This window comes from Dendrobates tinctorius, unplaced genomic scaffold (genome assembly GCF_039654945.1).
Source record: "Dendrobates tinctorius isolate UK_male_01 unplaced genomic scaffold, ASM3965494v1 ptg000115l, whole genome shotgun sequence".
Classification (NCBI taxonomy): domain Eukaryota; kingdom Metazoa; phylum Chordata; class Amphibia; order Anura; family Dendrobatidae; genus Dendrobates; species Dendrobates tinctorius.
The window spans coordinates 16,751,587-16,895,765 of record NW_027361783.1 but is presented as its reverse complement, the minus strand read 5'-3'; the positions used below and the strand labels follow the sequence as shown (position 1 = coordinate 16,895,765).

General features: G+C 43.5%; 1 pseudogene; it reads right to left on the bottom strand.

Annotated features, from left to right (window-relative positions):
• Positions 1-31,740: 31,740 nt before the first annotated feature.
• Positions 31,741-136,336, bottom strand: LOC141101180 (lysosomal dipeptide transporter MFSD1 pseudogene; annotated as a pseudogene).
• Positions 136,337-144,179: the final 7,843 nt, after the last annotated feature.

The window sequence follows — 144,179 nt, the reverse complement described above, 5'->3', positions numbered from 1 at the left end:
GGACCACCGCAAGAAAATTTTCAACTACAGGCTTACGAGGGCTCGCAGGACTGTAGAGTGCGCCTTTGGCATTCTAGTGGCCAGATGGCGAATTCTCAGCACCGCCATCAATCTCAAAATGGAAACAGTTGATGAGGTCGTGAAGGCATGCGTGGTTCTCCACAATTTTGTTATGGCAAAGGAGCGGCCGAACTTTGACATGGATGAGCCTGCTGCCAACCCTTTGCCAGATTTTACTCAGCACCCTCTTCGGTCCTCAGTCGAAGTTGCCCAAATGAGGGACCAATTTGCGGACTACTTTTTATCCGATGTTGGTCGTGTAGCATGGCAGGATCAAATGGTTTAATAGTTTTGTTGTTTGTTAAAAATAAAATACATGGTTTTTTATACCTGTACCCAGTGTACTGTGTCTTAATAAACTCCACTACTCATCTGCCCAGGTTAAATTGAAGAAAGGGAAACCACCATAAAAAAAAATATATATATATATATATATTATAATATATATATATATATATTATAATATATATATATATATATATATATATATTATTATATATATTATTATATATATTATTATATATATATATATTATTATATATATATATATATATATATTATTATATATATATATATATATTATTATATATATATATATATATATTATTATATATATATATATATATTATTATATATATATATATATATATATATTATTATATATATATATATATATATATATATTATTATATATATATATATATATATATTATTATATATATATATATATATATATATATTATTATATATATATATATATATATATTATTATATATATATATATATATATATTATTATATATATATATATATATATATATTATTATATATATATATATATATATATATATATTATAATATATATATATATTATAATATATATATATATATATATATATATATATATATTATAATATATATATATATATTATTATATATATATATATATATATATATATATATTATAATATATATATATATATATTATAATATATATATATATATATATATATATATATTATAATATATATATATATATATATATTATAATATATATATATATATATATATATTATAATATATATATATATATATATATATATATATATATTATAATATATATATATATATATATATATATATATATATATTATAATATATATATATATATATATATATATATATATATTATAATATATATATATATATATTATAATATATATATATATATATTATAATATATATATATATATTATAATATATATATATATATATTATAATATATATATATATATATTATAATATATATATATATATATTATAATATATATATATATATATATATATATTATAATATATATATATATATATATATTATAATATATATATATATATATATTATAATATATATATATATATATATTATAATATATATATATAATTATTTTATATTATAAAATATATATATAATTATTTTATATTATAAAATATATATATATATATTTTATAATATATATATATATATATATTATAATATATATATATATATATATATATTATATATATATATATATATTATAATATATATATAAATATATATATATATATATATATATAAATATATATATATATATATTTATATATAAATATATATATATATATATATAAATATATATATATATATATATATATTTATATATAAATATATATATATATATATATATATTTATATATAAATATATATATATATATATATATATATTTATATATTTATATATATATATTTATTTATATATTTATTTTTATATATATATATATATAAATTTTTTGTTTTTTTTGGTGGTTTCCCTTTCTTTACTTTCTACCGGATGGTCAGCCATCCAACTCTGAAAGGGATACTATATTTCATTTTTGTTTTATTTATATATATATATATATATATATATATATATATATATATATATATATATAAAAAAAAAAAAGAAATATAGTATCCCTTTCAGAGTTGGATGGCTGACCATCCGGTATAAAGTAAAGAAAAACAAACCATAGTGTAGGGCGCAGTGTGTGCAGGCGGCGAAAGACACAATAACCAAACATTATTTTGAAAAAAAAATATAACATTTATTTAAATTATTTTTTAGTTGCTGGAAACTGGGGGGTGTGGAGGGATGAGGAACGGCTTTGGGTGGAGTAAGGGGTTCTAGGGGAAGGAGGAACCAAAGAAGTGGGGGAAGGGAGCTGAGGCAAGGAAAGTTGTGAAGTGGGAGGTGAGGGAGGAGGGAGGGTAAGAGTCCTCCTCTTTGTTTTTTTAGGACGGTGGCCCGTCGTCTTCCTGCTGTCCTCGCTTGAGCCTGAGGACTGGCTAGACCCCGGGGACCGCCTTGAGCCTCTGGACCGCCTTGAGCCTCTGGACTGCCTTGAGCCTCTGGAACGCCTGGAGGCTGGGGACTGGCTGGAGCTGGGGGACCGCCTGGCACTTGTTGACCGCCTGCCAGGATCTTGTTCCAGCTGTGGCATGCTGGAGGTGGTGGATGTCCTGGCAGGGGCCGTAAATATTGAATGCGGGTCCCCCAGCTGATGCTGCTCCGAGGTGGTGGTGGTGGTGGTGGCGGTCCATGCAGGCGTGGTGGCTGTGGCGGTCCATACCGGGGTGGTCCTCCCGCTGGTGGTGGTGGTTGCGGCGCTCAAGGCAGGGGTGGTGACGACGGGCCATCCAGTGGTGGTGGCGGCAGCAGTGGTGGGCCAGGCAGGAGCAGCGCTTGGCATGGTGTTGGCGGGTAAGTGTCCAGCTGCACTCGGACTTGGGGCGGTATATTGGTGTCCGGCGAGGCTTGGAAGTGTGGTGGCTGTGCAGTGATATGCAGCAGAAGTAGGTAATGCTGTAAAACGAGTCAGTGGTGGCACCGGTGGAAATGCCACCACTGACTGCTGCATAATCCTACTCTGCTGCATAGCCTGCATAAAAGCATTGTTGCAGGCCTGCATGACAGTCAACTGGAGGTCAGGGGTAAGGTGTTCCGCCGTGTCCCGAGCTATTTGGGTATAAAAATGATGCGCTGGTCTGGCGAGGTCGACTTCCAGGCGCTCAAGGCGACCCTCGATAGACTTGTAGCGTTGGTCCAAAAGGAGGAAACCACTCTCAAGTCTATCGGAGAGTGCCTTGAGGCTACTCTGAAAGACCGAGCTCAATTCAACGAACTCGGGCATGAGAGGCCTGTCCAAGGTCCTCTGCCGCTGCTGGCGGGAAGTGCCCGCAAAACCAGTGGCAGAGACCTGGGACAGGGGAACACCTGAGCGACCAGCTTCCTGGTCTCCAGATGACTGTGGTGCAGACCTGCAAGGTGCTTCCTCGCTGATGGATGGCTGGGAGGGGTCCGGGGCAGCTTGATGAAGGACCGCTTCGGGACCAGGTTGCAGGGTGCTGCTCCAGGTGCTGTGAAAAGAAAAGAAAGAAATTACTACCATAAATTAACAATCGCCAACTCCTGTGGAATAGAAAAGCACAGAATAAAACACAATACAACTAGAAAATACTTACGTTCGGGAGGCAAGGACCGGTCTTAAAAATGCCAAGGCACGATGGTATCGGTACTTCGTGCCGGTCCTTGCCGCAGCACCACTGCGAACCTTATTCTCCTGACGGATATCCCTGTTGAAGCGGTCCTTCATCGAGCGCCAACGGGTTCTGACTTTGTTCACTGTGATGGAAAAAAAAAAAAAAAGAAAAAAAGTAAGACTATGCACTGGAGGCTGTGATCATCCAACTGTGTGTGATGATAGAAACTCCATGGAGTTAATAGCATCACACACAGTTGGGTGATCCCGGCCAAGATCACTGCTGCATCACACTGCATTTAAATACTTACGAAAATCCTTGCGGACCCGGGGAGAGGCATTGTCCCAGCCATCCATCAGCGATGCGGCCACCTCGTTCCAGAGCCGCCGGATCACCACGTTGTCCGAGTGCAGTTGGTGACGGGTGTCCCACAACGGGACTCGCTCCTGGACTAGACGGATGAGCTCGTCGTTGTCCAGGGCGAGGTCCTCCTCCCGCTGTGGAGCCTAGAAAAGAAAGACAAACATTAATCTTTGAAAGATTTAAAAAAAAAAAAATATCGATAACTAGCTGAAGAGCCCGGCGCTGCCCGGGCATAGTAACTAACTGTGGTTAGTTATATAAATTTAAAATTATCCTCCATCCCATAGTCCCGTGCCCATATTCCATCATACATATCCTCCATCCCATAGTCCAGTGCCCATATACCCATCACACATCCTCCATCCCATAGTCCCATGCTCATATACCCATCATACATATTCGCCATCCCATAGTCCCGTGCCCATATACCATCATACATATCCTCCATCCCATGCCCATATACCCATCATATATATCCTCCATCCCATAGTCCCGTGCCCATATTCCATCATACATATCCTCCATCCCATAGTCCTGTGCCCATATACCCATCATACATATTCGCCATCTCATATGCCTGTGCCCATATACACATGATACATGTTCGCCATCCCATAGTCCCGTGCCCATATACCATCATACATATCCTCTATCCCATGCCCATATACCCATCATATATATCCTCCATCCCATAGTCCCGTGCCCATATACCCAAACAAACAAACATACACACACACACACACAAACACACACACACACATACACACTTTGAGCCCTAGATATTGATAAACAATCCATGAAAAAATTATTTGTTTTAAATGGAAATAAATGGAAAAAAAACAACAAACATCGAAAAAAACAACCATGAAAATTTAAAAAAAATAAAATTAAAAAATCCAAAAAAAAAAAAAAAAAAAAAAAAAACCAGACTAGAAAATAAGTAAAAAAAAAAAAACAAACAGTCCGTCTGTACTTACATCACGTCTACCCGCCCGCACTTGGCCTTGCTGCTCCTGCCGTTCCTCCGGTGGTGGTGGCGTGATGGAGGATGAGCTCTGAAAATTAAACCAAAAAAATTAATCACATGTGTTTATTTTTTCAAATCCATACGGAAGCATAGTACTCACTTCTTCTGCCTCTTGCCCTGTCCCGGGGACATATTCTTCACCAGATGAAGACATGCTGCAATAAAAAAAAAAAGAGACATAAGTACATAGAAATGTATTGAAATTTCAGCCAGACATTAGGTTTTTCATACTTACATTGGTGCAGCTTGTGCTGTGTGTCCACTAGTGAGCAATCCTTAAAGTATTGTGGAATCCCAGTGCCCACACCATTTTATCACCTTGGTTCAATTTTGTTTTTTTACTGTCTAGACCAAATTTCAGTCATGTTTATGTAAAAAACGCATGCGCATAAAAACGCAAGACCATGCGCAAGTATTGCGCTCCCATAGGCTCCAATGTGGTGTTTTTGCGCATTCCGTGCGCATTCCGTGCGCATGCGTTGTTTTAACGAGACAGGGCGGAACCAAAAATGCAACATGTTGCGTCTGACGCGCCTGGCGCAAAAGACAAAAAAACGCATGCGCACGAAAGCGCAAATATGCGCAAGACCATGCGCACATCATGTAAAATATAGGTGCGCAGTGCGCATGCGCACTGGTGCGCCCGATGCGCTGCGCACAAAAGCGCTAATGTGAAACCAGCCTTACAAAGTTAGAAAACACAAAGTACCATAAGAACACTGGAGTGATGGTTGTTGGAAATGGGCCTCTATACACCTATGAAGATATTGCATTACAAACCAGACGTTTGCAGCTAGAATAGTCATTTACCACATTAACAATGTATAGAGTGCATTTCTGAATCATTTAATGTTAGCTTCATTGGAAAAGACTGCATTTCTTTCAAAAATAAGGACATTTTTAAGTGACTCTAAACTTTTGAACGGTAGTGTATGTAGTCATTTTTATTTTCATGTTAAAAAATACAGAAAGGAAAAAAGGCTAAACCTCTTCTGTGTCCTCATCACAAAATTCACCATTGCAAGTATGAAAAAGAAAATCTAAACAACCCTGATGCATTTTGGAAACAAGTCCTGATGAGGTTAACATAGATCTCTTTGGACCCAATGATCAAAGGTATAAGTGGAGAAAAAAAGTCACAGAATTTCAGGAAAAGAGAATATCGCCAACATTTAAGCATGGTGGTGGGTCAATCATGATTTGGGGTTGTGTTGCAACCAATGGCATGGAGAAAATTTCACAGATAAAGGGAAGAAAGGATTCAATAACAATTCAATTTCAATAAATTCTTGATGCAAACATACCACCTTTTGTAAAAAAAAAAAAGCTGAAGCCGAAGAGAATCCACAATAAACTACCTTAGAAGGTGCAAGCTAAGTCTTTACAAATCCACAGTCCCCTGATCTTAACAATTGAAATTCTGTGAGCTTTGTGCAGGTCTATGATCTTGTCCCTGACATCATTATAAATCTCTTTGGTCTTGCCCATGTTGTAGAAGCCTGACTAATTAATTGAGTCTGTGGACAAGATGCTTTTATAAAGGTGACTATGTAAGACAGCTGTCTTTAACACAGGTAACGAGTTGATTAGGAACGTCTAACTGGTCTGTAGGAGCCAGAACTCTTACTGGTTGGTAGGGGATCAAAGACTTATTTCTCACTGCAAAATGCTTATAAATTTATATAATTCATACAATGTGATTTTCTGGATTTTATTTTTGATATTCTATCTCTCAATGTTAAAACTAACCTACCCTTAAAATTATAGACTTTTCATGTCTTTGTCAGTGGGCAAACTTACAAAAGCATCAAGGGATCAAATACTTATTTCCCCACTGTGCATTTATACAGTGCAAAGCATAACAAGTGTTGCACAAACCAAGTACAATAGAGAATTTATAATCTAGTATCACATTATAACAACCTCTTAAGAATTGATCTAGAGGAAGCTAGCTGTATCATAGTCCCTATTAAGGCCTTTTGGTTCCTGTGTTTGTAGGGAAAAGATACAAAAGGCTTCAAGCTTTTTTAGGATCTTGATCCTATCTTGTCCTTTTCTGGATGGATTGATGTGCTCCAAGACTTGGAATCTCAATTGCATCACACTTTGACCCATTTTGTGGAAATGGGAGGGGAGGGGTAGCTGGACCTTATTGCCTCTGATATTGGACTTATGTTGTGAAATCCTGTCCTTCATTGACTGCGTAGTTTCCAAAACATAAACGAGACCACATGGGTATTTAATAGCATAGACTACAAATGTGGACTAACAGTTGAAAAAAACCTTTAATGGGAATTCCTGTGCCCATTTGAGGATGGAATATGAGGTGGCCTTTTTGTATGTTATTGCATTGTAGGCAATTCAAGCATGGGAAAGTGCCTCTTTTTTGTGTCCATAGGAATGTTTGTCTGGGGACCATTGGTTTTGAACCTACATCTGCTCTGACCAATTTGTCCTTGAGATTGGTGGGGTGCCGGAAGCAGGGGAGGAAAGGTTCTTGAAATTATGTGTTATTTGGATAGCTGTTATGGAGAATTACCCAGTGCTTTTTATTAGCTGTGTGTATACGATAAGAATAGGGGTGATAAGTGTGGACAAATGTAATCCTCTTTGACATCTCTTTGGGTTTGGATACTGGTAGATTGTTCTCTGCTATTTAAAGCAGCTTGGTAGGGTAATTTCTGGCCAGAAATGTATTCTCCATCTCCTCAGTCTGATCTGTTTGGTTTGCTCAGTAACAGTATTTTGTCCACCCTTTAGAACTGTGATTTAGGGATGGATTTTTAGTGGCCAAGGGGTGAAATCTAGAAAAGTGTAATAAACTATTGCAATCTGTATCTTTAGTAAAAAGGTCAATGGATAGTGTTCCCATGTCATCTTTGCAAGCTAAGGTGTCTAAAAAGCTGATTTTCTTCCTGCTGTGCTGTATAGTAAATTTCAGTTCAGGCCTTTTCCCAGTAATGTAGGTACCAAAGCTAAGTAGTGTGTCTAGTGGTCCGTCCCAATGCAGAATATATCATCAATATATCTTAGCCACAGGGTCGAGCATTGTTGAAAGAGTGGGTGAGTATATACTTAATCTTCAAAGGAGGACATATATGCAATTGCACATCGAGGCGCTAGGTTCAACCCCATTGCCATGCCTTGTGTCTTGATATAGAATGTGTCTTGAAATAGGAATAAGTTTTCCTTTAAGACTAATCCCAATAGATCGGAAAAGAAATCCCTTATTTTGCTGTCTATGTTTGCCTCCTTGAGTAATCAGTCTGTAGCTTTCTGGCCCATTTTATGGGCAATGCATGTATACAGGCTAAAACCCATGTGATAAAGGTAGAGGGTGGGGGTAAGGAACCTAGGGATTTGATAAGATGTTAGAACTCATTGGTGTCCAGTAGGAATGATTTGGTCTTTTTTAACCCCTTCACCCCCAAGGGTGGTTTGCACGTTCATGACCGGGCCAATTTTTACAATTCTGACCACTGTACATTTATGAGGTCATAACTCTGGAACGCTTCAATGGATCCCGGTGATTCTGACAATGTTTTCTCGTGACATATTGTACTTCATGTTAGTGGTAAAATTTCATTCAAATAACTTGCATTTATTTGTGAGAAAAACGGAAATTTGGCAAAAATTTTGAAAATTTCGCAATTTTCCAACTTTGAATTTTTATGCCCTTAAATCACAGAGATACGGCACACAAAAAACTTGATAACTAACATTTCCCACATGTTTACTTTACATCAGCACAATTTTGGAACCAAAATTTTTTTTTGTTAGGAAGTTATAAGGGTTAAAAGTTGACCAGCGATTTCTCATTTTTACAACACCATTTTATTTTTACGGACCACATCACATTTGAAGCCACTTTGAGGGGTCTATATGATAAAAAATACCCAAAAGTGACACCATTCTAAAAACTGCACCCCTTAAGGTGCTCAAAACCACATTCAAGAAGTTTATTAACCCTTTAGGTGCGTCACAGGAATTTTTTTGAATATTTAAAAAAAAATGAACATCTAACTTTTTTTCATAAAAAAATACTTCAGGTTCAATTTTTTTATTTTACCAAGGGTAACAGGAGAAATTGAACTGCAAAAGTTATTGTGCAATTTGTCCTGAGTATGCAGATACCTGATATGTGGGGGGAACGACTGTTTCGGCGCATGGCAGAGCTCAGAATGGAAGGAGCGCCGTTTGACTTTTTCAATGCAAAATTGGCTGGAATTCAGATTGGACGCCATGTCACGTTTGGAGAGTCCCTGATGTACCTAAACAGTGGAAACCCCCTACAAGTGACCCCATTTTGGAAACTAGACCCCCCAAGGAACTTATCTAGATATGTGGTGAGAACTTTGAACCCACAAGGGCTTTACAGAAGTTTATAACGTACAGCGGTACAATTAAAAAATCATATTTTTTCCACAAAAATGATCTTTTCACCCCAATTTTTATTTTCCCAAGGGTAACAGGACCCTAAAAGTTATTGTGCAATTTGTCCTGAGTACGCTGATACCCCACATGTGGGGGTAAACCACTATTTGGGCGCATGGCAGAGCTCGGAAGGGAAGCAGCGCCATTTGACGATTTTGGCTGAAATTGAGATCGGACACGATGTCGCGTTTGGAAAACCCCTGATGTACCAAAACAGTGGAAACCCCCCACAAATGACTCCATTTTGGAAACTAGACCCCCTAAGGAACTTATCTAGATGTGTGGTGAGCACTTTGACCCCCCCAGTGCTTCACAGAAGTTTATAACACCCGGGCGTGAAAATAAAAAATTCGTATTTTTTCCACAAACATGATCTTTTAGTCACCATTTTTTTATTTTCCCAAGGGTACCAGGAGAAATTGGACCCCAAAAGTTGTTGTCCAATTTGTCCTGAGTATGCTGATACCCCATATGTGGGAGAAAACTACTGTATTTGCACACGTCGGGGCTCGGAAGGGAAGTAGTGACGTTTTGGAATGCAGACTTTGATGGAATGGTCTGCGGGTGTCATGTTGCCTTTGGAGAGCCCCTAATGTACCTAAACAGTGGAAACCCCCCACAAATGACCCCATTTTGAAAACTAGACCCACTAAGGAACGTATCTAGATGTGAGGTGAGCACTTTGAACCCCCAAGGGCTTCACAGAAGTTTATAATGCCAGGGCATGAAAATAAAAAAATCGTATTTTTTCCACAAACATGATCAATTAGTCCCCAATTTTTTTATTTTCCCAAGGGTAACAGGAGAAATTGAACCCCAAAAGTTGTTGTCCAATTTGTCCTGAGTACGCTGACACCCCATATGTGGGATAAAACTACTGTATGGACACACGTCAGGGCTCGGAAGGGAAGAAGTGACGTTTTGGAATGCAGACTTTGATGGAATGGTCTGCGGGTGTCATGTTGCCTTTGGAGAGCCCCTAATGTACCTAAACAGTGGAAACCCCCACAAGTGACCCCATTTTGGAAACGAGACCCCCTAAGGGACTTATCTAGATGTGTGGTGAGCGCTTTGAACCCCCAAGGGCTTCACAGAAGTTTATAATGCCCGGGCATGAAAATAAAAAAATCGTATTTTTTCCAGAAACATGATCAATTAGTCCCCAATTTTTTCATTTTCCCAAGGGTAACAGGAGAAATTGGACCCCAAAAGTTGTTGTCCAATTTGTCCTGAGTACGCTGACACCCCATATGTGGGAGAAAACTACTGTATGGACACACGTCGGGGCTCGGAAGGGAAGCAGTGACGTTTTGGAATGCAGACTTTGATGGAATGGTCTGCGGGTGTCATGTGCGTTTGGAGAGCCCCTGATGTACCTAAACTATTGAAACTCCCCACAAGTGACCCCATTTTGGACACTAGACCCCCCACGGAACTTATCTAGATGTGTGGTGAGCACTTTGAACCCCCAAGTGCTTCACAGAAGTTTATAACACTCGGACGTGAAAATAAAAAATCATTTTTTTCCACAAAAATGATATTTTTCCCCCAATTTTTTATTTTCCTAAGGGTAACAGGAGAAATTGGACCCCAAAAATTGTTTTGCAATTTGTCCTGAGTAGGCTGATACCCTACATGTGGGGGTAAAACACTGTTTGGGCGCATAGCAGAGCTTGGAAGGGAAGGAGCACCATTTGACTTTTTCAACTTAGAATTGGCTGGAATTGAGATCAGACGCCATGTTGCATTTGGAGAGCCCCTGATGTGCCCAAACAGTGGAAACCCCCAATTCTAACTCCAACCCGAACCCCAACACGCCCCTAACCCTAACCCTAGCCCTAACCCTAGCCCTAACCCTAGCCCTAACCCTAGCCCTAACCCTAACCCTAGCCCTAACCCTAACCCTACCCCAACACACCCCTAGCCCTAACCCTAGCCCTAACCCTAATGGAAAAATGGAAATAAATACATTTTTTTTATTTTATTATTTTTCCCTAACTAAGGGGGTGATAACGGGGGGTTTGATTTACTATTTATGGCGGTTTTTATGTTTGGCGGCTGTCGCACGCTAAAAGACGCTTTTTATTGTAAAAATAGTTTTTGCATCACCACATATTGAGAGCTATAATTTTTCCGTATTTTGACCCACCGACTCATGTGAGGTCTTATTTTTTGCGGGACGAGTTGATGTTTTTATTGGTACCATTTTCGGGCACGTGAAATTTTTTGATCGCTTTTTATTCCGATTTTTGGGATGCAGAATGAACAAAAACCAGCGTTTCATGAATTTCTTTTGGGGGGGTGCGTTTACACCGTTCCGCGTGCGGTAAAATTGATAAAGCGGTTTTATTCTTCGGGTCAGTACGGTTACAGCGATACCTCATTTAGGTCGTTTTTTATGTTTTTGTCGGTTTTATGCAATGAAAACTATTTTATATCAAAAATAAATATTTTTGCATCGCTTTATTCAGCGAGCTATAACTTTTTTATTTTTTCGCTGATGATGCTGTGTGGTGGCTCGTTTTTTGCAGGACAAGATGACGTTTTCAGCGGTACCATGGATACTTATATGCGTCTTTTTGATCGCGTGTTATTACACTTTTTGTTTGGCGGTATGATAATAAATCATTATTTTTTTCTACGTTTTTTATTTTTTTTTTTAAGGGGTTCGCTAAAGGGGTTAACTAATGGGACAGTTTTATAGGGCGGGTCGTTACGGACGCGGCGATACCTAATATGTGTACTTTTATTGTTTTTTTTTTTATTATTTCCAAAAAATGGATTTATTGGGGGAATATTTTTTTTTTTTTTCTAATTTATTTGGCGATTTTTTTAAAATTATTTTTACACTTTTTTTCATTTTTTTTTTTACTTTATTAATTAGTCCCAGGTGGGACATCACTGTCCTGTGACAGATCGCTGATTTGTCACATCACAGATCACTGTGACAGATCAGCGATCTGACACAGGCACTGCAGAAGGCTTCCTCATGCCTGCGCTTTGCAGGCACTGAGGAAGCCAGCTTCCGCAGGCCCCCGAAGGCCCCCGTCGCCATCTTGGATTCGGGGGCCTGGAGGGAGGGAGTCCCCCGCAGCAGCGCTGCACATTGCGCTGCCGTGGGGGCTCAGGGAAGCACGGAGGGAGCCCCCTCCCTGCCGATGCTTCCCTTTAACCCCCGGTACACCGCGATCGTGTTTGATCGCGGTGTGCAAGGGGTTAACGTGTCGGGGGCGGTCCGTGACCACCCCTGACACATTGTGCCGGGTGTCAGCTATGATAATTAGCTGACACTCGGCCGCGATCAGCGGCGCTCACCACGTGGGCGCCGCTGATCGCGCCGACGTACTATCCCGTCCCCGGTCATACGGGCCCGGGTACCGTGGACGGGATAGTACGTCGGATGGCAGAAAGGGGTTAAATAAATTATATTATGACATGTCAAACAATTTACCATTTGGTGCAGTAGATTCTAAGAAAATCAACAGACTCAGCATTCATGATCTGCATGTTTTTTGAGTTTGTGTATTAGAATAATTATTTGAAAAGGGGTGTGTACAAAAAAATAGCAGTAAGGAGTTTGGTTAGCAAGATCAATCATTCTGTGAAGAAACAGGTGTGAATCAGGTGGCCGTTATTTAAGGGTGAAATCAGTGCATGTTGTACATGCAATTCTCCTTGAAAGCCTGAGAAATATGAGTCATTCGAGAAACTGTTTAAAAGAACAGCGTGCTTTGATTAAAAAGTTAATTGGAGAGGGTAAAACTTATAAAGAATTGCAGACAATGATGGGCTGGAAATCCAAGCCAGAGAGACATAGAAGAAAATGGAAGACTACCATTTGAATGTATGGAAGACTATCCAGAATGGCAAAGGATCAGACAATAATCAGGTCTAGGATGATCAAAGACAGTCTCAAGTTAACTGTGAGTACTGTGACAGTTAGGGTACCGTTACACTAAGCGATGCTCCAGCGATCCCGACAACAATATGGATCGCTGGTGCATCGCTAAGTGGTCGCTAGTGAGCTGCCACACAGGCAGATCTCACCAGCAACATAGCAGCGGTCGGGGGTCGCTACTTACCTGTCAGACGCGGCGATCCTGACGTCCTCCTGCCCACGTCCACACGTCGCTCGTTGGCGCCACAGGAAGCCCAGCAGGAAGCGCCCAACAAGAAATGGGCCAGGACGTTCTAGCGCAATCAGCTATAACCAGCTGGGGAGCCACTCGCAGGTAAGTATCAGACATAGAGATATTGCTAGCGATATCGCTGCTGCGTCATAAAACCAGTGACATTTCAGCGATATTGCTAGCGATCTCGCTGTGTGTAATGGGAGCTTTAGAAGACACCTGTGTGTAGACAATCTCTGAGCAAGAAGTCCCTGCAAAGTCCCACTGTTAAATAAAAGACATATACTGAAGTAGATAAAATTTGTCGAAGAACACATAAACTGGGTTAAAGAGAAATGAAGAAACATTTTGTGGGCTGATGAAAGTAAAATTGTTCTTTTTGGGTACAAGGGCTGCAGACAGTTTGTCAGACAACCCCAAACTCTGCATTCAAGCCACACTACACTCTGAAGACAATGAAGCATGGTGGTACAGGAATCACAAAATGGGCATGTTTCTCTTACTATGGTGCAAGATCTATTTAACGCATACCAGGGATCATGGACCAGTTAGCATATATTAAAATACTTGAAGATGTCATTTTGCCTTATGCTGAAGAGGATATGCCCTTGAAATGGGTGTTTCAGCAAGACAACAATGCTAAACACACCAGCAAACGAGCAAAATCTTGGTTCCAGTCCAACAAAATTGCATGTTATGTAGTGGCCAGCCCAATTTGTGGACCTTATTCCAGTAGAACAATTGTGGGGTGACATTAAAAATTCAGTTACTGAGGCAAAGCCAACAAAAACAAAAAAAATGTGTTACATAGTGCAAGCATCATGGACTGCAATAATAGTTGACAGGTGCCAAATGTTGGTTGACTTTATGCAACATAGATATGAAGCAGTTCTAAAAAACTGTGGGTATACAACTAAATATTAGGTTATTGATTCAGAGGAATATTAAATCCTCAAAAAAGTACATATTGTGAATGTTGCCATCAGTGTGTTAAGAGTGGGAGAAGAGGGTTGCATTGACAATCCAACACAATGGGCAGCAATTTGAACACATTTTATAAGTGGTCATAAACTTGTAAATAACTAATGAAAGAATAAAGTTACGCTATCCCCTTAGTGACAGAGCCATTTTGCAGCTTAATGACCTGGCCAATTTTTACAATTATGACCACTGTCTCTTTATGAGGCTATAACTCTGGAACGCTTTAACAGATCCCGCTGATTCTGAGACTGTTTTTTCGTCACATATTGTACTTAATGTTTGTTGTAAAAAATTTTCGATATGACTTGTGTTTATTTATGAAAAAAATGAAATATGGTGAAATTTTTTAAAATTTTGCAATTTTCAAACTTTAAATTTTTATGCCCTTAAATCACAAAGATGTGTCATGCAAATTTCTTAATAACATGTCTACTTTACATCAGCACAATTTTGGAAACAAATTTTTTTTTGTTAGGAAGTTATAAGGGTTAAAATTTGGGCAGCGATTTCTCATTTTTACAACAAAATTTACAAAACCATTTTTTTTAGGGACCACATCATATTTAAAGTCATTTTAAGAGGTGTACATGGCAGAAAATACCCAAAAGTGACACCATTCTAAAAACTGGACCCCTCAAGGTGCTCAAAACTACATTCAAGAAGTTTATTAACCCTTGTCATTCTTCACAGGAACTGAAGCAATGTGGAAGGAAAAAATTAACATTTAACTTTTTTTGGCAAAAAAATTAATTTAGAACAATTTTTATTTAATTTTCACAAGTGTTAGAAAAGAAAATGAACCAAAAAATTTGTTGTGCAATTTCTCCTGAATACGCTGATACCACATATGTGGGGGCAAACCACTTTTGACTTTTTCAACGCAGAATTGGCTGGATTTGAGATCTGACGCCATGTTGCATTTAGAGAGCCTCTGATGTGCCTAAACAGTGGAAACCCCCCACAAGTGACCCCATTTTGGAAACTAGACCCCCTAAGTAACTTATCTGCATGTGTGGTGAGCACTTGCAACGCCCAAGTGCTTCACAAAAGTTTATAAGGTACAGCTGTAAAAATAAAAAATCATTTTTTTTTCACAAAAATGATCTTTTTGCTCCCAATTTTTTATTTTACCAAGGGTAGCAAGAGGAATTGGACCCCAAAAGCTGTTGTGCAATTTGTCCTGAGTATGCTGATACTCCATATGTGGGGGTAAACCACTTTTTGGGCGCACGGCAGGGATTGGAACGGAAGGAGCGCCGTTTGACTTTTTCAACGCAGAATTGGCTGGATTTGAGATCTGATGCCATGTTGCGTTTAGAGAGCCTCTGATGTGCCTAAACAGTGGATAGACCCCACAAGTAACCCCATTTTGGAAACTAGACCCCTTAAACAACTTATCTAGATGTGTGGTGAGCACTTTGAACCTCCAAGTGCTTCACAGAAGTTTATAACGTAGAGCCGTGAAAATAAAAAATAATTTTTTTCCCACAAAAATGATTTTTTTTGCCCCAAAATTTTTATTTTTACAAGGATATCAAGAGAAATTAGACCCCAAAAGTTGTTGTGCAATTTGTCCTGAGTATGCCCATACCCCATATGTAGGAGTAAACCACTCTTTGGGCACACGGAAGAGCTCAGAAGGGAAGGAGCACCGTTTGACTTTTTCAATGCAGAATTGGCTGGAATTAAGATTGGACGCCATGTCGCGTTTGGAGATGCCCTGATGTGCCTGAACATTGGAAACCCCCCACAAGTGACCCCATTTTGGAAACTAGACCCCGTTAGGAACTTATCTAGATGTGTGATGAGCACTTTGAACCCCCAAGTGCTTCACAGAAGTTTATAACGCAGAGCAGTGAAAATAAAAAAATAATTTTCTTTTCCTGAAAAATGATTTTTTAGCCTGCTATTTTTTATTTTCCCAAGGGTAACAGGAGAAATTGGACCACAAAAGTAGTTGTGCAATTTGTCCTGAGTACACTTATACCCCATATGTGGGGGGGAACCACTGTTTGGGCGCATGGGAGAGCCTGGAAGGGAAGGAGCACCATTTTGGAATGCAGACTTTGATGGAATGTTCTGGGGGTGTCATGTTGCATCTGCAGAGCCCCTGATGTGCCTAAACAGTAGAAACCCCCCACAAGTGACCCCATTTTGGAAACTAGACCCCCCATGGAGCTTATCTAGATGTGTGGTGAGCACTTTCAACCCCCAAGTGCTTCACAGAAGTTTATAAATGCAGAGCCGTGAAAATAAAAAATCATTCTAAGGCTAGTTTCACACTAGCGTACGGACGAGGTGCGGAGGGCGGCAGACTCTCTATGCAGCTCCGCCCACAGCCGCACCTCCTCCCATAAGCGCTGCCTACTTCGGCATGCATACCCTATCTTTTGCATTAGGAATGCAGGCTGTGCTGATGTATGTGGATGCTTCCGCATGCGTCATTTTGACGGTGCGGTGACCAGCGTCGAACGCAACATGTTGCATTTTGGTGTGGTCGCCGCACCGTCAAAACGACACATGCGGAGGCATCCGCATACATCGGCACGGCCTGCATACCCAATGCAAAAGATAGGGTACGCATGCCGAGGTAGGCGGAGCTGGCGGGAGGAGCTGCGGCCGTGGACGGAGCTGCACAGAGGAAGTCTGCAGCCCTCCGCACCTCGGGCATACGCTAGTGTGAAACTAGCCTTACCCTAACCCTAATTCTAAGGGTGTGTGCACACGTTGTGGATTCTGCTGCGGATCCGCAGCAGATTTGGCCCTGCGGATCCACAGCAGTTTCTGCTGCGTTGTACAGTACCTTCATTTTCGATTGAAAATGAACAATGCAATGCACATGCTGCAGATTTTTCTGTGCAGATTTGCTGTGGTTTGAAATCCACCACATGTCACTTCTTTATGCAGAATTCACAGCGGTTTGACACCTGCTCCATTACAGGTGTCAAACCGCAGGGGAAAAATGCAGGCCAATCTGCAATCCGCAGGTAAAATGCTGGTTATTTGACCTGCGGATTTACCTGCGGATTTAGCCAAATCTACGTGGAAAAATCTGCAGCAGAATCCGCAGTGTGTGCACACACCGTAACCCTAAGGGTGTGTGCACACGCTGCGTAAAGCTCTGCGGATTTTTCCCCGCGGATTTGAGAAAAACCGCAGGTAAATCTGCATGTCGAAAGACCTGCGGATTTTCTGTGGTTTTGCCTGCGGATTTCCCCTGTGGTTTGACACCCTGTCTTTGAGCAGTGTCACGTCACCGTCAGACTCAGGGCCTGCTGTCCCGGCCTCGGCCACTAGAAGGCGCCGGACTGTCACATCACCATCAGACTCGTGGCCTGCGGTTCCGGCCTCAGTCTCTGGGAGGCGCTGTGCTTCAACCCAGAGTGATGGCGGCGATAGTTATGAGGCTCCTGCGCAGGCGTCCGCTGGACACAGGCTTCGCTCCTCGGTCAGTCATGAAGGGGCTGGTGCATCACCATCCAGCCTGGTCCTGGGGGCGGTCCGGATGACATCATCAGCCAGGAGCCTGTGAGGGATGACCTGATCCCTCAAATACTTTGGGACTGCTCTTGCAGGCCGCCGGATATATTCTTGGTTCCCCTGCGTGTTACTGTGTGAATTATTGTTTGACTGACTCTGACTTTTGCCTGGACTTCTGACCCTGCTTCTGCCTAACGATTCTGTACCTCTGCGACTCTCCTGGTTTATGACTCTGACTTTGGCCTGGATTCTGTCTCTGCTCCTGCCTAACGATTCTGTACCTCTGCGACTCTCCTGGTTTATGACTCTGACTTCGGCCTGGATTCTGACTCTGCTTCTGCCTGACGATTCTGTACCTCTGCGATTCTCCTGGTTTATGACTCTGGCTTCGGCCTGGAATCTGACTCTGCTACTGTCTACTGTTTTTATACCATTTCTGCCCGACTGATTTAGTCTCGGATATCATTGCCTCTGTGTCCTGTATTGGAACACCTTTCTGGCGACCGTCCTGCTCTGGTCATTGCTCCTATTCAGACAGCGCCTCCTGGGCTCTGCTATAAATCCAGATCCCTGTATAGGGGTAAAGGGTATCAGTGTTTCTCAGGGTGTTGTCTGGCTGCAGCCCAGACCGCAGACAGACGCCACATTATATCCGGCCTAAAAAATAAAACTGCTTTTTGTGTCTATACTTAACACATATAAAAGCAGTTTTCCTTACCTTTTTTTTTTTCCTCTTCCTCCTGACTGAGCTGATTCTTGGCCCAAACACCTGTTACATTGCACAGCCTGGAAGGTCACTCTCAGGCTCAAGCATGCTGCAGCCTGGAAGCTTCAAGGAAAATGCTGGCTGTTGGAAATCCACATTCCTGGATCATCGCCCCCTGGACAGCTCTGGGGGCCAGGTATTGCCCGCAAATGCGGCCAAACTGTTGTTACCAGTTTCCCTTTCTTTTGCTAAGAAACGTCTGTGTGTGAAGGCTTATGTGGATTGTGGTGCTGCCGGCAACCTTATGGATTTTTTATTTGCTAGGAGCCTTGGTGTACCTCTGTCAAGGCTTAAAGCGCCTATTCAGACTACTACGATTAATGGTACATCTATATTCCAGAGAGACGTGGAATTTGTTACTGCCGAAATTTCTATGTCAGTGGGGACATTACATAACGAACAGATGTCATTTTTTGTTATACATAATTTATCAGATCCCGTTGTATTAGGCATGCCATGGTTGCACCAGCATAATCCGGTTATTGACTGGCGCATAGGTGATATCGTGCGCTGGAGTCCACGGTGTCAGAGTAATTGTATGTCACTGTCAGTGAACCAAATTAAAATTAAAACACCTTCTATTCCATATGCGTTTAGGGATTATGAAGATGTTTTCTCCATAGTGGAGTCTGAGAAACTACCTCCTCACAGAGAATACGATTGTCCTATTGACTTGGTCTCTGGTGCCCGTCTCCCTAAGGGGAGAATATTCAACCTCTCTGGTCCGGAGCATGTAGCCATGAATGACTACATAGCAGACAGTCTACAAAAAGGCTTCATTAGACCTTCCACCTCACCTGTAGGAGCTGGGTTTTTCTTTGTAGAGAAAAAAGATGGTGGACTCAGACCATGTATTGATTACCGTGAGCTGAACGCCATTACTGTAAAAAATCAGTACCCGCTGCCACTCATTCCTGATCTTTTTAATCAGTTACTGGGAGCCCGCTGGTTTACTAAACTTGACCTCCGGGGGGCATATAACCTGGTCCGCATAAGAGATGGGGACGAATGTAAAACGGCCTTTAATACACCCCTTGGCCATTTTGAGTACCTGGTAATGCCGTTCGGACTCAGTAACGCTCCTGCAGTATTTCAGCACTTCGTCAACGATATTTTCAGAGACTTTTGTGGGGTGTATGTCGTCGTATATCTGGACAACATTTTGATTTATTCTGCCGACCCTGTGACACATGCTCAACACGTTCGTTCAGTACTGCAAAGACTGCGCGAAAACTCTTTGTTTGCGAAATTTGAAAAATGTGTTTTTTTTGCCGAAGAGGTGCAGTTTATAGGATACATGGTCTCAGGCAAGGGGTTCCGCATGGATCCTGCCAAGATTCAACCTATTAAGGATTGGGTGCAACCCAAATCGCTGAAAGCACTGCAGCGATTTTTGGGATTTGCGAATTATTATCGCAAATTCATCAGGGGATTCTCAGAGATTGCCAAGCCACTCACGGACCTTACCCGGAAAGGGGCGGACGTGACCAATTGGAATCCTGAGGCAACTCAGGCTTTTTCTACACTAAAAGAGTGCTTCGTGGCCAACCTGGTGTTGTTTCAACCAAACTTGGACCACCCGTTTATTGTAGAAGTAGATGCCTCCGAAGTCGGAGTGGGAGCAGTGCTCTCGCAAGGCACTGCATCCCTCACTCAGCTTCGCCCATGTGCCTTTTTCTCCCGCAAATTCTCTGCCACGGAGAGAAACTATGACATCGGCAATCGGGAGTTACTGGCAATCAAGTGGGCCTTCGAGGAATGGCGCCACTTCCTCGAAGGTGCCAAACACAAGGTTACTGTTATTACTGACCACAAAAACCTAACCTACCTAGAGTCGGCTAAAAGACTAAATCCTAGGCAGGCCAGGTGGGCCTTGTTTTTCTCCAGGTTTGATTTTTTAATCACCTTTCGCCCCGGAACTAAAAATGTGAGGGCAGATGCCCTCTCCCGCAGCTTTTGCCCCACACAGATCGAGGACTATGAACCAGTTCCAATATTGGCTAATGGGATTGTCGTGTCGGCAGTATCTCTTTACCTCCTGGAGGAGATCCGTAGGTCATCAGAACGAGCTCCTGACACTACACCACCAAAAAAATTATTCGTTCCAGCTACCTTTCGCTTACAAGTGTTAAAAGAATCACATGACTCCATCCTGGCAGGCCATCCTGGTTTCAATAATACCACTAGGCTGGTAACCAGGAACTTTTGGTGGCCGACGGTGGCCAAGGACTGTAAGGACTGCGTCTCAGCGTGTGAAGTCTGTGCCCGCGCCAAGTCCCCCCATAATCGCCCTACCGGCTGGCTTCAGTCCTTGCCCACCCCTGAGAGTCCATGGACCCACATCTCCATGGACTTCATTACAGACCTGCCACCCTCCGATGGGAAAACTTGTATCTGGGTGGTGGTGGACAGGTTCAGTAAGCAGTGTCACTTTGTTCCCCTGTCTGGCTTGCCTAACTCTGAAACTTTAAGTAAGTTGTTTGTTCTTCACGTTGTACGTTTGCACGGCGTTCCGGAAAATATTGTGTCCGACAGGGGTACCCAGTTTGTCTCGAAGTTCTGGAGGGCGTTCTGTAAACATATTGGTGTTGAGTTGTCCTCCTCGGCATACCATCCCGAAAACAATGGTCAAACTGAGCGTGCCAACCAAGCGCTGGAGCAATACCTCCGCTGCTATGTCTCAGCACATCAGTCAGATTGGGTGGAACATTTGCCATTGGCGGAGTTCGCTCTCAATAATAGATACCAAGACTCCATCAAAACTACCCCTTTTTCTGTAACCTTGGACTACATCCGCGCTTTGGATCATTTTCGGCCAAGATGTCGGAACTCCCAGGGGTTGAGCAAAATATACATCGTCTGAAGACAATTTGGTCCGAAGTAAGCTCAAATTTGAAAGGGGCTCAGATTAGGCAGGCTTCGGCGGCTAATAGACGACGATCCCAGGGGCCAAACCTGGGAGTTGGTGACAAGGTTTGGCTCTCTACAAGAAACATCAAACTTAAGGTACCGTCTGCCAAACTGGGTCCCAGGTTCATCGGCCCATATGAAATATTAAAGGTAATTAACCCGGTAGCGTTTCGGTTGAAACTCCCGCAGTAGTTTAAAATTCCTAATGTTTTCCATAAGTCCCGCCTCAAGGTGTACCGCTCCCCAATTCGTCCCGTCCAGTCCCCTCCTCCTCCAGTTTTGGTCAAGGGTGCCTTGGAGTACGAAGTCCAGGGCATCTTTGATTCCCGTCTAGTGAGAAACTCTGTGCAATATTTAGTGCATTGGAAGGGCTACGGCCCAGAGGAGAGGTCCTGGGTCCCCGCTAGTGACATTCATGCAAAGGGGTTGATTAGAAGGTTTCACCTCCTCCACCCTGACAAACCGGGTTTTGAGGGTCCGGAGGCCCCTCTTAGAGGGGGGGTACTGTCACGTCACCGTCAGACTCAGGGCCTGCTGTCCCGGCCTCGGCCACTAGGAGGCACCGGACTGTCACATCACCATCAGACTCAGGGCCTGCTGTCCCGGCCTCGACCACCAGGAGGCGCCGGACTGTCCCATCACCGTCTGACTCGTGGCCTGCGGTTCCGGCCTCGGTCTCTGGGAGGTGCTGTGCTTCAACCCCGAGTGATGGCGGCGATAGTTATGAGGCTCCTGTGCAGGCGTCCGCTGGATGCAGGCTTCGCTCCTCGGTCAGTCATGAAGGGACTGGTGCATCACCATCCAGCCTGGTCCTGGGGGCGGTCCGGATGACATCATCAGTCAGGAGCCTGTGAGGGATGACCTGATCCCTCAAATACTTTGGGACTGCTCTTGCAGGCCGCCGGATATATTCTTGGTTCCCCTGCGTGTTACTGTGTGAATTATTGTTTGACTGACTCTGACTTTTGCCTGGACTTCTGACCCTGCTTCTGCCTAACGATTCTGTACCTCTGCGACTCTCCTGGTTTATGACTCTGACTTCGGCCTGGATTCTGACTCTGCTCCTGCCTAACGATTCTGTACCTCTGCGACTCTCCTGGTTTATGACTCTGACTTCGGCCTGGATTCTGACTCTGCTTCTGCCTGACGATTATGTACCTCTGCGATTCTCCTGGTTTATGACTCTGGCTTCGGCCTGGAATCTGACTCTGCTACTGTCTACTGTTTTTATACCATTTCTGCCCGACTGGTTTAGTCTCGGATATCATTGCCTCTGTGTCCTGTATTGGAACACCTTTCTGGTGACCGTCCTGCTCTGGTCATTGCTCCTATTCAGACAGCGCCTCCTGGGCTCTGCTATAAATCCAGATCCCTGTATAGGGGTAAAGGGTATCAGTGTTTCTCAGGGTGTTGTCTGGCTGCAGCCCAGACCGCAGACAGACGCCACAAGCAGGTGCCAAACCGCAACAGAATCAGCACAAAGAATTGACATGCTGCGGATTTGAAGCTGCAGGAAATCCACGCGGAAAAATCCACAGTATGTGCACTGCGGATTTCATTTTTGATAGATTAGAATAGTACTGTACACCGCAGCAGAAACTGCTGCGGATCCGCAGGTCAAAATCTGCTGCAGATCCGCAGCAGAATCCGCAGCGTGTGCACACACCCTAATTCTAACCCTAACCCTAGCCTCAACCCTAGCCCTTGTCCTAACCCTAATTTTAACCCTAACCCTAGCTCTAATGAAAAATTTGAAAAAAAAAAATGTATTATGTATTAGTGTGTGTGTGTGCGTTTTTTACTTTTTTTATTTTGATCACTGTGATACTTTATCACAGTGATCAAAATAAATGTATGGAATCTGCCGTTTGGCAGATTCCAGGCGGGCGCACTGCGCATGAACCGCCCGCCATTTTCCAAGATGGCGGCGCCCACCGGAGCCTGGGACGGAGCCCAGGACCACCGGAGGGGACCCAGGACCATCGGTGAATATAAGGGGGGGATCAGGGACCCTATTTCTCTCTCCTCTGATGTGCGATCACATCAGAGGAGATAGAAATTTAATTGAAAATCGCTGCTTTTTTTTTTTTGCGGTCGCCGTTAGGGTTAATAACGGCGATCACAAAAATGGGGTCAGTAAAATCCAACCCGATTCATGTTCTCTGGGGTCTCGGCTACCCCCGGCAGCCGAGACCCCGGAGAAAATCTGACACTGGGGGGCGCTATTCACTTAAATCACAGCGCCGTGAATTAATGGCGCTGTGGTTTATGTACCCTTAATGACTGCCGTTAAAAGGCGTATTGGCGGTCGTTAAGGGGTTAAAATCAAGCACACCATTGTTTAAATTTGTGAAATTCTCAATAAGTTTGATGTGTCACATGAACCTCTCCCCATTAAAAAAAATAAAGTTGGATCCAAAATGACCAACTTCAAAATGGCCACCATGGTCACTGCCCATCTTGAAAAGTTTCCCCCCTCCCATATACTAACCTGCCACAAACAGGAAGTTGATATCACCAACCATTCCCATTTTATTTAGGTGTATCCATATAAGTGGCCCACCTTGTATATACATTGTGTCCGTAATGTCATGGTGCACTTTTGACCAGTCACAGGAAAGTATACAGTATACAATAACAAAGTCCATAAAATTCAGGGAGGGCGAGCGGGAACTTAAAGAATTCTTCAGCTGCTCAGCAGTGAACATATCAACGACATTAATCATTTAAAACAGAGAATCACAGACGTTATTCACTCTGATACACCAGATGTCCTTACTCGTGTGTGGCAAGAATTTCACTATCATTTGGATGTGTGTAGGGCTACAAAAGGAGAACACATCGAACTGCACTGAATAGGTATGAAAATGGGAGAGATTTTCTTTTATTTGGAGCAGATTTCACATTTCTATCGTCTTTTGTTGCTTTCCAGTGACTGGTCAAAAGTGCACCATGACTTTACAGACACATTGTATATACTGTATATGTGAAATAAGTATTGCACACGTCTCCAATTTTTTAAGTAAATATAGGTTTAAAAGTGCTATTGACATACAATTCTCACAAAATGTCGATAATAACCAATCCAAACAACACAGGCAATTAAATTAACCCCTTAATGAAAGCCAATACGTCTTTTTACTGACCTGAGATGAGACTAGCATCCCCATCCAGATGACAATCCGGCAGCTGTCAGCTGTCCACTATCGCTGACAACTTACTGCATCAGCCATGATCAGAGTTGACACCGTCCATATCTGTTTAACCCCTTAGATACTGCTGTCAAAATTGACTACATCATATAAATGGTAGACAGAGTGTGGAGGGATTCCTATATAACCCCATCGGCACGCTGAGGTCATGATTGTTTGGTCCTGATGTCTTCCATGGCAGTTTATGGCCAAATAGCGGCCTTAGAGTCTGCCGATTACAATGACCAGTTCAGAAGTTAGCGACATTTAGGTGGCAAAAATACACTTATAAATTTCTGTTTTGCCATTTTGCATTAATTCCTGAAAAACATCTGAAGGGTTAATAAACTACCTGACAGCAGGTTCCAATATGTTGAGGGGTGCAGTTTTTAAAATGGGGTTTATCCAATATATAGGATCCCTAAAGTCACTTCAAACCTAGATAGGTCCCTAAAAAAAAATAAATTTTGTACATTTCCTTGAAAGAATGAAAAACTGCTGCTACATTTTTAAACCTCCTAAAATGCTAACAAAATAAAATTGCATTTTACAAATGGTGCTGATGTAAAGCAGACATGAGGGAAATGTTATTTATGAATGTTGCTCTGTGGTATAACTATTTAGATTAAAGGAATAATCATTCAAAGATTGAAAATTGAACATTTTGTTACATTTTTGTCAAATTTTTATATTTTTTATAAATAAACAAAAAACATATTGCCCTAATTTACCATTATCATAAATTATAATGTGCCACGAAAAAAACAATCTCAAAACCACTGGGAATTATAAGCGTTCCAGAGTTATTACCACATAAAGTGATACTGGTCAGATTTAAAAAATTTGGCCCTGTCACTAAGGCGTTAAACCATAGATGTCCATAAATCAAAATTAACCTGGCAGCAATATTTTGCTCAGTAAGCTCCAGAAACTGTCAGGTTGGTGCTGCTATACTGATTAAAATGATACCTTGTGGTTGTTATTTAATGTGTATTTGCAGTTTTCAGTTAAAGGGAATCTGTCACCCCTTTTTTGAGATATCATATAATTATTTCATTCAATTGTGTGTCACATAAGGATTCCCTTAGTACTTTTGCTTCCCCCTGACAATGCACCTTTCATGCATAAATACCTTGTTTATATTGGTTCAGATGTATGTAAACTGCCGCTGTCCGGTCCACTGGGCGGGGCTTATTCACCTGCTCTCCCCTCCCTGTCTTGCTCTACGCATTTCTTCTTGTGTAGAGCAAGACAGGGAGGGGTGAGCAGTTGAATAAGCCCCGCCCAGTGGACCGGACCATGACAGTTTACATACATCTGAACCGATATAAAAAAGGTATTTATGCATGAATGGTGCGGGGTCATGGGGAAGCAAAAGTACTAAGAGAATCCTTATGTGACACACAATTGAATGATATCATTATATGATATCTTAAAAAAGGGGTGACAGATTCCCTTTTAATGAGATTCTCATGCTTTGGGGCTGGCATGTGGGCAGGGCTTTATGTAGTGCTCTGCTTACATAAGCATTTTTATGAGCTTATGACAGGTTACTGATTTCTCAGTGACCTGCCCCCTATTTTACATACTGCATATCATATCGTGTAGTTGCAAACAAAAAATTAATATTCACCAAAATGGATCTGGCAGTGGTGCCAGCACTGTAGCGTGATACAGTGGCTACTATGCATATATGCATTTATGATTTGGTCATATAGTATTGTGGAGAAAAAATCTTCATCAAAATGATGCTGCATTCCAATAGATGCTGCTGTGCAAGCGCCACCGGCATCATTTTGCTGGAGGGAAAAAATTGGCTACATCAAAATGGCGCCAGTGGCATGGAGCTTTAAAAATATAGCAAAAATAAAAATAAGCCTAAAAAAATAAACCTACTGCCACCTGGATCTAGGAAAGGTAGCTCGGTAGCTCCATGGTGTGAGCTGACACAGGAAGATGATATGACAACGTTACACCAGCAGTAGGACCACTGCAGCCTGTACTTAGCTGCAGTGCAGAGGTAATTTGAGAAGCATGTCATTGGTTGTTTGTGCTGCTCAAATTACCTGACCACTGCAGTCAATCATAACTTGAAGCAGTCATGCTGCTGATTGAACAGATATGTCTCCTCTTCCTTTGTAAGCCTGTACTGGATCCATGTGGTTGCCTGTAGGTATCACTTATTTTAGATATGAGTGAATTTATTCTAGTGGAATTTAATTTTGAATGAATTAAAAAAATGTAATCTCAAAAATATGGATTTTTTTTTAATTTGGAGAGACCATGAGAGTAGCAGAGCATAGCAAAGAACATCCAATTTGCACAGAATATCTTCTCTGCAAATTGAATTTCCCCTATAAAATTCAAAAGATATGAAGTCTTTACATTTTGGCCTTTTCAATTATCTCTACTCAATTTTGTCTTTCAAATTTACTTTTACATTTGCAGATTTAGTTATCTCTATTTAAGTTTGCCTTTTTTCACAACTTCAAGTTTCTGGTCAACTATTTTTTTGCCCTTTTCTTGCCTTAAATTCCCTACTTCCTTAAGTAATATATTCAGCATAACAATATTATATCTTTCAGTGATTAGGTTCTTTAGAAGGACGTAGATCTGGGAATTTATTCTGACGGAATATAGGCTGAACTGGATGGACAAATGTCTTTTTTCGGCCTTGCTAACTATGTTACTATATTACTATGCTCCCTTAAAATACCGTAGTATGTGATAAAATTGATAGCTTACAGCCACCACTCAACTGAATGGAAGCTCAAAACAAAATTCTGTTCTCTGAGCTTCCACTGGTTTGAGCTGAAGAAAAATACTATAGTTTTGGTTTTAACTTGGTAATAAGGGGAAATTTCATCAGGAATCCTAACAGCAGTGGCATGGCTCACCCCCATGTTGAGTACAACATAAATCTTACTTCATACTGTATGAAATATATGATCTCTGCATATCTTAATAAATATATTATAATTAGAAATATAGTACCAACCAATTTTCATGTTATTACACCTTGCATCGTCATATATAATATATTCCAGTAATCACAAATGTTGATGTATGCTTCGTGGTTTTCTAAAAAAAAATTTGTTATAAAAGTATACTGTTGAAGCCAAACTTCAAAAAAGTGCTAAAAATCAACTCAGTCATGGAGCTGAAATAACATTAAAAAAAAACACCAACACATGGAATCTAGATAATCGTTTGATGTTTTGTTGACTACAGGTAGTTACAAGACGAAGAGAAAAAGAAAAATATTTGCATTGCATATATACCAACTGTAATGGAATAGGATCTTATTGTATACATTTCTTAACTGTTCTTTCCATAGTTTGCCAGGAAAATTATTTAATGTTACAAAGGTACAGTGTCTTAGTTAATTGTAGTTCTGAGGCTACTGTTTAAGTTTAGCCAAATAGCAATTTATTGCTTTACTTTGTGCAGTATGCCACAGTCTGCCACTTGTTTGCTACTTATTTGTATAAATGGCCAATTTTGCATATAAAGAGCACTTAAATGATCACTTTTTTCCAGTAAAAGTTGTTTTTGCTTAATCACCAAGGAAGATGTTTCCCTGAAATGCTCTGAGCAGGATGTTGTTGTGCACAGTAATTCTGATCAGTCACACCTTATTAAACAAAATGATCAATGTGATGCACAAGGCTGAAAGTAAAACAGCAAAGCATAATTGTATTCATATAATTAAACAACTTAGTGAGCAAGTTAACATATTTGATAAATGGGCCATTAAACACTTTCAAGTTACTCAAGAAGGGTATGCAAACAAGTGGTCCAGAAGAAAGTCTTTCTTAGGTGCCTTTACACTAAGCAACGTGACTTTTGCATGTGGATAATGGATACAAAAATGGATCCCAGTGACCTCATTCACTCTAATGGTCTGTCAAGGTTCCTTTAGATTTCCAGTATTTTTGATGGCATGAATAATGCAGCAGATTGTATGCTACTTGTCATCTAAAATACCAAGAGGTTTCTGGAAAGCTCAGTAAAGTACAAAAATGTAAAAGAAAATTTATTTTTCACTGGTGATAATATTTTTCAGCTTACAAGAATATTTATAGGAGCTGATTCATTAAGACTGGTGTAGTAAATGCCAATATTAATGAAGGAGTATGCAGAAGTGAGATTCACCCAATTCAATAGGTTTATGACATTTAATGAATGTATTGCATCTTTCAATTGTTGTGCTCTTTACCAGTGATTACATGGGTAAGCACTATTTCCAGCACTTTATTTATGCTTATGGACTTCAGACCATGCTCTATGCACTCACATAATCTATTTATCCCCTTTTTTATTTTACTTCTGGGCAAATACTGTGAGAACATTGTTTTGACACTGTCCTTACACTAGTATGCCAACTTGTGGTTATTTCACAGTATTGTCCAGGATGTACATAGCCTCTTCTTACGAATACAATTTGAAAATTACTTACATATTGTTATACATGAAATAACAATCGGCGCTGCGTTTTATACCACCTAAGCAGCAAGCTTTCAGGACAAAACCACTCTGTCCGTCCAATAAAATATACCAAAAGGGAAAAAAAACGATGAAAAACTCGCGCTAAAGTGTATACCTGAGGGGTTAAATCATATAGGACAATTTCATGTGCCTGAAAATAGAACTGAAATGGCATGTAGATTCCCTTTTATGCAAACATTAAAATACTGACACCAGGAATCAAATAGTCCTTCTCATAGAAGTTTAGAAGCTCACAACAAAATGTATGCCTAAAGGGTTAAGTCCTGTAAGGCAATTAACATGCCAAAGATAATGCCTACAAGCAGGGCTGAGATAACAGATGTATTACTTTTCATGCAAACAGTAGCATACTGGCACTGAGATCCCAGGAGCGGTGCTTGACATCCAGGAAGTCAGAAGGTCCTTCTCATAAAAATTCCACAGGGAGATAACGTCCAAAAGTTATAAGCCAGAAAGTGAGCAGGGTATTAGGAAGAGACGTAGTACCGGCCGGTGACTAACGTCCTATCTATAGATCTGTATCTGTATCGGCCGTCTGTATGAAGTACAGGAGCCGCGCTGGGAAAGCCTGCAAGGTGCAGAGATGCTGCAGGTCCTTGAGTGACGTCACAGTCACGTGTGTTATCACGTGACAGGCTAAGGAGCTCAACTAAGCGCTCAGGGGGCTTGAATGCTAATCCTGCGCGTTTCAGAATCTCGGATTCCTTCCTCAGGGATAGCCCCATGTAGCACAGATCCTTCTTATATAGCCTGCATCAATTTTAAAAAAAAAGACTCTGATACATTAAAAGCATATAGTTCGATCTCACTATTCAGACCGTTTGGAATCAAAGTATCCAGTTCAAATATCCATCGGATTTCCTCTCTGGACATCTGGTGTATAAAATTGCCTTTCCTCCAACTTTTATTGACTACTTTAAGACCTGTGAATTTAATATTCCTTTTGGAGCCTCCATGGTGTAGCAATAAATGGTTGGAAAGGGGATGTCCTGTGTGTTTCTTGCAGATATTCCGCAAATGTTCTCCAATCCTAACATGTAGCGGACGTTTAGTATGCCCTATATATAGTTTTTCACAAGGGCACATAATGCAATATATCACCCCCTTTCTGTCACACGTAATAAAATCTTTAATCGCGACTTCTTTGGATTTATTAGAAATGGAAAACTGTTTACTCACCCCTAATTTCTTACAAGGGGCGCATTTTCTGCAGGGAAAAAAAACATGTGGATGTTGTTGTGAATGGAGGCTTAAGGTCATTGTGGGATTTAAAATAGAGGGAGCTACTATATTGCCCAAGTTATTAGCTCTTCTAAAAATAAACCTAGGATGTGCCGGCAATAACTCCCCAATGACTTTATCGTTCTTCAATATCCTCCAATGTTTGGTCACAATTTTTCTGAAAATATGACTATAGGCATTATACGGAGTAATGATTGGAATTTCCTCCATAATAGTGTTTTCAATCTCTTTCGTTTTGTGTTGAAGTAGCTTGTCACGGGGTATTTTACTTACTAAATCCCTGACATTCTGCAGGGATTGAATATTATAACCCTTCTGAGAAAACATTTTTGTTAAAATGGCAGCTTCATCATTGAAGTCGGCCAACCTGGAACAATTTCTATGGGCTCGTATGAATTGGCTCTTTGGAATGTTAATGAGCCAACTTGGAAGGTGACAGCTATCTAAAGATATGTAGTTGTTAGAGTCCGTAGGTTTGTGATACAATTTTGTCTGGATAGTGTTCCCATCTATAAAAATATTTAGGTCTAAAAAATTTACTTCTTTAAAACTGGAGATAGCCATAAAATTTAAAAATAACAATTTTTATTTAATTCATTAATAAAATCCACTAAAAGACTAGACCTACCAGACCATATAAAAACCACATAGTCAATGAAGCGTTTCCATAGTACCAGATTCGCCCTAAGGTTTCCTTCAGGAAAAATAGTTTCCTGTTCCAACATCCCAACATATAGATTTGCATAACTTGGTGCGAACCTAGTACCCATAGCGGTTCCCCAATGCTGGGAGCAGTAGTCCGCTCCAAATCTGAAGTAGTTATGGGTCAGTATAAATTGAATTATTATTGAATGTATTCAATTTATACTGACCCATAACTACATGCCATTTCAATGATATTGTGATACATGTTTGTGTTGGATCCAAGCTCAGAGTCTATTGTTGCTGTGAGCTTCATCATAATTTATTGTGTCACCTGCCTTTGTCCTCACCAACAACCAATCATATATTTTCTTGTATTTATGTACAGTATCTTTTTAAATAAAGAAAAAAAGATTTTAAATGCTATTGCTAAGATGATTGTCACTCTCATTCTAATCGTGTTTGGGATTTCTTTTGCAGTCTTTTGCTTTCCCAAGATAATAAATTAAGGTCACAACCTCTAAAGTGATTCACAAAATACAGCATGACAATTGCTACAATGGCTATACAGATGCAGGCGCTGAAGAAAATTTCTAAAAACAGAAATCCTTGGGAATCCAATATAACACCAGCAAGAATTGCAATAATGGCAAGACCCAGATACTGCATAGACTACAAAAATCCATGTGCCGTACCCAGCGATGATCAGGGACTACAAAAGCAACCATGGGCCACAGTGTACAGGCCAGAATAGAATACAAGACCCCCTAGTAAACTCATTGCAATCCAATGATTCCATAAAGTAAAGGCCAACATGAGATGAGCAGCAAGTGTTGTCACCACAGCACACATCACCCAGATAATGTTCTTCCTGATTCGATCAACGATAAAACCAAATACAGGTGAGGCTAGGTTCACATTAGCATTTGAGTCTGCAGCGTATCATCTGCATGCACGAATGCATGCAAAACGCATGCAAAATGCATGTTTACGCAGCATTTTTTATGCTCATCTTACGCATGACAGGAAAAAACGCTGCGTGTGAATGTGTTTGTATGCGTTTTTGCATGTGTTTGCGTTGTTTATGCACATTCGTTCGATATGACACCAGACAAAAATGGGCATGTCTCATGGAATTTCTATATGTATTTTGAATAACGCATGCATATCAAACGCATGCATACGATTGCATTTTCATAGACAGTAATGCGTTTTTTGACGCACTCATCCGCATGTGCATGCCTGTGCATATTTGATGGATTTTTTCAAAAAAAGCAACATGTTGCGTTCGCCGCGCACCGCTGCACACCGCAAAATGACGAATGCATACACAAAAGCATACGAACACATGCAAACGCTGGTCCCTGAGTACGCCATGTTAAATATATGTATGCATGATGCATGCGGATCTATGCAGATCAAACGCTGCGCACAAAGATTCAAATGTGAAACCAGCCTGAGAGGAGCAGAGATGATATACCTCATGCTGTTTATGGCTCCTAATTGTAGAGGTGAAAACTGAAATTTCTTAATGAAGAAAACCTTTCCAAGACCAATGAAAGGGAAGACCGCTATATAGTAGCAAACACATACTAAAAATATCAGCCAAAAGCTGAGAGAAAAGTCCTTGACATCAGTCAGCTTATTGACTTCATCAGTTTTCCCCTTGCTCTTTCTTGAGTAGTTTTTCAGCTCAATTATCCAGCTAACCAAATACTAGGGTACAAGTAAGTGAGAATAAGCACGTTATTGCACCGATCATGAACATTATACCAAGTGTTGTGAGACCAGTAGTGCCCATTGCATCCTTTACCCGCTTGTTCACCTGGCCCATGATATTAATATTTACTATACTGCAAACTCAGGCCATGCTGAGCTGTAATCCATACACCAGGTTCAGCTCCTCTACAGAAAAGCCGTAGAGTTCTAGTAGTTTAACGCTATCCCTAAACTCACGCTGGCATTGTTCGCTTCTCTGGAGAGGAGGTTAGCTTACTAAAATGATGACAGTGTGATTGTTATCTGCTATGGCAGGATCTGTATATACCACTAGCAATGTCTAATAATGAGCTTCGCTATGACTGGTTAGGGTAACAAGTGCAATATCATGATAAAGACTGGGGATGTGTGCAATCATGATGTTTAGATGGTCTGTATAAGCACTATGAATAGGTGCTCATTCAATAATATGTAGTGGGCTGTTTTGAGAGAGAGTGTAGTAAAGGACAAGTGGTCAGCACTACTGACTGAGCCACTTTATACAGTGAGTGGACTAGTTCCTTATAAAAATGAACATAGCGTATGGCATGTTTTGGCATAGGTGGTTTCCTTCATTCGAGACTGCCCTTCCCATGGTTGTTCCTTCCCGGGGAAAGTCCTGGCTAGTCATTGCTTGCATTGAGAAACATGTGATGGTGTCTCCGCGGCTTGTGTTTTGCATGTTTTTCATATTTCCCATAAGGGATGGGAGCATTGCTCTAGAATCACTGCGTTGAGAAACGTGATGGTGTCTCTGCAGTGTTGGATGTTGATCTCCATGAGTTCATTCATCCTCATTTTTCACAGTCTTCTACTAGGCATTGCTCCTACTGGCCAGTTTCCTACTCCACACTGATGAGGGGCAATACCCCGAAACAGCTGTCTGTGGATGGATACCATGTTTTGGCATGGGTGGTTTCCATCATTGGAGACTGCCCTTCCCGTGGTTGTTTTTTCCCGGGGAAAGACCTGGCTAGTCATTGCTTGCATTGAGAAACATGTGATGGTGTCTCCGCGGCTTGTGTTTTGCATGTTTTTACATATTTCCCATAAGGGATGGGAGCATTGCTCTAGAATCACTGCATTGAGAAACATGTGATGGTGTCTCCGCAGTGTTGGATGTTATCTCCATGAGTTCATTCATCCTCACTTTTCTCATTACAATATGAGTCAAGATATGAGATAGTCTCCTAAGGAGTCGTCTATTTTGTGAACGATGAAACGCGTAGAGACGCTAGTTTGTTGAGTGAGTGTGGACTGCCACCTTACTCTATATTGTTGAGACTAGGATATATGTTATTATTTGTTTTGTACATTCTAGTCAGTCTCTGTTCACAACCCTAATTTTGCCTGATATTATTCAGGTACAAAATTCGATCAAATATGATTCATTTGATAGGAATTAATGGTTAAGGATAGATCTCACCCAGAACCTTGTTAAGTATCCACATGTACTTGAATGATTAACTTCTTAGAGCACTGAGGGTAGGGACTAGAATCTGATGTTCACATAATACCCTTCTCAGCAAGATAAAAAAGACTGAGGACTAAGTCCGACAAATTTCCTTTTTTAGTAGATTCATCAGTGGAGTGTTTGGTAGCCTCTCATACCATTTGACTGGGTTATAAAAGGTCTCTCCTGCATACCACAGCTGAGCAGAGCCTCCTACTTAGTTGAAATAGCTGAAATTTGTCACTGAGGTTGAGATTTCTACTATATTATGTTTCTCGTTTTCATGTACGCGTGATCATTTGAGCGATGTTTCTAAATGTAATATTAAATGCAAAGTTTTAAATTGACCACAATTTTTTGCACTATAGCTATAACTAGAGATCAGTGGCACCACTTCAGTGCTGAAATAAAAAAAATGCTGCGGTGGTGCTTTAAAAATATAATATACTGCAAGAACATTTTTTTTAGTGTATTAGAAATTATAAATAAACTACTCACTATTATATTGCAGCACAAAAGTATGACAATATGTAAAGTCTAAAAAAATGCCATTTTCAATTCTCCGCTTTTAGTACGCAATGATCTAAAAGAGCAACTTTAGAGGACCAATGGTGAGTTTAATGTGCTGTCCATATGCTGAAGCTTGGACTGTAAGTGCTGCCCATTTTAATTCTTTTCTTACATAGATATATTTGATCTATAATATGAAGAGTATTCATTATGATAAAACAGGTTATTTCCAGGGTGAAAATCATTGATCAAATACTTGTAAATGATGTGCCATCTTCCAGTATATTTTGACTTTTTATTTTTTTTTATAAAAGCTGCCATATTTAAACTAATTGCTGAATATCTGAGCAGTAGTTTCATAAATGACTGATAGTCCCATAATAAGCTGCAATTTTAATATATTAAATCCCTGTAGAATTCAATAATCAGCAATGAGGATCAAGAAAATTTGGTTGCTACAGAAACTGTAAACTGCAGTGAAAATTGTTGTTAATTTGTGGTGTTTCTAACTCAACTGATCAAGTGGAGGAGGGGTAATATCGGAGAAAGAAAGTTAATTAACAAACACCATACTATGTTCTTCTAGAACCTCCATGTAATGGTCTCTCGTAATACAGCATGTTTGGTGTGCAACAGTAGTTTTAGTTCATGTTACTCTATATACCAACAAGGTTCAAAAGTCAGAAATTCTTATGCATCAAAGTTAGAGCTTGAAATACAGACTAAATGGTGAAGAACATACTGTAGATTTTAGTGATGATCGGATCACTTGGGATTCAAATTTACCAGCTTGGTCAAATTTTCTTCAAAATTTGATTTGCAACAAATAAATTTGCCACAAATTGAATTTTTCTCATTATGCCCTGTCGACTCGGTAGACCACAGAGTATAATAAATGTAAGATATAAATAGAGAAAAGGAGCACAAACAATCCAGAACTAATAAGCACACCAATGAATACAAGAGGATAAATTGATTTGATTAATTAATTGGTATCAATTTTATTTGTTAAACAAAATCCACTCAACTCTCCAAACATTAAATGTATTGCTGTAAAAATTATGCATACAGAAAATATGCACATAGAAACAAATTAAAAATAGAAAAAAAAACATTAAGAGATGCTGTTTATTGGCCAATGAGAAAACAAAAACAATAGCAAAAATACAATGCTTGTAGTAAACTGGCTGCATATAGAGATTTTCTAATGTAAAATATATAAAAAAAAGAAAACTAATGTTCTCCTCACTTCTTTGTGGGCCCTGTTGTTCACTTTAAGCCATCTATGTCTTCTTCTTTCTGCTGTCACGCGCAGTATCTTCATCTTCTTCACTATAAACTCAATGGTAGCCGAAAAGTTAAACATTGAGGTGAGTGTTAATTTGAGTGTTTTTTTTCTTTTCGATTGCCAACCCTAAATGATTTCTCAAAATTGCAGCAGAGCATTTTTATTTTGTTGTGAAGTTAATTGCAAAGTGTTCGAATTTGCATGAAACCAAAAATTTATGGAAATCTTCTCATATCTCATAGATTTCACTCTTCACTTCTTCATACTTTCCTTTAATGAGGAGGTATAAACTAGCCGGTTGAAAGCTGGTATCTACCTCTGATTTTGTAAACTATAAGAGAATCATAATTAGTGGATTAGAGCTGAAGTAAATTGCCATATCAGAGATTGAACAAATTAGTCCCATAGTAACTTGGCAAGAAACCACTGAAACCATACCAACAGGACTGGAAAATGATAACAGATATGCAAAAACAAGCATGAAATGCATCCTAAATATTTGCCTTTAGTGAATGCAAGCTCAGATTGATTAACAGGTGAAAAGATGAATTTCAACCCTAACCCTTTAGATGCATAAGAGCCCAGAGGGTGAGGGTGACCGATGCCAACTGACTGCAGGGCAATACAGCTAAAAGATTCTGCAAATATGGAAACAAAGAAAATAACAAGTGCATTTTTACCGTACATAGGAAAATTGGATGTGTTTATTTTACTCACTTAGATAGCGCCATTAATTCCACAGCGCTTAACAAACATTATTGGCATTGTCCCCAATGGGGCTCACAATCCACATTCCCTGTCAGTATGTCTTTGCAATGTGGAAGGAAACCCATGCAAACACAGGGAGAACATACAAACTCCTTGTAGATGTTGTCCTTAGTGGGATTTGAACCCAGGACCCCAGCGCTGCAGTGCTAACTGTTACGGGCTTGCGGAATGCTTCAAATAATAAAGATGGAATAAGGTGCATTCGTAGCCAGGGGTCTACCGTGCAGAGATGGCAAACTGCTGCTCGGTTATGGCAGAGAACTAAGTGAACACCGGCGGGATATCCGCTGACCCGGTGTGCACATGAGCGAACTCTGTTACCACACAGAGCCGCTGAAACAAATGTCGGAGCCTGTTAATACTCACAGGGCTCGGCTGGGTGAGCACTAGATAACGGTCACAGAACTCAGGGCTAGAGACCCTCTAGACCAGGGATCCCCAACTCCAGTCCTCAAGGCCCACCAACAGATCATGTTTTCAGGATTTCCTTAGTATTGCCCAGGTGATAATTGCATCACCTGTACAATACAAGGGAAATCCTGAAAACATGACCTGTTGGTGGGCCTTGAGGACTGGAGTTGGGGAACCCTGCTCTAGACCACTAGCGCTTGGCGCCGCAGCTGCGGTGCCAGCAAAAGAACAGCTAAATATAAATTGCACCAAGTGCACACTGCACTGCTCCGGCGGATGCCACTAACCACCCAGAGCAGGAAGGAAAGCGCTTAACTAGCACACAACGCCACTGTAATGAACGCTCCTGCTCGTGCGGTGCAGAGGTGCCTTGTGCTGGATGGCACTATATGGTGCTAAAACTTGTGTGGAGAGTGGGATGCTCTGTGGCACATAAACTATGCCACTACTGGCGCAGACTCTGACTCTGACTCTGTGACCCCTATACCATACACAACCAAAGGGAGGGGATCATAATGAGTCAGTCACCAGTCTCATGCATCCTTCTTCATACACACAACTACCCATAAGAGTCTATACTAGTGCATGGCCGAGCGGCCATGCGACTCTTTTATAGCGGCGTCCTTCAGGACCTTCCCAGTGGACCAATTCAGAGCAGGAACCGGATCTGCGCATGTGACCTCCGACCTTCAATGAGAGGTCTTCCCATGAGCATGCTCAGTAGGCAAAATACAGGACTTAGTCCCTGGAGTGTCTGCTTGCTGCTGACTCAAGCATGGTGTTACAGCAAAGCCTGAAGGAGCAACCAGACGCCTAGCATTAGCCTGAGCAAGATGCCAGGACCGATGTCTCTGCTGAGCAGAAATCTCTGCGGCCACAGAGGAATGGGAGACTGCAGAGGGCATGGCTTGAGATTCCCCCTGTGCAGTGGGGGAAACTTGATGCCTAACACTAACCAATGTACCACTGTGCTGCCCTGTTTTAATGAGGCCCAAGTTTAACACCTTCCCTCCGCAGCCAGTTTTTGTTATTAGAATTTTAGTTTTTGCTCCACTTCTTCTAAGATCCATAACCTTTTTATTTTTACATCACATTGTGTGCAACAGATTATTTAAAATGTCATGCACAATGATGATACTGTAAAAATGAGCTAATTTTCCACAAGAGAATACACAGCAGAATGTAGGAAAATACCCTAAAGGGGTTGTTGTAGGAAGACAGTAACATCTCACATAACTATAATGGTGTATAGGCAAAATCGAATGCTGACTCCCTCTCAGAAAGTAGCAAAAGAGCCAAAATGGAGAGCCATAAGAACAGCTTTTGTTCTTTAGGACTCCAGTCATCTTTGTATACATCCAGCAGCTTTCACTGTATTGACAGATAATGCCTGGCTGGTTGCAGTATTTTTTAGTGTAGTTTATCATTTTTCTTTCATGTACCTTCGACTTTACATTGCTTATGCATGCCTTCTTTAAAAATGGAGTCATTCAACAATTTATTCTGAATACATTATTTTTTCAACTGGAATGCAATAATATACGAGGGGCATCCATTAAAGATTTCTACTGATCCACTTCTATTTATCATATGATGCTGAAACTGCAAATGTGTAATGATATGTCTCTATAGATTATGTGCCAATTTGCAACTTGCAAATTGATAACGGTCTTGATTTTACCGGTGCTGAAGCGGTGTGAGATTTGACAATGGACCCAGTGGAATACACAGCAGTCATCAAGTTCCTTTACTTGAAAGGCCGCACACCAAGGGAGATGTTTGATGAGATGAAAGAGGTTCATGGTGATGATTCCCCATCATATGATGCAGTCAAGAACTGGCATTGTCAATTCAAATGTGGTCAGACTTCGGTGCAAACAGCTCCAATTCCAGAGCGACCCCACTCTGCTATTGATGAACATGCCATCCAGCAAACTGAGGTCACCATTTTGTAAAATTGCCATGTAACCATTCACCACCTAGTACAAAATGTCAATATTAGTGTGGGGTCTGTGGAAAAAATCATCCAAGATCATCTTCACATGCTCGCTGGTTTCCCCAGCTGCTCACTCATTTCCAGAAGCAGGAATGAGTCGAATGCTCTGAGGCTCTATTGGCAATGTGCCATGAAACCTGGAGGACTTTTTGACAGACTGATCAACTGGATGAAAGCTGGGTCCATCACGATGATCTTGAAACTAAAGTCCAGTTGATGCAATGAAAGCATCAGGACTAACCGCCTCAAAAGAAGGCACGTGCCCATCCCTCAGCAGGCAAGATCATGCTCACAGTATTTTGGGACCAGCATGGAGTAATATTGATGGATTTCCTAGAAAAGGGTACCATGATCACTGGGGCATCCTATGCTTCACTGCTGTGGAAATTGCGTGATGCCATCAAAACCAAGAGACGTGGCATGCTCTCCAAAAGTTTCCGACTTCTGCAAGACAATGCATCAGTTCACAACTCACATGATGTCCAAATGGAAGCATGCTCCTCTGGTTTTGAAATTCTACTGCATCCCCTTTATTCACCCGACCTCACACAATCGGACTTCCACCTCTTTCCAACAGTTAAGTTATTTTTGAAGGCCAAGCATTTTCCAGTTGATGAGATTCTGATTTCCAAATTCACAATTTGGCGTTTGGAGCAACCTGTCGACTTCTACAAGCTAGGTGTTTACAGTTGCTTAAAGAGATGGGAGATGTGTGAGTCCCTAAGTGACACCTATGTAGAGAAGGAATAATAACTGTGCCTCATTTCATTGCTCTCAGTCCATAGGAAGTGGGTTAGGGGAAATGTTCAATGAACACCCTTTGTAAATATGCTTTTGTGTCTAAATATGGCTGTTATATATTTCATGTGATTCTACTTGGTGTTCTTTTGTTTTTGATAATGGCCACATATTACACATACTGAGTGCCTTAGTCCCACTTCCTGGATCTTTGGATGGTGGACTGATTCCTGCTATTGTGCATTAAGAATTGGATGCACACATCAGATAGTCGTTCTAAGAGGTCATGGACTTTTAGGCGTTGGGTTCCTGGCGCTGCACAGCAGGAATAACGAGCTTTGCCTTCAGCGGTCTTCCATTCCTCTCCAGCTGCAGTGGAGCCTGCTCAGCAGACTCGTCGATCCCGACGCTCTGCTCACACCAGCATTGTGGGTTTGGCTGTTGCTGCCACCTCTGGTCCAGCTATTCAACGCATGTTGGTCAGCAGCAAATGATTCCAGGGACTAAGTCCTCCTTTCAGTCCACTGAGCATGCTCGTGGGACGATCTCCCATTGAGATCGGAGGTCACATGTTCAGGTCCATCTCCAGCTCGGATTGGACCATCAGGAAGGTCCCGGAAGGACACTGCCATAAATAGTTTGCATGGCCGCCCCGCCATGAGCTATGATAGACATTGAGTCTTTTGCTTTAGTGGTGTGCCAGATGATGGATGTATGATTCTGGTGACTGACTCATTATGATCCCCCTTCCTCAGTTGTGAATGAGTTAGGGTCTTAGAGTTAGTCCCAGCAGCTAGCACTAGTACTGCTTAGCGCCGCAGTGCAGTTAGCTCAGGCTCCACTAGCGTCAGTTGGCGTCAGACAGTGCAGACACCACAACTCCGCAGTTACCGCAGCAGCTATCCGTGCGGCACTGTGCGCAGTTACTAGTGCTTTCCAGCACGGTCCTTACGCTGGTGGCGACCGCCAGGGTAGTCATAGCATTCACTCTGTGCAGTGTACTACTCCCAGTCGTGTCCTGTGATGCTTAACAGGGCACGGTTATATGCCGGCTAGTGCGGACTCCGTGTGGTAGCAGAATCCGCTCTTGCAAGCAACGGGTCAGCGGTTACCCGCCGGTGTCCGGCTTTCCACCTCTTTTATTGTATCCAACATTGTCTAGCAGCAGTTTCCATCACTGCACGGTGAACCCCGGGCTGCGAACGCTCCATATACCATCTTCTTTATCTGGTGTGTTCCGCTAGCCCTTAACATGGACGATCTTATGGCAGTAGGTGGTATATTAAGCATGTAGATGTAATATTAAAAAAAAATAATTTTTTTTAGAAATTTAATGAAAAGATTGTTAGGTTTTGTGCAATCTAACATACAGTATATGTGGCAGTACTTGTTAATGCGGTGCAATATATTTGGGTTGGTGTGACTCAGAGCTTTAGGGGCTTTGCCTGCCAGCATGTATGCGGTTGGGCACCTGGATTATTCCACAGATTTCAATGGCATAATGGCGATAGTGGTTTCTATGCAGTGTCACATTTAGTAAAGACTCACTGTGGAGATTGCCATAATGTAGCTGTGGGCTTATAGCATTTTGATCAAAATATTAACTAAGAACCTCACGTTTAATTTTGAAAATTTGGCTTAGCTGCAGTAGATCAGTAAATAATATATACCGGTAATATAATATTTGGATGTGCAGTTCAGGTACCCTTTCACATAATGTATGAAAATAGCCTGTCTTTTTTTTTCCTGGCTATTAGCACCTCATCCATTTGGCCCAGGTGTCTAGAAAGGGTCTCACTTATTTGTTTTTAGCCTGCTGCCAGGTTAATTTTTGAGATTAGTTAATTTGGTACTGGTGCTGTGTGACAAGCCTTGCTGCTGAGGTACTGTGTCTGTGGGGTTGTTTGGCACAGAGCAATGACCGCAGAGTAAGGCACCCAAACACAGCTTCCAGCAGGAAAACCACTGCTCCAGATCTGCTGCAAACACAACTGATCAAGATAGCTTGTCTCTTCAGAATGGTTGGCTTCCAAGTGACCAGTTATTACCAACAGTCAGCTGGTGTACCAGGTGACCTTATATAGGAAGGCGGGAGGAGTCTCCACCAGCAGACTAAATATGTAGTAACACCAGAGGCCACCGGGGCAAAAACTGATATTAACCCCCAATGGCCAGAAAGGAAAAAAGTTTATATCATCGAATCCAGAATCTGACAGATCCAAAAATGGCCAGGTTCACATAGCGTTAACACAGCCCGTTCAATGCATAGCGTTGACGGGCTGTGCTAACGCTATAGTATAATGCGATATGCGTTATGCTATACTGCTAGCGCTAGCGGTGGCAGAGCCTCAGATGCAGCAGCCTGCGCCCGAGGCTCCGTCAGTGCCTGACGGCACATCTCGAACGCGAGCCGCTTTGCGGCATGTGTCGCGATGCATGGTATAATGGTGCTGAATGGCATCATTAACGGACTGCCTAGATGCAGTGTGACCCCAGCCTTATCGAGTAAGTTAGATCAAATGTGCAACATGCACGTCAGTTTATACAAATAGTAAATAAAGTAGCAATAGGAATATACAGTGCGTAGCGAAAGTATTGGGCTCCCTGGAACTTTTCAACCTTTTCCCACATATCATGCTTCAAACATAAAGATACCAAATGTAAATTTTTGGTGAAGAATCAGCAAGTGGAACACAATTGTGAAGTTGAACGAAATTTATTGGTTATTTTAAATTTTTGTGGAAATTCAAAAACTGAAAAGTGGGGCGAGCAATATTATTCGGCCCCTTTACTAACAGTGCAGCAAACTCACTCCAGAAGTTCATTGTGGATCTCTGAAGGATCCAATGTTGGCCTAAATGACTAATGACGATAAATATAATCCACCTGTGTGTAATCAAGTCTCCGTATAAATGCACCTGCTCTGTGATAGTCTCAGGGTTCTGTTTGATGCACAGAGACCATCATGAAGACCAAGCAGCACAACAGGCAGGTCCGTGATATTGTTGTGGAGAAGTTTAAAGCTGGATTTGGATACAAAATGATTTCCAAAACTTTAAACATCGCAAGGAGCACTGTGCAAGCGATCAAATTGAAATGGAAGGAATATCATACCACTGCAAATCTACCAAGACCCAGCCATCCCTCTAAACTTTCATCTCAAACAAGGAGAAGACTAATCAGAGATGCAGCCAAGAGGCCCATGATCACTCTGGATGAACTGCAGAGATCTACAGCTGAGGTGGGATAGTCCGTCCATACGACAACAATCAGTCATACACTGCACAAATTTGGCCTTTATGGAAGAGTGGCAAGAAGAAAGCAATTTCTCAAAGATATCCATAAAAAGTTTTGCTTAAAGTTTGCAACTAGCCACCTGGGAAACACACCAAACATGTGGAAGAAGGTGCCCTGGCCAGATGAAACCAAAATCGAACTTTTTGGCAACAATGCCAAATGATATGTTTGGCATAAAGGCAACACAGCTCATCACCCTGAACACACCATCCCCACTGTCAAACATGGTGGTCGCATCATCATGGTTTGGGCTTGCCTTTCTTCAGCAGGGACAGGAAAGATGGTTAAAATTGATGGGAAGATGGATGGAGCTAAATACAAGACCATTCTTGAAGAAAACCTGTTGGAGTCTGCAAAAGACCTGAGACTGGGACAGAGATTTTTCTTCCAACAAGACAATTATCCAAAACATAAAGCAAAATCTACAATAGAATGGTTCACAAATAAACATATCCTGGTGTTAGAATGGCCAAGTCAAAATCCAGATCTGAATCTAATCGAGAATCTGTGGAAAGAGCTGAAAACTGCTGTTCACAAATGATCTCCATCAAACCTCACTGAGCTCAAGCTGTTTGCCATGAAGAATGGGCAAGAATTTCAGTCTCTCTATGTACAAAACTGATAAAGACATACCCCAAGCGACTTGTAGCTGTAATCACAGCAAAAGGTAGCGCAACAAAGTATTAAGTTAAAGGGGACAAATAATATTGCATTCCCCACTTTACAGTTTTTTGAATTTCCACAAAAATTTAAAATAACCAATAATTTGGTATCTTTATGTTTGAAGCATGATATGTGGGAAAAGGTTGAAAAGTTCCAGGGAGCCGAATACTTTTGCAAGGCACTGTATGTATTTAATAATATAATACCAAAGAAGAATTAAAGAAGTAGTACATTTGAAGTATCGTCAAAGTGGCTGTAAGTGGCTGGGATAAATTAATATACATGAGGAAGGAAAACCACAGAGAAAATGGTAAAAAAACAGATGTCTAGATGGTAGTGCATTGATGGAACTTATAATAGTGCTTACCCATGTGTACACTGCCTGCTGGAATGGTGCCAGCCTCAAAGAGAGTATCAAAACAAGCCTTCGTCAGGCTGGTGCCATTCCAGCAGGAGGAGAACACTCAGTTAAATCTTATCATTAGAGATGGGCAGACACCTGGATGTTCGGGTCCGTCGGATATGGCCAAACAGTTACAAAAAGTTCGGGTTCGGGTACAGACCCAATGAACTTGATTGGGGGCCAGAACATCCAGTTGTTGCCACGTTGTCATGTGCATGACAGTGCAGCAAACACCACTTCTGATCGGTGGTGAAATCATGCCCGCTGGTCAGAGAGCCGCGACACCCACGCTGTCAAAAGACAGCATGAACGCTTAGCTGTGATTGGAGGTATAAAGTTTACCTCTGGTCACTGGTATCAGCTGTTGGGACTACAGCTCCCTTCATCTGATGCCTGCTGCTTCTAATAACAGTGAGAGCATGAGCAGCTGATGGGTGTATTCACTAGCCAGCTCCTGTGCTGTAAATAAATACTGTAATAGAAAGTTAGGGTTGGGGCTAGGTTTAGGGTTATGGTTAGGGTTGGGCTAAAGTTAGGGTTGGGCTAGGGTTAGGGTTGGGACTAGGGTTAGGGTTGGGCTAGGGTTACAGTTGGGCTAAAGTTAGGGTTGGTCTAAAGTTAAGGTTGGGCTAAAGTTAGTGTTGTGCTAAAGTTAGGGTTGGGCTAAAGATAGGGTTGGGCTAGGGTTATGGTTATGGCTACGATTACAGTTAGGGTTGGGATTAGGGTTGTGGGTGTGTTGGGGTTAGGGTTGTAGTTAGGGTTGGGATTAGTGTTAGAGATGTGTTGGGGTTAGGGTTGAAGTTAGAATTGGGGGGTTCCACTGTTTAGGTACATCAGGGGGTCCCCAAATGGAACATGGCACCACCAATGATTCCAGCCAATTTTGCATTCAAAAAGTCAAACGGTACTCTCTCCCTTCTGAGCCCTGCCATGCCCCCAAATAGTGGCTTTCCCCAACATACTCAGGAGAGATTGCACACCAAATTTTGTGGTCCAATTTCTCCTGATACCCTTGTGAAAATAAAAAAATTTGGTTCCATGGTTTTTTTTGTGAAAAAGGTAAAATGTTCATTCTTTCCTTCAATATTGCTTTAGTTCTCATGAAGCACCTTAAGGGTTAATAAACTTCTTGAATGTGGTTTTGCGTACATTGAGGGGTGCAGTTTTTAGAATGGTGTCACTTTTGAGTATTTTCTGTTATGTTGACCCCCCAAACTCACTTCAAATGTGAGGTGGTCCCTAAAAAAATGGTTTTGTAAATTTTTTGGGAAAAATGAGAAATTGCTCATCAACTTTAAACCCTCATAAAATCCTAACAAAAAAATGTGTTTCCAAAATTGTGCTGATGTAAAGATGACATGTGGGAAATGTTATTTATTAACTATTTTGTGTGACACCACTCTCTGATTTAAGGGTGCAAAAATTAAAAGTTTGAAAATTTCAAGATTTTCAAAAGTTTTGTCAAATTTCCATTTTTTCATAAACAAACGCAAGTAATATTAAAGAAATTTTACCACTAACATGAAGTACAATATGTCATGAAAAAATGGTCTCAGAATCAATGGGATAGGTTGAAGCGTTTCAGAGGTACAACTTCATAAAGTGATAGTGGTCAGAATTGTAAAAATTGGCTTGGTCAATAAGTACCAAATTGGCTCTGTCACTAAGGGGCTAATGGGATCCTGGCATGCTTAGCAAGATCCTACAACAGTCTTTTTTGTTAAAAAGTGAGATCTCATGTATTATCAAAAGGTCATACAATTTTTGAGTAAAGCAAAATTTTGGCATCATTAACGCAGCAGTTACCAATCAGTAATAGTTGTATTGGTAATATAGTTTGGTAACTACTGTGCGAGGCATGCCGTAGCTCTGCTTTAATAAAAATATCAATATACCATAGTAAGAGTATGTGAGCATGGCATCTTATAGATGCCAGCATATCCTAAAATTTTTCTAAGGAAATTGCACTTCAGGAAAATTCAGTTTTTCCTTAAAAATAGTGGTCAAGCAGAAGTCGTCTGAAGACTGAAGAATGGCCAGGTCAATTCTTTTCACCACTTCATGGATTTCGATAACTGAAGCAGTTAAATGAAGCTAAAAAAGTCAGAACATATGTGTTAGGAGTGGCAGAAGACACTAAATAAAAAATAAATAAAGTGCCTTCGCCACCCGGGGTCCACCGTGCGGTGGATGGAAAAAACGCTGCTAGAGAGGCAGAGCACTAAGGTGGTAATGTGCACAAGGGTTAGACGGCACCCAGTGCACTAAAGCAAGCTCTGTTATACTCACAGAGCTGCAGGCAATAAAGCTTAAAGTAACCGCTGAGTCTGTTCAGAGTCACAGAGTCACAGCGATACAGACGCGGTATTCGCGGTCACAGGAGTAGCCTTAAACAGCAGGACTACTCCGTCTAGACCTACCGTCAAATAAGGTGCGAAGCGTCGCAACCGCGGACGCAGAGAAGAGCTGCAACTGCAGCGTGGCAAGAACTGAGCCGCTGGCAAGTCGCTGCAAAAACGCTAGCGCAATGTAGACGCTAAGCAAGATGGAGCATATGCGCGCTGGCGCTAGCGCTGCTACTGGCTGAACCCAAACACTCACACAATCGTATTATCAGAGGGAAGGGGTTTCCTAATAAGTCAGTCACCAGTCCAAGCACCCATCATCTTACATACAGCAGCAAGTATGAAATACTAGCTCATGGCGGAACAGCCATGCGCGCTTTTTATACCAAACGGGACCTTGCGGAAATCTCCAAGGCTCCAGGAGGAGCCAATAGGATTAGACACAGGACCTGAGCATGTGACTCCCGAACTCCAATGGGAGCTCGTCCCATGAGCATGCTCAGTGGAGGGAACAGAGGACTTAGACTTTTTAATATCCTGAGCTCTATGAGGCCACCAATACGCTCTGGCCAAGAGCTTCGAGATTTGCATGTAACCTCGATGTTGAGGCGCATGGGAGGCATGTGCCCATGCAAGAACTTGATGCCTAAGATGAGAAGGGACAAAAGTCTCGGTGACCGGTTCAGACTCTGACCATTGCGGGGAGCTGGCTTCTGGAGAAACCGCACATACATGGTGACAACCGCAAATAGATTCCTGATCAGAGCCTGTGTTGAGATCAGTACGAGACACCTCCATGGGCTCAGGGGGTATAACCTCTGGCTCAGACAGCTCAGGAGGTACAAAAAATTTAGGAACTGAGACAGCTCTTCGCTTGGAGTGAGCCCGCTCCATGCCGCGCTCCGAAAAACGGAGGTCGATACGTGAGGAGACGGAGATTAGCTCCTCCAAACTGGTGGGGATCTCTCTAGTGGAGAGAGCATCCTTCACGTGCTCTGCTAGACTTCGCCAAAAAACGGGGATAAGCGCTCTGTCGGACCATTCCAACTCGGACGCCAGTGTCCGAAAATGGACGGCATACTGGCTAACCGAGAGCGACCCCTGAGTAAGGGCGCGCAGCTGCAGAGACGTATCATGCATGACCCGAGGACCGAGAAATACTTCCTTGATGGCTGTTAGCAAGTTGGCCGCAGTCCGAATCTCGAGGTCACCACGTTCCCATAGAGACGTAGCCCATTCCAGGGCATTGCCCGACAGTAGGGAGATAATGAAGGCCACCTTAGCCCGCTCTGTAGGAAATTGCACAGCCAGCAGCTCCAGGTGTATAGAGCACTGGTTGATGAAACCCCTGCAGGAGGCACCTTCCCCAGAGAATTTTTCGGGCAACGGGAGGCGGGTAACTGTCGGCACAAGGGAGGACACGGAGATATGCCCTATGGCATCTGTGAGTGCCTGAACAGCAGCATCTGTGGCCTGCGCAGCTGCGAGAGACCTCTCAAGGGTGGCCAAGCGAGCCTCGAGCTGTCGCACACACTGCACCAGTTGCTGCTGATCTGCCATCTCTAGCCAGACCCTGGCGCTAGTATTATGTTAGGAGTGGTGGAAGACACTAAATAAAAAATAAATAAAGTGCCTTCGCCACCCGGGGTCCACCGTGCGGTGGATGGAAAAACCACTGCTAGTGAGGCAGAGCACTAAGGCGGTAATGTGCACAAGGGTTAGATGGCACCCAGTGCACTAAAGCAAGCTCTGCTATACTCACAGAGCTGCAGGCAATAAAGTTTAAAGTAACCGCTGAGTCTGTTCAGAGTCACAGAGTCACAGCGATACAGACGCGGTATTCGCGGTCACAGGAGTAGCCTTAAACAGCATGACTACTCCGTCTAGACCTACCGTCAAATAAGGTGTGAAGCGTTGCAACCGCGGACGCAGAGAAAAACTGCAACTGCAGCGTGGCAAGAACTGAGCCGCTGGCAAGGCGCTGCAAAAATGCCGGAGCAATGCAGACGCTAAGCTGCTGAGCAAGATGGAGCATATGCGCGCTGGCGCTAGCGCTGCTACTGGCTGAACCCAAACACTCATACAATCTTATTATCAGAGGGAATGGGTTTCTTAATAAGTCAGTCACCAGTCCAAGCATCCATCATCTTACATACAGCAGCAAGTATGAAATACTAGCGCATGGCGGAATAGCCATGCACGCTTTTTATACCAAACGGGACCTTCCGGAAATCTCCAAGGCTCCAGGAGGAGCCAATAGGATTAGACACAGGACCTGAGCATGTGACTCCTGAACTCCAATGGGAGCTCGTCCCATGAGAATGCTCAGTGGAGGGAACAGAGGACTTAGCCTCTGGAGAGAGTTGCCACAAGGCACTCTCCTCTGCAATCTCCTCTACTGCAGATGAAACGCAGGAGACTGCAGCATGTAAGGGTCTAGATTTCATCATAGGGAAGGAAGAAATCAGACTCCTAACAATATGCAGTACCTGTTAAATTCTGCTGTCAATTTCTGACAGTGGCATTTAACACACGATGCCAGGGGGGTGCATCCTTCCACCCTCCCATCCACACACCTGTGACATGATCACGAGGTGCCAATGGGTTGTCATAACAGACAGGGGCCTGTGGAAGACCACTGTGGTTGTCATTATGATCCTACTGTGAAAGTCAGGAATTAGATTGTGTTCAAAACATGTGATTTTCACTACACATACTGCAGCAGTGATGATACACTACTGCGTATAGAACGGGAGATCAGACAATTGCAGCTTAAAGTCCCTTAAATGAACTAATGAACATTGTATAAAAAAAGTTTTTGAAAAAACCCATAAAAGTTCAAATCACTTCTCCTTTTGCCCTATTAAAAAATAAAACAACGAAAAAATTCACAAATTTCATATTAATGCATTTGTAAAAGTCCAATCTCTCAAAATATAAAACAAATTGATTTGATTGGTAAGTGACATAATGATAAACAGAATCGAAAGGCCAGAATTACAGTCATGACAGCACCAATGAGAGAGGGGATTCGCCCTTCAAGGACAGGAAACATTCAAGATAAAAAGGCGGCTCCTCTCTCCACATCAGTAGTTTCCTCTCCTTGATGGGGGAACCTTCAGTCCTGCACAGCAGCAGGAGGAAGAAGAAAAAGAAGCTCAAGTTCCCAGACCTGGTCCGGTCGGTTGCGGCAGGGCTGTGGCCGCCATCAGGATTGCTGGAAGCGCCGCATGGAGGGGGCCGATGGGGTCTTGGCCGTCGGTCGTGCAGGAGTCTGTGGCACCATCATCGCATGATTAGCCAGCAGATACTCGTCCGGCGTGGTCACAGAGTGTGACCAGAAACCGGCAATTGTGCTCTGATGGTGCAGCCGGAATCTTTCATGCAGAGCACTTCAGGGGGAGGGTACCAGAAGCTGCAGGAGCACGCCGGCAGATTCCATACAGCACTATACTTAAGGGTAGATCGCTGACCAGGCAGGGGCATCAGTGCAGCGATGAATGCACATCAATCCTCTTCACAGTGGCAGCAACAGCAGCAGCAAGGGCTGCAACCACAGCAGCGGCACTTTGAGCCAGAGCAGCCGCAGTGACCCATACATTAGATGCAACCACACTAGAATAGGAGTTCCGATGCTCCAGCAAGGCACACAGATCCAAAAACTATAGGACAAGTCAACACAGCTCTACCTGGATGGAAGATTCCGCGGTCTCTAAAGGAGACTTTTAGGATGACATCCTGCTTCCTGTTCTGGATCCCCCTAGAAAATGTACAAGGAAATCGAAGCACAGAGCCTGTGCTCTGTGAGGGCAGTGTCTGGCTTGCACAATGCCTCAAAAATTATGCCAGGTGTGTATTAATGACACAGTGGCTAATGAGACCCCAAACTTCTCTTCCACTCTAAGAACCCTTTTTAGTACAGAGGTGTGGAACTTGTTAAGGTCCCAATCCCTCTCAGGGGATACACCACGTAGGGATTGGACTGAAGTGTGTCCCACGTTGTCGACTGGATACTAAGATGAGGGGTTCTGCTGGATACTTCAGGATCATCCTCATCAGAAATCAACTTGGGGGCAAGCTATTGCTTCCCCCTAGAAAAGGTGGACAATTTAGTGAAGTCTATAAGGTCCACAATGGGACTGGTTGACCAGAAACAGAGTGGTCATCCCATACCTGGATGACTTCCTGATAGTGGGTCATTCTTTCATTCACTGCCACAGTCAAGTGAGAGACGTAGCCACCATCTTAGAGAGCTTAGGGTCATGTTTAAACCTAGAAAAATCAATTTTAGACCCACAAAGGACATAAATCTTTCTAGGACTCTAACTCGACTTGTGCCAGCAGGAGTGTCACCTACTGGATCAAAAAAAGGAAAAATTGCTCAGTCTCCTCTCCAGGTCAATACAAGGTCCAGTCATGTCCCTCAGGAACGCTATGTCCCTCCTGGAGTATCTGACCTCATGTATCCCGGCAGTGAAATGGGCCCAAATCCACTCAAGAGAGTTGCAGTGGTTCATGTTGTAAAATCAATGTTTCTTACGGGGTACACTGCTACTGCTTTTGCGGGTAATACAGTCACTCCACTGGTGGTTGGAGATAGAGTCCCTTTGGAAGGGGGTACCATGGTTACCTCACATCACCAGGATAGTCACCACAGATGCCAGCCTCAGGGGGTGGGGAGCACATCTGGACAACCATCTGGTTCAAGTAACATGGTCAGAGGTAGAAAAGTAAAGTTCCTCAAACATGTGGGAGCTCTTGGCAGTAGAGAGTGCATTACACAGTTTTCTACCATTCCTACAAGGCCATCACGTAAATTTTTTTTTGGACAACTAGGTCATGTCCACATACGTGAATCATCAGGGATATACACAGACCTGTTCCCTTATGCAGATTGCCAAACAAACTTTCAGCCTTGTGGAGGAGAATATCCTTTCACTATCTGATCTTCACATCAGAGGAAAGGACTATACAACAGCAGATTTTTTGAGCTGCAAACCACTTCTGCAGGGTGAATGGTCCCTCAAGACTTCAATATTCAGGCAGTTAGTGGCCATGTTGGGGTGGCTGGAGAGTGACCTTTTTGCTACTCAGCAGAACAGCAAAGTAGAGAGATTCTGCTCTCTGGATCCAAAAGAAAGTCCTCAGGCAGTGGACGCCTTTTGGAACAGATGGGACTTCACCTGTGTCTACGCGTTCCCCCAAATTGTCTAATATCAGAAGTTCTCAGGAAGATCAGGCAAGACAGGGCAAGAGTAGAGCTTATAGTCCCCTTTTGGCCAAAGAGGTCCTGGTTCTTTTGGCTGAGGGACATGTCCATCACAGAATCATGGGTTCTTCCAGAGATTCCAAACCTTCTAGCTCAGGGGCCAGTATTTCATCCTCAGGTGACTGGGCTGCACTTAACAGCCTGGAACTTGAGAGGTCAGTGCTAGAGGGTAGAGGGTTTTCTTCCAATCTGGTTTCTACCTTCCTTGCTAGTATGAAGCTGGTCACTACAAAAATTTATGGTACGACTTGGAAAATATTCTTGCCATCTACAGGGTGTACTCTGGAAGGGAAAGTTCCCCTAAGAGAGATCCTGGAGTTCATTGCACTTAGATCCTGTGCGGTGCTGTCCCTTTTATATTCCCTATCCTCAGGGTACAATATGAAAAGTGTTTGACTGTACAGGGATGCATTATCCTCGAACAGGCATACAGGGGACATTCCTTAAGCCAGCTGCGGATTTTCACACGGAATATTTTAATAACCGAGTAGGTAAAAGACGGGAATTCCTATCTACAATCACTGCCACAGGAACCAATCGAGGTGAAATTCCCCCTCCTATTGATATTGACTTGGACATTAAGAGGAAAATAGTAAGACTGTTTAACAATTTTGAAAAAAATATGAAAATGGAGATTCGTCATCAACTAGATGCTGACTTTTTAGAAATATATATAGAGCAAGAAATTGTCCCGAAGGGGCTGCTGATCCACTTTAATAGCACGTTTATGGATGACGCAGTGCTTTCAGATGAATGGAATAGAATTTTGAAACAGTGTTCCTATAATTTAATGCAGCTACTAATTAAAAAACGCACAACGCTAGCACATAGATCGGTTTCGCACAATGCTGCCGTTGTATCAGAATTAGAAAAATTTAAAACAAATCTGTTTTATCAGAGGTTAAATAGGGATACCACAAGAAAATTGCAGTCTTTTGAGAATGATTTGATGGAAAATAAAACAAGAAATTTAGCCGAGACGCAGTTACACTAGGGGTTAAAATTAAACCTAACAATAGATTGGTTATTACTAACAGAGGTGCAGTGACAGAAAACCTTGGTTCCAAGAATTCACAAATTCACAAAACCAGTAGGAAAGACAAAGGGAGAGTTAGTTCCCTTGGAAATATTCAAAAAAATGTCCATACCTTTTATAATTCGACGTTTCATATTACTCAAAATAATGAAATATATGAAAAACTTGGGGCAAAACCCAAAAGTAAGTGTTAGGCGTTGACTTTCCCCCACTGCACAGGACTGAATCTCGAGCCATGTCCTCTGCAGCCACAGACATTCCTGCTTAGCAATGATGTCAGTCCAGGCATCTTGCCCAGGCTGATGCTAGGCATCTGGTTGCTTCTTCTGGCTCTGCTATAATTCCATCCTTGAGTCAGCAGCAAGTAGATGCTTCTGGTACAAAGTCCTGACTTTTGGGTACTGAGCATGACCGGAGGTCACATGCGCAGGTCCCGTTCCTGCTCGGATTGGTCCACTACTAGGAAGGTCCTGGAAGGACGCCGCTATAAAGAGCCGCATGGCTGCTCGGCCATGCGCTAGTATAGACTCTTATTGTATGAGTGATGATGGATGCATGTATCTGGTGACTCCCCTCCCTTGGATGCGTATGGTATAGGGTTATAGAGTTAGAGTCAGCGCCTACTAGTGGCTTGGTCTGCACCACAGTGCTTCCACATCTCAGCACCTCACTCAGCGCCCTATGGTCCGTCCAGAGCTGGGCAAATTCAGTACCACATTAAGCTGCTGCATCCGCCAGTGTGACGCAGTGCTCCAGTCTAGCGCTTTCCTCCATTGTTCTGGGTGGTTAGTGGCATCCGTCAGAGTGGTGCAGTTCGCACTTAGTGCACTTTAGTTATTTAATTTGTTTCTTTTTGGCACCACTATTGTGGTGCCGAGCACTAGTGTGACTAGAGGGACTCTAACCCAGTGTCTCAAGGGTAGAGTCCTGTGTCTATACACCAGTGCTCACATTGCCGTGCTCTGTGAGCATAAACAGGCTGCGGCATTTGTGTTTGGCAGTCGGGCGGCTCTGTGAGATAACAGATTCCGCCTCTGTACACACTAGGTGGAGTTAACCCCATGTGTTCATCTATTGTACCGCCATATAACATCCGTCATTACCGAGCATCAGTTTGTTATCTCTGCACAGTGGACTCCGGGTTGCGATCACACTTTATTATATTTTACATTCAGTGAGATCCGCAACCCTAGCAGTAAGAGACTGAGACAACATGGTAACCTTAGTACTTCTACCCCAGAAAATCCTAATAAAATAGTGAAGAATATTGATGATCTGATTGATTTAAATCCAGAATCCATCACTTCTTCCATCAATAGAGGTTCTTCGCTCATAGTAGAGGGGAAATTGGAGACAGAAAAGTGGATTCGATTGTTACCAACACCTAACCCCAGTTTACCACACCTATCTAAAACAAATTATGATGCAGATAATATTGCCAAGCGTCATCCTCACACTGACATCATATGCATCAACTGTTCAACAAATATTAGCTCGCTTACGGTATATGAGACTACTGAACTGAAACCCCTATAATATCTTTACAAACAGAACCATAAATCACGTGCCCAGAACCTACCCCAAACGCAATTCCAATGCGCCCCCCGTCGCAAAGTGCCATCACCAATTTTTTCCCACGGTTACAGGTTGGCTCTACTCGAAAACACAAAGGGGGTCCCGAGGAACAAGAGGGAGGGTTAGAAAATCGTGCAATAAAAAATTTAAAAACACATTAACTAATCACTCTGTTTCTTTACCATTTATTAAAGATGCACCTCCTCAATCAACATCTACCGTCGTCCATGGTGGATCATCTAATGGGTCCACTATAAAAAATTTTAATCTGTCTAAATATGTATTGTCCTCCACTGAAATTGAGGTCCTTTCTAAGGGCCTTAGTTTCTGTCTGACACAAAACATCAATCCATTTCAACTGTTTCTTGACCTCAACTCATTCACCAGAAAGTTAACCCTTGCACGACACTTTGTCCTACAGGAACGCACCCATGGATCAAATGTCCATTTAACCCCTTCAGCACCACCAGTTAACAATCCCTTTGTTCATAAAGATGTAGCTCCAACTTCTATGTTTAATCCCATTCATCATCGAGGGAATCATATTGATTCATTCTTTGCATTAGTTGCAGAAGAATTCAGAAACATTAATTGTAAAAATAAATGTCCAGCTGATAAGAAGATGTATTGGTCGAACATCACACATGCAGAAAAAAAGGCTTTGGAATCACTGAAGAAAAATTCAAATTTGGTAATTAGAGAAGCAGACAAGGGGGGCGGGGTTGTGATCCAGAATAGGGAAGATTATTTAAACGAAGCACTCATTATCTTGTCTGATGCAAAATATTATGAGAAACTAAACACCGATCCTTCTACTCAATTCTCATTAGAATATCACATCCTTATAGATGATGCCTATAAAAAAGGATATTAAATAAAAAAGACCATAGATTTCTTACAACAAAAATCCAAATATAGCATTTTATTACCACCTCCTGAAAGTCCATAAGGACATAAAAAATCCCCCGGGACGTCCGATAATTTCAGGGATTGGCCCCTTGACATCATATTTATCACACTTTATTGACCTATTTTTATAAGACATTGTTTTGTGTTTACCCTCTTATCTTTGGGACTCTGCACAGTTCATCCAGGAATGTAAAGATATAGTATAGCAAGAGGGTTATCTTTCTAGCACTCTTGATGTAGTAGGTCTATATTTCAATATTGAACACACACTGGGGCTGGCAGGTGTGGATTTTTATCTCCAAGAAATGGATACAATCCTTACAAAGGGAGTTTTTACTAAAAGGTTTGGAATTTATTTTAAAACATCATTTTTTATCTTTTCAGAATGTACTCTGTTTACAGAGGCTCGGGACCGCAATGGGGACGTGGGTCGCCCCAAGTTTCTCTAATCTTTTTATGGGGTGATTCGGGTCCCTATCTGCACTATCCAAGCCTTTTTTAATGAAAAAATTCTGCTTTATAAACGCTATATAGATGATCTGGTGATTCTATGGAAGGGGTCCATAGAACAAGCATGGGAATTAATTAATAAGCTAAACACGAATGAATGGGGGATTACTTTTACTGCCAATTTAGATAAAGATAAAATCTCTTTTCTAGATCTTGAAGTAAGCCACAAAGACAGTCGCATAGTGACAAAAACCTTTTTCAAAAAAGTAGACAGCAGTGCTTTTTTGGATTTCCATAGTGCACACTATTGCAAATGGAAGAAAAATATTCCACATAGCCAATTTCTGTGCATTCAAAAGAATTGCAGTAGTGAGACTGACTATGTGGAACAATCAAAGATTCTCAAGGCTAGATTTCTTGAGAAAAAATATCCCAAAAAATTAGTGCAAGGTGCATATGCAAAGAATCTGATAAAAACTCAGGCTGATTGCCTACCACAGATTAACCAGAAAAAAAGTTTTTTCCTTAGAAAATGAGATTAGGAATAATTTGAACCAATCTAATCCCTGACGTTTTAATTTCGTGACTTAGTTCAATACTGGCAATCATAAAATAAGAGACATCCTTGAAAAATTTTGATACCCTTTAATCAAAGACCCCATCTTAAAGAATTTGTTACCGAATAAACCTGGTATTACCTTTAGGAGAGGTCGCACCATAAGAAATTTAACAGCACCCAGCAACCTAAAAAAAACCCCACAGATCTCACTTGTGGGTTTTTAAAAGCTGTCTCTAGAAATTCATCTCCTGGCGTCTACAAATGTGGATTGAGGAATTGCTATACATGTAACATCTTACAACATGGGGCTTGCTCGATCACTTCATATAGCATGGGTGAGGTTTTTGAGATTAAGCAGCATCTATCCTGCGGCAGTGACTATGTTATTTACGTAATTATGTGTTGCTGCGGCCTTCAATATGTTGGCCGCACAACACAAACTGTCAGAGCAAGAATGAATGGACACTGTCATAATACTAAAATTGGTTTCTTTCAGCATAGTTTATCGCGACACATGTTGTTAAAGCACAGCAAAAAATTCCAAATAACAGTTACACCAGTAGAAATTATACCTTCCGGAGGGCTTAATCACAATCAAACATTAAACAAAAAGGAATCTTTTGGGATTTTTCTGTTATAAACCTTGTACCCGAATGGTGTGAATGATGTGATTGAGAAAGTTTAGAGATGCTATACCTATTGATATAGATTGATATAGTGATTAGGCTTATTAAGTGTTTTTTTGTATCTCTTTATTTTTATTTTTTATATTTTTCCACTAGAGTTTAACCTCTTAAGGGGGTTTTACACATAGCAATATCGCTAGCAATATCGCTAAAGCATCACTGATTTGGTGACGCAGCAGCGATATTGCTAGCGATATCGCTATGTGTGATACTTACCTCTGACCGGCTCCCCCGTTGGCTATCGCTGATCGCGCGAGATCACTCAGCTCCATTTCTCGTCGGGCGCTTCCTGCTGGCGCCAACGAGCGACACGTGGACGCGGACGGGAAGACGTCAGGATCGCCGCGTCTGAAAGGTAAGTAACAACCGCTGTATCGCTGCTGCATCGCTGTGAGATCTGCCTGTGTGGCAGCTCACTAGCGACCATTTAGCAATGCACCAGAGATCCTGACCGGGTCGTATCGTGGTCAGGATCGCTGGTGCATCGCTAAATGTAAAGGGGCCTTTAAGGAATGTGTATTATATCTTTTACTTACACCTGTTAAAGAGTTAAACCAATTAAGAGAAGTATGCAAGTTAAGTGAAGGAATGGTGCTAGTAACAAACACCCCCCCTTTCCAGTTGTAAAAAGGGTTTATAAAGACATGGTCATTGTTTTGGTATAGATGTTTATTTTAACCGATGAAGGCTTTTTTTTAAGCCGAAATGCATTGTTGTTTTTACTGCTTTAACTTCAGAATAAAAATCTTTAAAAAAAATTTTTTAAGTGAACCGATCTCTCAAATTTCACTTTTTTCGAGAGCGCCGGCATCAGACTTTTTTCTTTTATGGGACTTGAATTTGGTTTTTAATGGTTTGACAGAACCCCCTTTGAGCCTTTAACAAAAGGGTCCATAAAGTTGATTACATTAAAGACTATATTCTTAGTAGCCCTAACATCAGCATGAAGAGTAAGCAATATACAGGCCCTATCAGCAGACCCTCCCTTTACCATGATAATGAACAATAGAGTAGTTTTAAAACCAGACCCTGCCTATCTACCTAAAGTAGTATCTAAAGCCCCGTTACACATTGCGATATCGCTAGCAATATCGCTATAAAGTCACCGATTTTGTGACGTAGCAGCGATATTGCTAGCGATATCGCTACATGTGATACTTACCTCCGACTGGCTCCCCCGCTGGTTATCGCTGGTCGCGCGAGAAGGTCCTGGATCATTTCTCGTCGTCAGCTTCCTGCGGCGCTTCGTGCTGTGACGACGCGTGGACGCGGGCGGGAGGATGTCAGGATCGCCGCGTCTGACAGGTAAGCAATGACTCCCGACCCCTGCGATGTCGCTGGTGAGATCTGCCTGTGTGGCAGCTCACTGGCGAACACTTAGCGATGCAACAGCGATCCATATCGTTGTCGGGATCGCTGGTGCATCGCTATGTTAACGGTACCCTAAGTTCTATAAGCCACAGGAGATATCTCTGCCGTCCTTCTGTCTTGACCCTAAAAATAATAGGGAAAAGAAGTTTCACACCCTAGATGTCAGGAGATGCCTTCTTCACTTTTTTGGCAACAAAACCTTGGAGGAAGGATTAATCAAGCTTAAATTAGTCTTGTAGGAGGTAAAAGGGGCTTAATTCTTTGCTGTCGTCTAAAAAAAAGAATTGAGATAAATTTGATCAATTTTAATTCCCATTCTTTTAATCATAGGTGTGGTATGAGTAATTTGAGCATTTATATTGGAATTTCCATATCATAGCGAAATGGAAACAATTTTAAAGATTTTTGTAATGCTTTCTATGCTTGAATATTGGCAATCATAGATGATTTTGGAAGGGTCGTTTTTATTTATTAAGTGTGCTAGAATGAGATTTTTCAGATGATTGTTTTGGATAGATGCTTTCTCCAGGAGCACCCAACCTGAATTTACATTGGGTAAGGTCAAATGATGACGTTGTTTATTCAAAGTAGCTAAATATGAATTTTCCATGCGAAGAAAGTGGAAAGGCACCCACCGTCCCATACAAAATAATCCTTTATTGTGGAAACATGCAAACAACAGCACACGGATAAAACAGTGCTTTTTTCGCAAGGATAATTTGGACTTTTCTATTGAATCTTTTTGGAATTTGGCACCCATATTCCCTGGTGTGAATTTAGCCTCATTATCCCAGAGCTGAGCAGCTGTGCTGGTTCTCTGTTTTCTTTCTCTGGTAAAACAAGGCAACTGAAGATTGTATATAAAATGGAAAAAAAAAAAAAATATATATATATATATATATATATATATATATATATATATGAAATTCAGATGAAATTGATGTTCCTTATTCTTCTGCTACAATAATTGAATGGCAGACCATTCGGTAATCATATATAAAAAAGAGGTAAATCGACAGGGGTGAAGGTTTAAAAATGGGACGTAAATCATAATAATGATTATATATTATATATACTTTTTATTTTTTGGCATGTACTCACTTGGTATGAATTAGCACTTAGCACTTTACACTTGCATATCATTGATATGTATATTTTTTAATCTTTTTAATTTAATTTTTTGTCTTTCTGATGCTTTTTTATTTTTATTTTATTTTTTATGTTATGCTTGTGCGTTATACAGTGAATAGGAACTTATCAGGAGAAATATTTATTATTATAGTGGGTCTAATAATTATTTATTCTATATTGGTTTTTATACTTTGGTGTCATGTTGTGGATACAGTGTTATTTAACTATTTATTAACCCTAGAATGCATACCTGGGGCCTCGCAGGCCCACCCTGTTAATTGTTTTCTATTTTCTGCAAGATTACTTTAGTTAGAATTTTGAAACTCTAGGTATTCCTCAGGTATATAGTTGTTTGTCATTTCCAGTTGTTCATTTATTTTTATGTTACAGGCATTTCGGTATAACAACTCTTTTTTGTGAATACCCCATATTCACATACCTGGGGCCTTTTAGGCCCATACTAGGTTTACATGTGATCCTAAGTCTTTTTGTCTTCACAGTTGCTGGGGAAGACTTTGACTCAGTCTTTATGACTCTGCTGTTGCTATGAAGAGTGTGAATTCTGCCTGACAACATGGTCATGTGATCTTAGGAAGGAGGCTCCCTCACAACGTCATGCGTCTCTGACATCATCATAGGTCCTGAACACTGTTCTTTGTGTGCTACTTGCTGAAGAGACTTTGGAGGAAGGAGTCAGCTTTCTTGTTTCTTGAAAAAGAAACTTTCTGAGTTCCAAAAATCCAAAAGCTTCTACTGCACCTAAAAGAAAGTGGTGACCTGCTGAAGGTGAGAGGAGGGGTCTGCATTTACCCTTAGCACACACACTGACAAAGAGTGTACAACCCTGATTGTAATCTTTTTTTTTTTTTTTTCATTTTAGTTTACTGACTTCTAAGGTTACAAAGGCACAGTCTACATCCAGGGGTTTGACTGACCAAGAAATCGAAGCAATCATTTTTGATAGTGATGAAGACAGTGAACCTTCTTTGTCTGATGATGAGTACATGCCACCAGCTAATGTCTCTACTTCATCGTCCAGTGATTCTTCAGATGATGAAGAAGTAATGGATCCAGCAGAACGTACAAATAGAACATCCAAAACTAATGTTTTTTGGAACAGTACTGCTGAGGTTCTTGGACGAACCCCATCACATAATATTGTAAGAGTTGCTCAAGGAACTGTAGGAATTCCACAATTCTTGTCCAAATGAGATATGTTCTGTAAATTTTTTTCAGATGATATTGTAGATGAGGTAGTTTTGTGTACTAACTTAGAAGGAAAACGTATCGCTTCAGGAAGAAAAAAACATGGAAAAATATAACAAAAGAGGAACTGTATGCTTATATTGGCCTTACTCTTCTGGCAGGGAGTACAAAATCATACGATGTTCCTATCAGAGAACTCTTTATGAACCCTTTTTCAGATCCACATTACAAAGCTACAATGTCAGTCAATAGATTTGAGGATATTCGGAGAAGCCTTCGTTTTGATGACAAGAGAACTCGTCCTGTCAGGTTGGAAACAGATAAATTAGCCCCTATTAGCTACATCTGTAATCTTTTTATCAAGAACTGTACTAAGTATTACCATTCTAGTGACAATGTGACAGTGGATGAGCAACTTCTTGCATTTAGGGGATGTTGCAATTTCATTCAGTATATGCCCAGAAAACCTGCTAAACATGGTATTAACATTTTCTGGATGTCTGATTCTACAAGCTATTATTGAATGAATGGTCTGATTTACTGTGGCAAAGATGTTGACGCTCCAGTCCATAAAGATCTATGTTCTGATGTAATAAAAACACTTGCGAAACCAATTTTCTATTCTGGAAAAAATATAACAATGGACAACTACTTCACCAATCTTGAACTGGGCAATTTTTTGCTTCAGAAACATCTTACACTTGTTGGTACAATGAAGCAAAACCGCAGAGAAATTCCTCCAATCATGAAGCACAATCAACATCGACAACTTTATGATAGTGTATTCTGTTTCTGCAATCAAGTGACAATGTTATCTTATAAAGCTAAGAAAGAAAAATCTGTGATATTGCTGAGTACAATGCACCGTGATGGAAGTATAGACACCAATAACAGGAACCAGAAACCCAAAATCATCTTGCATTATAATAAAACCAAAGGAGGAGTGGACAAGATGGACGAAATGATTGGAGAGTATACGTGCAAGAGGCAGACAAAACGTTGGCCTGTAGTTCTTTTTTATAATATGCTAGATGTGTCAGCCCTCAATACCTATATTGTTTATAGTGAGACTCATCCAGAATTCCATGCCAACAGAAAGGACAAGAGATGTCTATACTTGACAGAACTTTGCTATGAACTTTTAATGCCTAACATGATGGAGAGAAGCAGAACAAAATGCTTACAAAGGCAAACAGAAGCTATGATCCGAAGTGGTATACGTTTTCAGGAACATCCAGAGCCAAGAGATAAAAAAAGAAAGCAATGTTATATTTGTCCAGCAAAGAAGGACAGGAAATCCGAGCGTGTCTGTACTACTTGTGGACAAAATGTCTGCAAGGAGCATTCTTTCGAACAGATAACGTGTGAAAGTTGTTGCGGTCATTAGTAAAGTAGAAAAGGAACCTTTGAAAAGAGATATTCCTGCAGCATGTTTACTGCAACTTTTATATAAAAAACTTTTAGACAAAAAAACATTATTAGAAAGAGTTATATCGAATGCGTATATTGGGCGTTTTAAGCCCGTTCAGTTACTCTTTTTTTATTTTTTGCACATAGTAATGTTTTGAATTATTCACATCTTAGGCTGTGTTCCCACTGGCACTGGGGTCTGCCTGGAGGTGATCCGTAATGGATCTGATCTCTTGGTAACTCCAGTTAAGGCTGCTGGAATGTTGGGATTCCGCCAGCCTTAGCTGGGGTCACCAGGAGGTCAGATCCATTACAGATCTCCTCCTGGCAGACACCAGCGCTAGTGGGAATGCATCCTTACTTTGCAATTTTCAAATAAACTTTGAAAATTATTTTTGTTTGAGTTATTCCATGTTATTTGCACATGGGCCTAAAAGGCCCCAGGTATGTGAAAGTGTAGATTTTTATGGTCATGCGTTCTAGGGGTCTTTTATCATTATTATGATTTATGTCCCATTTTTAAACCTTCACCCCCGTGGATTTACCTCTTTTTTATATATTTCTTTCTCTGGTGTGTGCTTTAAATATTAATTTTAAATGCTCGGGACACCCAAACTACCACATATTTTCTTCCATTGAAGGATTTAATTCTCACTATAAGTCTCTTTTTTTCCAGATAAATCTCAAATGCTGATTCTGAAATTTAAATAGTAACTCCTTACTTATAGAAAGGGGTATCCAAGAAGTATCATTTCTCCTTGCGGAGAGTGACATGCTAAGCAAGCAGAGATGAGGAGACTTAAAGCCGTAATGCTCCTCTGGGAAATATGCAAATTGTCTCTTCAGAGAGGAAGAGGACTAGAACTCCAGTGCCACCTATTGGAAGAAGCAATCCTAAAAGTCAATACTGACCCTTTATAATAATAATAATAATAAATTTTATTTCTATAGAGCGACATATTTCTCAGCACTTTACATTTCAGAGGGGATTTGTACAGACAATAGACATTACAGCATAAAAATAATCACATAGATTATAACGAATGCCAAGAGGAATGAGGGCCCTGATCGCAAGCTTACAGTCTATGAGGAAAGAGGTAGACACGAATGGTGGGTTGTAACAGTTGCCCTGATTGTATGGACCAGCCATAATGTTAAGTGTGTAACAGTACAGACACAGAGGGCTAATGGATGCATAAAGCATGTGGGAACATGATGCAGGGAACCTGGTTATGGTAAAACTTTTGGCTGTGCCACACAGGGATAGATTAGGTTAATGTGTTGAGTCAGTAGGCCAGTCTGAATAAATGCGCTTTCAGGGCACGCTTAAAATTGTGGAGATTGGGGACTTGACCTGGGAAGTGCATTCCAAAGAATTGGCACAGAACGTGTAAAGTCTTGGAGATGGGAGTGGGAGGTTCTGATTATTGAGGATGCTAACCTCAGGTCATCAGCAGAGCGAAGGGCGCGGGTAGGGTGGTATACTGAAACAAGGGAGGAGATGTAGGGTGGTGTTGAGCCATGGAGGGCTTTGTGGGTGAGGGTAATAAGTTTATACTGAATTCTGGAGTGGATGGGTAGCCAGTGTAATGACTGGCACAAGGTAGAGACATCGGTGTAACGATTGGTGAGGAATATGATCCTGGCTGCAGCATTCAAGACAGATTGGAGAGGGGAGAGTTTGGTAAGAGGGAGACCGATTAGAAGAGATTTACAATAGTCGAGACGAGAATGAATAAGAGAAACAGTAAGAGTTTTTGCAGAGTCAAAAGTAAGAAAAGGTCGAACTCTAGAGATGTTTTTGAGGTGCAGATGACAAGAGCGAGCCAGTGATCAAATGTGGGGGGCGAAGGAAAGCTCGGAGTCAACTATGACCCCAAGACAGCGGGCATGTTGCTGGGGAGTAATAGTGGAACCACACACAGAAATGGCAATGTCGGGTATAGGTACATTTGTAGAGGGAGTAAACACAAGGAGTTCAATCTTTGACAGGTTCAGTTTCAGATATAGTGAGGACATGAGGTTGGACACAGCGTTTAGACAATTGCCGGTGTTTTCTAGAAAGGCTGGCGTGATGTCAGGAGAAGAAGCGTATAATTGGGTGTCATCAGCATAGAGATGGTACTGGAAACCAAATCTACTGATTGCTTGACCAATAGGGGCAGTGTACAAGGAGAAGAGGAGGGGACCTAGAACCGATCCTTGAGGAACCCCAGCAGTAAGGGGAAGGTGAGAGGAGGAGGAGCCAGCAAAAGATACAGTAAAGGAGTGGTCAAAGAGATAGGAGGAGAACCAGGAGAGAATGGTGTCCTTGAGGCCAATGGAACAGAGCATAGTGCGGAGGAGCTGATGATCCACAGTGTTGAATGCTGCAGAGAGATCCAAGAGAATTAAGCATGGAGTAATGACCATTTGATTTAGCTGTTAGTAGATCATTAGAGACTTTAGTGAGGGCAGTTTCAGTAGAGTGTAAAGAGCGGAAACTGGATTGTAGAGGGTCAAAAAGAGAGTTATCAAAGAGATAGCGGGTAAGACGGGAGTGGACCAGGCGTTCCAGGAGTTTAGAGATGAAGGGAAGATTAGAGACAGGTCTATAGTTAGCGGCACAGTTTTGGTCGAGGGATGGTCTTTTAAGTAGTGAATGTATGATGGCATGCTTAAATGAGGAGGGAAAGATACCAGAAGAGAGAGAGAGGTTAAATATTTTAGTTAGGTGAGGGGTGACAGCAGGGGAAAGGGACTGGAGGAGATGTGACGGAAATGGGTCACTGGTGCAAGTGGTTGGGCGAGAAGATGCAAGGAGCCTGCTTACTTCTTTTTCTGTGACTGGTTCAAAATCAGATAGTGAGCTAGATGCAGTGATGGAGGGAGGACAGTGCATGGTATGAGGTGATTGGGAGATAATTTCCTGTCGAATCTGGTCAATTTTTTCTTTGAAGTAATTGGCTAGATCATCAGCTCGGAGCTCCGTGGTTGGGGCCTGTACTCTTGGGTTGAGTAGAGAATGAAAAGTGTCAAAGAGACGTTTCGGGTTATTAGACAGTGAGGTGATGAGGGTGTTGAAATAGGTTTGTTTGGAGAGGTGAAGGGCAGTGTTGTATATTCGAAGCATAAACTTATAATGGATGAAATCTTCATGTACATTGGATTTTCTCCACAGACGTTCGGCGCACCTGGAGCACCGCTGCAGGAAACGTGCTTGCAGGGTGTGCCAGGGTTGTCGCCATCTGTGTTGTGGTGTTCTATTTATAGGGGGTGCAAATTCATCCAGAGCACTTTGAAGTGTTTCATTGTAATGCTTCAATGCAGAATCAGGACATGAGAGGGAGGAGATAGGGGCCAATGAAGCAGTTCTTCATAAGTTTCTGGGTGTTAATGGCCTGTATGTTTCTATAAATATGGACAGTGGGGGTGACCTGAGCAGCCTGGCAGTTCTTGATAGAGAATGAAAGAAGATTGTGGTCAGAGAGCGGGAGAGGGGAGTTTGCAAAATCATCCACTGTACAAAGCCGAGAGAAGACCAACTCGAGGGATTTTCCGTCTTCATGCATTGGAGAATTAGTAAGCTGTGAAAGGCCAAATGAGAAGGTTAGAGATAAAAGGTGAGTAGCAGATGGGGAGACGGGAAGAGCAGTGGGGATGTTGAAATCTCCTATGATGAGGGTAGGGATGTCACAGGAGAGAAAATGTGGAAGCCAAGTGGCAAAATGATCCAGGAACTGATGGGAGGGGCCGGGAGGACGATGCACTACCGCCACTCGCATGGAGAAGGGGGCGTAGAGTCTGATGGCATGGACCTCAAAAGAAGGGAAGACTAGTGAGGGTAGTTGAGGGATAACCTGAAAGGTACATTTTGGTGATAGGAGCAGACCGACGCCTCCACCTGCTTTATTGTCTGATCTTGGGGTATGAGAGAAGTGTTGTCCCCCGTATGAAAGAGCAGCAGCAGCGGTAGTGTCTGACTGCTGGATCCAGGACCCTTTAATAAGCCTTGTCATTTGACTTAGGATAATAGTCAAACCGGAATCTCAATTTGCAGACACTGTGTTTCGGGGGAAATGCCCCTCATCAATGCAAAGTGTGAGATCTGGTTTGGCTGTGTGAAAGGCGTCTGACCGATATCCAAGAAGGGTTGACATTGACTTTTAGGATCGCTACTTCCAATAGGTGGCACTTGAGTTCTAGTCCTCTTGCTCTCTGAAAAGACAATTTGCATATTTCCCAGAGGAGCATTGCGACTTTAAGTCTCCTCATCTCGGCATGCTTAGAATGTCAATCTCTGCAAGAAGAAATTATGCTTCTTGGATATCAGAGGAGTCTCACTGGACTTAGATACTGTAGTATTTAGCCAAAAATTTATAAAAAATACAGGCCAGAAATTTTTGGTTGTGGTATCGCCCTAACAGGCCTCATTTATCTTTGCCAAATATTTGGCCATTTTAGGCCTACACATTGTATTTTATTTGCAGTCTGTTATAGTACTTATTAAATCTGATAAGGCAAAACACATTTTAACCTAAAGTACAGATAGGTAAAAGTGTGGTTTTCCGGCACATGTATCACATACAAGTTGCCTCCCAAATCACCCTTTTGTATTGAATGTGTCTAATATTGTAGTCCATTTACAATGGGCAAGGCGCATGGCAAAGGATGGGGAAGTGGACGTGATGGTGATGTTGCAGGCCGAGGACATGGGCAACCTGAAATTGGGCCCCTAAAAACACCCACATCTTCTAGCTGGACCTTAGTGTCTGAAGTCCTAGGGGACCGTGGCATGACAGCACTATTGAATCCCGAGCAGTGTGAAAAGGTTGTTAGTTGGATAGCGGATAATTCTTCCAGTTACTTATCAACCATCACTAGCAACCTGTCTTCAACACGGTCAAGTCACAGTTGCCGTGAATCGGGACCGCATATTCCTTACCCTGATCCTCCTTCCTCCCACCATGCTGAGTGCCGTGAGACAACTGATACCACACTCGGACACTCCGAATAGCTGTTCAGTTTTCCATTTGGAGATTCAAGTCCACTTGAAGCGGGGCAAGATGATATTCCATGTAGTGATGCACAAATCTTTGAGCAGCCACAGTCACAAGAGGTGGACGATGATAAGACACAATTGCCGGGAAGTCAGAAGGAGGACCAGGGTGGGGAAGTGGAAGATGAGGTTGTGGATGATGTAGTAACAGACCCAACCTGACAGGACTTGTACAGCGAGGCCAGCAGCACACAGGGGGAGGTAGGCGTCACACCACTTCAGGCAGGAAGAAGCAGTGTGGTGGTGTTAGGGCTAGTGGAACTCACCAAATAATAAAAGATGGTAATGAGGTGCGTTCGGAGCCCGGGGTGCACCGTGCAAAGATGGTAGACTGCTGCTTGGTAATGGCGGACAGAAACTGGCAGTATAGCAAACACACATGGGTTAACTTCACTCGGTGAATAGGAGGCGGACCCTGCTGCTTCACAGGGCCATGATACCGCAGAGTGAATGCTAGTGTTTTGGTCACAGGACCCTGCCCAAAGGACATGGGGTTAGAGTCCCTCTAGACTCACTAGAGTTTGGCGCCGCAACTGTAACACCAGGCAGAGACCCTTAATGAACGCTGTGCCGTGTTAACAGTCACAGGTTGCAGCTAACAGAAATACCGCAGGAAGTACGTACAACGCAGCTCTGGCGGATGCCACTAACCAGCCTAAGATTTGGACTAGAAAGCGCATTAATGGTGCATGGCGCTGCTCTGACTGGTGCTACTGAATGTACAGTACTGTAATGCCTGATGTAGCATGGTGCACACTGGCGCCAACATGTCAAAGGAGCTGGGAGCACTGTGGCGCTAGGCAGTGCCACTACTCAGCGCTGACTCGTAACTCTAAACCCTACTAACATACGTATCAGAGGGAAGGGGTTTCATAATGAGTCAGTCAGCGGTTCACAAGCATCCATCATCACACATACCACTACAAATTACAGACTATACTAGCGCATGGCCGAGTGGCCATGTAAACCTTTTATAGCAGCGTCCTTCCGGGACCTTCCTGATGGTCCAATCCGAGCTGGAGAAGGACCTGAGCGTGTGAGCCCCGACCTCCAATGAGAGTTCGTCCCATGGGCATGCTCAGAAGGCTGCAAAAAGGACTTAGCCTCTGGAGCTGCTCACTGCTGGCTAGTGCAGATTGCCAAAGCTGACCCAGAGGTGGCAGCAACCTGACAGCATTAGCCTGAGCAAGATGCTGGGAATGACGTCTTTGCTGAGCAGGCTCCTCTGCGGCTGCAGAGGAATGGGAGACCGCAGAAGGCAAGACCTGGGATTCCTGCTGTGCAGACACAGGAAACTGACGCCTAACAGGTGGCTGCAGACAGAAGGCATGCAACCGTTCCCCGTAACACCAACCTGACGGAAGTTGCCAGTCCAACTGTTAGGTCTTCTCAAGTCTGGTTATTTTTTAAAGATTCTGCCAATAACCCCAATCAGGCCATTTACAAAACCTGTCATGCCAGCATCAGCAGGGGTAGCAAAACTACCAGCCTTACAACCACCAGCATGATCAGGCACATGGCAGCAAAGCACCTGACTTTGTGAGCCCAACCCCAGGCTCCAGGAACAGTGTCTGCAGGTGACACCACTCCTTCTTCCACTGTTGTGCGTGCAAGCCAATCACCTGTCCTTGGTTCATGCGAAGATGCCTCCTGTCCTGCACCTGCCGTTACCCACAGTCAAATACCACCATCATCAAGCATGTCCACGTCCTTGTCCCAGCCCAGCCTTCAGTTGTCCATACCCCAGTCATTGGAACATAAGCGTAAATACACAGCCAATGCCCCACAGGCCACGGTACTCAATTCTCAAGTTTCTTGTCTGCTTGCAGTCGAAATGTTGCCTTTTAGGCTCGTGAGATGGAAGCTTTCTGCAACCTGATGGCGGCGGCCAGCTCAAGGTACTCGGTCCCCAGCCGCCACTATTTCTCCCGCTGTGCCATCCTGGCATTACACCAGCACGTGTCCCACAACATTACCCATGCCCTCAACGATGCAGTTTGTGGGAAAGTACACCTAATCACAGACACTTGGACAAGTGCTTGTGGTCAGGGATGTTACATCTCGCTGACGGCACACTGGGTTAACATAGTGGAAGCCAGGACCCAGTCAGACCTTTGGGATGGAACAAGTCCTCCCGTCGCCGCCAAGGATTGCGAGCCCTATGTCAATCCGGGTTGCCCCCACTGTGTAGAGCTCCTGCACCTCCTCCTCCTCTACAGCCTCAATGTCCGAAATGAGCACATCAGTCACAAACTGGAAGCACTGCAGCACTGCCAAAGCGAAGTGGCAACAGGCTGTGCTGAAGGTAATTTGCTTAGGAGACAAACCACACAATGCTGAAGAGTTGTTGACAGCTCTGTAAGAGCAGGCAGATGTGTGGCTGACACTGCTGAATCTCCAGCTAGTCATGGTTGTATGTGACAATGGCAGGAACCTGGTGGTGGCTCTGAGGAGAGGCGAACTGACACACATACCAGGTGCCTAACCTCGGCCCATGTGCTTAACCTCGTTGCTCAACGTTTTCTAAAAAGCTACCCGGAGCTGCCAGATCTGCTGGTTAAAGTACGCCACCTGTGCGCATATTTCAGAAAGTCAGCCACAGCTTCAGCCGCTCTTGCCGTGCTTCAGGAGCAATTGCAGATTCTGGCTCACTGACTGGTGTGTGATGTCCCCACACGTTGGAACTCTACACTCCATATGTTGGAAAGGATTTGTGAGCAGAAGCGGGCAGTTGCTGAATACCAGCATCAACAAGGTCATCGTGTTTCAGATTTGACACCACACATAAGACCTCAGGAGTGAACATGGATGTCACACATATGTAGCATCCTCCAAAACTTGAGGAGTCCACCAAGATAGTGATCGGCGATGACGCCATTATTAGCATCACTATTCCCCTCATCTGCATTCTTAAAAGTTCTCTGCTCACAATGAAAGAGGATGCGTTGCAGTCAGAGCATGAGGACATGGTTCAAGGAACCATACAGGGTGATTACACACAGCCCCGCCTCATGTCACCCTAACGTGGATTGGTTGACAATGAGGAAGAGGAGGAGGAAGAACAGGAGCTACTTTCATGCGCTATAAACGGGACTACAACCACAACTGCCATACTCTCTGTACAGGGTGGATGGCCTGAGGGCAGAGAAGAGGAAGAAGAGGAGGAGGAGGACACCTTGGTCAGTAGTCATTTTTGGTGAGGACACAGAAGGCTTGCCTGTTACCAGTCTGGTTTGCATGGCTGACTTTATGTTGCGTTGCCTTTCCTGTGACCCTCGTATTGTCAAAATATTGGGTAACAGTCATTACTGGCTAGTGACACTTTTAGACCCACACTGCAAGGATAACTTTCAATCTCTTGTTCCAGAGACAGACAGACAGACAGGTGTACCAAAATGGTGTAGTACCATAGGGCCATTGTTGCAGCATTATTAAAAAAATTCCCTTCTCAAAATTCATGTGGCAGAGATAAAATTTCATTGGCCAACCAAGCAGGACAGGTGACACAGACACAAGTCCACTCCAACAGAGGCAGGGGAACACTGGCAAAGATCTGGGACAGTTTTCTAAGATCCTCCCATCGACCATGCACTGAGGCACGGGGTAATCTCACAAGGAATGTAATCTTTTCTAAGATGTTGAAGGAGTACCTTGCCGACCGTACCAATATCCTCTGTGATTCCTCTGTGCATTTTAATTATTGGGTATCCAAGCTGGATACGTGGCATGAGCTGGCTCTCTACACCTTGGAGGTCCTGGCCTGCCCTGCCACTATTGTTTTGTCCGAGCGGGTTTTTAGTATTGCTGGTGGTATAACAGATAAGCGCATTCGCCTTTTTATGGAAAATGCAGACAGGCTGACTCTTATAAAAATGAACAAGGGATGGTTTGGGACTGACTGCGTGACGCCACCAAATGATGACAGTGAAGCATAAACTCCAATGTAATGCTTTTTGTGAGGTGTATTCACATGCACCTCTTCACAACCAAACATGGATATACGCTTCATGTTTTTTCCTATTTGGTGTCCTCCTTCTCCTCATTCTCACCATCCACCACTTTACCACCAGGGTGAACGTATTCAATCATGCTCCGGCCACACTATGTTTTTGCAAGGGTGTTATGATGGATGTCACCAAAATCTAAGAAATATTTACACCCCCAAAGGGAAATGTTTGCAAGTCTAGGAGACCCGCTCTGAGAAATTGGGCCTATTAGTGAATCAGGCCTTCCTCCAAGTCTCATCGTCCACCACCACTAGATCAAAAGGGTTTACGTTTTCCGTGCAGCTACAGCCGTTGTTGAATTTGTAACAAGGGTGGGTGTTGTGAGTTCATTCTCGGGTTCACCAGTTGTGAGTTCCCCTTCTGGACTCCCTCTGGTGGTGACGGGAGGTGGTTCGGCTGGTTTGATCGGTGGAGATCTGCCACCTGAGAATGAGGATGACAATTGGATCTCAGGATTCTCAGATTGGCTTTAAGACAGCCGACGCCCTATTCAATTGCTGGTGATTCCTTTTGGCTTGTCAGCTCTTGGTTTTCAGCTCTGTTCAAGTCATCTAAAGCGAAGTTTTTCTGCTAATGCTCACACTTGATTTTGTTGGTCTATTCAGTTTTTTGTGTGGTCTGCCAGCCCCGGCTGGGGGCTGAGCTGAATTTCCACTCTTATTTATCAGTATTTTGCCAATTGGCTTTTTGTCCCTTACTAGTTCAGTCTGTTTTTGCTCTGTCTCAGAATATTTCAGAGTGCTGATATAGTGGGAGAAGTCTAGTGACTTCAGGATTAATTTTGCTATCAGAAGTGTTGGACATTATTTTTGTAGGGTTTTTTGCAGGTTGCAGACAGTGTCTTCCCTTTCCTGTCTAGTTAGTTTGGGCCCCATCATTTGCTAAGCCTATTTTCCTGCCTGTGTTTGTGCCTTCATCTTGCTTCACCGTCAGTACATGTGTGGGGGCTATCTATTCCTTTGGGGTCTGCTCTGGGGCAGTTAGTTTTCCCTTTTCTTGCTTTAGGCTTATGTAGTCCTCCGGCCGTGACGAGGCATCTAGGTTCATCGTAGGCACGCTCCACGGCTACTGCTTAGCTGTGTGGTAAGATCAGGGATCTGCAATCTGCATAGTTACCAACTACTCTGGTTTTCTGTGACTTAGCTTGTTTTGCTTTTTTCTCCTCGGTGACCCATTCATAACAAGTGGGTGTTTGTGTGTCAAATACTTGTTCTGCCAAAGGTTGGGGTGCACCCCACAGGGGAAATGTTTGCTAGCCCATACACTAAGTGTATAGGCATTCCAAGTATAGTAGACCCCTCTGAGAAATTGGGCCTATTATTGAATCAGGCCTTCCTCCAAGTCTCATCATCCACCGCCACTAGATCAAAAGGGTTTACATTTTCCATGCTACAGCCAGTGTCAAATTAGTAACAAGGGTGGGTGTTTAGGCTATGCATCAAATGCTTGTTCAGCCAAAGGTTGAAGTGTACCCCACAGGGGAAATGTTTGCCAGGCCATACACTTAGTGTATGGGCATTCCAAGTCTAGGAGAGGACACTCCTTTAAATTGGACATAGTTTTAAATCAGGCCTTCCACCACGTCTCATTATCCGCTTCCACTAGATCACCAGCGTTAACGTGTTCCCTGCTACTACAGCCAGGGTCGAATTCTGAACAAGGGTGGGTGGTTTTGCTGGGTGTAAAATACTTGTTATGGAAAAGGTTGAGGTGTACCCCACAGGGGAAAATGTTTGACAGCCAACACACTTAGTGTATGGGCATACTCAGTCTAGGAGGCATGCTCCTTTTTAGTGGGACATTTTTTGTTAAGAGGCCCTCCTACATGTTTCTTCCAAAGGGGGATTGGGGTTATTGGGGTGCATATGACTTGTTAGCAGGGCAGGCCTTGCAGTCTATGCATAAGAAATCAGAATGGGAGTGCAAAATGAATAATGTGAAGTGGATTCTCCTGTGCCCATCCAGTATCTGCTTTCAAAGGCATATTGGGGTGCAGATAACTCAGCAGTAGGGCAGGCCTTGCAGACAATGTATAAGAAGTATAGTTTGGGATTAGGAAATGAATAATGTGAAGTGGATTTTCCAGTGGACATCCAATACGTGGCTTGAAAAGCTTATTGGTGCATGTAACTTTGGGGCAGGCCAGGCCCTGCATTCAATGCAACATTTTTTTAGGAAGCCCTCCTGTACCTCTAGTGAAAGGGGTATTGTGGTGCATCGTAATTCTTGGCAGCCCGTCCTCTCTCTGCATAGGCAATAACAGTTTAGGAGACCCACTGATTAATAATGGCCCTTTAAGAAGTTTAATGCCACCTGATGCCCCTGTAAAAATAGGCTCTGTGACTTTAAGAGTCCATCCTTCATAAAAGAAACAAAATGTGTCTGCTTATGTGTCACACACCACATTGCCAGCTAGCGTTGTTATATGTTACAATGACATTTCCCAGTGAATGCATTTTTATTGGTTGAAAGAAATGTTAAAGTTGAAAAACGCTTCAAAAACGCTGCATCTGAACATAGCCCAAGTGGGGGAGGAACATTTTGGTTTGGGGTTAATTATTTTGCCTTATATACAAGTCATTAATCTGGAAAGGATGTACCTTAACATATTTCCCAGCAAAATCCGTTTCGATTTCGTTTTGGTATGTTTTTTGGTGCACCAGTAAAAATGGCATGAAACTCTGAAAAAATTGTTTAAACCTGTGAACTAGGAGTCAGGAATGCTTCCAGGGGCGATCCTCATGATGTCCCCGTGTCATTTGAGCAGTGTTTCCATCATTTTCTGATGCTTTTAGACCTTTAAAGGACCCCCGGGTGGGATGGCGGTAAAAATGCTCGGGGCTCGGGGCTCGTTGTTCTGTCCGAGTACCAGAGTATTCCAATTTGTTCCACCCGAGCAACGAGCACCCGAGCATTTTAGTGCTCGCCCATCACTACTAATAAACTAATTTTATAATTTGCTATTTCAGTTGGAATACCCTTGATGATAGTATTCTTTCTGCTAAGGGTTCCATAATTCATGCAAAAAAGTAGACAATGGTCATACTTTTCTAGATTTGTTGGTAATTCGGAATTAGAGATGAGCGACTTTGCCTTTTTTTCGGGTCGAGTCGGGTTTCATGAAACCCGACTTTTGCAAAAGTCTGGTAGAACGAAATCGGCCGATTATCGTGAAAAGTCGAAGGCCGACTGAAACACGAAACCCAATGCAAGTCAATGGGGAAGAAAAGTCGACAGTGAGTGGAGGACAGGAAACACACCTACAGTGCCCATTTTAATGCCAAAAACATCAATTCTTATTACTTAAGCTTGTCAACCTTAATTTACTTTATATTAATACTTAGGAATTGAAAACTGGGGTTATTTTGGCTAAAGTTGTGGGGGGGTAGGGCTGGCTCCAGATTTTCATGGGCCCAGGGCCAAAGAGTGTCAATGGGCTCCTTTAACACATGCCACAATTCATGATCCTCTGATACGGCAGAGAAATAGCGGTATAGTGCAATGAAAAATACTTCACTTCTTACATCACATGACTGATATCCATTTTAAATTCTCCAATAGCTCCAAAAACAGACAGTATATTACTCCATACAGCATTATGGCCACCGCATAGTGCGCTATACAGAGTAATGAGGCCCATATATTTCTCCATACAGAATCATTGGTCCCATATAATGTTCCATACAGTATATGATGAGCTTCACATAATGCTACAGTATATGTTGGTCCCCATGGATGAAGCTCCTCTGTCTTATGGGCCCAAATAATGCTCCATATATAATGGGCCCCTTTTCTAATGCTCCAGTGTATAATGGGCCCTGTAAATGCTGCTCCAGTGTCTGATGTCCACCTTTGGAATGCTCCAGTGTATGGTGGTCCCCATATATCATTCTCCAGAGGATAGTGCTCCCCAAAAATTGCTTCCAACCTTTAAAACAATTAAATAAGTCTCCTCGCTAGCGAATCTCTGTACTAGTCTGGACTCCTCGCTGTCCCCATCTTCCATCTCTCTGCACTTGGACTGTTTAGGCAGAGGGCGCACAGACGAGATGTCATCGTGCTCTCTGACCAGAATGTCACTGTCAGGAAACGCGGAAGAAGTCACGGCGGTGGAGCAGGGAGAGGAAAATATTTCAACTTTGCAAGTGCTGTGATCCTGAGCAAGCATGGGGGGCCCACTCGTTGGCGACAGCACTGGCAAAGGGCCCCTCATAGTACGGCGGTGTGTCTGACCGGCAGAGACACTTTTGCATACTATGAGGGGCCCGGTGCCAGAGCCGTCACCCGTGAGTATGCCCCCCCACCTGCTCAAGGAACCTGCACTTTCATCTGCATCTTCCTCTTTGTCACTGTGTAAGGTGGTATAGTATGCGGAAAGGGGAACCTGAGTTTCATCAGGGTCAGATTCTGGCTGTGTGGAGTGCGAGGGGAATGTAGTGGTCTGGGTCAATGTACCAGCAGAATCATCTAGCAGTGGCTGGGCATCAGTGCACTTGTGGCGCCCCCAGGAGTACAGTCGCCACAGTAGCATTACCTTCCTCCTAGGGAGTGTGATGTCATGCTTGAGAGCAGCGAAGGATCTCTCTAGCAGTTAAACCAACACACAACACAGTTCCCACTCCAGGCCAGCAGGGAGAGCTCTGAACCTGACTGCTGAGGAGCTGCTCTCTGTGGTCGGGAGGAGGGAAGTTAGGGCAGTCTGAAGGGAAGGGGAAGTGTGTGGATGTGAGAAGGGGAGCTGGAGGATGAGCAGAGTTAAGGCTCACTCCTAGCTGGAGCGCATGGTCCGGATTCCGGTCTCCGAGTTTGTAGGGACACTGACGGTCCTGCAGCAGAAACCAGAGGAAGTAGCAGCTGTAAATGCTCTGTTCTCAACTAAGGCTCGGAGGCCCCAGCAGCGACTTGTGTGAGCCAGAAGGAAAAGGCTATGGCTGCCTGCCATACAAGAAAGTTTCAAAAGAGAGTCAACAGGGGTAACTTCAGTGAACTCAGTACTGCGAGTACCTCAAATAAGCACTAGAACGGAGGCCACACTACCTATCTGCAAAGACAGAATTCCTAATTTGCTTCCAGGCTGACCAACTCCTTCTCCATCTGTACTCTGGGTCCTGTACGGCACTTACCAAGTACAGGTAAAGGAACTGCACGACTGTGTCTGTCATCTTTCTCCTGCGCCTGGCGCATGGCTCTGCTACATCCTGCACTGCAAACCATCTACCAACTCTTTCATCTGCCCTGCGACTACGGCCCTACCTGTGCAGGGCTTCTACATCTTAGCTGCACCACAACATCTGTCCCAGAGAAGGGACACTGCAGCGCTGGTCAATCTGATCAGAAACCACAGGTGGCGTCACGTATCATTCACCTATAAACGTTATTCACCCCTTTGCATGGACGCCCATGCCCACGAACCGGGTCACCACCACCGTGACACATCCCTCTGAGACACCGGCCCGGTACCGATTAACCCCACTGCCCTGGCTGGCCACCCACACTCGATGTCAGATTCATCTTGGACTGAGGAATTTACAATTTGACTTGATAACCCAGGCATGGTATGTGGGAAAGATCTACATGGACTAATGAGAAGTATAAAAAGAAAACACAGAATGACAAATTTGCAAAAATACTCTGCAGTAAAAAATATGACAGTAATCAGCAAGTGCTGGTAAAAAGATGATAACAAATACAGGGTATTTAGTCGATACATATTTTGCAGAAAATGTATACCAAGCCTCTCCACCTCGTCACGGTAACCCTTAACGGAGCAGTCCCTATCTAATGTATTTAAAACCTGAACATATAAACAGTGGACTAATGAAATGTGTGGCCTGCTGCATCATTCACTTTTGGTGGGGGAGAAGGACACAAGGAAAGGGGTTCTTCCTGATCAGGAGCCAGCACTTGACGACTCAGTACTTGCATTTTTTGAAACTTCAGAAGAGGAGGGCATATTTGCTGGAGTCTGTTTCGGCAATGTAAGTCAAAACCAGTTCCTGATGCTCTGGCTTTAAAAGCGGTTAACCTACTCCCAGAAAAGGTAGCCTTCCAGGCGTTCCAGAGCCAGACCATGACGCAGGCTCAACACCTCCTGCCTTAGCTGCTATTGTGCTTTTGCCACTACCAGCAGATGCACCACCACCATCAGTACCAGCTGGCCCCCCCAGGCCCATGTCCGCGGCCTCTTCCACCATACCTCCAAATTTTGGAGAAAATGTAAACAAAATAACATCAGATATATGGCACTGTATCAGAAGCGTACAGCTCTATACAGTCAAAGGATAATTGTCAATCTCCCTATATATTTCATGAGTCACACAGAGAGGCTCACAGGCTCAGTATGGATTAGACAAGAATATAAAAAGTAGAAAAAGGGTACAGTATCATCAGATACCAGGTATATATAGTATAGTTTAAACATTCTAAATCTCCGTATATATTTCAGGAGGCAGACACCGACGCTCTCAGGCTCAGTATGGATTACAACACAATATAAAAAGCTGTAAAATGGTAATGGATCTGAAGCGTTCAGCTGTACACAGTGTAGGGGTCATTATCAATCTCAGTATTTATTTCCACAGTCAGAAACAGACTCTCACTTGGTCAGTTTGGATTAGGCCAGAATATAAAAAGCAGTAAATGGGTAATGTATCACAAGCGTAGAGCTGTATGCAGTATTGGGGTATTTTTAAATCTACATATAAATTGCAGGAGTAGCCCACAGACTCTCACATGCTCAGGATGGATCACACCACAATATAAAAAGAAGATCCGCAAGAAATAATCACACATGTGGGCCAATGTTCCAGGTGTCAATGATACTGTCATGTCGGACACTGTTCGCACCAGGGTGTCTGGCAGAGAGCGGTAATACCCCATCCTACCACATGGTTCTCAGCGGCGCTGGTTGGTCTTCTGATCCGGCTTGGATTGGGTTAACCAGGCTGTCATTCTGGCTGAGGGCTTAGCCACGCCCTCTGTCTTTAAATTGCCCTGTGTGACTATGGGCATCGCCGACTATAGCTCTTGCCTTGTGCTAAGCGATACCGGTCTGGAGTGGTGGTCTAAGGAGCATATGGTTTCTGGTGTAGTATATTCCATTGTTGCCATTTTGCCTCCCTGTGTTGTATTATTTGGTTGCCCTTGCACATTACTGTATTCCCCTGTGTGTACGCGGTGTGGTGCATTTCCGTTATCACTAAAGTATAGGAGTAACCCCGGCACACTAATAACATGAAAGTAAAGTCTTCTCAACGACAGTCTTTAATTGTTGTGATTTTATTGATTGTGAAAAAAAAGGGTGGTGTTACAATCCAAAAAAGGGTGGTGTTACAATCCAACGTTTCAGCTCTACATCTCGAGCTTTCATCAGGGATATGACTAGATCCTTGGTTTTGAGGTGTGTGTATAAGTGGTATAGGTTTGCCTTTGTAGTCCAGCTGCTGGAACAGTACCTATAGTAACCACGATGTGTAGGGTCAGCACGTGACTCCCGTCCTTGTGTCCTAAATCTAGTCAGGTGTGGAGGAGGCCGGAAGTCACACCTGACTAGATTTAGGACACAAGGACGGGAGTCACGTGCTGACCCTACACATCGTGGTTACTATAGGTACTGTTCCAGCAGCTGGACTACAAAGGCAAACCTATACCACTTATACACACACCTCAAAACCAAGGATCTAGTCATATCCCTGATGAAAGCTCGAGATGTAGAGCTGAAACGTTGGATTGTAACACCACCCTTTTTTGGATTGTAACACCACCCTTTTTTTTCACAATCAATAAAATCACAACAATTAAAGACTGTCGTTGAGAAGACTTTACTTTCATGTTATTAGTGTGCCGGGGTTACTCCTATACTTTAGTCTTGTTTTTTCCCAGAGCACCTAAGTTGGGGTTTGAGCCTGTCATATCTACTTTATATTTCCGTTATCACTGTCCATACTTATTTGTGGGGTCTGGTGCTTGGTCTCCTCATTGGGTGGAGGGTGGTGGGTTCAGCTTAGGGCTGGACAGGAGACAAGGACATGGTGGAGGCCCAGGCAGGCACACCTTCAGTGTAAACCCTGGGTTGAGGGGCAGACAGGGTTTCCCCTAGTCTGAGGGACACCGCAGGGGCCCTGGGGTTTCAGCCTAAAGTTACCTAGGCTTCCCCTGACAGATACACTTAGAGTGGTGGGTGGAGGAGGACTTCCTGGCAGAAAGGGTACAGTATCACCAGATACCAGATATATATAGCATAGTTTAAACATTAAAAATGTACATCTATATATCAGGAGTAGTGTTGAGCCACCCCGCTAGTGTTCGAGTTCGGTTCGGTTCGTCGAACAGGAGGCAAGTTTGTCGAACATTCAACGAACACCGTCGAGCCCAATTGAAAACAATGGCAGGCAAACACAAACGCATACAAACACATAGAAAACAATTCCAAAACACATTAAAAGGTGTCCCAAAGCAGACAAAATGCTCAGAAGGCAAAAATAACATATGGAAAAGGGCAACTACATATAAAAAAGAGGTGGAGGAGTAAAAGGAGGAGGAGGAGACACAGATATAGGCATGTCTTGCCCTCATAAAGTCAAGAAAGGCTGGACTAAAAATCTAAAATAAAAAAAAAATCTAAAATTCTAAAATCGAAGATGATCATATACCGTTGGACTTCCCACCATAAATTATGCCAACTGCCGATCGGGCGGCGTTATTCCAACAACCCTCCGAACAGCGTCCATGAACGCAAAGTGTTTGGTTTTCGGAGGCAGTATGGTTGCAAAGCTGAACCTTAAAGGAATGTCCAGAAGGGCACCACCAGGAGTGGAGCCTGCGGCTTAATTGGACTCCACACGTTCAACCTCAACCATGCCAGCTACAGAAAAGATGGACAGATTGCAAGCTTTGTTGATTCTGTGGGTGGTGGTGCATGGCCGTTTTTAGTTGTGCTAGCGATTTGTCAGCTTAATTCCGTTAATGAACGAGACTCCGACATGACCCCATGGTCCGCTTCCAGCTTACTAGAGGGACACGCAAGGCTCTGGCATGCGAGATCGAGGAATAACAGATCTGTCATGCCCTTACATGTCCGGGGCTGCATGCGCGCTACACTGAAAGGACCAGCGTGTGTTGCTTACAGGTGCGAATAACCCGCTGAAGCCCGATAGTGATGGTGATCTGGGATTCCAATTCTTCCCTGCGAACGAGGATTTCCCAGTAAGTGCAGGTCAACCGGAATTCTGGAATTTGGTCTAACCGGCATTCCAGAAAGAATGTGAAAAAATTAATTGTCCAAACCACAGGTGCTGTAGCTTGCTTAACAGCTGAGCTCCTCTGCTGAGTAGCATGTAGTTCTTGCATAAACAGGCGGCATAGCTTGGTTCACGGGTGGGCAACTCTGCTGAGTAGCAAACAGTGCTTACAAACACAGGCGGCATAGCTACACTCATGGGTGGGCTCCTCTGCTGAGCAGTAGACACAGGTACTAGGCCCGAAGTATTGACTGGGCTAAATGGAGTTTAAAAATGGTTCTTACATAAACAGGCAGCACAGCTTGGTTCATGGCTGGGCTCCTCTGCTGAGTAGCAGACACAGTTACTAGGCCCAAAGTATTAACTGGGCTAAATGCAGTCAAAAACTGGTTCTTTCATAAACAGGCGGCAAAGCTAGGTTCACGGGTGGGCTCCTCTGCTGAGTAGCAGACAGTGCTACGAGGCCCAAAAGGATTTTCTGGACAAGATGCGGTAAAAAATAATTAGAAACACACACGGTGTAGCTCCTTGACAGGTGCACTACACCACTGGCTAACAGACACCGCTACTATGCCATGAAACTGTCTATTAACATTCAAAACCATTATTAATGTGAAAATAAAGTTACGCTTTTGGTGAACGAACCATTCTCGAACGGAACCTCGAACAGCCGAATTTTAAGCAAAGTCTTTGAGTTCGACGAACAGCTCGAACACCGCCCAAAACAGCTCGAATTTGAACTTGGCCAACAGGTCGACCCGAACACCGCTCATCTCTAATCAGGAGGCAGACTCAGACGGTCTCAGGCCCACTATGGATTCGACAAGATTGTAGAAAGTTGAGAAAGGGTACAGTCTCACTGGAAACCAGGTATATATAGCATAGTTTAAACATTACAAATCTCCGGGTATATTTCCGTAGTCCGACAAAGACACTTACAGCCTCAGTATGAATTAGACAAGAATCTAAAAAATAGAAAAAAGGTAATGTATTCGAAGCGTACACAGTATACACTGTTGGGGTATTTTTCAATCTTCATATATATTTCAGTTTCAGTAAGACAGTCCAGACTCTCCGCATGAGGAAACGAGATGGATACAAGTGCAGACGGAAAGTTGAGTGATTGCAGAAATTTGGGAATTACTAATCACAGGAAAAACTCCCGGGAGAATTCTCAGAGGCGATGCTGACCCTCAATTACTTTGTCTGTGGAGACAGCGAAAACAGTTCTTGTGAAGAAATGTTTGCTGTATCGCAGTACCGTGGATCCCATCACCGTTACTCATCTCCATCAAATTGTGATCATATGGAGAGATGTAGACATTGTCCTCACTGCCTATCATGATCTGTCAGGTAACTATGGAGTGCAAAAGACAGAAGCCACAGGCTGTAGGCGATTCTATTGGATTGGCACGAGAGGACACATTTAAAAATGTGGGCAGGAATGTCACACGTCTGTGAGTCGGAAAACCATGAAAGCTAATAATAAACCACCACTGCATCTCATTGTGAGTCGACGTCCATAACAAATGGAAGCCATTGATCATCTGAAGATAGAGCCAAGCAGGACAGGGCATAGCTACGTCTTAACCATCATCTATCAGTTCACCAAATTTGTATTGGCAGTCCCAGTGAAGGATTTAACAGCCCAGACTACACAGCGGTGGAGCAGGGTGAGGTAAGTATTGCAAGTGCTGGGGCTCTGAGAAAGCAGAGGGGTCCACTCATGGGCTGTGGTACTGGCACATGGCCCCTCATAATACGCCGGTGTGTCTGACGGCGGGTGTGCACCCCCAACATCAGAGACACTTGATTGTGCTATGAGGGACCCTGTGCCAGTGCCGTCGCCCAAGAGTGGGCCCACCCACCTGTCCAGGGCAAAGGCACTCGCATGGGTGCGTGCACCAGGTGGTGACCCCGGCCCTGGGGTTGAGGCAGCCCAGTTAGGGAGGCTGAAAAAATTGATGTTGGACATTCAGCAGCTGAAAATGGAGGAATTGGAAAAGTCAGAGGAAGAGGAGGACAAAAGCGATCGATTTTTCGGGCAACCTATGTGTCAGCAGGGGAAGGTGGGACAAAATCCTTTGAAACTCATGCATGGTTCATTTTAATGAAGGTTAGATCATCAACATTTTGGGTCGACAGACAGGTCCTTTTTTTTGTCAGGATTGATCCAGCAGCACTGAAGACTCGTCCAGATAACACACTAGCAGCAGGGCAAGCGAGCTCTTGTAAGGCATATTGTGCCAATTCAGGCCAGGTGTCCAGTTTACAGGCCCAATAGTCAAAGGGGAATGACCTATGAGGGAGATAATCGATATGGGAGGAGAAGTAGTTTGTAACCATAGTTGACAACTGCTGTGTCATGTCACTTTCAATCAATGCAGTATCACTAGTCGTGTGAGCGATACTTGAAAAATCAGTCCACAACATGGTCATGAAACCCCTGTGGCCAACGGCACTTCGGCTGTGTGCACCACAAACACCTCTTCCATGTTGCCCCCTACGGCTCGTGGGAGAACCATCACCGCTACTGTGTGCTGGGAATGCCTCAAACAAGCGGTTTACCAGAGTTGCTTGTGTTAGCCAATATTAGCTCTAGGTTCTCCTTTGGCATGATGTTTTGGAACTTGCCTTTATAGCGTGGATCCAGGATACTGGCCAACCAGTAGTCGTCATCGTTCATCATTTTGGCAATGCGGGGGTCCCTTTTTAGGATCTGCAAGGCATAATCACACATGTGGGCCAATGTTCCAGGTGTCAATGATGCACTGCGAGTGCTGGGTGGAGAAGCACTTTCTGGCAAATCAACATCCCTCCAGTCACGCACAAACCCTGTACCTGACTTTGCCACGCCAACATTTTCTCTTGCCCCCTGAGAAGCATCCTCCTTCCGAAATAATCATCCCCATCATCCTCCTCCTCCTCTTCTTCCTCCACCTCATCCAGAAGAGTTCCCTGAGCAGACAATGGCTGACTTTCATCAAGGCTTCCCTCCTCCTCTTCCTCCTCGATTGCAGACGCCTGCTCCTTAATGTGCGTCAAAGTTTGCATGAGCAGACGCATAAGTGGGATGCTCATGCTTATGATGGCGTTGTCTGCGCTTACCAGCCATGTGCATTCCTCAAAACACTGAAGGACTTTACAGAGGTCTTTCAGCTTCGACCACTGCATACCAGACAACTCCATGTCTGCCTTCAAACTGCCTACCCATGTATCCTCCCACAAATGCATTACTGCCTGCCTCTGTTCGCACAGCCTCTGAACCATGTGCAGGGTGGAGTTCCACCTTGTTGCAACGTCGATAATTAGGCGGTGCTTGGGAAGGTGGAGCAATTGCTGCAGCTTCTGCATACGACTGGAGTGTGCGGGCGACCGGGGGATGTGCGAGCACAGTCTTCGCACCTTATGGAGCAGGGCTGTTAACTCTGGATAATTATTGAGGAAGCACTGCACCACCAGGCTGAAGGTGTGAGCCAGGCAAGGTATGTGTGTGAGTTTTGAAAGTGCTATGGCTGCCACAAAATTCCGGCCGTTATCACTAACTACCTTGCCTGCCTCAAGATGTAGACTTCCCAGCCATGACTCAGTTTGTTGCTGCAAGTAGTCGGCCAGTACCTCTGCAGTGTGTCTGTTGTCGCCCAAAGAAATCATCTTCAACACAGCCTGCTGACGCTTACCACCAGCTGTTCAATAGTGGGACACCTCGTGTGCAACACTGGCAGCTGCGGATGGAGTGCTCGTGCAACTGCGCTCTGTGGATGAGCTTTCGCTTTTAAAGGAGGAGGAGGGTTGAACGCCTACAGCCAACTGTTTCCTATACCGTGGGCTAGGCAGCACTGTTCCACCGCTGCTGTCCCCTGTGGACCCTGCATCCACCACATTAACCCAGTGCGCAGTGATGAACACGTAACGTCCCTGGCCATGCCTACTGGATCATGCATCTGTTCTGAGGTGCACCTTTCCACTCACTGATTGCTTGAGTGCATGGACAATGCAGTCTTTCACATGCAGGTGGAGGGCTGGGATGGCTTTTTGAGAAAAGAAGTGGCGACTGGGTAGGTCATAGCGTGGTACTGCATAGGCCATGAGCTCGCGGAAAGCTTTGCTTTTGACCAGCTGGTAGGGCATCATCTCTAACGAGATTAGTCTGGCAATGTGGGCATTCAAACACTGTGTACACGGATGAGAGGATGAGTGCTTTCTTGTCGCTGGTAGGGTGAGCTGGACTTGAGAGCTGCATATGGTGGAACTAGCGGTGGACATGGCGGACTGAGAGAGGGTTGGTGATGGTGATGGTGTTGGTGGTCTTGCTGATGGACTAGATTCAGTCTTTCGTAGCAATAACATTGTGATTCCCTGACTGCTTTGGCCTTGCGACGACACCTCAACATTTGATGCTGGTGGTGTGCCAACTGGTGGGCTTACAGTGGGGGAAGCGATGTAGCGTTGCTGACTACCTTCATTCGGAGCAGGTGCACATGTGGTACGTGAGGTTTGGTAGTCCGTCCACGCTTGAAAGTGAATGGTGGTTAAATGTCTAAGCATGCAACTGGTATTCAAATTTCTCAGATTTTTCCCTTGGCTAAAGGTCTTTGCGCACTTCTTACAGATAACCTTTGCCTGATTATTAGGATTTTGTTCAAAAAAGTGCCACACTACACTCTTCCTACTATGGAAGACTGTTAAGAATGAGTCACCGAGGAAGAAAAACAAAAACAAGCTATGCCACAGAAAACCAGAGAGGTTGGTAACTAAGTGGATTGCAGACCCCTGATCCTATCCACACAATGAGCAGTAGCCATGGAGCGTACCTATGATGATCCTAGATGCCTCGTCACAGCCGGAGAAGTAAATAAGTCTAAAGCAAGAAAAGGGGAAATCTAAACTGCCCCAGAGCAGACCCCAAAGCAATAGACAGCCCCCAAACATGTATTGTCGGTGAGAAAAGATGAAAACACAAACACAGGTAGAAAAATAGGCAGAGCAAACGATGGGGCCCAAACTAACTAGAATGGACAGGAAAGGAAAGAAGCTGTCTACAATCACGCACAAAACCCTGCCAAAAAATGTCCAACACTTTCTGATAACAAAAACCCTGAAGTCGCTAGACTTCAATTCCCTATATCAGCACTCTCGCATATTCTGAAGACAGAGCATGAAGAGACCAACCTGATCAGGGACAAAAAGCAAACTGGCATAAACAGAGACATAAGAATGGAAATTCAGCAAAGCCCCAGCAGGGACTGGCTGACCACAAAAGTTGAGTAAAACAAAATCTCATGTGAAAAAATAGCAGAGCACACTTAGCTTGAGAAGGTAGGAACAGAACTGGAAACCAGAACTTCAGGGCAGGAAAATCACCAGAACACAATTACGGAGTTGGCTGTCTTAAATCCAGTCGGAGACTCCTGATGTCCAATCACAGTCCTCCTCCTCAGCTGGCAGGTCTCTGCCATTTAGATCAGCTTCATTACCTACTGTCACCACCAGAGGGAGCCCGGATGGAGAACTCACGACTCCTCTGTCAACACAGCCAGCTCCACCACCCTCACTAGAAGCCAGAGGTAAACCAGAAAATGAGTTCACAACAGAAGACATTTTGAGGCCTTGCACGCTGTGCTAATTTGACCATCTGGCCAAGCTGTCCTGCAACTCTTTGGGTTTTTGTAAACCATTTTTGGACTGCTATGGTCCTGCCAGATAACAGCTGTTGCGATGTCGATGCCTGCTGCGGATCCTCCTCCTCCTCTTCTGAGCTATTCGCAGCGGCACCCTCTTCCCCCAATGGATGCCAATCTGGGTCAACAACTGGGTCATCCATCACCTCCTCTTGAATGTCATGTGCATCTTCCTCTGTGTCACCAAGTAAGGTGGTATAGTATGCGAGAAGGGGCACCTGAGTTTCATCAGGGTCAGTTTCTGGCTCAGTACACTGTGAGGACAATATAGTGCTGTGAGTGAATGTACCAGCAGAAAAATCTAGCAGTGGCTGTACATCAGTGCACTCCATGTCTGATTCATCTTGGACTGGGGAATTCACGATTTGACTTGATAACGCAGGCATGGTATGTGAAAAGAGCTCCTTGGAGTAATCTGTAGTGTGGCCTACCGCATCCTTCAATTTTGGTAGGGGTGAAGGACACAAGGAAAGGTGTGGTTCATGACCATGAGCCTCCACTGACGACTGAGTGCTTTTATTTTTTGAAATTTCAGCAGAGGAGGAGATAGAGCTGGAGGCTGTGTCAGCATAGTAAGCCAAAACTTGTTCCTGAAGCTCCAGCTTTAAAAGCGGTTTACCTACTCCCAGAAAAGGGAGCCTTCGAGGCCTTGTGGAGCCAGACGATGACGCATGCTCAACACTTCCTGCCTTAGGTGCTATTGTGCTTTTGCCACTACCCCCACCCACTTCCATGGCCTCTTCCACCATACATCCTCATTTTTGGAAAAATGTACCCAAAATACCACCAGCTATATGGTACTTTAAAAGAAGGTACAAGGTGTATATAGTATTGGGGAGAATTTGAATCTCCCTAGAGATTTTAGGAGGCTGAACTATTATCTCAGGCCCACTATAGATGACACCTCAATTTAACAGGCTGAAATTGGCTGGTGTATGACAAAGTACAAGGTGTGTATATAGTATGGGGGAGAATTGGAAGCTCCCTAGAGATTTTAGGAGGCTGAACTATTATCTCAGGCCCACTATAGATTACATCTCTATTTAACAGGCTGAAATTGGCTGGTGTATGACAAAGTACAAGGTGTGTATATAGTATTGGGTAGAATTGGAAGCTCCCTAGAGATTTTAGGAGGCTGACAATGATGCTCTCAGTCCAAGTATGGCAGCAGGCAGCCTAATAAGCAGGACTGCTGCACACAAAACTGTGGAAAAATGAACATTTGGTAACTGTGCAGAAAAGAGGAAGAAAAGTATTTATGCCTTTAAAAAAGCAGTTTGCACAGCATGCAGCTATCAGGGAGCCTTATAAGGCAGCCTAATAATCAACAGAGCTGATGCACAAAAAATATAGCCTCCCCTGTCACTGCACACACACTGTTGTGTTGTACAGTGGAAATCGCTAACAGCAGAAGCAGTTTTTTTGTTCTTCTTCCCTGCCAAACGCTCTCCCTTATTCAGAATCAGCAGCTGCAACCTCTCCCTGATGCTAATATCGGCAGAAGTAAGATGGCGGTCAGCCTGCATGCCCTTTTATAGCCCCTGTGACGCCACACAAAGCAAGCCAATCACTTGCATGCTGTTCTCAAAGTTGGGGGTGACTGATGCCCATGTCATCGCGTTGCCCACAGTGTGCGTCCTCCATCATTGGCTGAAAAAGGGCGCTGGAAGCATCATTTGAAACGCGACTTTGGCGCTCTGGTCGCCGACCCCGTGGCCGACCTCACGCTATGGTCGGGTTTCGTTTCATGAAACCTGACTTCAGCGAAAGTCGGCTACTTATGAATTTGACCGACCCATTTCGCTCATCTCTATTTGGAATGAATGTGAAGTCTGATTATAGGAAATAACTCCTAAGAAAGGATTACTATATAGGGCTAATATACCATTAAAAATGGACCGATTCAACCAAATATTCCAATATTTTTTCCAGAATTACCAAATGTATCTTGTCAAATGCTTTCACTGAATGCAGTGACAGGAGTAACAATGGAGTTTTATCTAGATCTACACTCACTGGCCACTTTATTAGGTACACCATGCTAGTAAGGGGTTGGACCCCCTTTTGCCTTCAGAACTGCCTCAATTCTTCGTGGCAGAGATTCAACAAGGTGCTGGAAGCATTCCTCAGAGATTTTGGACCATATTGACATGATGGCATCACACAGTTGGCGCAGATTTGTCGGCTGCACATCCCTGATGCGAATCTCCCGTTCCACCTCATCCCAAAGATGCTCTATTGGATTGAGATCTGGTGACTGAGGAGGCCATTTGAGTACAGTGAACTCATTGTCATGTTCAAGAAACCAATCTGAGATGATTCGAGCTTTATGACATGGCGCATTATCCTGCTGAAAGTAGCCATCAGATGTTGGGTACATTGTGGTCATAAAGGGATGGACATGGTCAGCAACAATACTCAGGTAGGCTGTGGCGTTGCAACGATGCTCAATTGGTACCAAGGGGCCCAAAGAGTGCCAAGAAAAAATTCCCCACACCATGACACCACCACCACCAGCCTGAACCGTTGATACAAGGCAGGATGGATCCATGCTTTCATGTTGTTTATGCCAAATTCTGACCCTACCATCCAAATGTCGCAGCAGAAATCGAGACTCATCAGACCAGGCAACGATTTTCCAATCTTCTACTGTCCAATTTCGATGAGCTTGTGCAAATTGTAGCCTCAGTTTCCTGTTCTTAGCTGAGAGGAGTGGTACCCAGTGTGGTCTTCTGCTGCTGTAGCCCATCTGCCTCAAAGTTCGACGCACTGTGCGTTCAGAGATGCTCTTCTGCCTACCTTGGTTGTAACGGGTGGCAATTTGAGTCACTGTTGCCTTTCTATCAGCTCGAACCAGTCTGCCCATTCTCCTCTGACCTCTGGCATCAACAAGGCATTTCTGGCCACAGAACTGCCGCTCACTGGTTTTTTTTTCTTTTTCGGACCATTCTCTGTAAACCCTAGAGATGGTTGTGCGTGAAAATCCCAGTAGATCAGCAGTTTCTGAAATTCTCAGACCAGCCCTTCTGGCACCAACAATCATGCCACGTTCAAAGGCACTCAAATCACCTTTCTTCCCCATACTGATGCTCGGTTTGAACTGCAGGAGATTGTCTTGACCATGTCTACATGCCTAAATGCACTGAGTTGCCGCCATGTGATTGGCTGATTAGAAATTAAGTCTTAACACACAGTTGGACAGGTGTACCTAATAAAGTGGCCAGTGAGTGTATATCTTCGATAAGATTGATTAGTCACTGGTAGCGTCTGAAGCGTGTCTATTATTAATACATTTTCCCAGGTCCTGATGAAACAAATTAGGAACTAACAATTTTAATCGATTTGCAATGGTTTTTGCATATATTTTATATCTGAATTGAGAAGAGATATTGGGTAGTAATTCTTTGTTGATGAAGTATTAGTTTTTGTTTCAAAATCACTGTTATAGTTGCTGCAGTAGTTTCTGTTGGTATAATACCTAATTCCAAAAATGTATTGAATAGGAAAGCAAAAGATGGTAAGGTCTTTAAGGATCGCTGAGGCAAAAAGGGTGGATAATTATAATTTGAATGCACAAACCTTTATTAAAATACTTTGCACTCCGTAACGCGTTTTGATAGCAGCACTCTATCTTCCTCAAGTTTCTAAATAAAGGCTTGTGGTTTCAAATTTTTATTATCCACCCTATTTGCCTCAGTGCTCGTTAAGGACCATGCAATCTTTTGCTTTCCTATTTCATATCCCTCTTGGAGGGCATGCAGCAGGAGTAGCTCCAGGCGCAGCAAATTTTTTTTCTCAGCCAAAGGACCTGCGGTCATGTGACTCCAGCAACCCCTCTCCTGCGGTCACATATTCAGACCCCGTGATGACAGCAGGAATAGTCGGACAGCATGGAGCTCCGTCTTCTCTGCCTCTTGGCTCTTGCCGGGGATATGCAGGGGTGCATAACCCCTTGAGGTTAGTGGTCCCTTGGCCCTCTTAACTGCTAAGCTCTATTGACCACCAGGTTCTTCTCATGTGCGCTCCCTGTCTCTCTTTTCTTGCGAAAGGTATTGGAAACCTACGATAATGTATGTGAAAGTTGGTTACAAAGTAATTCGTAATATTCATTAATAAAACCATCAGGCTCAGGATGATTTACCATCATCATTAGCAATCTGATTAATGAATTGAAAATTCATTGAATTTTTCTTTTTTTTTGGGCCAGGGTAATTAGTGGGAAATTTGAGTTACTGAATGTGGGACATTTGTTTTTTTTTTTTTTGTAAATTTTGTCTTTTGAATGCCAATATCAGCCTTTCATTTTTTAAAATTTCTTTACATGTTGAAAATCTTTTAGAGGGATTATTAAGGCCTCTTTCATTTAGTGACCTTTAGATAATATCGCTCAAGCGACTTGTTCTCGGGATACTTACAATGATTTATTTAAAGTGGTTACACAGGTAGGATGTGCTAAACTGAATCAAAAGACAAAAATAGTTACTGTATACTCTAGATTCACACCTATAAAGGTAGCAAAGTTCATTAGATTTTAAATAGAATGACAATGATACAGTCAAATCAAAATAGATAAAACATATTTCAAACAATCTGTTTCATTCACAAGTAACATAGGGAAAAAAAAGCAAAGCATCTCTCAGACACTCAGGAAAGTTCAGGAATTGATCCTAAACTAGATTTCTATTACAAGGTAAGGACATTCAACAGTTGGAAAAAACACTGGATATCAAGAATCAGGTAAGCCTTCTTTATCTAAAAAATGCTATTACTGAGGAAAGAGCAAAAGGAATCAATACAAAATGTGCAAAACAAGATCCAAATACTAAATGGGTAATCAACATTTGATGTTGGGTTTCCTCTTGTTCTTGAAAAGTATTTAGAATTGAGAGCCCTCAGTGGTTGACACCTTTTAATGGCTAACTGAAAACATGGTAACAAATTGCAAGCTTTCGAGACTACCATAAGGTCTGAGGAGCAAATTCCTTAATTGATGTAAAAAAGCATAAATCCATGTGACACATTCATTCCTGCACTGAGTGTGTCTAAGGTTGTCATAAGTTTATACTCCCAGACTCTTCTGTCGCTCTGAGATTTGAAGTTACCTTTTAATACAAGTAATTTCATGTCTGTGGTGCTGTGATCAGGCACTTCACATGCATCGGCTGTGGCTGCTGCCGGCACTATTACGTGTTGCTGCCTGGCTGCCTGCCTCATCAGATTCCTCTAGCCTGTGCCACATTTAGAAGAGCTGCAGGTGCCACAGATTTTGGTTGTGCTCCCCCCATAACCAAGGCTCCCTGAGCAATGAGGACCTCAGAGTCCTCCAAAGACTTCAGAGGGCACAAACTTTGAGGCGCCATGTCTTCTCCTCCTTGTCGCCCCCAGAATTGAGACAAAGGTACAATTAGAGTTTTTAGGGGTTTAGTAAGCTTACCCTCTAGATGAGAGGGATGGCTGCAGCTGGATGAAGGCTTCTTATGAGATTCCTTGTATTTCTTCAGGTTCCTGAAACTTATATTTTGTGTAGGATGATTTCAAAAGGTATAGTAATTTGGTATTTTCTGTGATTTAGTCGCTTTTGCAAAACCTCCAGCAGGAGCTCAGTGACTGTGTGTCGCACATGCACTGAGATTGGGACACACACCTCAAATTAAACCTTATTATCATTTTATTCAGCAGGTCTTCACTAGGACATACAGTCTTGTGCTACTTCACTGGTCCACCAAGAAAGCCAATAGTGGCTGTTAATTTTCATACATCTTTAGTGCTATAAATACTTTGGGAAATGTTTCTCTTCCTTCAATTTGTCCCTTTTAGGTTGAAAATTTATGACTGTTAAGTTATTATGTACCATGAAAAATCTCCCAGCTACCCTTGATAGCAAATATGCATGTTTCCAAACTTTAGACCAGAGAATGTTCACACGGTGGTCTACATTCTGGAAAGTAGCAACACCACTTATTAAGGGATTGCTAACTTTAACTTACAGGAACAGATTAACTATATGGCAGTGCTTAATGATGTACACTTTTACCTGCACAAAGTTTAATGTTATTATACCACTTATAACAAGTCACAGATTACTGTCACCGTGTAAACTGCAATGTAAAATTTGTACCTTTGCTGTATGCAGGAAGAGGGTTTGTTCTTTATTTTGAATTCACTCACAAAAAACACTTGTTCAATGGTCAACATTCTTAGTTAGTCCAGTATCTTTCATGATAAGAACTCACTCAGGCCAGTGGAAAGCCCCAAGACAGCCAGTCTCTCAAGATATATTAACCATTTGCTTACATTCAGAGTGCTCACAAGGGATCACATGGTCTACGTAAGCATCAATATATGTTTAAAGTGGACCAAAAGTCTCAAAGTCCTCATTCCCATTATGAAACAACCTTAATTTTAGAAATGACAAGGTCTGAAAATGGTTTGGAACATGTAGATTAGGGCTGTGAGTAAAAGTTTAAATAATTGTAAAGATAAGGATAGATTTTGTCAGAAAGGTGGTATAAAATATTTTCATTACAAAATTACTTTGTATTTGGCAATTAGCCAGGAAAGAAACTCTCCAAAAATCACCAAAAGATCAAAAATGAAAAGGTTTTTGGTTTGAAATCTGTTTGAACACACCTTAGGGGTATATTCACACTGCATTTTTTTCCTGTCATTTTTTGAGGTGGTCTGTTCAATAAAATTGGAAAAAAAGCGTTAACAAAACAATAAAAAAAGGTCCTAATTATTTGTTTGGGAATATGACTTTTTGTTTTTATATTCTGACTTTTGAACATTTCTTAAATGCTTCAGGCTTTCTAATACACCAATCATTTAAAATAAGTAATATGTAGAGTTGAGTGAAACAGGTCGGCCAGATTCATAAGTCTCCGACTTATGGCAAAGTCGGGTTTCGCCGACCGAAACCCGACCACAGCGTGAAGTTGGCCAAGCGGTCGGCAAAACGAGCGCCAAAGTTGGATTTCCCAGAATGATTTCACGTGACTTTTTTTCAGCCGCTGAGCAAGGACGGACACTGTGGGCAACGAGATGACATGTGCAGCATCCGGGGGGGGGGAGAGAGAGAGAGATTTCGTCCACTTTAAAAAAGCAGTCCGGCATGTAGGTGTGTTTACTGTCCTCCACTCCCTGCCGACTTTGCTTCCCCATTGACTTGCATTGGGTTTTGTGTTTCAGTCGGACCTTCGACTTCTCCCGATAGTTGGCCAATATCGTTCGACTCTACTTTTGAGAAAGTAGTGTTTCATGAAACCCGTCTCGACCCTAAAAAAGGCAAAGTCGCTCAGCTCTAGTAATATGTACATTCTTCTTGCATTTTCTGCTAGGAAGATGCTCAATACTTTATAATGCAAGTTAATGGGAAGACTTAAAAGACGTCCGGAAAACGCAGGCGAAAGATAAAATGTTGAAAAAGCACTGAGGAAATGATCGAAAACAAAAAGGCTATAAAGGATGATTCAGGTTTATACAGTAATCTGCAGAGAAAAGTAGCAATTTCCAAAGTGTCTTCTGCTTGAGAAATGGATGTGTTTGACAATTGGAGAAGGGTGTGTAAACACAAATGTATTCGACAAGTTTTTTTCAAATGGATCTGCAACAAAAGTACCATAATAAACATTTAAAAATGTTTGAATAACTCTTCTTATTCATTTCCATTGTAAAACCACTTTCCTATTAGTATATTGAGTCTTTTGAGTATTTTTTTCTGTAAAACACCTGGTATGAAAAAAGAATCCATGTCACTTCTTTGAAGCGGCCATTGATTCCATTTACTATAAGCTTAGCATTATCCAATCAGAAGCCTGCAAAAAAAAAACTTAAAGGAAAAATTTCTAAAACTGAAAACTCTTAAAAATCACTTTAGCGTTCATTCAGACATCAGTGATTTTTCATCAGTATTCGTTTTCCAATACTAGGCTTGTCTCCAAAACACAAAACTTGTGTCAATCTTTCAATTATAGTTTTTCTATGTATAATCCACTCCTGGTTTTAACAAACAAACACTGATGAAAAATTACTGACATCTGAATGAGCCTTTAGGGTATGTGTAAATGGTGTCTTTGAAAGATTCATTCAGATGTAATTGATTTTCATCAGTGTTTGAATGCTAAAACCAGGAGTGGAATATGGAGAGAAATACTATAAGGCCGGGGTCACACTAGAGAGGAATACGGACGAGTGAGAGGCGTTAAAAGCACACATTACACACGGACCAATGATTCTCTATGGGGCAGCTCCCAACAGCCGTATATTTCTCAGCCGTATTCTACGGTCCGTGCCAATCGCAGCATGCTGCAATTGTCAGCGTACTACACCCGTAGTCTATGGGTGCGCAAAAAATACAGATTACACACGGACCACACATGTGACTTGCAAGAAATACGCACCAGGTGTCTTTTAGCAAAGCCGGCAATTCAGTGCGCTATACAGCAAACTCACACTGACAGTTTTAATAAAGAAACGAGAGAATAGATATATACACATAGTATATATATATATATATATATATATATATATACACACATACAGTATATATATATATATGCATTCTATGTGTCTATATCTATTCTTTGGTTTCTGTTTAGAAACCCTGTCATAGGTCTCCATTATATGTCCATTTTGCAAGCCTGCGAGAAAATCTTGCCATGCAGATGCCACACGGATTACATACGGATGCTGACATGCGCAAAATACGCGACCACACCTTGCTTACGGATGACATACGGAGCACTATTTAGGGGTCATTCATCCGTATTACGCATGTAAAATACGGACAGTATTTTGCGTCGGTTAGTGTGACCACGGCCTCATTGAAAGACTGACACCTGTTCTGTGTTTCGGTGACACTCCCGGTTTCGGCATAGAAATACTGATAAAAAAACACTGACGTCTGAATGAGCCCTATGAGGTCAGCATTGAGTTTTCCAAGGCAAAGCAACAGCAAGAAAAAACCCACAGTCTGCTGGCGATTTTGAAGAGTGAGTGACTTCCAAATGAATCCACCTAAAGTATGAACATCTTACCTGTTTTAAACACTTCAAGGTTTCTGAACCCTGAAGCAATTAAAAGAAAAGACAGTATGGAATATGTGCACAACAATGTTTTTCATCTTGTGCAGGCATCTTGGTTATGCTTTTTTCAGCCAGTTTATTTTTCAATGCTTGTTTCTATTGTAAATGAAAGTGCAATCCATGTGTTTTTGGATGAGTTTTTCTCTTTTTTACAAATAAATCTCTCTAATTTTAAAACGTAAACACAAGTGTTTACCTAACAACATGTGCTCTTAGTTTAAAATATTTTTGAGCCTTCTTCGCTGCTCCAATAGTCTAATATTAGAGCGGTGCACACACCATCTGGAAGCAGCGAGATCTGAAACCACTGTTAGTGCTGGCAGCAACCAGTATTACTATTAGTCGTATAAGTCGTATTTGGCCTCCTATGCCACTGGCAAGAGCATTAGCAAGAAAAGATTAGAAGGCGCAATGAAGTATATGTCCCATCCCTCATCTCAAACACAGATGAGTGATGTAGCCACTGACTGACAGCGTCACGATCAGCGTTCTCCTCAGTCCACTATTATAGTTAATGTTATACACTGCACAGTTACCCGTCCATCAATGGCATCTATTTCTATATGCCTCATACTCACTAAGGGGACTATGAACGTGATTAGCTGTAATCTACAGGTGCTTCTCACAAAATTAGAATATCATCAAAAATGTTATTTATTTCAGTTCTTCAATACAAAAAGAGAAACTCATATTATATAGAGTCATTACAAACAGAGTGATATATTTCAAGCGTTTATTTCTGATAATGTTGATGATTATTATTGCTTACAGCCAATGAAAACCCAAAAGTCACTATCTCAGTAAATGTGAATAATTAGTAAAAAAACACCTTCAGAGGATTCCTAAATGATTAAAAAGGTCCCTTAGTCTGTTTCAGTAGGCTCAACAATCATGGGTAAGACTGCTGACCTGTCAGAGGTCCAGAAGACAGTCATTGACACATTCCACAAGGAAAGTAAATTTTGCATTTCATTTGGAAATCAAGGTCCCAGAGTGTGGAGGAATAGTGGAGAGGCACACAATCCAACCTGCTTGAGGTCTAGTGGGAAGTTTCCACAATCAGTGATGGTATGGGGACCCATGTCATCTGCTGGTGTAGGTCTACTGTGTTTTATCAAGACCAAAGTCAGTGCAGCCGTCTCCCAGGATATTTTTGAGCACTTCATGCTTCCCTCTGATGACAAGCTTTTTGGAGATGGAAATTTCATTCTCCAGCAGGACTTGGCACCTGTCCATACTGCCAAAAGTACCAATATCTGGTTTAAAAACAACAGTATCACTGTGCTTGATTGGCCAGCAAACTCGCCTGACCGTAACCACATAGAGAATCTATGGAGTATTGTCAAGAGGAACATGAGACACCAGATCCAACAATGCAGACAAGCTGAGGGCTGCTATCAAAGCAACATGGGCTTCCATAACACCTCAGCATTGCCACAGACTGATCGCCTCCATGCCCACACCACATTAATGCAGTAATTGATGCAAAAGGAGCCCCAACCAAGTATTGAGTACATTTACTGAACATACATTTCAGTAGGCCAACATTTCGGATTTTAAAATAATTTTTCAAGCTGGTGTTATAAAGTATTCTAATTTACTGAGATAATGACTTTTGGGTTTTCATTGCTTGTAAGCCATGATCATCAACATTAACAGAAATAAACACTTGAAATAGAACACTCTGTGTGTAATGACTCTATGTAATATATGAGTTTTACTTTTTGTATTGAAGAACTGAAATAAAATAACTTTTTGATGATAATCTAATTTTGTGAGAAGCACCTTATTTTGCAAAAATCAAGTTTGGGGGGAAAATTTGGGGAAGCTTAGGAATATAGGAATATGAATTTCAAAAGATCCTCTCATTTATACCAGATTGGTATACCATTAATTCTCCTTCTGATCTAATTTTTGATTATGGGTTTGACATGTAATCTTACTCTTTCTTACTTCCACTCTTTTATTTTTATTTTCTCTCTTTCTTTCCAATACATAACACCAGGCTAATCACCAGTTCCCAATTTCGAGCTTCCACAACAATACTTAGCAAAGAGGAATGATAAATACAGCAAAATGATGCAAGAGTGGGATCAGTAATACAGAGATCAAAATGTATAATCTTGTGTAATTAGTGAAAGGAAATAAACCTGGGATGAAATATAAGAGACCAAAAAGACAAAATCATTCTAAAACCATATGTCCTCAAGTGTGGAAGCATCTTCTAGTAGTTAGTTAACATAGAACCTTTGTTCCAGAACACAAGACATCTTGTGCAAGAGTAAGTCATGTTTAGAGAAGAAGATCCTTTGTGTACCAGATCATGCCATGGTATCCATATACTTATGATATACGCATCATGTCTTCTGCAGGGGTGGGAAATGTACAACCCTGTCTTCTTAGTCAGCTGCATAAACTTAGTGGTTCAGCTGAGTAGGACAACGGCAAAGATACTGACTTGTCTGTATAAAAAGGGCTTTGCACTTGCTCACCTTTGTTTAGATTCCAGGAACAATTGCCTGCTATACCAGCATGTGACAATCAATTTCTTGCTTCAGTGACCATTTGTCATACATACTTGCATCAATGTCAGGGTCAGTGATTGTCCTGAGCAGTTAGTAACTGCTGTGGTTCATCATTGCACTTGGAGAATAAACATCAGTACGTAAGCACTATGGCTATTCTTCAGTTTTATAACATTTCCTCTTGCAAGTTTTTATTTTTATAACTGTTTATTATTGGTTCCATTACAAATCTCTTAATAAAATGATCCTTGCGACTAACATTGCACATCATAAATGTACAATTGTAAGGGATAAAGAAACATTTATTTTGGCACAATTATTAGCCATCAGCATTGCAAGATAGAAACCATGAATCCTTGGAATAGGGCTTAGGTTGCTAACAGACACATGTAATTGACTGAAGGAATCTGTAAATACATGTATCAAATACAGGCTTTTGAGGATGAAAATATATCAATATTATCACTTACTGTACATTAAAAATCTCATGTACGTTTGATTAAAAGACTATATTTAGATTCTGTTGAACTGAATTGCCACTGCTTTACATTATCGAATCATCATGGTCTTGATGCATGTATGTATAACTCCATTTTGGAATCCTCTTTCAGGGCTATTTGTGAAAAAATTCTTAATGGGAAACTGTCATGTCTAAAAATGCTATTACCCTGCAGATATGGGGTTAATAGTATTATAAAGCTGTGTGGCTGAAACACTGAAATGGCTTTCAAATTAATTTTATTCCTCCCAGTAGCCTCCGGCTTTCAGTCGTAGACGTGATGCTACAGTCCACTCTCAGAACATAGTGACCAGCGGCAGTAATCACGCCTCTGCACTGACTGACAGCTGGCACAGCAACGCATCAGTACAGGATCGTCTGTCAGTCACCGCAGAGGTGTGTTTACAGCCACCGCTGTTTTCTGATTGGTGACTAAGGCCGGGGTCACACTTGCGAGAAACTCACACCAGTCTCGTGTCTCAATACCCGGCACTGCCACCAGTTCTCGGGACCGGAGTGTGTGGTTGCATGTATTTCTACGCAGCTGAGCGCTCCAGTCTGAGTGCCGGCGACAGTGCAGTGTATTGAGATGGGAGATTCGTGCGAGTTTCTCACAACTGTGACCCTGGCCTAAAGCTAAGGCTATATGACTGAAATCCAGGGCTGCCGAGAGGAGTAAAGTTAATTTTGTCCTAGCAGCTGAGATTTTAGTGCAGATAAATCTCGCCTCTGTAGGTTAATTGTGTTTTTTACATGATAGGTACCTTTTAAACATTTTTAAAACTGCAAGGCTATTCACAAATCAGGCATTTAAAGTGTTTCCAAATTGACTTTTTTCTATGATGAATATTTTATATTTGCAATATAGATTTCTTTTATTTATTTCCTAGTAATATCTGAAATTGCTAGTATAAAGGTCTTGAAAGAATGTTGACTTTGAGTCACAGACAAATAAAGCAAACCTGCACAGTAGTATAGGTGCACATTTTTTTATACTTTCTAAGTTAGCCGCGCTGTCGGGTTGAAATGTAGCATTTTAAAAATCACATGCAAAATCAATACAAATAATTCTAAACACGTTGTATACACATTGAATGTACTGTGATAAAATAAAGTAGCATTGTTGTAAATTGTAATTTGTTACTGTCATTAGTTCAGAGAAGACCACTTCCCCTGTTCACCAATTCTATTTTGCTAGCTCTAATGCTTGAGCATGAGCAAAAGAACATACAACGATCACCATCTAGTGGCAATGGTCAGAATTTATTCCGTTCATTTTATAGAATTTAAACCTTATCTGATTGCTTAAATGTTAAAAACCTGTTTTAATAATTCAACATATAATATTAACAATACAATATCTAAGACTTTGCGGAAGTAAGCATATGTTCATTATAAAAAAAAGGTTTAAAATTAAAATCAATCTGAAAGATGGTATAATGCTGTAATATTGTTATATGGAGTAAAAAAAATGAACCATCCAGTACCCTAGTCAAATTGCTATCTTTTACATCTGAAGGCTCAGTGACCAGTCACAAAACAATGTATCAATGCATCAACAATGAAATGAGTATTGTCCCACATACCAACTAAAATGTTTCATAGTATACAGTAAACAAGGCAAAATTTCAGCTCTGCAACATGCAGAAAAGTGTATTTCATAGACAATCCAAGGGTTACATTTCAGACATCAAACTTCATGAACAAAAATCCATAAAAACAATGTAGATGTACGCGTTTCAGATAAGAACCATCCTTAACCATGATAAAAATCCATAAAAAAAACCAGTGTAGAACTATGCATTTCAAATGAGAACAAACCTTTTTCATAATGATTAAGGATGGTTCACATCTGAAACGAATAGATCTACATTGTTTTTTATGGATTTTTGTATGTGACATTTGATGTCTCAATTTTAGCCTTTCGATTTCCTATGAAATATATTTTTCTGCACACCGCAGAGCTGGAATTTTTCCTTGATTGCTATCTACTACATCTGAAAAGTATGTGTCCTTGCTCCAGAATGTTGGAGTTCCTTTGATGGGTGAGCTGGACTCTTTTTATATAACTGTATGCAGTACAGTGCAGTCAGCAAAAATCATTCAACTGTCACAGTTTGCGTATGAAAGTCAAGGGCTTCCATTAAATTGGTATCAGATGGATAAAAAGCTTGGCATCATGATGACTTGGAGCCACGCAACATAACATAGAAATATCATTCTGCTGCATCACAAATAATTATAGTGAGTGTAGTATTTTGTGACTTGCTGGTTTCCTCATTAGCAATTCAATACTTAGTAAATAATATGTAACAATCCTGAATTTCTGTATGAACACATTCACAATTAATAGTTGTGCTTGGCAAAGGATCATTTGTAATGTCAATATCATGCAGCTTCAAGTTGCTGTATAGCTCCAAGATAGGGCATCAATTTGACATCTTTGGAGATCTGAATCCTGGCACTAGAGTTGAGAGAAACAGGTCGGTCAAATTAAAAAATAGCCGACTTTAGCTAAAGTCGGGTTTCGCCGATTGAAACCCGACCATAGCGTGAGGTCGGCCATGAGGTCGCCGATCAGAGCGCCAAAGTCGCGTTTCAAATAATGCTTCTGTTACACCGCTCCGCCATACTTACCCGGCCTCCGCTCCCACGCCGCAGTCGCCCTCCGCTCCCACGCCGCAGCCTCTCTCCACCCAACGGCCGCGGCGGTCCCCTGAGACAGGCCCGCGACCGATGCCTTCCCTGCATGCTATGCGCATGCGCCATAGGCCGCGGCCGCGCCTCCTTCCTGCTCCTTATGCTCCGGCTGTGCCCTGACCCGGAAGCACCTTTGGACCAATGGCTGACCAGTCGGGGCCATATCAGGCCGCTTCCCCCTGAGGGAGGCGCCTGATCGTTGTGTTTCCTGACACTCTGGCCTCGCTCCATCGTGCACACTCTGCTCCTGCAGTTCCTGTCTCGGCTGCTCCTCACAGCAGCTTCTCAGTCCTGCTACCCGTGTTCCTGGTTTCCTACTCCAGTCCTGCCTTCAGTGTTCCTGTCGTCCTACTCCAGTCCTGCCTTGTGTTCCTGCCGTCCTACTCCAGTCCTGCCTTCAGTGTTCCTGCCGTCCTACTCCAGTCCTGTCTTCAGTGTTCCTGCCGTCCTACTCCAGTCCTGTCTTCAGTGCTCCTGCCGTCCTACTCCAGTCTCAGTCTTACTCCGGTCCATCCTGAGCCGCCCCTCTCGGTACCGGCTACCGTGGTACTCGAACCCCTGGGCCTGCTCCTAACGGTCCCTGTATAGGGGTCGGTTCCACCTGGCAGCTCGCCCGGGGTCCCTCGGTGCCACGGCCCAGAGGGTCCACTCTCGGAGCTCCCGCTCCTGACCACCCACGCTAACAGTACGATCAGGCCATGGACTCCGCCGGTACTACGGCTGCTACCCAGAAAGAGTTGCTATTCCTACGGGAGAATCAGGGGCGCATTATGTCAATCATGAAGTCGATGGACACCCGTTTGTCGGCCTTACAGGTGGCCGATCCTGGAAATGCCACTCAGCTGGCCAGTCTCCAACAGGAGCTGGGTCAGCAGCAAGATACTCAAACCCACATTTTGTCCTACATGGCCTCCTTTGTTAGTCGCTTGTCGGCCCTCCAGGCTGCCGCTGCAGTGCCGACTCCTCCCCCTGCGTCTGCTGCTCCTCCGACACCCCGCCTCGCCAAGCCGCCTCGTTTCACCGGGGATCCCAAGCTCTGTAGGGGGTTCTTAAATCAGTGTAGTCTCCACTTTGAATGGCTGCCGCAGCAATATCCCTCGGACCAGGCCAAAGTGGCCTTCATCATGTCCCATCTGGAGGGAGAGGCCCTTTCTTGGGTAAACCCGCTCTGGGAACGTGACTACCCGGTCGTTTCGAGTCTCCCGGTTTTCCTGGATACGTTTCGTAAGGTTTTCGATGAGCCGGGCCGGTTAGCCTCTCTCACTGAGTCACTCTTTAACTTACACCAGGGCTCTCTCACGGTCGGACAGTACGCTATTCGCTTTCGCACTATTTCCTCTGAGCTCGGCTGGAATAACGCAGCTTTGGTGGGGGCATTCTGGCGCGGTCTTTCTAGTAAAATAAAGGATGAACTCGCTGGTCGAGATACCCCGTCCACCTTAGAGGAACTTATCTCGCTGGCTACCCGCATTGACCTGCGCTTCCGGGAGCGCGCTCGGGAGTCAGTGAGAGACAGGCGCTCCTCCAGGTCAGTTTCTCCTTTCACTCAGTCGGCCAGCTCACGTTCAGTCGGATCTTCTTCCCTCTCTTCGGGTGAGTCCATGCAGATAGATCATCTCAGGTTGGCCGAGTTACGTCAGAGAGAGAGACGGGCACAAGGTCTGTGCCTCTATTGCGGTCATTCGTCACACTATATCCGCACCTGTCCTAAGAGACAGGGAAACGACTCCACCTAGGTCAGGTAAGAGAGGCCTTCCTAGGTGATGATGATGATTCCTCTCAACCCCTTACGGTTTCTGTGCTTTTGGTTTCAGGAGGGAGGCGTGGTTCCGAGGTGGCCTACGTGGATTCGGGCTCAGCGGGTAACTTCATTCGGCCGGAAGAGATAGACAAATACCAAATTCCTGTAGTCACTCTATCTAACCCAATTCAGATTGCCACCGTGGATGGCAAACCGCTACAGGTGACCGTCACCTTGGTCACTGAAGAGGTGGAATTGCAAATCGGAGCCTTACATCGAGAGAAGATAGCCTTTTACGTTTTACCTAAGCTCTCTCACGCCATTCTACTCGGTCTTCCATGGTTAAGGACTCATCAGCCTGTTCTCGACTGGTCTTCTGGGGAGATACTCCGCTGGGGGCACCCGTGCCAAGCTCGCTGTCTGACTCCTGTCCGCCTGGCGGCCGCTCCACGGTCACCTCCAGACCTCCCGGGTCTTCCTCCAGCTTACAGCTCCTACGCCGATGTTTTTGATAAGAAGGAAGCGGAGGTCCTCCCTCCACACCGGCCGTTTGACTGCCCAATTGAACTTGTTTCTGGTTCAACCCCCCCAAGGGGCAGAATCTACCCTCTGTCTCCCGCGGAGACCACCGCCATGTCCGAGTACGTCCGAGAGAACCTCGCCAAAGGCTTTATACGGAAATCCTCTTCGCCCGCGGGAGCTGGGTTCTTCTTCGTCAAAAAGAAGGACGGGACTCTACGGCCATGCATTGACTATAGGGGCTTGAATGAGATTACCATCAAGAACAGGTACCCTCTTCCACTCATTCCGGAACTATTTGACCGTCTCAGAGGGGCTCGGGTCTTTACCAAGCTGGACCTCAGAGGAGCCTACAATCTGGTCCGTATCCGCGCAGGTGACGAGTGGAAGACCGCTTTCAACACTCGAGATGGCCATTATGAGTACCTGGTCATGCCCTTCGGTCTTTGCAATGCTCCTGCAGTCTTTCAAGAGTTCGTCAACGAGATCTTCCGGGATCTCTTGTACTCCTGTGTGGTTGTGTACTTAGACGACATCCTCGTCTTCTCGCCGGACCTCTCGTCCCACAGAAAGAGTGTCCGCCTGGTGCTTCAGCGTCTTCGGGAGAACCGTCTGTATGCAAAGATCGAGAAATGTCTCTTCGAACAGACCTCTCTGCCATTTCTGGGATACATTATCTCCGACGCTGGTCTAAGGATGGATCCCGAGAAGTTGTCTGCCATCCTCAAATGGCCTCGCCCCGTCGGATTAAAGGCGATACAACGATTCCTCGGGTTCGCCAACTATTACCGGCAATTTGTCTCCCACTTCTCCGCGATCACAAGACCCATTTCTGTGCTCACCCGTAAAGGGTCTACTTCCAAGGATTGGTCTCCTGAGGCAGAGGAGGCCTTTCTGTCCCTAAAACGGGCTTTCTCCACGGCTCCGGTCCTGCATCGCCCTGAGAGCGATCGACCTTTTGTACTCGAGGTGGACGCTTCCTCGACTGGTGCCGGGGCGGTGCTGTCCCAGAGAACCGCCTCCGGTCGCCTACACCCTTGTGGCTTCTTCTCGAAGGCCTTTTCTCCATCCGAGTGTAACTACTCGATCGGTGACCGGGAACTTTTGGCCATCAAGTTGGCCTTGGAGGAATGGCGCCACCTCCTGGAAGGAGCTGTCCATCCTTTTGTCATCTTCTCGGACCACAAGAATCTGGCCTATCTCCAGTCTGCCCAGAGACTAAACCCTCGCCAGGCCAGATGGTCTTTATTTTTTGCCCGATTTGACTTCGAGCTCCGATTCCGTCCCGGCAACAAGAATTCCAAAGCCGACGCCCTGTCCAGGGTCTTCCAACCACACGAATTCACGGAGGAACCGTCACATATCATTGATCCCACTAGGATCATCACCGTGGCTCCAGTGAACTGGCTTACTCCTCCGCCTGGCAAGACGCTTGTGCCACAGAATCTCAAGCAAAAGGTTCTTCTATGGGGGCACTCCTCCAAACTGGCCGGCCATGCCAGAACTAAGAAGACCCTTGACCTTATCAAACGTCACTACTGGTGGCCCTCACTTCGCCAAGATGTACTCGACTTTGTGGCTTCTTGTCCATCCTGTGCAAAGAACAAGGTGCCACGGAGATCTCCGTCTGGCTTGTTGCTTCCATTGCCTGTCCCTACGGTTCCTTGGGAGAACATCGCCATGGATTTCATCACCGACCTACCCTGCTCTGCGGGCTGCTCAGTCATTCTGGTGGTGGTGGATCGTTTTTCCAAGATGGCTCACTTCATCCCTCTGCCCGGTCTTCCCTCAGCGCCAGAGCTGGCCGAGATCTTCATTCATCAAGTCTTCAGGCTTCATGGACTACCTCGACGCATTGTGTCTGACCGAGGGGTTCAGTTTACCTCCAAGTTCTGGCGTTCGCTTTGTAAGCTTATGAACGTTTCCCTCGACTTCTCCTCGGCCTACCATCCACAGTCCAACGGACAAGTAGAGCGTACCAACCAGACACTTACGGGATACTTACGCCACTTCTCTAACGCCCACCAGAACGATTGGGTCAACTTACTTCCCTGGGCAGAGTTCGCTTATAACAACCATGCTGGTGAGTCTTCGGCCAAGTCTCCGTTTTTCATTGTTTTTGGCAGACATCCTGGTGTCCCTCTTCCGATAACCCCTGCCTCTGAGGTACCCGCGGCCAATGCCTTGTCCTTGGAATTTTCTAAGATTTGGGCTGAGACCAACACATCACTCAAGAGATCCGCTGATCAGATGAAGAACTATGCAGACAAAAAGAGGTTGGATTCTCCTCCGTATTGTGTTGGCGACAAGGTCTGGCTCTCCTCCAAATTCGTCCGACTAAAACTGCCCTCCTACAAGTTGGGTCCACGCTACATCGGTCCGTTTGAAATTCTGGGACGTATTAACGAAGTTGCCTACAAATTGAGGTTGCCTGCTTCGCTCCGGATCCCGAACACCTTTCACGTCTCTCTCCTGAAGCCTGTGGTGCTGAATCGTTTCCATTCCTCGCTTGATCTTGGTCCTCAGCCGGTGGGTGCCGACAACGTTTTTGAAGTGCAGGACATCCTCGCTGTGAAAAGGGTTAGAGGTAGGACTTTCTTTCTCGTTGATTGGAAGGGCTTTGGTCCTGAGGAGAGATCCTGGGAGCCTCGGAAGAATATTAATGCTCCCCGTATCCTCAAGAGGTTTCTTGTTAATCTCCGGGGGGGCGGCTTAGGGGAGGGGGTACTGTTACACCGCTCCGCCATACTTACCCGGCCTCCGCTCCCACGCCGCAGTCGCCCTCCGCTCCCACGCCGCAGCCTCTCTCCACCCGACGGCCGCGGCGGTCCCCTGAGACAGGCCTGCAACGGATGCCTTCCCTGCATGCTATGCGCATGCGCCATAGGCCGCGGCCACGCCTCCTTCCTGCTCCTTATGCTCCGGCTGTGCCCTGACCCAGAAGCACCTTTGGACCAATGGCTGACCAGTCGGGGCCATATCAGGCCGCTTCCCCCTGAGGGAGGCGCCTGATCGTTGTGTTTCCTGACACTCTGGCCTCGCTCCATCGTGCACACTCTGCTCCTGCAGTTCCTGTCTCGGCTGCTCCTCACAGCAGCTTCTCAGTCCTGCTACCCGTGTTCCTGGTTACCTACTCCAGTCCTGCCTTCAGTGTTCCTGTCGTCCTACTCCAGTCCTGCCTTGTGTTCCTGCCGTCCTACTCCAGTCCTGCCTTCAGTGTTCCTGCCGTCCTACTCCAGTCCTGTCTTCAGTGTTCCTGCCGTCCTACTCCAGTCCTGTCTTCAGTGCTCCTGCCGTCCTACTCCAGTCTCAGTCTTACTCCGGTCCATCCTGAGCCGCCCCTCTCGGTACCGGCTACCGTGGTACTCGAACCCCTGGGCCTGCTCCTAACGGTCCCTGTATAGGGGTCGGTTCCACCTGGCAGCTCGCCCGGGGTCCCTCGGTGCCACGGCCCAGAGGGTCCACTCTCGGAGCTCCCGCTCCTGACCACCCACGCTAACAGCTTCCAGCGCCTTTTCTCAGCCAATGATGGAGGACACACACTGTGGGCAACGCGATGACATGGGCAGCGGCCACCACCTTCTTAGAGAAGGGCATTGAAGTGATTGACTGGCTTTGTGTGGCGTCACAGTGGGTATAAAAGGCTGTGATCTTACTTCTGCCGATCTTAGAATAGGGAGAGGTGCTGCTGCTGATTCTGAACAGGGAGAGTGTTAGGCAGGGAAGAAGCAAAAAAAATTGCTTCTGCTGACAGCGCTTTTCACTGTACAGTTAGTATGCAGAGAAAGGGAAGGATTTTTGTTGTGTGCAGCAGTGCTGGTGGTGATTAGGCTGCCTTTTAAGGCTACCTGCTAGCTGCATTGCTGTGTGCACACTGCTGTTCAAACTGCTTTTTTCAAAGCACTTCAACTTTTATTATTTTGCCCTGGTGAGTTACTGAGCATTCATTTTTTCACACACTGTATAGCGGTGTACGCTCCTCACACACTACCATGTACCGGCTGGTATCACGGACAAATAGAAGTTATCCGAGTGAGACTCTGGAAGAACAAGCTGAGGAGTTTTTCCATTTTTCCAGACCTACACCTTAGAGTGCTGTCCGCTTTTCAAACAGTTTTGTATATCTGCTGTTTGAAGACGGTCAAAACTAGACAGAGACAGCGTGTGTCAGTCCTTATACAAATAGACAGAGACTGACAATTTTCCATACAGACATCGTATAGCGGTGTACGCTCATCACACACTACCGTGTACCATCTTGTATCACGGAATAGAAGCTATCTGTGTGTGACTCTGGAAAAAAAAGCTGAGGAGTTTTTCCATTTTTCCAGACCTACAACTTAGAGTGCTGTCCACTTTTCAAACAGTTTCATATATCTGCTGTTTGACTAAGGTCAAAACTAGACAGAGACAGCGTGTGTCAGTCCCTATACAAATAGATGGAGATTGACAATTTTCCATACACACACCCTATAGAGCTGTCCGATTCTCAAACAGTATTGTATGTCTGCCGTTCGCATTACAGTCACATCTAAACAGAGTCAGCGTGTGTGTGTGACACTCCGTAAATACATATTGCTAGTTACACAAAAAACATATACAGCTGTACACTTCTGATACAGTTCCGTATATCTGCTTGTTGGATTACGGTCCAATACATACTGTGAGAGGGTCTGTGACTAACAAAATATATATGAAGATTTAATTTTTTTAATACACCTTACACAGCTGGATGGTCCTAATACAGTACCATCTCTCTGCTGGTATTTTTGGTACATTTTCCTAAACATGAGGAAGTATGGAGGAAGAGGCAGCGGTCGTGGGCAGGGGGGCGCAGCTGGTACTGATGGTGGTGGTGCATCGGCTGGTTCTGGCAAAAGCACAATAGCAGCTAAGGCAGGAGGTGTTGAGTCATGGTTGGGCAGTCTACACCTTGAGGCAGGCAAGGTTGTCAGTAATAACGGCCATAATTTTGTGGCAGCCATAGCTCGTACAAAACTCACACACATACCTTGCCTGGCTCACACTTTGAACCTGGTGATGCAGTGCTTCCTTAATAATTATCTGGAGTTAACATCCCTGCTCCATAAGGTGCGAAGACTGTGCTCGCACATCCATCGCTCAAACGTCCACTCCACTCACATGCAGAAGCAGCAGCGATTGCTCCACCTCCCCAAGCACCGCCTAATCATAGACGTTGCAACAAGGTGGAATTCCACCCTGCACATGGTTAAGAGGCTGTGCGAACAGAGGCAGGCTGTAATGCATTTGTGGGAGGATAAACGGGCAGGCAGTTTTAGGGAAGACATGGAATTGTCGGGTGCGCAGTGGTCAAAGCTTAAAGACCTCTGTAAAGTCCTTCAGTGTTTTGAGGAATGCACACAGCTGATAAGCGCAGACGACACCATCATAAGCATGAGCATCCCACTTATGCGTCTGTTCATGCAAAGTTTGACGCACATTAAGGATCAGGCGTCTGCAGCGGAGGAGGAGGAGGAGGGAAGCCTTGATGACAGTCAGCCTTTGTCTGGTCTGGGAACTGTCCTGGATGAGGTGGAGGAAGAAGAGGAAAAGAAGGAGGAGGAGGATTAGGGGGATGATTATTTTGGGCAGGAGGATGCTTCTCAGGGGGCAAGAGAAAATGTTGGCGATCCAAGGTCAGGTACAGTGTTTGTGCATGACTGTAGGGATGTGGATTTGCCAGAAAGTGCTCCTCCACGCACCACTGGCAGTGCATCATTGACACCTGGAACATTGGCCCACATGTGCGATTATGCCTTGTGGATGCTAAAAAGGGACCCCCGCATTGCCAAAATGATGAGGGATGTCGACTACTGGCTGGCCAGCATCCTCGATCCATGCTACAAAGGCAAATTACACAACATCATGCCACAGGAGAACCTAGAGATAATGTTGGCTAACAAACAAGCAACTGGTAAACCGTTTGTTTGAGGCTATCCCAGCACAAAGCAGCTGTGCTGGTTCTCCCATGAGCCATAGTGGGCACAATGGAAGAGGTGTTAGTGGTGCACACAGCAGAAGTGGCATTGGAGACAGGGGTTTAATGACCATGTTGTGGAATGATTTCTCAAGCACCGCTCACACGACTGCTAATACTGCATCGATTAAAAGTGACAGGAGACAGCAGTTGTCAACTATGGTTACAAACTACTTCTCCCATATCGATGTTCTCCCTCACAGGTCATTCCCCTTTGACTATTAGGCCTCTAAACTGGACACCTGGTCTGAATTGACACAATATGCCTTACAGGAGTTCACTTGCCCTGCTGCTAGTGTGTTATCTCAAAGAGTCTTCAGTGCTGCTGGATCAATCCTGACAGAAAAAAGGACCCGTCTGTCGATCCAAAATGTTGATGATCTAACCTTCATTAAAATGAACCATGCATGGGTTTCAAAGGATTTTGTCCCACCTTCCCCTGATGACACATAGGTTGCCAGAAAACTGTCTCGCTTTTGTCCTCCTCTTCCTTGGACTTGCCCAATTCCGCTCTTTGCAGCAGCTGAATGTCCAGCCAACACATGAACATATGCCATTTTTTAAACCTCCCTAAGTGGGCTGCCCACCCACCCCCTAATGGCTGGGGTCAACACCTGGCGCACCCGGGCATGTGCTGTTGCTCTGAACAGGTGGATGGGCCCACAGATGGCCGATGGCACTGGCACAGGGCCCCTCATAGTACAATACAGTGTCTCTGATGGTGGGGGGGCCCACTCGCTGTCAGACACACCAGCGTACTATGAGGGGCCCTGTGCCAGTACCGTCGACCACGAGTGTGCCCCCCCTGCTTGGTCATGGCCACAGCACTTGCAAGTTGCAATACTTACCTCTCCCTGCACCACCGCTGTGTAGTCTGGGCAGTTAAATCCTTCACAGGGATGGCCACTAGAAATTTGGTGTATTGATCAATGATGGTTAAGATGTAGCTATGCCCTGTCCTGCTGGCCTCTACCTTCAGATGATCAATGGCTACCATTTGTAACAGATGCCAACTTACAAGCGGATGCAGTAGTGCTTTATGATCACCTTTCACAGTTGTGATAGTCACAGACGTGTGACATTCCTGCCACCATTTTTCAATGTCCCCTCTTATGCCAATCCAATAGAATCAACTACGGCCTGTGGCTTCTGTCTTTTGCACTCCAAAATGACCAGACAGATCATGATAGGCAGTGAGGACCATGTCTACATCTCTCCCTGTGATCACAATTTCATGGAGACGAGTAACGGTAATGTGATGCACGCTTCTGCAATAAAGCAATCCTTTCTTCACAAAGATCTGTTTTCACTGTCTACTCAGACACAGTAATTGAGGGTCTGCATCGCCTCTGCAACATCTACCGGGAGGTTTTCCCGCAATGAGTAATTCCCAAATTTCTGCTAACACTCGACTTTCCGTCTGTACTTGTATCCATGTAGTTTCCAGTAGCGGAGAGTCTGGACTGGTTTACTGAGACTGAAACATATACGAAGATTTAAAAGTATCACGACACTGTATACTGTTGTACGCTTTGACTACCTTTCCCTTTTTCTACTTGTTAAATTTTGGTGTAATACATACTGAGCCTGTGAGTGTCTGTGTCTGACTCCAGAAGTATAGATGGAAATTTACAATTACCCCTAGACTGGATACACCTGGTATGTGCTGATACAGTACTTTTGTTCAAAATTTTGTATTACGATATCATCCATAGTGAGTGAGCGTGTGTGGTTTACGCCTTCTATATATACGGTGAATCAGAGATACCAATTTTTACCCTATACTTGATACAGCTTGTATCTTGTTATACAGTACCTTTGTTCAACATTTAGTATTACGGTCAAATCCATACTGAGTAAGCGTCTGAGACTGACTACGGGACTATGTATACAGAGATTTCAATTGCACCCTATAATATATATACTTGCTATCTTGTTATCCAGTACCTTTTTTACAACATTTTTTATTATGGTCAAACCCAGACTGAGTGAGAGTCTGAGGGTGACTCTTTAAATATATACTGAGATTTCAAATTTGGCCACACTGTATACAGCTGTACGCTTGTGTTACATTACCCATTTACAGCTTTTCATATTCTTGTGTAAATCCATACTTGGCCTGAGAGTGTTTGTGTCTGCCTCCTGAAATGTATACGGAGATTCAGAATGTTTACACTATACTACATACATATACCTTGTATCTGGTGATACTGTACCCATTTTCACCTTTTTATTTTATTGGGTAATCCATACTGAGCCTGTGAGCATCTGTGCATGACTCATGAAATATATACGGAGATTTACTGTTATCCCTAGACTGTATAGAACTGTATGCTTCTGATACAGTACCATATATCTGCTGGTATTTTGGGTCAATTTTCTAAAACATGAGGAAGTATGGTGGAAGAGGACACAGACAGGGGCATGGGGGGCCATCTGGTACTGATGGTGGTGGTGGTGTATCTGCTGGTAGTGCCAAAAATACAATAGCAGTTAAGGCAGGAGGTGTTGAGCCTGCATCATGGTGTAGATCTGGAAGGCTGTCAGGCTCTGTTTTCTGGGAGTAGGTTGACTGCATTTAAAGCCGGAGTATCAGGAACTGTTTTTGTCTTACATTGCTGAAACAGCCTCCAGCTCTATCGCCTCCTCTTCTGAAGTTTAAAAAAATGCAAGCACTGAGTTGTCAGTGCAGGCTTCTGGTCAGGAGCAACCCCTTTCCTTGTGACCTTCACCCACACCAAAAGTGAAGGATGCGGCAGCACACACTTCAGATTACTCCATGGAGCTCTTTTCACATACCATGCCTGGGTTAATTAAAAATGGGGATATTTTTTCTCCTGAAATATATACGGAGATTCATAATGTTTACACTATACTATATATACCTTGTATCTGGTGATACTGTACCCTTTTTCAATTTTTTATTTTATTGTGTAATCCATACTGAGCCTGTGTGTGACTCATGAATTATATACAGAGATTTACTGTTATCCCTAGACTATATAGAGCTGTACGCTTCTGATACAGTACCATATATCTGCTGGTATTTTGGTTCCATTTTCCAAAACATGAGGAAGTATGGAGGAAGAGGACGCGGACGTGGGCTTGGGGGGGCCATCTGGTACTGATGGTGGTAGTGGTGCATCTGCTGGTAGTGCCAAAAACACAATAGCAGCTAAGGTAGGAGGTGTTGAGCATGTATCTTGGTGTAGCTCTGGAAGGCCGGTAAGGCTCCCTTTTCTGGGAGTAGGTAGACTGCTTTTAAAGCTGGAGCATCAGGAACTGTTTTTTGCTTACATTGTTGAAACAGCCTCCAGCTCTATCGCCTCCTCTTCTGAAGTTTAAAAGAATGCAAGCACTGAGTCATAAGTGCAGGCTTCTGGTCAGGAGCAACCACTTTCATTGTGTCCTTCATCCACACCAAAAGTGAAGGATGCGGCAGCACACACTTCAGATAACTCCATGGAGCTCTTTTCACATGCCATGCCTGGGTTAATTAAAAATGGGGCCCATCATATACTGAAGCACTCAAAATGGGGCAGATCAGACACTGGAGCATCATCCATGAGGCCCATCATATACTGGAGCATTCTAAATGGGGTAGATCAGACACTGGAGCAGCATTTACGGGGCCCTTTATACACTGGAGCATTACAAATGGGGCCCATTATATATGGAGCATTATTAGGGCCCATCATACATTGGAGCACCATCCATGAGGCCCATCATACACTGGAGCATCATCCATGAGGCCCATCATATACTGGAACATTCCAAATGGGGCAGATCAGACACTGGAGCAGCATCTATGGGGCACATGATACACTGGAGCATTAAAAATGGGGCCCATTATATATGGAGCATTAGTAGGGCCCATAAGACACTGGAGCATCATCCATGAGGCCCATCATGCACTGGAGCATTCCAAATGGGGGACATCAGACACTGGAGCAGCATTTACGGGGCCCTTTATACACTGGAGCATTACAAATGGAGCCCATTATATATTGAGCAATATTAGGGCCCATAAGACACTGGAGCATCATCCATGAGGCCCACCATATACTGGAGCATTCCAGATTGGGGACATCAGACACTGGAGCAGCATTTACGAGGCCCATTATACACTGGAGCATTAGAAATGGAGCCCATTATATGTGGAGCATTATTTGGGCCCATAACACACTGGAGCATCATCCATGGGGACCATCATATACTGTAGCATTATGTGGAGCTCATCATATACTGTATGAAACATTATATGTGGCCAATTATTCTGTATGGAGAAATATATGGGGCTCATTATTCTGTATGGCGCACAATGTGGTGGCCATAATACTGTATGGAGTAATATACTGTCCTTTTTTTGAGCTATTGTACAATTTAAAATAGATCAGTCATGTCATGTAAGCAGTAAAGTATTTGTCATTGTACTATATCTATATTTCTTTGCCATATCGGAGCATCATGAGTTGTGGTATGTGTTAAAGGGGCGAACTGACACTCTTTGGCCCAGGGCACACGAAAACCGGGAGCCAGCCCTACCCCCCACAACTTTAAGCAAATAACCCCCTGTTTTCAATGCGTAACTTTTATTATGAAGTAAATTAAGGTTGACAAGCTTCAATAATAAGAATTGATGTTTCTGGCATTGAAATGGGCACTGTAGGTGTGTTTACTGTCCTCCACTCCCTGCCGACTTTGCTTCCCCATTGACTTGCATTGGGTTTCGTGTTTCAGTCGGCCTCTGACTTTTCCCTTTAGTCGGCCGATTTCGTTTGACCCGACTTTTGAGAAAGTCGGGTATCATGAAACCCAACTCGACCCTAAAAAAGGCAAAGTCGCTCATCTCTACCTGGCACTAATCAGCTGTTCTCAAAGCACAATTTTTAACAATTCCGAAAAGAGGGAAGAATAGGAAGCATTTAAGGAAATCAGGATGGATGAACACAGAACTTAAGCACATGCTAAAAAGGAAGAAAAAAATGTTTCTAAAATGGAAAGAGGGAGGCATATCTAAAGAAGAATATAATGCTGTCTGTAGAACCTGCAGGGCACAAATCAGATTACTAAAGCTGAAATCAAATTGAGGCTTGCAGGAGATGTCAAAAGCAATAATAAAGGATTTTGGGGATATGTCAAAAGTAAAAGAAAAGTCAAAGATGCGACAGGATTTTTACAGGATGAAAATGATGAAATGGTAAGACAGGATGTTGAGAAGGCTGAACTTTTAAATTCCTATTTTGCATCTGTTTTCTCTCAGAAAGGAAATGTAACATCAACTGTTCTTCACTGTCCTATTAAGGGAATAGAAGAATCCAGGATATCTATAAACAGAAAGATAGTGAGGAAACACTTAGCTAACCTAAATGAATTCAAGTCTCCAGGTCCAGATGAATTACACCCCAGAGTACTGAAGGAGATAGCAGAAGAAATTTTTGAACCCCTCTCCATAATCTTTGAAAATTCTTGGAGAACAGGAGAAGTGCCAGAAGACTGGAGAAGAGCAAATGTTGTTCCTATCTTCAAAAAGGGGAAGAAGGTGGACCCAGGCAACTGTAGGCCGGTGAGTCTGACTTCTATACCAGGAAAGATCTTTGAACAAATTATTAAACAACATGTATGTCAGTACCTGGATAAGAATGAAGTGATTAAACAGAGTCAGCATGGGTTTGTAACTAATAAGTCATGTCAGACTAACTTAATTTCCTTCTATGACGGAATCACTGACTGGGTGGATCAAGGAAATGCTGTAGATATAGTATATCTTGACTTCAGCAAAGCATTTGACAAAGTCTCACATACAATCCTTATTGAAAAAATGACTAAGTATGGAATGGACAAGGCAACTGTTAGGTGGATTCATAACTGGCTTAGTGATCGGACCCAAAGAGTGGTCGTAAATGGCTGCACATCCAGTTAGAAGAATGTCTCAAGTGGGGTACCACAGGGCTCTGTCCTGGGCCCTGTATTGTTCAACATCTTTATCAACAATTTAGATGAAAGAATTGAGGGTAAACTGATTTAAATAAACTGGAGAAGTGGGCAGCAACTAACAGAATGATTTTTAACAGGGAGAAATGCAAAGTACTACATCTGGGCAATAAAAATGAAAAAAGCATATACAGAATGGGAGGAATAGGGCTAAGTGACAGCACATGTGAAAAAGACTTGGGTATACTAATAGATCACAGACTGAAGATGAGTCAACAGTGTGATGCAGCAGCAAAAAAGGCAAATGCAATTCTAGGATGTATTAACAGAAGCATACAGTCTAGATCACGTGAAGTCATTATTTCCCTCTACTCCTCCTTGGTCAGACCTCATCTGGAATATTGTGTCCAGTTTTGGGCACCACATTTTAAAAAAAGACATCAACAAACTGGAGCAAGTTCAGAAAAGAGCAACCAGAATGGTGACCGGTCTGCAAACCCTGTCTTATGAGGAAAGGTTGCAGGATTTGGGAATGTTTAGTTTAGCAAAAGAGAAGACTGAGAGGAGACTTAATAGCTGTCTACAAATATCTAAAGGGCTGTCACATTGTAGAAGGATCAACTTTATTCTCATTTGCACAAGGAAAGACTAGAAGCAATGGGATGAAACTAAATGGGAGGAGACACAGATTAGATATTAGAAAAAACTTTTTGACAGTTAGAGTGATCAATGAGTGGAACAGGCTGCCACGAGAAGTGGTGAGTTCTCCTTCAATGGATGTCTTCAAACAGAGGCTGGACAGACATCTGACTGGGATGATTTAGCGAATCCTGCTTTGAGCAGGGGGTTGGACTAGATGGCCCAGGAGGTCCCTTCCAACTCTACGATTCTACGATGAATAGGAGCAAATATGCAGTACCTAGGAACAGACACTGAATGTAACCCTGTATATTCAAAAATGTGGCACAAAAAATTGATTTTTTTTTTTAGTTTTAATTGCAGTCCATATAAACAAGTACAAAAAATAGACATTTCGGTCTCAAACAACCTTCCTCAGTTTACCTAATGCACAAGTAGAGAAAGGAAAAAGGAAATTGCACAGTATCTAGTAAAGTAAGTTTTTCGGAATGTTTTGGAGAAGTCAAAATTAATAGTGTGCTGAACACGACATCCACCACTTGTTCTTGTGATGCAAACAGTTTTTTCATATACTGAACTGGTTTTGGATCCTACTGGAGCAGCAACCAGGAGTATAGTGATTTACTCCGTACTGAACGCAACTGTGGCAGCAGGGTGGCTCAGTGGCTAGAACTGGTGCTTTATAGTGCTGAGGTTTTGGGTTCAAATCCCACCAATATCACCAACTTCACAGTTTGTTTGTGGGTTTTTCTCCCAAACACATACTCATAGGGAATTTGTGAGCCCCAATAGGAACAGCGATGATATCTATAAGGCCTCATTCAAACTTTTGTGTTTCATCAGTATCTCCATGCCAAAACTGAGAATGGAGGTGTCAGTCTTTCAGCTATGGTTTTCCTCTGATTGTTCCACACATGTGATTGGCAGACAAACACTGATGCAAAATACTGACCAAATACTAACGTGTGAGCAGGAGGTGGAGGTGGCGCTGTAGGTCGAAGAGGCATACAAGGAGGTAGCTAACACTGTTTTTGTGTTTTGTTTATTTTTATTGATTTGATTTTGTGGGAGGTGCTCGCAAACCAGGCAGTGTAATAATCTGCTGGCCACTCTCTCTGTATACAAACCAAGTAATACGCTGTAATTTTTTAAGTTGAAAGCAATGAAGAAAGCATGAAATAGGAGATATGGCTGTCTTGCTGATGGTGGTAATGTAGTTGCTACAGAGAGAAAGAGGGTGTTGTCGATCTGTGTCTGCTACGCACCCAGTAAAAAACCTTCCCCTGGTGCAAGCAGGCAATATGACGTTCTGTGTAATTTTGTAGGCCTAAGTACAATTGGATGAAAGTTGAGGACAGAACAAGTAGAGGTGGTTTTATATTGGTTGGCTGAGAGTGCTTTGCCATCCTCCAGGTCCCTTGCTGAAAGCACAGACATTGCTCCTGCTGCTCATAGGCATCTGTCTATCATTTCACCTCCTTGCAAATCAGGCAAGCAGTCCGAGCCCCAGTCATGCAGCAATCACTTCTGCTTTTTGATCACTCTTTTGGCTGTGGTTCTGTGGTCAAACTACCTGGTCTTGCCCCACAATTCAAAGATATTGAATACACTGAAGCCCTACCCTTGCAGCCTTATATTCTACAGGATAACGGGAAAGGAGACAGAAAGTTTGGGGGCTGCAGCAGCAACTCTGGTGTTGGTGGTGCGGCAGCAGGGTCATTGCATGCTGTAAGCTGTTCTCATGACATGGTTTTCAAGTTCTGCTTGAAAGATTTGATTGTAGGGGATAATTGGATGTGTGGGGACACATAATTCTACAGGATGAGGGCTACTCGGGAGAAGACTTGCAGGAGATTGGATGAGGAATGTACTATTGTGGAGGAGAAAAGGCGATCTTGGTAGGACCAGAGATAATGTGGTGGGAGATATCTGGAGATTAGTTCAGAAATACAGTGAAGGAAATAATTATTTGATGCCTTGCTGATTTTGTAAATTTGCCCACTGACGAAGACATGAACAGTCTATAATTATAAGAGTATGTTAATTTTAACATTGAGAGATAGAATATCAAAAATAAAATTTAGAAAATCATATTGTATAAATTATATCAATTTATTTGCATTTTGCAGTGAGCAAATTTACAAAATATGCAAGGAAACAAATAATTATTTCATTCACTGCATATGGGGAGACAGATTATACAGTTCAGTACATTATACAGGTCAGTTTTAGTAGTTTTAAGTAGATATGTTGTGAAATTGGGAGACAGCAAAAGGAATTGCAGAGGGGAGAGGTAAGGATAGAAGTGGATAAGTAGAGCAGCACAGTTACGGACAGACTGAAGAGGTGGGATGATGTGGAGAATTATTGGGTCCTAGATACCACATGGAGTGAAGGTCATCTGGGTGGGCAGTTTGAAGGAAGAGGTGGTGGCTGTTACTGTGCACCACGGCCAACCAATAGCCTTTTCTCTGTCCATGTTGACTCCTCCTTCATTCTGCTTCATTGCTTGCTTCATTCCCTTGTTGTCTCCTCATCTGGTCAGAAAGTGCAGCTGTTTATGGGCACTTTTGTCATTCTCACTCTGCTCACCTGTCTGCGACGCAGCATCACTTTTGCTTTCCTGCTCTCTGCCTCATATGTGACTTACTCATATGCCAAAGAGACTGTGTGAGCAGCCAGACATGATAGTGGAGTTTCTGCTGCAGAATACATGGGTGAGTCAATCTGTAGAACAATACCACTTCAAGATTGAGTGGGCCTTTTTTTGGGACCTGTGTACCATGTTGTGCTGCTTTGAGTACTCCGCGAAAAAGGCCAGCGCTGATGACACCATCATCAGTGTTCCTATCCCTCTTCTACGCTTCCTAAAAATAACACTGATCGATCAGGTGGTGGCCCCGGAGGAAGAAGAGAAGAAGGAAGGTTAGTTCAGAGATATATGGGAGAGACAGATTATGGATGGTTTTGTAGGTCAGTGTTAGTAGCTTGAATTAGATATGTCTTGGAATTGGGAAACAATGAATGGCATTGCAGAGGGAAGAAGCAAAGGAGTAGGGAGTGCAGAAGTGGATTAGTGGGCAACAGAGTTAAGGGCAGACTGGAGATGTGCAATGATGCGATGGAGGATGATGAGGTGCCAGACACCATATGGAATCAAGATTATTTGAGTGACATGGGCAGTTTGGAGGAAGAGGTGGTGGTTATGCTGCCCCAGCTGCACAGCAAACAAGGGAGGAGGGTACAAAAGTGCCGAGACAATCCCCTAGACATTAACGTGGCTGCTATTGCGCACCACAGCTGGCCCCTAGCCTTTTCCATGTTGCCTTTTCCTACTCTACTTCCTCCACTGTCTCCTCATCCAGTCCAGAGAGTGTGGGCCATCTGCCCGCTATTACTGTTCTCACCCTGCTCGCCTGTGTGTGGTGAAGCATTACTTCTGCCTTTCTGCTCCCCACCTCAAATGCCACGTACCTTAAAGGTTGACTCCACATTGCATATGTGTAGTATGTGTGCTGACTGGGGGGTGGTCCCTTTCAACTGTGAGACAGACTGAAGACAGAAGCAGAAACATGTTCAATCAGGTCCACTTTATTGAGGGCCTTCTTTAACATCCACAGCAATACGACAGCTTCTGCACCTTGGCTTGGGTACCTGTCACCTCCTCCTCCTCCTACTACTGTTAGCGAAGACCCTCTGGGTTCTTTCACCATGGCGTAACTCCACCTACCATGACTTTGCGTTTCCTAGCCTTAGTTGCTGTTCAGTCCTTTGCTCACTATCCTATGTCTCCATCTAATGGACAAAACCCAGTACTACACCATCTCTCACTAATTCTAGCTGTTTCCTTACACATATATACCAATTCTCATAAAACTTTGTACACAGCACATTTTACATTTTCCTTCTTTATCAGACAGGTCCACATATCAGTCCACCCTCCTACATATGCTGGAGAGTGGAGAGACTGTGCGAGCCACAGCACGTGAGAGTGGAGCTTTTTATTACCAGTTATCTGGTGTTGCAATGGGGATCAATTTTGCACCTCCACTGTTGAGTGTCATCACCTGGTTCAGAAAAAGATTTGTACACATGAATTCATTGTACTTAAAACAAGTAGAAATGATTCATATGTTTCATGAATGCCATTGGGTAATTGCTATTCCTATTAAACATGCACAACCAACTTCCGCACAGCCAGGGGGTACTTACAGCAGGCTGTTATGAAAATATGTAACTCCACCCACCATGAAACTGCATTTCCTAGCTTTAGCTGCTGTTCAGTCCTTTGATCACTATCCTATGTCTCCATCTAGTGGCCAAAACCCAGTACTACACTGTCTCTCACTAATTCTAGCTGTTTTGTCACACATATATACCAATTCCCGTCAAGCATTGTACACAGCACATTTTACACTTTCCTTCTTTATCAGACAGGTCCACATCAGTCTACCCTCCTACATACTCCCTTCCTTTGACCATTGCTGTCCCCGACAATCCCGTATCTTTCATATTTTAGTGCTTCCCCACTTAATTTGCCAGTGTGACCAGTTGCCGAGCAGAGACCGGAGCCCTCTAGCTCTACACGGGATGCTGGGCAGAGCCGGGAGCAATTAAACTCCGAGTAGCTGACGGCTACCCGCAGGTGCTTACACTTCAATGGCAATCTCCATAAATGGGGTAGGACCACCCGGACTCCTCGACTAGTACTCCCCCTCACTTTTCTGCTTCCAGAACCATCTTTAATTCTAGGACGAAATGACCGAGTCTATAACCTACCAGGTCACCATTTTCTCCCCTCCTTCGTTTTGGGTATCTCCCACCGAGGACCTAAACTGTGGACCATTGTCTGTTCCAAATCACAAACCATCTTATACCTTCTTTTATAATTTATCATGGCAGGCATTTTCTACCTATTCACATTTTGGACCTTCTTGAACACATTTTCAATAAAACAATTTTACCATTTTTCTGGCAACAATTAAATTATTCAGCAAATCTGTTAAATATTCTTCATTATTTATAACTTCAAATATTTATTTAACCAGCATTAACTGTGTTAACAACTTTTACAACCACAAGAGCACCCCCTTCCTTTGTGGAAAGTACCCCTTCTACATCCATGCTGCATTAGGAGACAGGGTTTCTTACCCCAAGGGGATACGGAACAGTCCCTAGGCTGCACAACAGCGTGCAGCAGTCGCGGTAGTCCGTGTATGTCAGTGGTGCTCCGGACCGTCTCCTGATGGCCAATGTTCTTTGCTGGCAGAAGGGAACGCCACAGCCTTGGAGCCCCTGGGATGTCTGGCAGTCCCTGGGCCACAAGTGTCCTCAGTGCCCGAGACCCAGGAGTCCACCTCCCCTTTACGGGGTTCCGTATTTTTCAGGGTACATGATCACAGCCACTGCATAGTAGCCATGGGGACAGTACTCTTTATAGAAGGACACCCAGTCCCCCATCTGCAGAAGAGCCCTCCCATGCTTAATGGAGGCTGCATTGAGGTAAACTTTGTGGCCAGTCTCTGCCTCTTTAATAAACCCGTAGCCCCACTCAACATTGGTATATATGAGCCACCCGTGGCTCCGAGGGGCAGACATGGTGATTTCTCTCTTCTCATGGAGGACTGCCCAGATCTCCCACTCCTTGTTCTTTTTCTGGGCGATGATGTTGGCGATCCAGACAGACGGCCCCATATAGGCTGCAGACCCACTCCGCGCTGGTGACGCAGGACGGGGAGAAGCTGAGCAGGGAGGCTGGGGGTCGATGGTGCGGACGTCATCTTGCACAGCATAGGCCGCGGATCCGTCGGGAGCTGTTGTCGGTGAGCGAGAGGAGGCCGGGCGAGGAGGCTGAGGCTCAGGAGCACTGACCTGAGGCCTTGCACCTCCTGGGGCTGGTAAAGCATGACAAGGCGGAGCTGGACGGGGGGCTGGGAATCACTATCAGGGACTTTGGGCCTAGCATCCAGACAGGGCGGGGAGGCGGGGGCTGCCTGCAGTGCTACCAGCCAGGACGGGGAGACGCTCATCCTCCCCGACACCACGACTTCCTTCCGGCTGCTCCGCAGCTCCTCCGGGGACTCGGGCACCCGAGCGACTGGAGTTTCCATGACGCCGCCAGCCTCCTCCCGCTGGTTGAGCTCGAGGTCGCCAGCCGTCACCCACTGAAAGGACCCCGCCGTTCCTCAGCTGCTTCTGGTCCCGTCGGCTGGTATCCGCTGCAGTTTTTCATCCCACCGTCCGACAGGACTGACCTCCAGGCCCGATGGTTCCGCATTATGCATCAGCAACGGCTGCTCCAATGGCTGCTTTGGCACAGCCTGTGCTTTGGGCGGGCATGCCTCAGCTCCGTAGGTCCAGCCATCGGTAGCTCCAGCTCGGTCCGGGGTTCTTCTTTCCAGGTAAGTGTCCGGTACACTGGCTGTGAATCCCAGGCCCAGGTGATGTAGTGAGCCTCAACCTCCCGCCACCACCTCCACTCCACTCATCCAAGGCCACAGCGGCTGCAGCGTCGAATCATGTCCATTCTTCCGGAGCTCAATAGCACCAAACAGTCGCACACAGCTTGATAAGCGATGTCACTTCCGTTCCAGGGTGGAGCATCGGCCGACCCCTCCACCCATTTTCCAGTGTTCAGTGGGAAGGGACAGTTGTCACTCGATGTACACCGCTCCCCCCAGGGGCGGGCTCGGCTTAGCTGCCCCTGATAGTCCAATGTAGCTCCAACCTCCTCCATCCCGACGCTCGCCATTTCTGGGGGTGCGTAAAGTCTCTTTCAGGTTTCCTTTTAGTGAAATCCGGCAATTCCAATCACAGTCCCAAATTGTAATCCACTCTAGCAAAATCTTCAACCCGTTCAGCTGGGGTCCTTTTCTTCAATCTTCTGGCGCGGCCTCACCGCCTGTGTTGGGCAGTGATGATCCTGCTGACTACACCACTTGTAGTACGTGTGCCAACTGGGGGGTGGTCCCTTTCGGCTGCGAGACAGACTGAAGACAGATGCAGAAACACGTTCAATCAGGTCCACTTTATTAGGTGACTTTGACATCCACAGCAATACGACAGCTTCTGCACCTTGGTCCAGGCACCTGTCACCTCCTCCTACTCCTGTTGGCGATGATACACTGGGTTCTTTCACCGTGGCTGCTGTTACACCCACAGCGATTCTCCTGGTCGAGTCCGCCCGCTGCAACACTTACTACCCCTTCGGTGTCCAGCCGTCCGGTACCCAAGGCATCCTTTAGTCTATGTCCTTTGGTCTGTAGCTGTTCAGTCAGGGCCACCCAACGACTATCCATCTCTCTCCTCTGTCTCTTCCTGAGCTCTTCCTCTATCTTCTCCTAAGCTCTTCTCTCCTCTGTCTCCTCCGGGGTTCTCTCTAACCCTGGGACACTCTTTCCTTTTATCCCCTTTCCTGGGAATTCCCCACCTCAGTCCCGTAACTCCGCCCACCATGACTCTGCATTTCCTAGCTTTAGCTGCTGTTCAGTCCTTTGCTCACTATCCTATGTCTCCATCTAGTGGCCAAAACCCAGTACTACACCAGCTCTCACTAATTCTAGCTGTTTCCTTACTCCCATCAAGTTTTGTACACAGCACATTTTACATTTTCTTTCTTTATCAGACAGGTCCACATATCAGTCCACCCTCTTACATATGCTGGAGAGACTGTGCGAGCCACAGCACGTGAGAGTGAAGCTTTTTATTACCAGTTATCTGGTGTTGCAACGGGGGATCAATTTTGCACCTACACTGTTGAGTGTCATCACCTGGTTCAGAAAAAGATGTGTACACATGAATTAATTGTACTTAAAACATGTAGAAATTATTCATATGTTTCATGAATGCCATTGGGTGATTGCTATTCCTATTACACCTGCACAACCATCTTCCGCACAGCCAGGGGGAACTTACAGCTGACTGTTATGAAAATATGTTTGTTGAAAAAATTCCCACACTGCGCAAAAGCTGTGGATGGGGATCAAATAACAGGCAGAAGTGTGGTTGGTGGAAATAAACCTCAAGCTAGGTCTGGTGGAGTTTGATAACGTGCAAAATCTTATAGCAGCTCTGGACCTGGCTGATTTGAAGTACATCCCTTGTCTGGTGCATGTGCTGAATTTAGTTGTGCAGAGCTTCCTTAAAAATTATATTGATATGTCAGAGCTGTTACTGAAAGTCCAGTTATTCTGTGCATGTTTTTGGCCTTCTCACCCTGCTGCTGCTGCTTGCCTGTCTGCGGGGGGAGCAGAGTACACACAGCAGCTTAAAGGAACAATACTTCCACAGGCAGAAGGTGAAATAAACACAGCAGCTTATAGGAACATTACTCCCACAGGCAAGGGGTGGTGTTATGATTGAGTCACCGTAGGAGGCAAAAATAGAAATGCTAGCTAAGTCCAGAAAACCAGAGAAGTTGGCAGCTATCAGATTGCAGACCCCTGAACCTATCAACACAACTAGCAGTAGCCGTGGGGGGCTCCTACGATGCCCTAGGCCCCTCGATCACAGCCGGAGGACTACATAGCCTAAAGACAGAAAGGGAAATCTAAACTGCCCCAGAGCAGATCCCAAAGCAAAAGGCAGCCCCCCACATATAATGACGGTGAAGCAAGAAGAAAGAACAAAACACAGACAGAAAGATAGACTGAGCAAAGATGGGGCCCACGCTAGCTTAGATAGGAAAGGACAGGAAGGCTGCTGTCTGCAATCCGTGAAAAACCCTAAGAAAATAAGAGCCAACCAACTGACAGTAAAAAAGGCCCTGAAGACGCTAGGCTTCAAAAAAGCTATGTCAGTACTCAGGAATATTCTGAAGACAGAGCAACAGGCAAAAGGAGATTCAGCTAACCCCAGCAGGGAATGGCAGAATCCAGAAAAGCAAGGAAAACAAAACACTAATGCAAAAAGGCAAAGCAGAAATCTTAGCTTTAGATGAGCAGGAATCAGACTGGTTTCCTAGAAGTCCACAGAGAAATCACCCGCAAGCCAGAAGGGCGTCGGCAGCCTTATATCCAGTCATTAACTCCACTCAGCCGTCATCATCATCAGCCCCAGGTGTTTGACAATCAGGCTCACTACCTTTCTTCACCAGAAGAGGGAGTTCCTCGGGCCTCAGTAGTGAAGGGGAAAATGAACTCACAACAGTACCTCCCCCTTGAGGAGGGGTCACCGAACCCTCAACCACTCCACCAGGGCGATCAGGGTGAGCCCGATGAAAGGCACGCACCAATCTTTTGGCATGAATATCAGAGGCAGAGACCCAGGAATTATCCTCCTGACCATAACCCTTCCACTTAACCAAATACTGGAGTCTCCGTATAGCCAGATGGGAATCCAGTACTTTCTCTACCTCATATTCCATGTTACCTTCAACCAATACAGGGTCTGGAGGTGCAACCCCCGGAACAACAGGTTCAACAAACCTCTTCAACAAAGATTTATGGAACACATTATGGATTTTAAATGTGACAGGAAGAGCCAAACGAAAAGAGACCGGATTAATAATCTCCAAAATCTTGTAAGGTCCAATAAATCTAGGCTTTAACTTAGGAGAAGCCACCTTCATAGCAATATTTTTTGATGATAACCACACCATATCACCAACCTTAAATTGGGGACCAATGGTCCTATGTCAGTTGGAAAACCGCTGGGCCTTTTCCTGGGAGAGAGATAACTTATCCACCACTTGGTCCCAGATCTGGTGCATTCTCTCCACCACAGTGTCAACCCCTGGGGGGCAGGCAGAGGGCTCCACCTGCCCTGAAGAAAATCGAGGATGAAACCCAAAGTTACAAAAAAAAGGAGACATCAAAGTGGCAGAACTAGCTCTATTATTTAAAGCAAATTCGTCCAAGGGCAAAAATGAAACCCAATCATCCTGATCAGCAGAAATAAAACATCTCAAACATGACTCCAAGGTCTGGTTTGTTCTCTCTGTCTGCCCATTGGTCTGAGGGTGAAAAGCAGAGGAGAAGGACAACTGAATTCCCAGCTTGGAACAGAAAGTTCTCCAAAATCTAGACACAAACTGGACTCCTCTGTCAGATACAATGTTCTCAGGAATCCCGTGCAAGCGAACCACCTGTTGTAAAAACAGGGGCACCAATTCAGAGGAAGACGGCAACTTAGGGAGTGGTACAAGATGAACCATCTTAGAGAACCTATCACAAATCACCCAAATAACAGTCATCCTTTGAGAGACAGGCATATCAGAGATGAAATCCATTGAAATATGGGTCCATGGCCTCTTGGGGACAGGCAAAGGCATCAACAACCCACTAGAGCGAGAACACGATTTAGACCAGGAGCACGTCCCACAGGACTGCACAATATTCCTGACATCACGAAACAAGGAGGGCCACCAAAAAGACCGACTCACCAGATCTCTAGTACCAAAAATACCTGGATGACCAGCCAAAGCAGAGCAATGAACTTCAGACATCACTCTCTTCTTCCACTGGTCAGGAACATACAACTTTCCACTGGGACAACGCTCAGGTTTGTCCTCCTGGAACTCTTCCAGAGCACGTCTCAAATCGGGCGAGATGGCAGAAAGAACTACCCTTTCGGCTAAGATGGTAGCAGGCTTGGTCACCACAGGAGAATCAGTAAAGAAGCTCCTACAGAGGGCGTCAGCCTTGACATTCTTCGTTCCAGGAAGAAAAGAAACCTCAAAATAAAAACGTGTAAAAAACAAGGCCCACCTAGCCTGTCTAGGGTTCAAGCGCTTAGCCGACTCTAGGTAAATCAAATTCTTGTGGTCAGTGAGGACCATGACTTGATGCTTAGCTCCCTCCAACCAATGTCTCCACTCCTCAAATGCCCATTTCATGGCTAACAGTTCCCGATTCCCCACATCATAGTTACGTTCAGATGGAGAGAACTTTCGGGAAAAGAAAGCACAGGGATTCATTTTAGATGTTACAGGATCCTTTTGGGACAAAACAGCTCCTGCACCAATCTCAGAAGCATCCACCTCTACCTGGAACGGAAGTGAGACATCAGGTTGCCGCAAAACCGGGGCGGAGGTGAATCTTCGCTTCAGCTCCTGAAAGGAAGAAACAGCCTCCGGAGACCAATTTAACACATCAGCACCCTTCTTAGTCAAATCAGTCAATGGCTTGGCAATACTAGAAAATTTTGCTATAAATTTCCGATAAAAATTAGCAAAACCGAAAAACTTCTGGAGGGCCTTCAAAGAAGTGGGCTGAACCCAATCGTAAATGGCCTGTACCTTGGCCGGGTCCATTTCAATAGTTGACGGGGACAAAATAAATCCCAAAAAAGAAATCCTCTGTACTCCAAAAAGGCATTTAGATCCTTTGACATACAGGGAATTCTCCCTCAAGATCCGGAACACAGTCCGAATATGTTCCACATGAGAATCCCAATCCTTGGAGAAGATCAAAATAACATCCAGATAGATAATCAAAAATTTATCGACAAAATCTCGGAAAATATCGTTCATGAAGCACTGGAAGACAGAAGGGGCATTAGTGAGCCCAAAAGGCATCACCAGGTACTCAAAATGTCCCTCCGGAGTATTAAACGCCGTCTTCCATTCATCCCCATGCTTAATGCGAATAAGATTATACACCCCCCTAAGGACAAGCTTGGTAAACCAGCAAGCACCTTTAACTCTGGAGAATAGATCAGAAATCAGGGGTAACGGATACTGATATTTAACAGTAATTTTGTTGAGAGCACGATAATCAATACAAGGTCTTAATGATCCATCCTTTTTGGCTACAAAAAAAAAACCGGCACCTAAGGGTGACGAGGATGGTCTAATATGACCCTTCTCCAACGCCTCCTTAATATAGGATCACATAGCCTCGTGCTCGGGTACAGATAAATTGAAGAGCCGACCCTTGTGAAATTTACACCCCGGGCTCAGTTCAATAGCACAGTCATAATTCCTATGAGGAGGCAGAGACGCAGACTCATTCTCACGAAATACATCATAAAAGTCCGCCAAATAATCAGGAACATCGTGCGACTGAGGAGAGGTGGAAAACACCGAAGCCTCACTAAAGGCACACCGACAACCCCAACTCACCACAGACACAGATTTCCAATCCAAAACTGGATTATGAATTTGTAACCAGGGAAACCCCAGAACAATAGTATCATGCAGATTATGTAACACCAAAAACCTGCAATTTTCTTGATGGTCTGGGGCGACCCGCATTACCACCTGGGTCCAAAACTGAGGTTTATTTTTAGCCAAAGGAGTAGCATCAATCCCCCTCAAAGGGATAGGCGTCTGCAGAGGTGTCATCGGAAATCCACAACGTTTAGCAAAATCCAAGTCCATTAGGTTTAGAGGTGCTCCCGAATCCACAAAAGACTTGGCGGAAAATGTGGACAGGGAGCAGATCAGAGTAATAGCCAAAAGAAACTTAGGTTGAACACCACCAACAGAAAACGTGTGTGCAAAGCGTTTCTCGCGTTTAGGACAGACAGAAATAATATGCGAGGCATCTCCACAGAAAAAACACAACTTATTACGCCTTCTGAACTCCTGACGCTGCTCTCTGGAAAAAACTCTATCACATTGCATAGGTTCAGACATCTATTCAACAGGTGGCAACACCTCTCGTGCAGCTCTGCGGTCGCGTAAACGCCGATCAACCTGAATGGCTAAAGACATAGAATCGTCAAGACCAGAGGGAACAGGAAATCCCACCATAGTATCTTTTATGGCTTCTGACAACCCCTTCCGAAAGAGAGCAGCCAAGGCATTATCATTCCAGGTAGTAAGTACTGCCCACTTTCGGAATTTTTGACAGTACAATTCTGCAGAATCACGACCCTGGTTCAATGCCAGCAGTGTCTTTTCAGCCTGATCAATGGCATTAGGTTCATCATACAACAACCCCAAGGCCTGAAAAAATGTGTTCACATTAGTCAGAATAGGATCATCTGGTTTCAAAGAAAACGCCCAATCCTGGGGATCGCCACGCAGCAAAGAGATGACAATTTTAACCTGCTGTGCGGAGCTCCCTGACGAGTTAGGCTTCAAGGCAAAAAATAATTTACAATTAATTTTGAAATTCAAAAATTTAGACCGATCCCCAAAAAATACATCAGGTGTAGGAATCTTTGGTTCAGCAGCATGTGAATGAGCAAGGTAGGCGGAAATTCCCCGCACTTCCGCAGCGAGCTGCTCCACACGATCAGACAATTGCTTTATCTCCATTGAGAGAAAAAAAAATTCCCCCTACGGCCTCAGAGATATAGAGGAAAAAATATACACTTTTTTTTTTTTTATACAATTCTTTCCTGCTATTGAGTACCCTAGAATCTGCGGTATGGCGGGTGATTCTGTTATGATTGAGTCACCGTAGGAGGCAAAAATAGAAATGCTAGCTAAGTCCAGGAAAATTCTGAAGACAGAGCAACAGGCAAAAGGAGATTCAGCTCACCCCAGCAGGGAATGGCAGAATCCAGAAAAGCAAGGAAAACAAAACACTAATGTAAAAAGGCAAAGCAGAAATCTTAGCTTTAGATGAGCAGGAATCAGACTGGTTTCCTAGAAGTCCACAGAGAAATCACCCGCAAGCCAGAAGGGCGTCGGCAGCCTTATATCCAGTCATTAACTCCACTCAGCCAGTCATCATCATCAGCCCCAGGTGTTTGACAATCAGGCTCACTACCTTTCTTCACCAGAAGAGGGAGTTCCTCGGGCCTCAGTAGTGAAGGGGAAAATGAACTCACAACAGGGTGGATAGTGCACACAGTGGCTTAAATGAACAGTACTTCCACAGGAGGGAGGCAGAGTACACAAAGCGGCTTAAAGGAACATTATTCCCACAGGCAAGGGGTGCAGAGTACACACAGCAGCTTAAAGGATCATTACTCCCACAGGCAGGGAGTGGAGAGTACACACAGTGACTTAAATTAACAGTGCTCTCACAGGTGGAAGGCAGAGTATACATAGCGGCTTAAAGGAACATGGCTCCCACAGGTGCAGGGGTGCAGAGTACACACAGCAGCTTAAAGGAACAGTACTCTGACAGGTGGGAGGGTGCAGAGTACACACAGCATCTTAAAGGAACTGTATTTCCACAGGCATGGGTGCAGAGTACACACAGCAGCTTAAAGGAACTGTATTTCCACAGGCAGGGATGCAGAGTACACACAGCAGCTTAAAAGAACAATACTGCCTCAGGCCGGGGGGGTGCAGAGTACACACAGTGGCATTTAGCACAATACTTTTTCAGACAGGTTGGCAGAGTATATACAACAGCTTTTAGGATAGTACTTCCACAGATACGAGTTGCAGAGAACACAGCCTTTTTTTCTCTGTTCCATAGTGCCCAGTCAGAATCCATCTGTCACTTCAGCTGTGTCTTATCCCTACACTAATAAGAGCAGAATGGCAGTGGAACTCATGATCCGGCCTTTATATAGTTCAGGTCATGTGTTGCGCCAGCCAATCACAGCTGTGCCAATACTTTCATGGCTGTGATGACTCCGGATGTACCCACATTTTAAAAGCATGATGATTATCTGTGCTGCAGCCTTTTAATAAGCTTTATTATGCTACTTTCACACTTGCGTTTTTTTGCTGTGCGTTTTTGCGCACACAAACGCATGAAAAAAGCGCATCATGCGTTTGTGTGCACTTTTTGCGATTTTGGTGCGTTTTTTGCGCATACGTGCGCATTACAATGCACACGTACGCGCACCCATAGACTTTAATGGGTGTTTTGCTGTAAAAAAAAAACACATTGCGTGCGCATGCGGTTTTTTGGGGCAAGTAGGATGCACCAAAAATGCAACAGGATGCATTTTGTGCGCCCAAGCGCACACTACAAAAAAATGCATGTGTATGCGCACCTATGCGCACCCATGTAAAAGATATGGGAAAAAATGCATGCTTTTTTGCGCTAAAAAAACAGCACCAAAAAACACAAGTGTGAAACCAGCCTTAGACCGGCGAACAGGAAACTGGATGTCCAGTAAAAAGTCTGTGTTCGGGGTTCAGTATCAGATACTAGGGGTCCAGGACAGACCTCAAACTTTCTCATTTAGGTTTGCTCATCCTTGATCACAATCTTCTATAAACACCAGCCACAGGCTGGTTTTTACAGTTGTATCTCAATGACAGGAGCGAGGGTCTTCAGCAGACCTCAGACTCATTTCAATCCACTTGCACCCCAAGATATCTTCACAGGCAAGCAATTGGAGCGTGAAATGACGCACGCATCAGTCAGCGCATGTTATATGCCGCTGTCAGAGAATGACAGCTGCATTTTACATGTTAACAGTCACAGTTGGTGCTCCACCCCACCTGTGGCTGTTAGAGGCACAGGATGGCTTATTAAACCTGCCATCATGTGTAGAGAAAACTGCATGCTTGGCTTGTGAGCCTGCATCTCAAGCATGGACACAACATTCGACATTAGAGATTATGTCATATGTTGTCAAGGGGTTAAAGAAGATCTGTAACAAGGTTAAAACTGGCCAGTTTTTGTTCAGTTTTTTTGTGGCTGCTCCCTTGATTATGCCACTTTTATCTATTTAAAATCTGCCACATGATTCCAAAGATATGAGGGTTTTAATTTATTGTGCCCAATGTGCTAATTTTATAATCTTTACCCAGGGGGTATTGGTCTCAGGGTAACTATGCACATCCCCAGAGAATTCTGTGAGCAATGCTTCTTCATAAAGACCATGAAATTAGCATATTGGGCACACTCAATAACAATATTATATGGCATGTATGAAAAAATAAGAAAATTAATGCTCCAAATACTCCAAATGCTCCAAATACTCAGGGGAGCTGTGGGAATAAAGTAAGAATAATAGCTGGTCACTCTTGATGTGGTGACAGGACCTCTTTGAGTATTTGCATTTGACCTATAGAGCACATGGATGAGTCTATATTTGGAATATAGTGAAAAATGAGGATGATTGACCTCATGGAGATCAATATCCAACACTGCGGAGACACCATCACGTGTTTCTCAACGCAGTGATTCTAGAGCAATGCCCCCATCCCTTATGGGAAATATGTAAAACATGCAAAACATTGCTTGCGTTGAGGAACATGTGATGGTGTCTCCGCGGCTTCTGTTTTGCATATATTTGGAATATAGTGATTTTTTTTTTTAAATATACTGACTATATTCTTTCTCAGAGATGACTAAACTCTGATTATTAATTGTTTTACTGTTTTTTTTTTTTCATGGGGTATGATAATTGGTAATTTTGTCACTTGTTCTACTGAATATTTTGATGTTAATTTTTTTAGATTCAGTTTGTTGTACAATATGTTAAAAGAGCAAAACATTGTAATAAATAAATATGCATTTATATGCAACATGCAGAGTGCAAAAAATCAGCAAGGTGAATTCTATTAAATATTTGTTGCTATGACAACTATTTTGCTCTCTGGTTATATAACTATGCTTTGCTATTTGTTTATATTAGTAGTCTTGTCTACCTGGACAAAAAAGAAGGTTGCAATCTTTTTATCTGCTATAAAGAAAAGTTTCATAATTAGGAATTTATTTTGCAATAAAAGATTTTTTCTTACCGTTTTCTTACTCGGTATATTTACTATATTCTTCAGTTTGGACTTTTGCTGCTCTGTATTGGCATGATACTATACGGTGTCTTGAAACGCTTAATTACTTTGCTGCTATTGACTATGAATTAATTTTTTAGTGGTATTTATTAGATTTATTTCATCCTAGCTATGTTCATGTACTAAGAACTTTACACTTTAGCTATTTACCCTACTACTGTAAATTCCTTTACACTTTATTTTATTATAATACCACTAAGGTTTCACTCATATCTGAGTATAAAAACACTGAGTGCAATGTGAAAAAAAAAATTACTTTGCACTCACACCAATGTTATTCAATGAGGCAGTGCTCATTTGCAAGTTTTTCCTCAGCTAGAATCAGGATCAGGATAAAATCACAGCATGTTGCATATGGCAGCGTAAAATGGCAGAGACTCATCAATGCAAGTCAATGAGTGCAAGAGAAGCACACGGACCATCCATATGTCATCCAATTTATATGCACAAATTCCAAAGAAAAAATATATATATAAAGCTATAGATACAGAAGATAGATTACAAAAAGACAATAGATAGAGATAGATAGAATAGATATATAGAGTAGATAGATATCCTGCAGATACATCATGTCATAACCCCCTTATATATTATAAAATTTCACCTTTTAAAGGATGTTTTGCCTGGTTTAATCTAATAAATAATTTAATTAAAAAAATTACATAGGGTCCCCTCTATTTTTAATAACCAGCAGAGATAAAGAAGACAGCTGCAGGTTGATATTATCAGGCAGGGAAGGTCCATGGTTATTAGGCCCTTCCTAGCCTTAAAATACCATCCCGCAGCCGCTCTAGAAGTGGCACATCACATTAGAAGTGCTAATTCTGGTGCTTCACCTTGGTTTTTCCTGATTGCTCTGGTGCAGTAGAAATTGGGGTAATGGTAGTTGAGCTTGATGTCAGTTATGAATATTCAGAAGTGAAAGATTTGGGAAGTGTTTTTCTAAAAGGAAATGTTTTTTTTATTTTTTAGTTACTGATTGACACCTCTCCATTACTAACACTAAGGCTTGATTTCAGCTCTGTATTTGGACAATTCACAGCTGACATCAACTTCAAGCCCAGAGGGCAGCATGTCCCGGTGACACTGATGAGCAGTATAAATGCCGACTTTACCGCTGTTCAGATTCACCGGGTCTCACAGAGCACAGCGGGAGTCGGGAGTGGCTCCAGCTAAAAGCCTATGAAGAATCAGAATGACTCCTTAGACTTTTATCAATGGATTTGGGAAATATCATGTGAAGCGCTGGACTACTGTCACGCACGGTGAGGAAAGACCAATTGTAACGCAAAGGGAAATGGGGAAGGGGGCCCAGACACTAAGGAGGGGATTTGGAGACCCCTAGTCTAGATCTAATCTCTCCCTAAAACTCCTACCAAGTCCCTATATTGGTTCCTCACCAATCGCAGAGCCGGAACCTGAGGCACTGAATCTCCCTGGGGCCTAGTCCTGAATGGGAAGATGCGTGGTAGGCAGTCTCCACTAAACTAAAGATGGTAAGGTGAGACAAACAGGGAAACAGCTGAATCACCAGATACGGATACCAGAAGAGGAATTCCAGACACCAAACTGGAGCACTCTGAGAAGGTCCAACACTCAAGCAAGCAGAAGTGGAAACGAAGCTATTACTCGCACTGGGTCACAGCTGAGCCACTAACTAAATAGATCCAAACTTCTCAGGGCAGGAGGAGGTTGACGCTGGGTCCTAGAGACAAATGGTTTAGGGAGCAGTCTGTATGGACAGGCGGTCAGACCTTCTGAGGCCTGACGCAGGATGATAGCCTGTCATCTCCGAAGCGCTCGTGACAACTACATTGGACCTGTGTGGGTCACTTTTTTTTCGAATAAATTGTTGAATGAGGTACAGTCTCTTGCATTTTGGCTCGTTTTATGTTTTTCAGGTATACATTTGTGGACTACATCAGATTTGGTGGACTATATCGGATTCTCTGGATTATGGAGGATCTGCATAGGTTATATTGGTTTTTTATGAATTGGTGAACCAGGGAAAGTGTTGAGAAATGTTTATTCAAATAAAGTATTTTTTTGTGTGTGCTTTTATTTTTGATTACTTGGTTTGCAGCAGGGTGTCTGATAGAAGTCAGCTTGATTCTTAATAATAACAACACATCAGGATGTACTGTATGTAAAAAGGATAGCATAGAAACAAGAGTTGTCATCTGCATCAGAAGTCAACTGTAGCTTACAGCTATGCCCATGTTGCATCGGCTGGGATTGGAGCAAGCTATAATACCAGTAATTTAACTCCTCATGGGCAGTGGTCATTAATGATTACAGTATTTAAGGAGCTAGTCTCCCTCTGTCAGCCCAGTGGCAACTTTGCAATCCAACTGAAGGGTGCAGATAGGTTGCTGACCGTAGCAATGACCTCCCAGTGAGCCATATTCTGCAGCCTATAAGCTCAATTTAGAGGCAAATCTAATCAGCTGCCTATCAGTATAGTGACATATTGGCATACTCAAGATATTTGGTCAGTATTTTACATTAGTATTTATTCACCAAAACCAGGAGAGGGTGAACAATGCACAAGTGGTGTCGTTTTTCTACTATACATTTCCTCTGATTGTCACACTCCTGATTTTGACTTACAAATAGTGATATAAAATACTGACCAAATACTCAACCTGTGCATGTTGACTAACACTGAGAGCCTCAAAAATGCACTACATTAAATAAGGGCAGCACGGTGGCTAAGTTGTTAGCATTGTTGCTTTGTAGTGCTGCGGTCATGGCTTCAAATATCACCAAGGACATCATCTGCAAAAAGTTTGTGTACTCTCCCGTGTTTATGTAGGTTTCCTTCTTCATTCCATAGATAACCTATTAGGGAATTTAGATTGTGAGCCCCAATAGGGACAGTGATGATAATGTCTGTAAAGTGCTGTGGAAATGAATAATAATAAATAAACAGTGCCTTAGTAACCAAGCCAATTTTTACAACTCTGACCACTGTAACTTTATGAGGCTATAGCTCTGGAACACTTTAACGGATTCCACTGATTATGAGATTGTTTTTTCATAACATTGTACTTGATGTTAGTGACAATATTTCTTCGATATGACTTGCATTTATTTTGGAAAAAAATGAAAATTTGCAAAAATGTAGAAAATTTAGCAATTTTCAAACTTTTAATTTTTGTTACCTTAAATCAGAGTTGTGTAACACAAAATTGTTAATAAATAACATTTCCCACATGTCATATTTACATCAGAACAATATTATTCACTTGGGCAGTGCGTTTTTTTCATTGACCAAATCTGAGAGAAAAAAATCACAACATGCTCTAATTTCTTCTATAAATCGGATGCGACTCACGCCTTCAAGTCTATAGGTGAATGTGAGGATCTAAGGTTGAGGATAACAATGCAACTATTTATTATTCCTTACATCCATGGTCTTACACCAACTCTGGTTAGATGGCCAAAATGCAATGCCTCCAGTTCACAAGCTCCCAACTTGGGACCAGCTGTTCCACTGCCCACGTACCAGGCGATACCCACTGTTTTCCAACTATGCTTGGCCCACATTTGAACTCCTTGCAATTCTTAGATTTTTCATAACAGTTTTCCAAGTCTCTTTTCATGTCTTTACCACTACAGAGAGGAGCCAGAAGACTGCAGCCTCTGAATTCTCCTACTCCTGCACTGATTAGAAGCACTTCACCTTTAAGGGCCTGTCACACTAAGAGATATCGCTAGCAATATATCGCTATAACTTGTGACGTTATAGCAATATTGCTAGCGATATCGCTGTGTCTGACACTTACCTACAACCCTCTCCCCCGCTGGTTATCGCTGATCGCGCGAGAAAAGGCTGGACTGTCACTCGCTGGACTGACGAGTGACGCGTGGAGCCGGGCGGGGGTGACGCAGGATCGCCTGGTGTGACAGGTAAGTAGCGACCCCCGTCCCCAGCGATGTCGCTGGTGAGATCTGCCTGTGTGGCAGCTCACTAGCAACCACTTAGCGATGCACCAGCGATCCTGACCGCGTCATATCGCTGGTCGGGATCGCTGGTGCATCACTAAGTGTGACAGTACCTTTATATTTAAAGTGCAGGTTTCTTTTAGCACTGCAGGGGTTTATCTGCTCATTTGAGAACTCCTGGATGCTTTTCTGTGTTAAAGCTCTCAGCAGTGCACTCCCATCTCCAATACAATCTTGGCCCTGGCTAGCAATCATTGTCAGAGATAGCGTTTGCTGCATGGCTGAAGGTTGTTGGTGGCTATTATTAGAGAAGGTGTTTGATGGATTTTTCTGTTACTGTTGCCAGGTTTTGAGTGTGTGATAATTCCTTTATTCTCCTGCTTTGGTTAAATTCCATCCTCCACTCCCCAATGCATACCTCGGTTATTTGGATGTTTGTTTTTTTTTACCTTTGTTGGTATTGCCTTGTTAGTTTGCTAGGTTGGTGTATTACGGTATGCTGCTACTCCCCTCTTCCTTGGGTGAGGGAAGGATACAGACTGAGGGTGGGTTCAGGAGCTAAGGTAATGTACCCCTGGAATCTTCACCATCAGAAGTAACCCAGGGAACAGGTTGAGTTAGGCCACCCCTAGCGCAAGGGACAGGGAAGATGCCCCAGGTCCCCGGACATCCGACAACAGTCATGACACCTATTGTGTTGACCAATCCTGAGAATGAGGTTGATAATGCCTCAATATAATGGAACTGTGTCTGTGCATGCTCTATTTATTCTCTATAGAACTGATGGGAGAAGCCATGAGCTGAATAAGAGATAAGTTTCCGATCGAATCCCATCTCTGGCAATCGCATAAAAAAATTAACAATGTGTCGTGTGCATGTATTGCTATCGCTCTATTCCAATTTGCATTTTAAAGCCCTATTTTTAAAAAAAATTACCATAATTCCTCAGATTGGTAAAAAATATTAATGGAAGAAAAGTCACTATGTCCAATCCTTTACAATTCTTTAAAGATGCTGATGTTGTCTAAGCTGGTGTTTAGTTCTTGAGCTTAAAAAAGCAATCCATTAGTTTTTTTTCAATAAATCTGTGTATAAAAGCATTTAATGTAGTATGAGTGTATCAATATACTTACCTACTAATTCTTTCTCCAGAGCCAGTGCAGTTCTTCTCCTCTTCTCAGTGACATCACCCCTCTGCAGACTCTGAGTTACAATGCACTCTGAGTGACCCAGAAGTGGCTTTTACAATGTAAGCTTATGAAGTGTCAGAATGATGCTCCCTAGGTTTACATTGTAAAAGAGACTTCCTGCTCAAGCATAGATTATAGAGTGAGTCCAATAGTCTGACATGCAGTGACCTCACTGAGAAGAGAAGCAGAACAGCACTGAGCACAGGAGAAAATGGCGGTAGGTGAGTATATTAATACACTCACACTGCACTATTTGCACATATACACAGTATTAATGAAGCAAAATATTTATGGGCGTGCTTCTTTATTACATCCTTATTACTCACCTAACTGCTCACCTCGGCTCCTCACAATCACCCATCCGGTCATCACTGCATCATCTAATCTCTGCAGCTTGTGTTTTAATCACTAGACTTAGTGTTGTCAGGCCGGGGAGGATTCTGCACATGTTTATGGGTCAAAGAGATAAGGTTTAATTTTTTTTTTGCATATTACTTTTACTTTAGTCTGGTATACTCCACTATGGTACGCTACTTCCAATATTCGATCAGAACGCTATCCCCTATCAAATGGATAGAGCTACTTTAAAACTTGATTACACCCCTTTAACCATCTTAATTTTATAACAACCTATTTGCCTTTAAAATATTTACGATCACTGTTTCTCTAATGAAAATCTCTTTATTATAAACATTCAGCTTTGATATAATGTGTGCAATTACCCAACTTGAAAAAAATACTTTTATTCCAAAACTGATAATCGATTAAAAACTGTTCAAAATATTCTAACTATTCTCTCCATTATTGTAGCTCAAAACCTTTTTCATGTTTTTTTTTTATAACTACCATATATTTCACAATGTAACACATTTTTAAAATCTGTGTATACAATTGTGTGTGCTGATGTTGCTGTCTAAAGCAGAAGTTTACATCTTCCCAACATAACAGAATACTCAGGGGATGGTGTTATTTTTTGTTTACTTGAGTTTATTACTTTGGAATATCTAAAAGTTCTGCTGTAAAATCCTTCAGAACTTTGAAGAAAGCTTTACAGTTCTCTGTCATCTGTTTGCCTTACAATTATAGTAATGTATTCTGCACTTCATAAATAAGAATAAAGCCCCCGTTACACATAGCATCACCGATTTTGTGATGTAGCAGCGATATTGCTAGCGATATCGCTATGTCTGATACTTATCTCCGACCGGCTCCCCCGCTGCTCATCGCTGGTCATGCGAGAACATCCTGGACCATTTCTCGTCGGGCGCTTCCTGCTGGGCTTCCTGTGGCGCCGACGAGCGACGCGTGGACGCGGGCGGGAGGACGTCAGGATCGCCTCTTCTGAAAGGTAAGTAGCGACTGGTGAGATCTGCCTGTGTGGCAGCTCATTAGCGACCACTTAGCGATGCACCAGCGATCCGTATCGTTGTCAAGATCGCTGGTGCATCGCTAAGTGTAACGGTACCCTAAGAGCTCCAGGATATTCCTTAGTGAGACTCATTTGTATCAATGTATGTGTCAGTTATCTGATAACATTCCTCATATTGCTAGTTATTTAATTGCTTTTAGAAATTTATAATCTTTAAACGACAATCTCTCCATGCATTCATCACATGCTCAATTGTGATTTTGACTACTCTCAAACCAGAGCAGACTAGTACTTTAGGAAGCTGGTGCAAAAACTATTCATCAAATGAAAAATAATTTTGAGTGCAGACACTTATAACAATGGAAACTAATTAAAAGCTTTGAGCAGAACCTACATTGAGCAGATATAGATTTTAGATGTAAGTTTCTACAAGATTTCAGACCGGTAGACACTGGACCAATTCATTTTCAGTTTGCTTTCAGGACATTTTCTTTTAAAGGGAACCTGTCTCCAGGTTTTCTCAATATAAACCACCACATTTAATGCCTTCTTTTACGACAGTTCAGCAACCTGTTTATACACCTCAAACTCCTTCTGCAAAACCAAAAAAATACATTAAATAATTCCACCACATGGCGCGGTCGGATCTGATGAGTATCGTTCTTTCACAGCGTCTCCTCTATCACCACAGTCACCATTCTCTTGCTTTGATTGATGTGGTCATGCCCTACATCATTCATGCAAAGCTACCAATCTTGTTCCTGTGCAACTGCAGCACAGATCTGCATAGCTGTACTTCACGATGAGGTTAGAGCAAAGTCCCGTATTGTGCATGCGCCAGGAGATGACAGAGAGAGAGATGATGACTCAGAAGTAAAGCTGGCGCATATGCATTACAATACTTTGCACTACCCTTAGCCTGGCAAAACTAAGCACACTTGTGCAGGTCTGTGCTTTAACTTCACAGAACTTTTTTGGGTGGCATTGTGTGGATGATAGAGGATGATTGTGGGGAGGGACGAGCCACTCAGAAAGATTTAGTTTAGAAATCTGGTGACAGGTTTCCTTTAAGTAGCTCATTGGACTCTATGAAGCTGTACAAGCTAGAGGCAGATCATGCAGACATGCAAAGAGAATGCCTATACAGACTTAGGTCTAAGAGGTAATGTTTCCCCTTGTGGAGAGTGATATATCCAATGGGAATTCATAGTTATATTCCGCGCTGCCGCTGAGACAAATTCCAGGAGAATGCAAAGTGAAGTTATTGCTTGGAAGTACCGCCCGGTGGGGGGACAGGAAGTGGAGGAACAGGGCTCAGGCGAGCCCCACGCATATCGCTGCCGCACTGCAGCTTCGTCAGGAGAATTTGTCTCAGCGGCAGCGCGGAATAAAACTACGAATTCCCTTTGGATATATCATTTCTTCTGGCCACTAAGGACCTGTGGATCTGCAGCAGCCGCTACCTACACGCTTTTATCTCATCCTAACCAGGTGAGCAAATTTCATGATATACTCTATCCTTTGTAATGTGGATAATACCCTATTGCGTTTTTTGTCTCCCCCCCTTTCCCTTGTGGAGAGTGACATACCGGCCTTGGCATGCCAATCTAAGGAGGGTCATTCGCCATGCAATGTTCCTCTGGGAAATTTAACATGCAAATTGCCTCTTCAGAGAGGAAAAGGACATGAAATCCATAGTGCCACCTGTTGGATTACAGCACTCCTACATGTCACTATTGACTCTTTAATGAGTCTTACAATATGACAAATCAGAATCTTAATTTGCAGACACTTTTTTTTAAAAACCATTCAGGTTAGTTTTAAGCAACTCACAATAAGCTCATCAACTTAAACGTTGTTTTAGTTTCTCAACTTCTCATCATCATGGTTTATATTTATTCTAGCATAACAAGCCAAAGGTATACAAAGAAAGAAAAGGCATCCTAAAATCTCTAGGAAAAAAAGACCCTATCACTAAACATTAATTAACTCACTGATATTTGATCAGGTGCAGACATTTTTTAAACTTCCAAGCGCCCTCTGCATCAGAACCATCACAGCCTTTGCTGTAAAATTTATAAATCAAGAATATCTTAAAAGGATCAGCCTGACATACTCATTCACAGGTAAATGCTTCTCTTTGAAAAGTCCTAAGTTCCTCACATTCCACAAACTCTCCATCACACAAGCCATAATTAATCATAATACTCTATCTTTCATATGACTACACGCACCAATTCCAAAAATCGCAACTTGCCAACCAATAAAACTCGCACCTGCTAGCTACATTCTTAGCCATTCTAAATCATTCATCGGTACACAAACTTTAATTAAGTCACTTCATACCAGACCGGACACTTGAAAGCAACAGGCACTCTAGCATCCCTCTTTCTCCAACAAAAGCCATACAACTTCCAACCAGCTAAAATAGTTGTCATGTATGCTTCTTTATACTTTTATTTCAATAACTTAACTGCCATTTTAATATACTGAAGCCCCCCAAAAATCTCTATGTTTGGAAAGGCCATGCCACCATAGTGACAAGCTTTAAAAAGACTCTCTCTCTCTTAAGTTTCTCCATATTACTGCTCCAGAAAAAGGTAAAAAAATAACTTCTCCACTCTTTGATTTATCTATAAGGTGGTGAGAAAACTGTCACAATAAATTCAAAAAAATTGGAAGATTCACCACTTTAATGATCAAAATCTTAGCACTTAAGGTCAAATCTCTCATAGTTGTGGTCTACCTATGATGTCAATTACAGGCCTCTCTCATCTTTCTAAATTGGAGAACTTGCACAATTGGTGGCTGACTAAATACTTTTTCCCCAATATATACAAAAAACAAGACGGGGACATGGGACACACCTGCTGTTATGCCCTCAGCCGCAGGCCCGGTCTCTGCTGCGCAGGGAGACCGGCGCATATCTCACAGCTCCACTGGTACTACTCACCCTGTCCGTGGCTCCAGACAATCAGTGACTCCTTTCTCTGCTAAGAACCTGCATCCTCTTGGCATGTCTCCTGGTAATGCTCTTAGGAGACGCGCCCCGCTTCCTGCACATACTTAAAACAGCAGGGCACCTGTTTGCTATTAGGGCTGTGTGTGCTGTGATGTTCTGTGCATAAAAGGCATCCTCCCTTTGAGGGAGGTGCCTGAACAACGTGTTCATTCTGTGGGATCGCTGCTTTCCACTCAGTCCACACTCTGCTTTGCTCTGCATACTGAATGCTGTTGCTATATTCTAATAGATCTCTGTCTCCTCAAAATCCTCTGCTAGAAGTTCCCTCTCCTGGATCTTTTGGGACACTCTGGTTTCTACCCCAGACTGACCAAGGCTGTTCTCTGGGAATCATCCAGTTACATTGCTGGCTATAGCCGCCTTTCTAAGATTACACGGATCTTCCGGGATTCTCGCCACCTCCTCTATACGGTATGTATGAGTCATCCCTCTGGTCCGGGTATCGCGGCATTAAGGTCACCTGGTGCTGCGACAGGGGAGCCCCTGTATAGGGGTACACCTTGCCCGGTGCTCCACTAAGTGGTTCTGTGTCATGGTCCAGAGGGTTCTTCCCTCAGGCACCTTTTGCATTTGTTTGCTTCCTTGAATAAACATCATTGTTTTTTTTAAGCCCATTCTCCTGTCTCTTGTGTATTGGGTACACAGCTACCACTGCACCATCAGTGGTCTAGTGAGTCCACTATACATCTTCATGCCCTGTGGGTGTAACAGTTTGTTCAGGCCATGGACTCCGCTGATACCCGATACTCAGCCCAGAGAGAGCTGGCTGCGCTTCAACAGAGTCAGGATGAGCTAGTGGCCTTTATACAAACCTTGGATACCCACCTGTCTGCTCTACAGGCTGCCGAGCCCACCAACACGACCCAGCTAGCAGAGCTCCATCTGGAACTCACTCACCAATTAGAGATGCAGACTCGCCTGTTGGACTACATGACCTCTGTGGAGGACAAGTTAACTAAAGTACTGCTGGTTGCTGCTTCCCCAGTCCTTCAGCCTCCAGTACTGCATTATATGGTTGTGCCCACTACAGGACCCAGCCCTCGTCTCTGCAAGCCTCCTCGTTATAATGGTGACCCCAAGTTGTGCAGAGGATTTCTCAACCAATGCTTGTTACATTTTTGTTTTTTGCCTCAGCATTATCCGACTGACATGGCCAAGGTGGCTTTCCTTGCCTCTAACCTGGAGGGAGAGGCTTTAGCCTGGTTCAACCCCCTAATGGAATGGAATGATCCCATCGTGTCTGATCTGCAGGTAATCCTGGACACCTTCCACAAGATATTCGATGAGCCTGGTCGTGCCTCATCTGCCATGGAGTCTCTCTTCAATTTGCAACAGGGCTCTCTCTGTCGGTCAGTATGACATCCGTTTCTGTACCCTGGCTTCGGAGCTCCAGTGGACCAATGAGCCTTTGGTCGGAGCCTTCTGGCAAGCATTATCCGGAAGAATCAAGGATGACTTAGCAGTCAGGGACCTGCCTGAGACCCTGGATAATCTCATATCCCTCGCCATTCAAATTGACCTGTGTCTCCAGGAGCGCTCCAGAGATAGGATTCTCGAGAAGCGGATCCCTCGTCCTGCATCTTCTTCACCGAAACCTCGGTTTCCGCCTTGTCCCGCTTCGGTCTCTGATAAAGAACTTGATCGCCGTTAAGGTGGAGAGGAATAGGCAGGAGACAAGGTCCGCTAGGAATCCGCATCGTTATGGTGGACGCCCTGCTCCCAGTCTATGCAGTGGCACAGAGAGGCTGGAGAAACTCTTCCGCCTGGGACAGGTAAGAGAGGCCTCCCTAGGTGAGAATGATTCCTCTCCTCCACTATCTCCATACAGGTATTCTTCGGAAAGGTGCAGTTCTCTGAGATGGCCTATCTGGACTCTGGGTCTGGTGGAAACTTCATCCAGCAAGCAGTGGCCAGGCGGA